Raw genomic sequence first — 144179 nt, 5'->3', positions numbered from 1 at the left:
AATTAATACTTAAATAAAAGTTATTGTAATGTATAATGGCAATAGCTTAAACTTTTGTAAATAACATGTGTGAAGATTATGTTCAGTGTATTTTATTGTGACGAAAATCCAAGAACATATGTCAAATATTAACATCTTTTTGTTACATTTGTAATAAAGCTTGAAACATTGAGATAACATATTTGAACCAGTTGTTGTTGAATGGTTGCACAGAGTGATGCTGTGGTGGTGCTGAGTGATGCTGTATGCTATGCTATGTTTTGTTTTGCTATCCTATGTTTTGTTTTGTTATGCTATGCTATGCTGTTTTGGTATGCTATGCTATGTTTTGTTATGCTATGATATGCTATGTTTTGCTATACTATGCTATGTTATGCTATGCTATGCCATGCTTTGTTATGCTATGCTATGCTTTGTTTTGCTATGCTATGTTTTGTTATGCTATGCTATGTTTTGCTGTGTTTGGTATGCTATGCTGTGTTTTGCTATGCTATTATATGTTTTGTTATGTTTTGTTAAGCCATGCTATGTTTTGTTATGTTTTGTTAAGCCATGCTATGTTTTGTTGTGTTTTGTTATGCTATGCTTTGTTATGCTATGCTTTGTTTTGGTATGCTATGTTTTGTTATGCTATGCATTGTTATGCTATGTTTTGTTATGCTATGTTTTGTTATGCTATGCTAAGCTTTGTTTTGTTATGCTATGCTATGTTGTGTTTTGTTATGCTATGCTATGCTTTGTTGTGTTATGCTATGCTATGCTATGTTTTGTTATGTATGCTATGGTTTGTTGTGTTTTGCTATGTTTTGTTTTGCTATGTTTTGTTATGCTATGCTTTGTTATGCTATGCATTGTTATGCTATGCTTTGTTATGCTATGCTTTGTTATGCTATGCTTTGTTTTGTTTTGCAATGCTATGCTTTGTTATACTATTCTATGTTTTGTTTTGCTATGCTTTGTTTTGTTATGCTATGTTTTGTTATGCTATGGTATGTTTTGTTGTGTTTTGTTATGCTATGCTTTATTATGCTATGCTATGTTTTCCTATTCTATGCTTTGTTTTGTTATGCTATGCTATGTTTTGTTATGCTATGCTGGTGAGGGTGAGTGAGGGTGGGTGGGTGAGGGTGGGCGAGTGAGTGAGTGAGGGTGAGTGAGTGAGGGTGAGTGAGTGAGGGTGGGTGGGTGAGGGTGGGTGGGTGAGTGAGGGTGAGTGTGTTAGAGCGAGGGTGAGGGTGAGAGGGTGAGAGGGTTGTGAGGTTGTGTATCCTATGCTTTTTTTGTTATGCCATGCTATGTTTTGTTATGCTATGCTGATGAGGGTGTATGAGGGTGAGTGAGTGAGGGTGAGTGAGGGTGAGTGAGGGTGTGTGAGGGGGTGAGAGGGTTGGGAGGGTGAGGGGGTGTGAGGGTGAGGGTGTGAGGGTGAGTGAGGGTGTGTGAGGGTGTGTGCGGGTGAGGGGGTGTGGGGGTGAGGGTGAGTGAGGGTGTGTGAGGGTGTGTGCAGGTGAGGGGGTGTGAGGGTGAGGGGGTGAGGGTAAGGGTGTGTGAGGGTGTGAGAGGGGGTGTGAGGGTGTGAGAATGAGTGAGGGTGCGTGAGGGTGTGAGTGAGGGTGTGAGGATGTGAGGGTGTGTGATGGTGAGGAGGTGTGAGGGTGAGTGAGGGGGGTGAGGGTGTGTTAGGGTGGGTGGGGGTGTGTGAGGGTGTGAGGATGTGTGAGGGTGAGTGAGGGTGAGTGAGAGTGAGTGAGGGTGGGTGAGGGTGAGTGAGGGTGAGTGAGGGTGTGTGAGGGTGAGGGTGTGTGAGGTGTGAAGGTGAGTGAGGGTGTGAGGGTGAGTGAGGGTGTGTGAGGGTGAGTGAGGGTGTGTGAGGGTGAAAGGGTGTGTGAGGTGAGAGGGTGTGTGAGGGGGTGTGATGGTGAGTGAGGGGGTGTGAGGGGGTGTGATGGTGAGTGAGGGTGTGAGGGGTGAGGGTTGTGAGGGTGGTGCGGGTGTGAGGGTGTGTGAGGATGAGGGGTTGAGGGTATGAGGGTGTGAGGGTGAGGGGGTGTGAAGGTGGGTGAGGGGCTGTGAATGTGAGTGAGGGTGTGAGGGTGGGTAAGGGTGAGGGTGTGAGTGAGGGTGTGAGGATGTGTGATGGTGAGGGTGGGTGAGGGTGAGTGAGGGTGAGGGTGAGTGAGGGTGAGGGTGGGTGAGGGTGTGTGAGGGTGTAAGAGGGTGAGAGGGTGTGAGGATGTGTGAGGGTGAGTGAGGGTGGGTGAGGGGGTGAGTGAGGGTGGGTGAAGGTGTGTGGGGGTGAGGGTGAGTGAGGGTGTGAGGGTGTGTGAGGGGTGAAGGTGAGTGAGGGTGTGAGGGTGAGTGAGGGGGTGAGAGGGTTTGAGGGTGTGTGAGGGTGAGGAGGTGTGAGGGTACCAAGTAAATAGTGGAAGGGCAGACATCGTAAGAGAGAGAAACACAAATGTTAAGATAACAGTGCTCGAAGGGGTTGTGAGAAGGTGCATGCTGAAGTCAGACAATGAATCCTATACATGGAACCCATTTCTAGAAACCACAGATGCGGCCTTTGCTGTGTTAGAGGGGGCACGGGTTTAAGACTGACGTCCTTGTGAAGACTTAACCCAACATGAAACAAGGATGGGGTAAAACAGGTCTATCTATGGTCGTCTTTCTAGACAGGCAAAAATACTTGGCGTGAAGCTGCTGCATGTCCAAAGCCACAGCACATTTCCGTCTCAAAATAAACAAAGATCGCGCAATGCTACATATAAACTGGTGGGTTGTGGCGCTCAGCAGCAGCAGACAGTTGCCCGCTGATAATAGCCCTCGCACAGGTTTCCTTTCAAATTATGCAGTAGAAAAAACACTGCAATTAATATAGTTTACATTTTTAGCTTATATGCCCTTCGTTCTGCTAATTAAAAAATAAATACAGTGTAAAGGTGCTGCCTCATAAAAGCACCGGCCTTTTATTTCTTGCAAGTTATGTACTAGGACAGCGGCTGTAGCCGAGTGTTTGTAGGTACACATACATAGAATTGGTATTGTGGCTCCACTAAAGGCGATGTTTTTGGATCATGTGCATTTTTTACTAAGTACTGCTATTCCCTTAAAGTAAGAAGCACACAAAACCTTTTTATTTAAGAAACAAAACAACAAATGTAGAGTTACATGCATGTTTGTTGTAAAATACATATACAATGTAAAGCTGCTGTCTATTTACAACACCAGCACTTCTTTTCTTAAAAGGAAAGCTGAAGCTACGTGTTTGCAACTAAACTCAAATTGTTTGGGGAAAAAACGCAGACTGAAAGTCTACTGGAGTGTGACTTTATGTGTAAATCCCTACACTTGAGAAAGGAAACCAGGCAGGCTAATTAAGGGTGAAGTAGCTGAGTGAGAAAGATTGTAATCTTTCGTCTGCAGCATCTGTGGCATGCAAATGAAGGACAGCAGGACGCTGAGGTTGTTAAAGTAACAAAAGGCACCACTAAAGTCTGCAATGCAATAGGTCTTGCATTTACGCCTTTGAGCTATTGGCATTTTAAATGACAATGCCTTTTATTCATGTTTTGATTTTAAAAACATAAATAAAAGGCGTTGTCATTTAACAATGCCAATAGCTCAAAGTGCAACACCGTGAAAAGTGGCACGTGTAATTTAAAAGACTGGCCATTCAATTAAGAAATCTAAAAACGTAGATGGGAGTAAATTAATAAGGACAGAAAATAGTAAATCCAACAAATAAAGCGATTGGCGCTATTGCAGGGCAAGGAGTTTAATATCCGACAGCATAATGCCCGATCTGATGTAAGTTCACTGTTAAAGCACGAGGGCGCACAATCTAAGGGAAAAAGAGGAAAGGAAGCATCACTCTTCCATCCCGATATTCAGCAAGGTATGGTATATACATTACAAAAGTGAAACAGTAACTCAACGCTCCTCTGCGGTCCCGTTATATTCAGGCTGGCAGCCCCGTGCATGAATCTAAAATGTTATCATTGAAACAAAAGGGCGCATTACCTATTTTTCATCAGAAACATGATGGCACTATTGAAAAGTTTAAACAAATGCACAGCCTAACGTGCGCTATAGATGGGCTTACCGCGAGGAAGGTGCTGCCAGTCACTGAATAAATCGTAGGAACAGAAGCCGGTCCCGAAACTCTGCTTATGAGCGCGTGCGTGTGACACGCGAATGCTTGCAGCCGTTAAGTGCTGGCGAGGAACCGCGTCACGGCGGGCCGATTCTCATGGACCGGGACAATAGACTAAGTTAAATGATCTGGGAACCACTCAAGTTTCAAAGTTCAAAGATGCACCTAGAGGCACTGTGTGTAGAGTAAGACAATTGTCGGTGTATGTAAAGTCGGGTGAAGAGTCCCAACTGAGTTGAATTCACCATACCATTTAAAATAATATACAGTATGTGACAATTCTATTACGGGGGAAATGGAATGTATAGTTTAATGGGTCTCACTCCTATGAACTCCGTAAGCGTCCAAAAAATAAAGCAGTCAGGAACGAGCATCAGTGAGCTCAAAAAGGAAACGCTCGTAACTGGACTAATTACCATAGGGAGTACAGAGTCATAATAACAATTCAACTAAACCATGACTGCAGGCACCGCACATTAGCATTGAAAAAGTTTATATCGTATTATGTGATTACCGAATCCAACTATGCATTCGTGACATATAAAGTACATAGTCATAATAAACGGCGCCACAGACTGGAATAGAACAAGTTTACATCATATCATATGTGGCTAACGGTTGGCTCAGGTACAGTGTATCTCTGAATTTGGTAATCATTTAAACGTTCAGTGCGGGTGTAAAGGGCTCCAACTTTCATCTGAGCGCTAGTGCGGCAATCGGCTGTGCTTGTGTACATACTCGGTCGCTACAACCTAACTCCTTTTCATCGAAATCATTTGCAATTCTGCCACACACATCAATAGAGCTCAGGTGCAGTATTTCAAGAGCTGCCAGTTTATCATCTCGGAGGCTAATATGTATAAAATATCTCGAGATTTGACGATGGCCCTCGAACGGGCGCAGCTCGGGGAAAGCCCAGTGAGTGTCTGCATAATATCTATAATGCGGTGAGAAGCAGGCATTCCGTTTTTCCAGGGCCGTTTCTGTCTAGCCCTTACTTTGTTTGTAATTCACACAGATTAGCGTCGGGGATTTCATGTTCAAATTGATGAAAATGCAGGGCACAAGTCCTAAACAAGGCAGCGCTGGAAGGAAGGAGAAATGCGAGTCACGGGCGGAGGCCGGCCGTGAAAACAATGCAGGCTCCTGAAACTGGAGCGGCAAACTGAAAGCACGGCCGGCCGGCCGTGAAAGCCTTTGATGCCGCAGGGGGTGGAGGGGCACCAAGCTGGGCAACAGATGGCTGGCGATTTGATGCTGTGCACGTGGATTTTAGGTCTATGCGCTTGCGCATTGACCTAAAAGCGCACGGGCACAGCACCAAATCGCCAGTTAGTTAAAGTCTGTTTAAAGCCCTATAGTCTCGCTTCTCCCAATGCGCATGCGCATTGATAGGTCACAAGACCTAAAAACCCAGTTAAGATGGCCTAAGGAGGTGCTGTCTTTCCCAGAAATCATTAACCTCCTCACCGAATTTGACAAACCAGCACTAGCTTCCAACAATACAACAAATACCAACGATTCAGATTACGATATAGGCCCTAGTTCACACCTTATAGCAGAAGAAGACACAACAGTAGACCTCAGCAAATCCATCGAGTTTGTAGCCACCTCAGCCAAGAATGACATTGGTACAGCAAAATTTGAAAATCTTCCCGATGTGTACGAGGTCAGCAAAGATGTAGAAACCAAGAAAAGTGGTTAGAAAAAAAATTCACTTATTGGAAGTACGCAAACGAAAAATATAAAGGTGACTTGTGTGGAGACATATTGGGAACTTTTAAAGAACTGAGAAAACATGTCTCCAACAAGCACAAAGGTTTCTATCTCAAAACGTACTGTTCAAAATGTGACAAAGAAGCAGAATACCACAAAAAGGAGAGCTGTAATTCCTGTGCAGCTTCTGTGACCTCAGATCTGGAACAAAAATTGGTGTTTCTCAACATGCTCGGCATGCGCATCCAAAAGCGCAAAATAAGGCTAGACTAGCAGCTCTAGCAAGCAGCAAACCGTCCAAGTTATGGTCACAGGAAGAAATACTAGCAAAAATAGAAAAAGTATATGAAAATAAGAGGAATATTAATGCGCTGATGGTTCACATTTTGACAACAAGAACAGAAAACAAATTGCAGAAAAAAGAAGAGATAGAAGAGATAAAAGCAAAAATTCCGCAAAGATGTACTGCAAGCATCAAATGTTTCTGAAAATGACTCTTGCGATGAACCAGAGGTTACAGTGGAAGTAATAACAGAAAAGCACAGAGACTTTATCAATCGAAAAACGTGCACAAAAAATCAAGAACTTTGATGAACTGGTAGAAAGAATATCAGAAATCGAGAAGTACACTCAAAACGTAGAGCAGCACGATGCTGCTATGGATCTGATGGATGAAGTAGTGACTTATATCGCAGAAAACACCACTGATATAAGTCCTACTCTAGCACGTGTAACAACAAAGGAACCAACAAGTGAAATCAATAATGAGCCTATGAACTCTGCTCAAGATAACAAAAAAAGACAAGAAAAATGGAAGGCTTAATCGGATGCACAAGAAAAATTATGCAAAAGCAAAGGGCAGCTATAAAGAATACCAGGCAATGTTCAAAAAAGACAAAAAGAAAATTGCCAGGATTATCACTGATGGGGCAGAAGATGCCACGTGCCAAATCAGTGCTGATGAAATCTTTCAATACTACAAAGGCATAATTGAAAAAGAACCCTAAATTCATGATGATAGATCGAATACCAGAGGACTATGAAATTAGAAGGCTTTGCAAAGAAATAACACTGCTTGAAATAACTCATGCATTTGAGAGCTCCAATCTAAGGGAAGTAGTGGGGCCTGATAAGATAGGTCTGAATGAACTAAATAAAGTGCACAGCAGGCAACCAAGACTGCTGCCCAGAGTTCTATCATCTTGGTTGTTGATGAGAAGAGTACCAGAAATTATCAAAAAGAACCGGTCAATTTTGATACCCAAGAATGTACCGATAAGGGAACTTACAAAAATCAGTAACTGGCGTCCAATTACCATCGGTACTGCATTCATGAAGTTATTCACAAAAATATTAACTAGAAGACTCTAATTTTTTGTTGAATTGAATAAGAGACAAAAAGGCTTCATGAAGGTGAGAGGTTGTCTCGAGAATCTGACTCTCCCACAAAATATCATAAAAGGGGCACGAAAAAACAGTCACTCATTAGCAGTTGTGTTCATTGATATTTCAAAAGCCTTCGACTCTGTCAGCCATGGTCACATTATACAGAGTCTTGCAAGGCAAAGAGTTCCATCAAATATCAGAGAAATAATAAAATACTTATACACTGACTCACCAACATCTTTCAAGGGAAAGAACAATGAAACAACTCCGAAATAACAATGAAATCTGGGGTCAAACAAGGTGACTCTTTATCCCCACTACTATTTAACATTGCCATGGATCCTCTGATCTGTGATCTTCAGAAAAACGGTTTCACATTTGGATGAGATCGTCTTATTGAGCAAATCTTCGCTCTCGCCTTTGCCGATGACATCGCAGTACTCAGCAGTACATGGGAAGGAATCAGTACAAATCTGAAGATCATTGAAAAGTTCAGTAAAGCTACAGGCTTAAAGCTGAATGTGAAAAAGACACATGTATTTTATATCAGTCACCCTAAAGATAAAATACTGATTAACAACTGGAAACCATGGCAATTTGAAAAAGAAAATATTGAAAATATTCATCCAGGAGAAAGTGAGAGATACCGCGGATTGAACTTTGATCCACACACTGGTCATACAAGCAACAACAAAATTAATGAGGTTCTTGTCAATTGGGCTCAAAAACTTGATAACCTACCTGTTAGACCTGACATCATTGGCGTGAGTCTCCCTTCCATTTTTTGACGGATTGCCTCCTCTGTTTTGACATATTTTTGCTGTTTGTATGTTTTGGGCCCTGTGCCACTGCTAATCAGTGCCACAGTGCAAGAGCTCCCTATGTTAAACTGATATACTGATTGGATTCCATGATTGGCTTATTTGATCTACTGTCATCCCCTAGTACAGTGCACCAGGTGTGCCCAGGGCTTGTAGAGCAAATGCTGCTGTTGGGCTTGCAGCACTGGTTGTGCCACCCACAGAAGCAGCTTGTAAAGTGTGTCTCAGGCCTGCCATTGCAAGGCCTGTGTGTAGTCTGTGACTACCATGTCGACTGGGCCAAGTGCACCCACTTGCCAGTCCCTAAACCTTCCCTTTGCTTCATATTAGACACCCCTATGGTAGGCCCCAGGGCAGGGTGCATTGTAAGTATAAGGTAGGACATGCTCTGATGTGTGTAGCATGTTCTAGTAGTGATGGACAGCCATTTTCGTTTTTCACTATTGAAGGCTACAAGTTCTCATAGATTAAAATGGGCAGTGAAGATTGTTACATCCCTACAATCCTAACTGGCTCAGGGAATATGGTAGAAATTCGAGTTTAGTATGCCTGAACTCAGAATAATAAAATACATCTTTTAGTAAAGTTTATTTTAATATTCTGTGTTTGCAAATACCACTTTTAGAAAGTAGGTATTTGCTTGCCTAACCATTTGAGCCCGCCTCTGCTGACTTGTGTATTCCTTGTCTGGGTTTGTGTGTGACAGGGCTGGGGAAATTCCAGGAGACAGTCTGGGACAGCCCAGTGGTGATTAGGGATATGTACCTCCAGATGGGAGGGGGAGAGTGCACCTGGGACCTGAATAGGGCTGGGCCTTCCCTCCACAATGCTGGCTCCACCCCCTGTGGCTTGTCTGATGTCTCTGCCCTGCACAGTGAAAGGAGAAGGGGAATCCTGTCAACAGAGTTCTCCAGAGCTGCATCTTCCCTCCCCTGTGCTGGATCCACCTCCGGTGGGGCGTCTGATGTTTCTGACCTGCACAGTGAAAGGAAGAGAAGAGTCATGTAAACACAGTGCTCAGGAACTGGTTTAAACTAGGCAGAGGCCTCTCTGCCTTCAGAAAACAAAGGATTTTTGGGAATAAATATTGGGACCCAGTCCCACAGACTTTAGATCACTTCTGGAACAAGAAACCTTTCTGTCAAGGAGAAGAACCAAGGAAGCTGCAGGAGTTTGGACTGCCCCTCTGCCAGTGTGCTGTTTGCTGGGTTGGCCTGCAGTGGTTGCTTCATTGCCAAGGGAAAGGAGAAGGGCCAAAAGACTTCACCTCCTGCTCCCTCCTAAATTTCCTTGCTGGGAATTCTGCCTCCAGTCACTTGCGTGCTGCTGGGAGCTGGAAGCGCGACGCATCGAGAAGAAACGTGTCGCCGCCACAGGTAAAATCATCGCAACGCCGGAGAAGCGAGAGTTCGTCGCATCTCTCTGGAAGCGTGTGTTCATCGAAGCGGTCTGCTGTCGCATCGCCGGAGAAGCGTGACGCATCGAGAGAGCTGTCATCGCATCGCCGGAGAAGCGAATCGCAGGGTCAGTCGTGGCTCCAGAGTACAGAGTCATCGCAAGTCTGACAGGGCGTCATCGCATCGTCATCGCATCGCCGCAGGAAGGGTGCCATGTTCTCGTGCCAAGCTACCAAGGGGGTGAGCAGGGTTTATTAAAGAGAGTAATCCCCTTGTCCTGACTGAGACGTAAGGGTCCCTATTTGTACAAAGGTGATAACCATTGCCAACTAGAGACCCCCAGATCTAACACTACCACTTAAGCCCACATAGAAAATTGAAATGTTGTGCCAATACTTGGTACCTAAACTATCATTCAAATTAGAAATGACAGGAACAGAAGAAAAAAACATTGAATGTTCTTGATCAAACAATAAAAAAGTATGTCAAACACTTTCTACACCTCCCTGCATATGTGATGGTCTCCTATATTTGAAAAGATCATTTGGGGGCCTCAGTATACCAAAACTATGTACACAAATTGGTCTCAATAAAGTCATGTACATAGCGCATTCATTCATATAAATGAAAAAAATTGATAACATAATCAAAACACACAAACTCAACATTTTGGACAGTTGCTTTCTGAGCTATGATTTGAATTTGTTAGCAACATATGATTGGAGAAAAGAAGAGTTTGAGAAATGGGCAAAGCTCCCTGTCCAAGGTGATGGTATAAAATACTTAGCAAGTAATCCAACCTCAAACTTCTGGATCAGCAAGCATAACAAAATGAAAGAGAACCAATACATAGCTGCGCTGATGTTAAGAGCAAATGTTTTATATACCAGAGAAACCATTACCAGGGGGAGAAATCGTGCATTTGCTACATGTAGATATTGTAATGATGTTTGTGAAACAATTTCTCATATATATTTCAAAAAGAGAGACAGGGAGAGTAAGCGGACACTCTTGTTCCCCGGTCAATATTTCATAAGCAAAAGAAGAGTGTCCATGAGAGAGGACTGCGCCAATCACAGGAGCATTAGAACATCCTCACTGGGATGTTAAAGAAAGCCCTCACTCACCACCTAGTGATGACATGCTTCATCATCGGGCCCCACCAAAGAGACCGAATGTCTCTTTGGTGTGCTGCAACGCCAGAATTACTGCGGAGCGGGATGGTGAGTAGAGGGCGTGTTGTGTGCAAAATTATACTAGTGAGTGATGGAGGTTAAAAATGTCAGTAGTGTATCAAAGAAAAACTTTATTAAATGATCACTAAAGACAATGAAATTAAAAAATATGTGAGGGACCAGTCCACTTTAATTGAGTGGTGGGTTCCTACAATGTTGTCGACATGTTTCTTGCCATTGAAACGGTGTTAATTTACCCGGCAATTCTTCAGGACTGGGTGTGTGATAAACCCCGGCGGTATGAGCACGCTAAGGCCCACCCTAACCTAGGGACGTGAAAGTGAAAAAAATTAAATCAAATAGTGTCAAAAAGTGCAAAAAATTAGGAATAGAGACTTATCCCTAATTACTCCTGGTTTAGGAGGCTTCTACTGATCGTTTCTGCACTTTCTGGGTGTTATGAATAAACACCATGGGTCTCAGGAGGGGGGTGGAAGCGTATTCGGCACACCGCCCTCGACGCTCGGCACCCGTGGTCCACCTACGTCGCCCTCAGACTGGACCCCGACGATGCATGTCCTAAAACCAAGGACATTAGGATAAAAAGACATAACACAATTCTGGAATTGCTCATTGATAGAGCAAAAATGTGTGGTTGGATGGCATATAGGGAACCTCAAGTTAAGAATTATCAAGGAGAACTATGAAAACCAGATGTAGTGTTTACCAAAAATAGTACAGCTGTAGTGATTGATGTTTCAATTCGAAATGAAAACTCTCGGAATTCCCTTGAATTAGCGTTTGAGAGTAAGGTGAAATACTATCAGGATCTGTCACAGCAAATCAAAGATCGCACAAAATGCAAAACTGTTAAATTTCATGGCTTTATTGTAGGATGTCGTGGTATCTGGCCTCAATGTAATGATGTTGTTCTGGCTGATTTAGGTCTACAAATGGCATTTAGAATGTGCCAAGTATTCATGGAAAATTGAGTATCAAACTTATACTGAGATGTACACTTTCTTGCAGCACACATGTCACCCGTATAAAACATAATGTTTTAACACATAGGTTTATATAAGAGTTAGTATAGATGGGATTTTCTAGATGTGAATTTTTCTAGATGTGCTTTTTCTAATTAGATGTGCAATTTGTAGATGTGTATTTTTGTTTTATATATATGTGTGCTTATTACCTACTGGCGGTCGCCAGTAGGTATATATAGTTAGGATTTTTTCTCTATGGGTTTTTTGAAAATTCTATGTCTAATAACTTTGGCGTTTGTGGACGGAATCGGCTGAAATTTTCAGGAAAATGGCACATTTTGTTTCTGAGCAGCCCTTGAAAATTTGGGGGGGGTTCGTCCAGTGGGGGCCGAGAAAAAAGGGGGGTCCCAAAACGTGTTTTTAACATTGAGTTTTCCATAGGGCGGTTGGCCTCACTTTTAGCCCGAACGGCTGAATGGATTTGCACGAAACTTGGCAAAATTGTAGGGACTGGTAGCCCGATGTGCCTTTTGTAGGTCTCAATATATGTGCTCCAGTGGATTTTGAGAAATTAACGTTTAAAAAAAGATATATATCTGTAACAGCGGACCGGTTAGCGCTCTGGTTCGCGGACTTTTCGCGCAACGGAGCTTTGTGAAGCGAAGCTGATTGGTTCTCCGGCGTCTGTCAACATTCCAAACAGTCCGTAGCGGCCGCCATCTTGTCTCTCGGTAGGATCGAGAGACAAGAGGAGGTCAAAACAAAGGGGGAAATAACTATAAGGGGGCATAGTAGATCCTCGCTGACCCCCTAGGTTTGATGTGGAGGTTTTAAAAGGGCCCCGCGGGGCAAAAAAAAACCAAAATAATAATAATCGAACGGCTGAATGGATTTGCACGAAACTTGGCAAAATATTAGGGACTGGTAGCCCGATGTGCCTTTGCTAGGTCTCAATATATGTGCTCCAGTGGATTTTGAGAAATTAACGTTGAAAAAAAGATATATATCTGTAACAGCGCTCCGCTTCGCGTACTTTTCGCGTTACGGAGCTTTGCGAAGCTGATTGGTTCTCCGGCGTCTGTCAACATTCCAAACAGTCCGTAGCGGCCGCCATCTTGTCCCTCGGTAGGATTGAGAGACAAGAGGAGGCCAAAGCGAAGGGGGAAATGACCATAAGGGGGCATAGTAGATCCTTCCTGACCTCTTAGGTTTGATGTACCATTTTGCCAAGTTTGGTGTAATTCCGTTCAGCCATTCAGGCTGTAGACGTATGTAAATGTCCTATGGAAAATTGCATGGGGAAAACACATTTGAAAGTGTTGAAATTTAGAACCAATTAAAATGTTACTTTGGTTTTGTATTTGTGTGTGATGAAAGTTAATTGGTTATGTATATATGTCAAATGAGAGGAAACCACAGCCATTTTGTGATACTACTGTCTGAGGTACATTTGTGAGGAATTTTTGGTGGTGAATTTCTGGTGTTTGATTTACACAGTACTAACACTTCTGCTACTTTTAAAAAGGTGAGTTGTTAATTTGTAAGGGGAACTATGTTGTACACTTGAAGATAATTTGAAAAATGTTTTCTGTTATTTATTTGCTGTCCTTCTGTTATACTAAATACTTGATGAAGTTAGTTTTATATTATGTATTACTAAAAACGATAAATGAAAGTGATTATTTTTTTCTGCAATTTACAGCAAGCAATTTCAAAATAAAATGGCTCACAATGAAGAGACCGTGGCAATTTCTTTTGAATTGTCCACTACATTGATTGAAATTGAGAGCACCAATAATGAAATATTGTCACAAGGAGGACATGACTTGTATGATTCCATTAGATTGATTGAAATGGACAGCACCAAGAATGAAATATTGTCACAAGGAGATGACTTGAATGATTCCACTACATTGATTGAAATTGAGAGCACCAATAATGAAATATTGTCACAAGGAGGAGATGGCTTGTATGATTCCATTAGATTGATTGAAATGGACAGCACCAATAATGAAATATTGTCACAAGGAGGAGATGACTTGAATGATTCCACTACATTGATTGAAATTGAGAGCACCAATAATGAAATATTGTCACGAGGAGATGACTTGAATGATTCCACTACATTGATTGAAATTGACAGCACCAATAATGAAATATTGTCAGAAGGAGGAGATGACTTGAATGATTTTTTTGATCAATCTCTTGATGGCGAATTTATCGAGTGTTTGGAGACCATAGAGTTACAAGAATCATCATTGCAGACTTTTAATGAGGAGATTCCAGATGAGATGATTGAAGAGGAAATTACTGATGAGGACATGTTAGTAGTTGTTTCAAATTTAGAAAATTCTGAAGAATAAATTTATATTTAGAAATCAAAAATTGTTTGAGACATTATTTATTTTTATTTTTAATTTATGAGGTTGTAGCGAAGTGATTGTAGTATAAAATGAGACTTATAGTATAGAGTGCAACATTTTTATGTTACATGGTAAGTTTACTCATATTTACTTCCCTTCTGCCACTATATTATCTCCAATGTGTATTTGACATGTCTTCTTCATCTCCGGCCTCCTTTCTCTCACTGTGTGTCTCCGATGCATCTTATCGCTGGTATTTTGTGTAATTACAGAAGAGAGTAAAATAAAATAGTTCGGAACGTGAAAAGGGGGCAAAGTAGAGTACTCCTCACCCCCTAGGCCTTTTTAGGCGGTCCCAAAAGGATCAGTTTCTGCTTTCCTGAGAGATTATGGTATGAGTTCCATATACCACAATAACTTGCATTACAACATGCAAGATATCTATCTCCTATTACCAACTTTTGGAGATATTCGCGCTAAGCGCGAATATCTCCAAAAAGTAACACCTGCCCTGAGCAGTTCTTAGCCATGTTATCCAATGGGAGGTGGATAACATGGCTAAGAGTATTAGCTCGGTAATGCATGAATATCGCTGAGTTTTTAGCGATATTCATGCATTGCGGCCGTTTATTATCGCATTTGCGATAAACCTTGATAATAGTAAGGTTTATCTTCGATAATTTCTGACGATGCTTAGTGGTAAAAAATTGGTTGGTAAGCATCGTTAGCGATAAATATCGCTTAACTTTGGTAATATGCCCCAACGTCTGTTAACGTTCGATTCGAAGGAAATGAGGAAGTGTTGAAAAACATTGTCTGCGCCATCTTGCCTTTTTTGAAATGCCACACTTTTGTCGTGCACGGCAGCCATTTTAGATGTCTTGACCAGACCCACTCTCTGCACGCTGTCGATTCGTAGCATGGCTCCTCACCCTCGTAAGCATCTCCCCCAGGCACTGGTCACCACCGCTCTCTGTCTTATGCATGGGCAATAAACCTTCCCCCATCTGCGCTGCTCTTCCCTGAGAATCACACTCTGTGCCCGCCCGACACCTCCCTTTCGCCCTATTCACTACCGCACCCTCTGACACTCCTCTTCCTCTGTGTCCGAATGTCCAGGCCGGTCCTAGGCTATCAGCTAGCCCTGCAGATGTAGTTTATGGCCCCAGCTGTAAAGAATCACCCCTCTTCAAAGGAGTTATAGTAGATCAAGGCCCACACCTGATGTGATCCGTCACAGCACACGCGTTCCTACTATCTGAAAACCATCCTGTATTGTGATTGGGGAGAGGACCGAGCCTGAAGCGGAAGATTCCAGGAATGACTCTTTGTACATCAAAGTTTTTACAATTATGTGTCACATTAAAAATATATAGCACTCCAACAAAGTAGTAGGAATATAAAACTTTAATAACATATAAATATATACAACAAAACAAAAACAGTAAAAACATTTAAACAACGAAGAGACCGTGGCAATTTCTTTTTAATTATCCAATAGATTTATTGAAATTGACAGCACCAATAATGAAATATTCTTGTCAGTAGCGGTCTGTTGTGCGAATAGTTCCAAGGCAGCAGAACGCGCTGAAATCTAGATGGCACGAAAGTGATGTCTAGCAAGTTGCCGCCCAGCAAATAACGGCGTGGGGCGCCGCGGGGGTGAGTGAGTCCAGTAGGCACCACAGCTATTCTTACCGGCATTGCAGAATTACTGCTGGGGACAATGCCTGTGCTGTAGCAGGGTCACAGCAGAAACAAAAAGGATTCTGTTGAAGATGTTGTTGGTTTTCAATTTGAAAACAGTTCTGGTGTCAACTGCTATGCTAATGTAGTGGTTAATGTTTTGTTTTCTCTAGAAAATGTAAAAGAGGGGGAGGCAGTCCAAAGTTCCGTTAAAAGGGCAAAGGAAAGGATCGGTGGTTTGAACTATCAGTCAAAAAGGGGAGGGGGTGCAATAATTTTTCCTACCGGGTCACACTGTGCTTTCACCGGAAGTGAGGTCTGCAGGATTGTAGTAATTCAAAGTGAGGCTGGCGCCAGCATGGGAGCGCCGACGTCCCGCGGATACAGTTTCGTCACTCCACGGGCGATCATGGCAGTCATTCCCCATCGGGGGTCGGAGACTCCCGCGGCTCCTCTAGAATCTTCAAGGTCGTGGAGGACTACGGTGGTGGAGTCAACCAGTGACCGGGCCATTTCTTTATGTTGGGCCCGCTCTTGCCAGGTCGACCGCCATTTTGAGAGTTCGGCAGCTACCGGCGATCGCGGGGTCACATGAGCGGACGGGCTCCACCCTGCCGGGCGAGACGTTGCAGCATGGCCACAGTGGAAGAACCGTTATCTAGGTCGTTCCGAAACTGTGCAGCACTGGAGTTGTTAGGATGCCACCGCCTGGAGCGCTGAGGGTGCAGCTGGGAAGCCTCCACCTGGGGAGGCGGGAGAGGCCTGTTCGCACCGTCTCTCCCTCCCAGTGCACCCCACGGCGTCTCGCTTGAGATTTGTTATGGCCGGACCAGGCGATGAGGACGAGGGGGGGTCGGAGGCATGTGCAAGACATCCCCCTCCAGTGTTGTCGCAGCCATTATAAAAGAAAGAAGTGTCCCGTCCGTCTTCGGGCCGGGCTTCCGGTGGATGTCGGCCGGACGCCCCTGGCTCTGGCCCCATGAACGGGTTTCTTGGTTTATCGGCTGCAGCCGGATCCCGTCGGCCTCGGCCCCCCGACCGTTGGTGGTCGGACCGGAAGAGCATGTGGCGGGACTACCTGCAACTCTCAAGGGCCACCGCGGCCGGACTGGGAGAGAGAGGGGAGGGTCGAGGAGACATTCCCCCCCCTGCAACTGTTCAGCGTTGTAAAGGCAATCCCCTGGCCGGGTCCCGCTGGTCTCGGCCTCTCCTCCGGCTACACCCTACGTTAGGATCTCCTGGCCGAGGCGTGGCAGCAGAACCTGCCTTATATGGGCTGCTCCCGGCTGGGCGTAGCCGGAACCCTGCCCCACCTTGGAAGTTTCCAGAGTGGGGGTGGATGTTCTACTGACTTGCATTTTCCCTAGTCTATCGATTTTTTTGGCGTGGCAGGCGGTGGGACAGCGAGGGGTGATTTGGTTTCTCTTACTGTTTTTCTGGTCTCTCACCACTGGCATATTTTAACGTTTTCTTGTTTCTAGGACATTAATAGGTTTTATCATTACGTTATGTTATCGTTTCTTTGTTCGTTGTTTAATAAAAGTTCATGTTCATCAGTGGCCTACTGATTTTCGTTTTCCTATTTTTTTCTTTCCAGGTTGTTTCATGGTAAAGTTTCTGTTAACAGGATACAGTGATCACTTCGTTATTATTGCATATGTCCTTTTCACTAGGGGTGCTCTCTGGTCGGGCCAGATGACGTATCTCTAGTAAATGGTCCGGGTGAAAAAGGTGCATCAATCAGTGGGGAGTAGATAGGCATGACAGATTACAACGGGGGAGAACGGTCCGCATTACGTACCCTTTCACTACTTGCAAAGATTTTCCTACGTTTATTTGCAAACAGGGAATACCTCCAAAAAGAACTAATTCCCAAACAGTCAATGTTCGGACAATCAATCAATCAATGAGGAATGAAATAGGTACGACGTGTTAAAGGCTTGCGTTACCTACCCTTCACTATCTGCAAAGGGAGATAGAATATTCCTATTCTTCCTCGTTTGCAGGTAGAGAAGATCGTTAAGAGAATTAACTTCGAACAATTCAATGCTCGATTGAAACAATCAACAAGGGGTACTGTGAACACAAATGAACGCCGCTTATATACATACGCATTGCTATTTTCAACAGGTTGTTCCTAATGTTTCTATTTTAGCGAGGTCAAAAGAGATCCCATTAGTGGCCTACTGATTTTGCTCGATTCCTTTTGTTTTTTTACACGATTTTTCGCTATCTGCAAAGACTAAACAGAGTATTGCGACTCTGTGCTTGTTTGTAAATAGAGAATGAACCAAAGAGAACAATCAATCAAATGGAGAGAGAAGCAGGCACGACGGATTACAAAGGGGGAAAGGGCTGCATTAACTACCCTTCACTATCTGCAAAGAGAGAGTACTCCTAATAGAAATGAGGGGTGGGGGGCAGCAATCAAAGCAGATCAGTGTGCATAAACACGAAAAAAAAAATTCTTACCACGTACTTGACATTCGACAGCTTATGATATTTGCTATTAAAAAACCATTGAAATTCACTGAAAAAACCATAGGTTATAGACCATATATAGTTAGGAATTAGCATTTACAAAACCTTGAAAATTCACTGAAAAAACCATAGGTTATAGACCATATATAGTTAGGAATTAGCATTTAAAAAACCTTATTTTACTCACACAAAACCATTGAAATTCCATATATAGTTAGTTGCACTAACTATATATTGCGCACCCGCAATCCACTGCTGATGATGTCACATATTACATCATTCATGACATGGTCAGTGACATCACTGATGACATCACTGATGACATCTCAAATGACATCACTGATGACATCACTGATGACATCTCATTTGACATCAATGACCACATCACTGATGATATCATTCATGTGACAATACAATGCATCTCCTCACATTTTAATATAACCTCTGTTTCACCCAGTGTTAAAAACAGAGTATAATTTTTGAAACCATTGACACACCAATACTAGTTACTACATACGTACTCACTGATTCCTACGTCTACACACACATTCACTCATTCACCCATACAATCATTCATACATACAATCACTCATGTTTACAACACAATCATATGCACTCATACACCTATACAGACACTCACACTCTGCCACTCATCCATGGAGTTACTCACACACCTAGTCAGTCCTGTAAAGAATCAATCACACTTCCATTTTCTACTCTATACAGTTAAACATAGAGCACCTTACGTTTTCAACCATATACTAACACATACTTACTCTCTTATACAATCATTGATACAAGTACACATTGATCTGTACAGAGTCACACACCTCCCATCCAGCCACACACACACTCAGTCTCCCATGCAAATACTTGGGCAATCAATCAATAACCCATATAGTTACTCATATAGCTACTGATCAACACATGCAGCAGTTTACAGAACAACAGACATAATGATGCACAAATTAAGACAGTTTAGTCACTAACCCATGCACTCAGTGAGACACATTTAATCACTCACTCATACATTCAGTCATGCACCTACTAAATCCTTCGTCCAGACACTTATACATCCACTCATTCTTCAATATGTAAGACATATTTTAACTTTACAGAAACATAGTCACTGGATGTTGTCATCAGTGATGTCATCAGTGATGTCATTTGAGATGTCATCAGTGATGTCATCAGTGATGTCACTGACCATGTCATGAATGATGTAATATGTGACATCATCAGCAGTGGATTGCGGGTGCGCAATATATAGTTAGTGCAACTAACTATATATGGAATTTCAATGGTTTTGTGTGAGTAAAATAAGGTTTTTTAAATGCTAATTCCTAACTATATATGGTCTATAACCTATGGTTTTTTCAGTGAATAACAATATAGATATAGTGTGTACATCGTACTTTTTGAAATGTCTTGAACGATGAATAGGTCTCAAATAATCGCATTCACATAAATATCACACATTGATTATTGATGCCCTGCTAATTATATTTTAATTCTCAGAACTGTTCGTAGACAATCTTAAAATTGTTGGAATAGTACTGTAATGTGTACTATCTCTGGCCTATACGTGATCCCAGTTCCAGTGAGGACAGCGTATAGTGTGGCTGTACTCCTAAGCGAAAGAATGTTGTATTGTTGGAAGCTAAACCGAATTGACGCTGATGGGCAGCATAATAACCCAGAATGAGCCACCGTGAGGTGGTGTAGATTCTCTGAATACCTCGTCATCTAATTAGTGAGCTACCAGCCCCTGCTCTAGTTTAAAACTGGACAAAGGAAAGGGGTGTAACCCCCCATCTTTCCAGACCCTCCCATAGGTGAGTCCCCAGAGTATGTCCAACCCCTTTCTTAGGTATAAGTAAGGAACCCCTGGCAACAGGACTTTAGATTACACCTGGACGAAACTCTGAAACTGAATCCTGGAACTTCGACACTCTACTAAAGACTAGAGGACGGAAGATTCTCCTTTGGGGTCAAGGAGTGACTCCCCTGTTTGGCAGGCATTTGCCGGTCTGCATGTCCGAAGCTCCGGCCGGACTCCGAAGTAATAAAAAGACTAGAGGGATGTGTAGAATAAATACATATATTCTATATGGTAAACAGACAAAATATCGAGTAGAAAATATCGAAAGGACAAAATATCGACTTCAAAATATAGAATGGACAAAATATCGAATGGACTGAATATAGTCATCAAAAAGATCGTTTTTAAGGTAAGTAATGTAATATCGAATTTTAAAAATTTAGAAAGTCAAAATATCGAAGTATATAATATAGGTTATTAAAATTATCGAATTTTTAATAATATCAATTTTTTTATAGTGTTTTGTATGTTAGTATATGTGGGAAAAGTGTGTATTTATGTTAGAATTTATTTTAATTAATTAATTTTATGTTATTTAATTTGTGCGTAATTTAATTCTGTAGCGGGTTGTGGGTTTATAGGGGAATAGGGTGGGAAGTAATTTAATTATAATTAATTAAATATGTACATTTATTTATTGGTATTTATTTTGAATTAATTGTTAATTAATTTTTATTTGGTAAGTAATTAAATTTTTATTGGTAAGTATTTTTACTTAATTGAATAATTGATAATTATGTTAATTTTACTAATTTATTTTCTGTAGTGGGTTGTGGGTTTATAGGGGAATAGGGTGGGAAGTAATTTAATTATAATTAATTAAATATGTAAATATATGTATTGGTATTTATTTTGAATTAATTGTTAATTAATTTTTATTTGGTAATTAATTACATTTTAATTGGTAATTAATTTTACTTAATTGATGAAGTTATAATTATGTTAATTTTACTAATTTATGTTCTGTAGCGGGTTTTGGGCTTATAGGGGAATAGGGTGCGAAGTAATTTAATTATGATTAATTAAATATGTAACTTTATTTATTGGTATTTATTTTGAATTAATTGTTAATTAATTGTTTATTGCTAATTAAGTAATTGTTAATTTGTAATTAATTTGTATTAATATGTAACTAATTTTAATGGTTAATTTAAATTTGTATTGGTAATTACTTTTAATTTATTTTTTATAGATGTTAATATATATATATATTTTAAAATAATATATGAAGTATTTACTTTCTCTACTGTTGCACCCACTGGAGTGGAAATAGTAATGTTTACCCCTACGCTATCCAACGCTTTCCCTACTGTTGCACTCACTGGAGTGGGAATAGTAATTTTTACCCCTACGCTATCCAACCCTTTCCCTACTGTTGCACTCTCTGGAGTGGGAATGGTAATTTTTACCCCTACGCTATCCAACCCTTTCCCTACTGTTGCACTTTCTGGAGTGGGAATGGTAATTTTTACCCCTACGCTATCCAACGCTTTCCCTACTGTTGCACTCACTGGAGTGGGAATAGTAATTTTTACCCCTACGCTATCCAACCCTTTCCCTACTGTTGCACTCTCTGGAGTGGGAATGGTAATTTTTACCCCTACGCTATCCAATGCTTTCCCTACTGTTGCACTCACTGGAGTGGGAATAGTAATTTTTACCCCTACGCTATCCAACGCTTTCCCTACTGTTGCACTCTCTGGAGTGGGAATTGTAATTTTTACCCCTACGCTATCCTACGGTAAAAATATTGTGTTTTTTTAATTAATATCATGTGAATATATATATATGTGTTTTATAAAATTGTTTTTTTTTTACTTAAATTAATTATTTTATAATTTTAAGGTTATTTAAGTATTTTTAAGTATGTTTTAGTTGAATATTTTTAATATTTCATTTATTTTTAATTACTTTTAAGACATTTGCAAAAATTCGATATTTTGACTAACTATATTATTGTTAAACGATATTTTTGATTCGATATTTTTGTACTTACCTGTTTGTAGATAGGACTTCGATATTTTTGTAGTCGATATTTTGAAGTCGATATTTTAAATGCCTATATTTTTGTATTCGAAATTATGTCAGTTATCCATTTTATATACCTGGTGTGGTTCTCATTTCATTTGGTCATTCACAAGATTACAGACTGGTAAAACAAGCTGCTTTACATTCCTCCAAGTCTTAGCCTGAAGGCTGCTCTCCACAGCTACCACTAGGATAGTTTTCTATAAAGGTTGTCTTTAACGAACCATCAAAAAGGGTTGTTTGAACTGGTACAAGGTGCCCACTAGAATAGTGGCCAGCATATGCCAGGCCAACTTCTCATACTCTCACCAAAGGTGCAACCTTCCAATTGAGAGTCCTAAGGAAAATTAAACCGCTCCTTCGCCATAACAACTTCAAGAATTCTGTTTGAGCCCTAGTGACTCCTAAACTGGATAATGGTAGTGCTACCCTCTGTGGCCTTCCTAGAGTGAAGACTGTAAAAGCTCAGGGACTCTCTCAACCCCTCTGCAAGGTTCACTACAGGCTCCATATGCTCTCATCACATCACGCCTGAGTTGCAATCTCTTAAATGGCTCCCGTATGAAGCCAGGATTCATCTGAAAATTGCATGCTTGACTCATAAAGCTTTACAATTCAACACCCCAAACTTGAGCTCTATGGGGGCTCTTGATCCTCTACAGTACCTTAGTGATCAAGCCACCGAAATTCCATAAAAAGAAAACCAACAATCGAGCATCCTTGGGTATTGCACCAAGAATTTGGAACTCCTTACCACCTTAAATAAGATTTAAAAATTCCAGGACTTCCTTCAAAAAGGAAGACAAAGAGTTTCTGATGAAGATATGTCTGGGCTAGTTCCCAGTCACCTTAGGATGCACTTGTTTAAATTGTTCTTTATAGATTTGTTATGTTTATCGTGATCTGTTATGTTTGTTTCTTGTTCTGTTTGAATTATGGTTTCCACAGCTTGTACCTTGTTAACTGCCGAGATGTAAAGCACTATGTTACCCATATGTGGTCTTGTTTGCGTTCTACAAAACTCTTTAAAATGAAACAAAACATAAGTAAACATTTATTGAGTCCTTGACTGAACCTTTTATTGTATTTGTGGACTTATTACTAGTGGTTACTCCCTACTTATCACTACTAATAACACACTTTCCGACACCGCCCCGCAGAGCATCTCAGCATGACCATGCTGCACCATGCCCCCACCTGGTGGCACTGTACTTGCCTCCCAAGTGCCCGCAGGGTCAAATAGACACTGTGGCTTGCACCAGTGACATAGGAATGAAACCGTAACTGGTTGAGCAATCTGTTGCTGACTCCCATGGGTGTACCCAGAGGCAACGTCATTGCACCTCAACAGGCCCTGCAGATCTCTGATGTGACTCTGCTAGACAAGTTCACAAATAATCAAATATATGCTGCAGTTCAGTCGATTCACAACTCTTTCCCAGCAGCTCGATCTACATTTCAGGTTCAGGAGGCTTGCCACAAGACTGCAGGAGACTATGCCAATATGTGTCCTGTTGCAAGGAAGAATCTTCAGGATGCCAGGAAGTAGGTTCCAAGTTATGTGTTTATTCAGGTAGAAGTACAAAGGTAGAAGATAGGTAAATCAAGGTAGTAGGTAGACCAAGGTGTAGATGGTACGAAGGCCCCACCAGGAGCTGTTTACTTGAGCTCAGCTGGGAGACAACTGTCACACCTCAGTCACACCACATTTTATGACATCAATGGACATTCTAAGTGTTCCCAGTCTGAACAAGAGGGAAATATAGGGTGGACAGGAGAAAGGCAAGTAAAGACATTATAACATGTCCCAAGAGGCCGACAGATCTGGAAAGCAGAACTAGTGATTATACACAGTCCTGGGTGCTCTCCCCTAATTACAGACTGCAGTTAGAGCATGTCAAATATTTACATAGTTTGTATTGCACCCCATAAAAGATGCACATAATTGGCCTGATTGAGAATGCACACTGTGATCGCGGTGTGGTGCCCTGAATTTAATTTTTACAGCTGGCATGGGACTGTCCTGAAGTGCAGAACTTCTGGGTCACTGAATGTGATGCACTTGAGGTAATCACTGCTTACACACCTTACCATGTAAAGCACATAGAGCTATTGGGGTACGTGAAGTAGGTCCTCAAATATGTACACACATTGACAGCAATCCACCTTTTTTTGGTAAAGAGCCAAGTGGCGATGTGTTGGGTTCAGCATCCTATGCCGGAGATGGTTAGGGTTTCGGAATGCACCTACTGTCAAGAACAGTTAACTGCCTACTGGGAGTTAATACTGGTGAAATCCCAAGCCAAATATATATGGTCCCCCATTGAGTCGTTTTCAGGACCCAGGCTGAGGAAGAAGACGTTTGTAAATGTTACAGGTATACAGGTTTGATTGCAATCCTATGTGACTGTCACAAACATCTGAGCGTGTACCATAGAGATTTCTTTGTAGAGTCTTCAAATTGTTTTCCCTAGCTGAGTTGTTCCCCCTCCTTTTTTCTTTTCTCTCTCCCCAATGTTCTATAACAATTATTTGAGCAGCAGTACAGTAATAAAAAGTTGCTTCAAGGTCAAAACCATGTGCTTGGGTTGGCCAATTAAAATGGGTGCTTTGCATTGGTTTGCTGTAAGGTCTCAGATGAAGTCTACATAGGGCTGCGGTGTCAACGGTGGTGCCTGTAAAAAGCCACCAAAGCCACCAGTTTGTTGAAGAAATAAAAACAATACGTATACTCTACCAAGGGGTTTAAGCGCACATAACCCTAGTCTGTTTCCTTTAGTCTTATCTCTGATGAATTGTAAGCCATTAGTATTGAACTGTCTTCTCCTGGACTGATTTACTGAATATAATTAATCCTAAATTTAGACAGGTGAGCTATACCTTGGAAAATATCATGCATTCTAGAAACAGAAATAAATGAAAATCACAGAAAATGAATGTTGAAAAGAAATTGTAAAATGGATACATGTACAGGAAAGCAATGTACTTAGCAAATGTGGAAGTCAGGGGCGGAAAACAAAAGGTTAACAAGGTAATTTATTTCTTGGTACATAATTACAACACTTGTAACTTACTTTTGTTGATAACCTTAAATTATATTATGAGCTTTGTGCTGACTGCTGAGCCCTTTACTATTTTTGGGTTATGAGTGAATGATCCCTTTTAAAACACTAATATTTTCTAATTGAAAAGATAGAAAAAGCAGACGCTCTTCATCACATCTCATGATGATCAGGGTATGCATTTGATATTGTGATTATAAATTACTTCTGACTTCTAAATGCATCTTTTGTTGATATCTGGTCTGAACAGAATGATGTAACACTTGGGAATGAATATACAGCCCAGCAGCCCAGCACTGGAAGCCAAGATGGCAAAGATCTCCACGGCCACCATGTATCTACCCTTAGTGCTAAGGTAGGCTGGAAGGAAGGACACCCAGACGCTGCAGAAGACCAGCATGCTGAAAGTGATGAGCTTGGCCTCATTGAATCTATCAGGAAGGTTCCTGGCTAGGAAGGCCACAGTAAAGCTGGCAAAGGCCAGCAGACCCATGTAAGCAAGCATCCCATAAAAGGCAACGACAGAACCGTTGTCACACTGTAGGATCACCTTTCCAATTTCAGACTGAGTGTCAGTGGCTGGGTGAGGAGGATAAGTGAGCAGCCAAGTGAGACAAATTACTACTGCCCCCAGTGTGCACACGAGGACCATAGACGCAGACACCTGAGATCCCAGCCACCTGCTTAACCTGCTACCTGGCTTGATGGCATTGAAGGCAATTACAACAGTGATGGTTTTCACTAATACGCAAGACACGGCAACAGTGAAAATAATCCCAAATGCAGCTTGTTGGATCAAACATGTCAATCGGGCAGGGCGTCCAATGAATAGAAGAGAGGTGAGGAAGGCCAGCAGCAGAGATACAAGGAGAGTGTAGCTGAGATCCTTGTTATTGGCCTTTACTATTGGAGTATCCCAATATCTGAGAAAGATTCCCAACACACAAGCTGTGGACATGGATAGTACAACAGATAAAGATGCCAACACTGCTCCGAGAAAATCACCATAAGAGAGATAAACAATGGCTTTCTGGATACAACCATCCTTTCCATCAATGGGCCACTGGTCCTCCGGGCATCTTACACAATTTTCCATGTCTAAAATGTAAAACATAAGAAGAAAATTATGTTAAAGAAAGTAATATTCCATATAGTTGATCCACATAACACAGCACACATAAAACTGAAGCTAACATTTGATAAGAAATGCTCTAAAAGTTTTCCCCTGAAACAGCTCTAGACTCTCTTGAACTGTAAAGCACATTGATACTATAGGATCCATACATCATACATTTAAGCTGCTGAGAACATGGTAGCACTAGCAAAGCACAATCAATTATTGCAATTTGCTTTTGCTTTTCTCAATGTAGACAATCTGAAGTACACTTTAGACAATTCAGTTGTAGTTACAATTCGAGGTGCACATATTTAACAATGTGTTGCTGTATGAGCGATAAATCATTTATTGCTGTGGTGTTACAGCATGTCAGAATGCGCCCCTCCTATTTCATGCATATCAGGTTTTACTATTGAATTAATCCTCCATCTTCGGTCATTTATTGTACAAAGAAACTACTACAATAAATATTCAGGAAAGAACTTGGGACCAGATGTATGAAGCATACTTTAGGTAGCACTCTGCCCAATTTAAAGAATCAGGTTGTTTGTACCATAAAATGCATTTCTTATGTACAAACACCAAACTGCGATTCTACAGAATCATATTTTTGGTTTGCAATCCAGTATTTAGAAGGAGCTAATAATGATATTGACTCTCAATGGTAGGAATTAATGTCTTGCAACCGACTTCCTGTCAGAATACATTTATTTTTATTTATAACATTTATAAAGTGCACTGTTACCAAACAGCATCCTGGCGCTGAAGTGAGAGCTCCCCATACCCCAGCCTGAAATGTTTATTGTGCGAAAAGCCAGGTTTTCACGCCTTTGCGAAAGGCCATCAGGTCAGTCATTTGTCTGAGACCCAAAGGCCGGGCGTTCAGGCCCTGGCTGCCCCCAGGATGAAACTCCTGCCTCCCCATCGCGCCTTCCTCGGTCGCGGGGCTATGATCAAGCCCATGTTAGATGACCTAAGCTGCCTTCCAGGCCTATACCAGTGGAAGTACTGCTTTAGAAAAGACGGGTCGATTCCTCGGAGGGCTTCAAAGACTATACACATGGCCTTAAAAGAGATTCGCTTCCGTACTGGAAGCCAATGCAGTTTTACTAATTCTTGGGAGAAGGAAGCGAACTTAGGTAAACCTGAGATGAGTCGGGCTGAAGCATTTTGCAAAGCCTGTAATTTGTTCAGAAGCCCCTGTTGAGTGTTGAGAAGCAGGCTATTGCAATAGTCCAGGTGGGACAAAACCAGGGAAGTCATCAGTGTCTTCTTACAGCCATCGGGTAAGAATGGAAGGAACTTTCGGATAGATTTCAAAATGAAATGGATGGATGAAATCAAAGCATTGACCTGGGGTCTGAACGTGAGCTGATCGTCGATCAGGACCCCTAGATTCTTGACCTTCGTGACTGGATAGGGGTGTGTGCCCATCCCATCAGGCAACCAGTTCTGGCTCCAAAAGTTATCACTAGATCCGAACAGTAGAACTTCGGTTTTAGCCGAATTCAATTTAAAAGTTTTTGGCCATCCAATTGCCAACTGTCAGCATACATTCCTGGAATTTACGGGCAACACCTTCCTCTTTGCCCGGTAGCAGTGACACCACAATCTGCGTGTCATCCACATACGATGTCAATTCAAACCCAAATGATCGAATAATTGGAGCCAATGAGGAGACGTAAACGTTAAAAAGGGTAGGACTCAAGGCGGATCCCTGGGAGACCCCACTGGGCAACACGAACGGTTTAGATTCGAACTCCCCCAGTGCCACGACCTGGACTCTGTTCGTGAGAAAAGCTTTTAAGATGTTTAGCGCTTTCCCTTGAATCCCGCAGGCCTCCAAACGGTCCACCAGAATTTCATGGTGGACCGTATCGAAGGCTGCTAATAGATCCAACACGACCAGAGCCGCTCTCCCCCCGACATCCATCACTTTCCTAATTTCCTCCGTCGGTTTAATTAAAGCGGATTCGGTGCTATGACCTGTTCTAAAACAGTGTTGGAACGGGTCAAGGGCTTGTGTGGCTCACAGGAATACGCTAAGCTGTCTATTCATAGCTTTTTCTATTAGTTTGGCCGGTAGTGGTAGTCTGGCAATAGGACGATAATTATTTGGATCGGTGATGTCTAGATTTGTTTTTTTCAACAATGGAAGGATTGAGGCCCATTTCCAACTGGATGGGAAAACCCCTGTCATAAACATGTTGTTGAACAGCGTGGCTAGAGTTGAGGCTATAGGAGCCGCAGCGGCCGGGCATGGGTCCCGTGGGGAGCCCAATTTAGTTCCTAATAGCAAAAGCTTGATCTCCTCAGAGGTCACTGGGGAGAAGTGCAGCATCTTATCTACTATCAGATCGGCTTTTAAAGTTACAGACCTATCCTCTGGCAGGTTTTCCCTGACATGCCCTTCAAGGGAATTAAAAATAATCTCAACCTTATTTAAGAAGAACTGCGCGAGATCCTCACACAGCTCCATACTGGGAGGCGTAGTCACTGGCTTTGGAGATGCAAGGCTTGAAACCGTAGCAAACAATTCTTTAGGCGAGTTTCTAGCGCAATTAATGCACTTGGTAAAGTAAGTTTGTTTTGCCTTCACAATCAAGACCTTATATTCCGAAATACATGATTTGAGTCTCCTCTTGTCTGCCTCTTAGTAGTTTATCCGCCAAGGCCGTTCCAGTTTCTTACAAACGAGCTTGTGCTCTCTGAGCTCTTCCGAGAACCAAGGGGCTGAGGGTCTCCCTCGCGTAGAGTGACAAATTTTGGGTGGGACGAGAGTAATGCACGCTTGGTCAACCCAATTAGAGTAGCTGAGAGCTGCATCTTCCACTTCTAAGGGAAGCGTAGCCATGGATGCGGCCAAAAGATCCTCCAGGGACCTCCCCTCTATCTTTATCCAAGCCCTGCAAGTTCTTTCTAAATTCCTAAACTGTCTTGCCTTGTTGGATTTTGTTGCAGGGATATTAAAAAACACAGCTGCATGATCAGACCAAGGGACCGGGTACATTTTAGTAACCTCCAGATCAGTGTGGTTTGTAAAGATTCCATCCAAAGTATGACCCGCATTATGAGTGGGGCCTTTAACCAGTTGTTTTATTTCAACTCCTTTATTAACTTCCATTAGAACTGAGGTATCAGGGTCTAAACTATTTTCTAGATGAAAGTTAAAATCCCCTAAGAGAGTAAACGTCTTTGCGCATATGGCCTCCTCCAGAATGTTTCCCACTGAGCCTAGAAATGCAGACTTTGGGCCTGGGGGCCTGTAAAGTAAACAACCTCTAAACGACTGATGGTTGGAAAGCGTAAAATTAAAAGCGGGAGCTTCGCTTGTCCCTGAGGACACGGCTTGAAAGCTACCCTTAATGGAGCTATGGTATAGTATCGCAAGGCCGCCTCCTCTTTTCTTTGGTCTATTCAGTATGAAACTGAGATAGTTTGGCGGGGTGGCGATGACTATATCTGGCCCTGAGGCGTCATCTGTCCAAGACTCAGTGAAGAAGGCAATTTTTATCTCCTGGTCCTGTATTAGCTCGGCGCAGTCCCAACTATGTTTGACCAGAGATCTTGCATTAAGCAGGAGGCACTTTACTTTATTCACTGTTACCTACGCTGTCTCCCTTGATATAATGGGGACTACTCGGACTAGCTCCATTAGTAAAGTAGGTATTTTCTGATTACAGGAAGAGCATACCTCACCAACAACACATACCCCCCTGTCAAACTCCATACATAGACAGCCAGACAGCCTCCCTCCTCCCTCCTCCCCTCAGACTCATTGGTAGATTTCGAGCATAAACTTTGGCTGGTGTTTTTGCCTGGCGTAAACCCACCAGGGGTCCTGGCGCTAGGCGCGGGCCAGGCGCGGACGGGCGCAGACGGGCTTGCCTTTGGCGCGCCCCATTTTCAAGTGCTGGGGGGAAAAAAGCTAGAGCGCTCACCTTGGCCCACTCAAAATGGCGGCCGTCCGGGTGAGTGCCTGTAACGCCTGGGTAATTTCTAGCCTTTTCTTAGACTAAAAGTGACTATAATCTACTACCATTTCAGTCTTAGCAACCTTTTCGCTCATTAATAGGGCTTAACTATGCGCTGTGACAGGGTTTAGTGCCTTTTTACCGTTAGTTAGGCCTGTAGGCCCAAAACCATAGAGCAGCCATTTTGGATGGCTGTCTCATCCATTTTAGATAGCTGCCTCGTCTGTGCGAGGTGCTTGCAGAGCAAAGGTGATGTTTAGAGTTAACTTATTATTCGCTAGTAAGAAACCGGTCGAGACCGGCCCTTATCGAAGCAATGTATTTTGTTCACTGGTGGTAGACGCGATATGCAGGTGGCCACTGCAGACAGCGTGAGACGCCAGGGACTGGTACAGGAATTTGTTGGGAGTCGGCCTACGATTGGAAATTTCCATAGAGAAAGGGAGAGATATATTATCAGAGAGCAAGTAGCAGACAGAGAGAGAGCAACGTGTGGAGCAGACCGATGAAGTTGGTCCGAGAGCTGGTGATTAATTACTAGCTTTTAATGAAGAGGAGGAAGAGATCAAGAATCCTGTAAGGTCAGCATGCAGGAGTGGTAGAAACAGAGCAAGTCCAGAAGAGGGTTCGAGTTTCGGAACCAAGGCAGCGTAGAAGAGGCGTAGCGGTGCAGACGTGTATTCGTGAGCCATAGTGGGAGAGCAGAGTCCCGAGCGAGTGAAGACCCGAGAGAGAGAGAGGGATCAGCTCCGCTGCTGAGATGGAATGACGCACGTTTAAGGTGAGGCGTTCTGAGCTAGTGTAGAATACATATATCTAATATTCAATTTTTCCTCCCTTTTTAGGTTGTAGATGGTGGCTAATTGCAACTATGATTAACTTGCTAATGATATGTCTAATTATATAATAAATGATATGATATCCAATACATATGTTTGAGTGTTGTTTCCAAGACAGGACTAACCTTTCTTTTTAACCAGATATTGGCAGGTTAGCAGGTGAGTGGACCCTTCTAGCAGGTAACTGAGAAATGAGAGATTGTGTAGCCCATGGCTGGAAGGAACTCCCAAATGGCCTAATTAGACTGCTCCTACCTAAATTAAGAATATGTAAATATCGTCGGTGTACCTTAGGTGTACCGCCGACCCCTATAGAACACACCATTGGGGAATAACAGGTTCACCAGTGGGAAGTAAAGATGATATTGGTCCTAAGAGTTAGGGAACCGTCTGGCAACGTTAAATCAAAAGTCTGACGACTATAAATCAGAAAAGTCTGGCGACTATAAATCAGAAAAGTCTGGCGACTATAAATCAGAAAAGTCTGGCGACTATGAAGAGAAAAATAAGATAAAATAAACTGCCCTCCGATGCAAGAGGGGGTATGTTAGTCCAGGTCAGTTTGCCGTGGGACTATAATATAATGATCATAGGATATAAGATATGGAATTCCTTAGATGTTAGTTATATCTCTAATTATACAGACTTATAAATAGCTTCTTTTCACCTTCTCAGGTGAGTCTTCTAAATGTCTTGTAAATAGTGGCCTGAGAAGAGTGTGTTTACGTGACGATTGGGTTAGCTACGGTTGGTAGTCTGTTTGGTCTGAGAATCCGGTCGTTACAGTGCTTGTTAGCGTTTTCCCCCCGTTATAGCGCTCTCGTTTATGCGGAAATTAAAGCATGTACTCTTTGTTGCATGTAGATTAAAAAGAGCCTAAAAACACATTTTTAAAAATTTCTAGAACCGGGCATAAATTTACAATAAAGTTACAAATACTAGCAGCAATACGATAAGTTCAAAATCGCAAGGAAAGCAGCAATCACATCAGCATAAGCAGCGTTATCACACAACTCCTGGCTGAGCCTCAGGACCAATCAGGGCTGTGCGGTCGCGCCAGCCCCGCTTTTCAAGTGCTGGGGAGAAAAAAAGCTAGAGCGCTCACCTTGGCCCACTCAAAATGGCGGCCATCTGGGTGAGTGCCTGTTAGCATTTTCCCCCCGTTATAGCGCTCTCGTTTATGTGGAAATTAAAGCCTGTACTCTTTGTTGCATGTAGATTAAAAAGAGCCTAAAAACAACTGTAAAAAAAATTCTGGAACCGGGCATAAATTCACGATAAAGTTACAAATTCTAGCAGCAATAAGGTAAGGGCAAAATCATAAGGAAAGCAGCAGTCATATCAGCATTAGCAGCGTTATCACACAACTCCTGGCTGAGCCTCAGGATCAATCAGGGCTGTGCGGTCGCGCCAGCCCTGCTTTTCAAGTGCTGGGGAGGAAAAAAGCTAGAGCGCTCACCTTGGCCCACTCAAAATAGCGGCCGTCTGGGTGAGGGCCTGTTAGCGTCTCCCCCCGTTATAGCGCCCTCGTTTATGCGGAAATTGAAGCCTGTACTCTTTGTTGCATGTAGATTAAAAAGAGCCTAAAAACAAATTAAAAGAATTTCTCCTTGTCGGAGGTGATAACCCCTTCGCAAACATGGACCGCTGCTTACTTTTAAAAAGTGAAGGTTAAAAATGTTATTGTTTTCTTTTGAAACTAATCTCATTTACCTTAAAGGAAAACATTCTAATTTATTTAAAGTTTGTTTTATTTTGTTTATTAATCACAAATATGGTGATCGGCTGACCCCAGCAGACCAAAATCTTAGTGCTGGCTTTCATTTCTAATGGGTCGCAACTGCGCACTACGGTGCCCATGCATTAAAATTCGGAAAAACGAGTCCTTATTAGCGATAAAAAAGGAATCGCAAATAAGGATTCGTTTTTCGGGATGCATCAACAGATTCTGTATTTATTACCGATTCGGTGAAAATCACCAAGAAACACATAAAACACGATAGCGGGTCCTCAAAATAAAGAATAGCAATTACCGAATTAGCTATAACCGAATCCGGTATTAGCGATTTCGGTATTAGCGAATTCGCAAAAAACGGATTGCATTGGAAGCAGGCTGATCACATCACAACCAGGAAATCATACAGTCTATGCTTCATTCAGTGCCCTGAGGAGCTCAGAGGAGGAGGCAGAGCACAGGAGCTGAGCTGAGAGACTTCACCTTCACAACCCAGCCATACCACAGCAATCCAGGATGGACAGGAATACATCCCAAACATCAGACACGCCCAGAAAGAGGTAGAGAAAGTTCTCGGATAGGGAACTGGAACATTTGATAGAGGGGGTGAGCGGCAAGCATGACAAGCTTTTTGAAAAGTTGTCGCTCTAGGTGCCCGAAGCTGAGAAGCGCAAGATCTGGCTGCGCATCAAGGAGAGGGTAAATGCGGAGTCACGCACCGCAGCATTGACGATCTTAAAAAGAGGTGGTATGACCTCAGGAAAAGGGCAAAGGCACGCATTGCGGAAAGGGTGACGAAAGCAGCTGGCACAGGAGGGGGGCCATCCAGAGTACCTGCCAACACAGCTCTGGAGGACCTCATTGAGGGCAGCATTGAGCCAGAGGCAGTCGTGGGAGTCACCCAAATGGACATTTCTGGCGCACCGATCACAGAACAAGGCAAGATGCATGCCTGTGCTGAAATGCTGCCTATTGTATACCCATGCAAAAAACAGCAAGCCATGTCTTTCATGGACCGGAAACAAACATCCTAGAACCGGTTTCTGGCTATCAGCCGTCTTCAGCCAGGATAGCTTGACTCCAGTGGTGTGAAGAGCACGGGACTCACGTCTGAGCATACCTGTCCCACTCGGGGTGACAAATGCAAAAACAACAATTTATGGACAGAATGCAGAACAATGTCATACATTCACCCCAGTACAGAGATCTATCGTTTTTTTGCTTACCACACCACCCCAGTTCAGACATGGCCATATGTAAATTAGCCTTGACCCTGTGCCTCATGGGAACAGTCCAGCCCGAACTGCCAAGCCATGTCTTTCCTGGACAGGAATCAAGCATCCTAGGACCGGTTTCTGGCTATCAGACGTCTTCAGCCAGGATAGCTTGACTCCAGTGGTGTGAAGAGCATGGGACTCATGTCTGAGCATACCCATGCCCTTCCCCCCAGGCAAATCACAGTGTTCAGGAAGAAGTGCCTAACACATATACCCGCACAGAAGCACAGAAGTGTTGCATCTTGGGGGATGTAGTCATGTCAGCCAGATGTGCATGTATGATCACCAATGCGCAAGAAATGAGACTAGCAGCACAGGTCAAACATTCTGTCTAAATATGTCATTTATTATGTTCAAAGTATGCGAAATGACAATCAGATAAAGTAAAAAAATAAAATACCAATGCACTGTTTCACACACAGATGCATCTCCGGTGGACTCTGATGACAGCGAACGCCTCATCATTTCCGAAACACCAGCAGAGACCAATGTAGAGACTCCGTAGGGACTTCAATCCACACCAGCACCAGCACCACCGCCACCACCGACATCAACACCCTCACCACCACTACTGACAACATCACCAAGATACAGGGCACATGTCCCCTCCCTGCAGGTAATGGAGATGGAGCAGAGCCCAGCACCCACAAGTGTTCCCCACACGTCACGTGCCACTCCGCCAGCTCCAACACCAGCATGTGGCTGAGTCAGACAACAGCGCAGGCCCATGGGCAAGTTTGCTGAGGGATATGAACAGCCTACACACGTCTACTGAGGGGTAGAGTCCCAGATGCTGCGTGTTTAGCACCTGCAGGGGAGACATATTCGAACAATGAACCGGAACATCTCCAAATTGGCAAAAAACATTGCTGTGCATCAACTGACCACAGTAGTAGCAGAGGGGAATCGTGGCATCACCCCGAGCCTACAGGAGCTCACCTGTGCCGTCCTACCATGAAAACACAGCGAGCGCAGGAGGCATCGTCAGAACTTGCTCCGTTCTACTGCATCGACTAGGGCCATCACCAAGCTCTGCAACAGCACTGCTGTATTGTCACGCAGATCAGTGTCACTGCAGATAGACCTGGGTCATTACTGCGGTGATGCAGCGAAGGCCTTAGGCCAGGTGACCATTACAGTTGAACATCTGCAGTATGGCATATTTAGTGCCAGCAACTTGGGAGGGGAGGAGGGAAATGAAGCAGCATCGAGCATGAGCAGCATCTCTGTGCCGGAGACCAGTAACAGGAGGCACAGTTCACTCGGCTCTACAGCCACCGACACACATCGTGGTGATGTAGAGGAGCCACGCGACAGGAGGCTGGGGGTACGTGGAAAGTGCAAATAGACATGTACTACTGGCTATTTGGCCATGGTGATGTAACCATGGGCCACTTACATATCGTGATCGTACTCCTGTGATGCCAACGGATATGTATCTTTAACAATGTGTTGAGTCACCGTCATGTTTACGTATTATTCATATTTACTTTGACAAGTGCTCAGGTGAATTAAACATTTGCATCCCAGAATATATTGTGATGTCTCATTCTTACCTGCCTCAGAAGTAAAGTTGTGTGATGTATGTCTGCCTCCTTTGACCTTCAGCTGTGTTTGGCACGTGTGCCCGTCGGTGTTGTGCGGGGGGTTGTTCATCACTAATGTTGTCATCTCCGTTCACCTCTATTGGTATCCCCCTTCTTTTAGTAATGTTGTGCAGCATGGCACACACTGCTATTATCCTGCAGCACGTTACAGGGTTATACTGCAATGTACCTCCAGTCTTGTGTAGGATCCTGAAGTGACTCTTAAGGATACCAAATGTTCACTCTACCACATTCCTGGTACTGATATGTGCTGCATTGTAGCGCTGCTTCAGAGTTGTTGATGGGTTGAGGCCAGGAGTAAGGAGATATTAACGCAAGGCGTATGCACTGTCACCTACAGGGTGGGGAGCAAAGGGTTAATGGCATAAATACAATTACATATGTGATGATGGCGTAACAAATATGCCAAGTAGGTGTCACTCTCCAAATTCACCGTTGAGTAGACGCCTGTGGGTGACACTGTGTCTGAATATGTAGGAGTCGTTTGTGCTCCCGGGAAATTGCGCTACAATGTCCGTAATGATGTGCTTGGCATTGCACACGACCTGCACGTTTATCGAGTGAATGGACTTCTGGTTGCGAAATATGTACTTGTTGGCTGAGTGGGGACAGATTAGGACATGCGTGCAGTCAATGCATCCTAGGACATGTGGAAATTATGCCACCTGGTAGAAGTCCTGTTTGGGCCGGTTCAACTGCTGTGGTTTTGTGGGAAAGGTGATGTGGGTATGTATCATTGTCGGCATGATATCAATGAATTTGCTGAAGAAGCGTGAAAGTGCGCTTTGTGATACACCTCCGGCAACCGCTACAACCCCCTGGAAACTTCCCGACGCCAGCAGGTGCAGGCTGCACAGGACCTGGACGTGCACAGGGATGGCATTGGTCCTACGGGTCCGGTTCTGCAGTAGTGGTTCCAGGTCACAAATTAGGCCCATGATCATGGCACGATGCAGTCTGTACTTGCCATAGATTTTGTCCTCAATTATGCCCAGCAATGTGATGCGCACCCTGAATACCCTCTCCTGGATCCTCCTCCTGCGCTGTGCTGCTGCATTGATTCTCATCCTTCTTGCAAGCACGTAGAGCGCAGCCGTTTTGGTTGACATACGGGGTCTCCAGTGCCATTTGTGAAGTGTTTCTGATTGTACCCACCTGTTATTTATTTATTTATTGTTTTCTCCTTTCATCAGCTTTACCTCCTGGATGAGATTCCCCTTATTCTGCTCATGCAAAATTGCGAATTTGGGGATTTTTGGTATTTGTGAAGTTTGATGCATTCCGTTGCGATTATTTATTTGCGATTCACTATTTCCGGGAGCAATTGCATCTATCAGTATTTTCAAATCACTATTTTGCGATTCGGTAATTTACTGCGTGGGTTAATTTGCGATTCTTTAGTTTTTTCGCAATTGTGGTTGATGCATTGGGAAATATTGTTTTGAGTTCGGTAACGGCCTGCTTTACCGATTCGCTATTTTACTGAAGGCAATTTTGGTTGATGCATATGCCAGTACGTCTTTAATATTTATTGGCTAGGTCGATATTTGACCCCCTAGGAATAAAAAATGTAAAAATATAAATTTCATAAATTAGGAATGGCGATTTACGAATTGCGATTCTGAGCAAAACTCATATATGGCACTCTTCTGCTGTCTTCTTCTCACTCAACACAGTGCAGTATTTTTGGCTGCTGCACTGAGTTAATTGAGAATGTGGTAAATAGACCCCTAGGTCTCTTAATTCTCAAATGTTTATAAGAAGGTTGTGCCAAAGAAGATGGCAGTGATAGTAAACATTTCTACTAGGTATGCCACTTATGTTATCATATTTGTCTTACACTCTTCACCATAATATAATATCAGTGCTATTGTAGGAATCCAACATAAAACAGTAATTTCAAATGCTTCTCTCACCTGTGCTATTTGAAAACTCCCCTTCTGCGCAGGGCACACAGTAGAAGCAACAGATGGGCTCCCCTTCTATAGGAGCTTTACGGTACCCTGGAAGGCAACTCTCACTGCAGACTGCGCGGGGAATCTGTATCAATACATGTGAAGGACAAGAAACATACCTTTTAGAAAGAGTGTCATATATAAACCAAATCACTGCAATAGAGCAAGAAGGGAAACACGTTTACCAACTTATCTAATAGATCTTTGGTACAAACATCAGCTCATATGGAAGATCTAACAGGACATATTGAGATCTTAAAATAGTAGCAGTGCATCTATTTTCAAGAATATTTGGTGTGTTTTAAATGAGGCTGGAGGTTCCTTTCACGCAGAGGAGTTAACACTAAACATAAAGTAAGTTGCAAGAGGATAATGGACACAAATTTAAATTATTTATTTTTTATTTAATACACTTATAAAGCGCACTGTCACCTTGCAGGCATCCTGGCGCTGCCTGGTTCAGAAGGGCGGACAAGTAACAGGAGAGCGTGACCTATCAAGGAGTGCATTGGGAAACAGCCATGTTTTAATCTTTCTCCTGAACGGAAGTAGTTTGCCTAATCTCAAGCGGGAGCAGATTCCAGAGTTTGGCAGCAGCCACCTCAAAGGATCTGCCCCCTGCTCTGACCTTCCTGAATCTAGGTACCTTCACCAACTTAGCCGCAGATGATCGGAGCAGCCTAGATGGAGTGTACCAAACAAATTTCGATTGCAGGGAGGCAGGGCCAATTTCATGGAGAGCCCTGAAGCCTATGCAGAGGGCCTTAATTTGTATCCCCTGCCTTATAGGTAGCCAGTGCAGCTTCGCAAGGGTAGTCGGCCCATGTGCTCTTCTAGGAAGCCCCAGAGCCAACCTGGCGGCCGCTGATTGAATCCTTTGGAGCCTGTCCAGCAAAAACTCAGGGGACCCCAGCAGAAGGGCGTTGCAATAATCCAGCCTGCTGAGGATTGTACACCTTACCACTTGTGCACGAGCCTGAGATGGTAAAAGTGGCAAGACTTTCCTCAGGGAGCGTAAGATGGCAAAGCAACAGGCAGCCGTTTTTTTTACATGAGTCTCCATACTGAGCCTTTGATCTAGCATGACCCCTAAATTGCGGACTGAGTACACAGGCCGTACTTTGGTCCCTGTTTCAGGAGGCCAGAAGTTTTCTGGAAAGAGCACCTCCGTCTTTCCAGCATTAAACTGAAGGGAATTATCCTTCAGCCATCGTGACGTATCACGCAGACAGTTGTGAAAGGCCTCCACAGATGTTGAATCCTCTCCCTCAAAGGAGAGGATCATCTGCGTGTCGTCAGCATAGTTTACAATCCTGATGTTATAGGTTTTAATGAGCGAGATCAAAGGTCTAAGATACACATTAAAAAGTATGGGACTAATTGCTGAGCCCTGAGGGACCCCGTGAGGTACCTGAGTGAAGGCCGATTGAAAGGGGGGCAGAGACACCGCTTACTTAACAGGATACTTTTTTGTATTAAATAAATGCTCAACACAACTCTACATTAGTTTGGTTTTGTGCAGCATTGGCATTCCAACAGCAGTAGTTGTCCAAGACTTAGAGGCTAAGTTATCCACTGAATAGAAGTGTGGCTCAATGGTAAGAGTGGCAGACCCTGATGCAGAGGTCTAGCCCGGGACCAGGGCGGGTCTTGGGCTCAAAATTCCATGGACCTGATAATTCTCGCCTCGGTGCCTATTCCAATCATGGAGTCCCACTCTGCAACTCTGGGCAATAGCTCGCTTAATCTCCACAACGGCCCCCACAATGCTAAGGATGCCTGGCCTCCACCTTGGGGGTGCCCAGCAGTGGACACCTCACAGGGAAAGCCAGGATGGGTTCCACATCGGTATTCGTACAAGCGCCTTGAGACCCTTGCGGGTGAGTAGTGCGCTATACAAGTATCAATTTACATTTACACTGAACACATATTTCTACCAAGGGTCAATGTGGATGATTGTTCTTAGGTTAAAGATAACTTTAATTGGGAAAATAATTTCACAGAGAAAGAAAACTGATTCAACCTTAGGGTTTAATATAGGATTTGCAGTGAACAATCAACTGTTTCTAAGAGCTTCATGTTTAAAGATTCCAAGTAAGAAATCGAAAAGTGCAACTAACAATGATTTGCAATTTGTGATTACTTGTTAGTAATACAGTAAAATGGATGCAGGAAATGCGGTTGCTATTTGCTCCCTGACTTCTAGTGAATACTTTAGCATTTGGTATTTTGAAACTGCCACAAAATAAAGATCCGTGTTTCATCAAAATTTAACCCCACTCATCAATATTGATGAGTCAGAGTGCAATGAGTGTGTGACAGTGACCAGTTATATATATAATTTTTTTATGTTTCTCCTAATATTCGTGATGTTGCCTCGATATTTCAATATCCCCACGATGGTACATAGCTGGTGGCCATAGTGCATCGTGAAAATAAGCATGCAGTGAAAAAATCTATTTTGGGCATATAACTTGTGTCACTAACACACCTGACCCCTTATGCGGGCTTTCTCACACATTCTCAGCCCCAGGAACCATTCCTGGATGAGAAAATGGTGGATGCAACTTTCTATTCAGGTTGTGTCCAGCTATTCAGAGCAATACTGTTGGCACATGCATCCACGATTAATCGCCAAATCGTCACAAAACATTGTGCAGAGATTTATCTATACATTTCACCCTAAGTTTTTAAAGAACTCCTGGATGGATTTGCACCAAATATCAAAAACAGAATCTGTGTAAGAACATCTAGCTTTCTGTCAAATTTGGTGAAATTCTGTTCAGCGGTTCACGCTGTAGGTTTGACAACGCATTCATATGAGAATTAACATTAAAAAACACACCCTTTTTTCGCACACCTATCTCTCAGTTCCTACTACAAGGATCACCCTCAAACTTTCCATAACAACCAGAACCTACGTTGACACTTTTTTAGATAAAATTTGATGAAGATTGGTCAAACGACGCCAAAGTCATAGCCAAGTTGAAAAAAATGCATTTCCTGTGGAAACCAGGTCCTAACTATAACTACCTACTTGCGACCGCCTGTAGGTAAAATATATATATATATTGGGCTACATTGGGCTATATATATGTTAGAGCCCAAATGTAGCCCAATGTAGCCCAATGTAGCCCAAAGATGGCCACCAGAGACAAAAAAAACAAATGTAGCCCAAATATCAGCCAGATGCAGCCCAACTATAGCCCAATGACAGAATGTCCCAGAGTGTTCTAAAGAACAACTAGAGCGCTAACAGTATTACTTATGACAAAAGTATGGCACACCTGAAGTCATCTTGATTGGAATAAAGTGTTAACACTTAAAACATTTAATTTGCAAAGGAACACAATAAGGGGGTTCATTTTGCCATAGAAATTATAATTAGTGCTGAAGGAAGAAAAATGAGGGCACATTTTGAGTGACTTCTCAAATCCTCTTATATTTCATTAAAAAAATTCTGATATGCAGTATCCAAAGATGGCCACCAGAGACAAAATTGCCCAAATGTAGCCCAAATATCAGCCAGATGTAGTCCAACTATAGCCCAATGACAGAATGTCCCAGAGTGTTCTAAAGAACAACTAGTACGCTAACAGTCTTACTTATGACAAAAGTATGGCACACCTGAAGTCATCTTGATTAGAATAAAGTGGTAACACCTAATACATTTAATTTGCAAATGAACAAAATGAGGGGGTTCATTTTGCCATAGAAATTATGATTAGTGCTGAAGAAAGAAAAATTAGGGCACATTTTGAGTGACTTCTCAAATCCTCTTATATTTCATTAAAAAAATTCTGATATGCAGTCTCCCAAGATGGCCACCAGAGACAAAAGAGCCCAAATGTAGCCCAAATATCAGCCAGATGTATCCCAACTATAGCCCAATGACAGAATGTCCCAGAGTGTTCTAAAGAACAACTAGAACGCTAACAGTCTTACTTATGACAAAAGTATGGCACACCTGAAGTCATCTTGATTGGAATAAAGTGGTAACACTTAATACATTTAATTTGAAAAGGAACAAAATGAGGGGTTTCATTTTGCCATTGAAATTTTATATATATATATATATATATATATATATATTACCTACTGGCGATAGCCAGTAGGTATATATAGTTAGGATTGTTTTCCATAGGGAAATCGCAACATTCTATTGGGAATAACTTTGGCGCCGGTTGAGGAATCTGCCTGAAATTTTCCTTAACTTTGCCTCGCGACGCTCCACTCCTTCACTGAAAGTCTGGGGGGGATTCGTCAAGCGGGATAAAAGGGGGGTCCCAAAACGTGTTTTCCCCATGTTAATTTCTATAGGGCGGTTGGACTCACTTTTAGCCCGAACGGCTGAATGGTTTTCCACCAAACTTGGCAAAATTGTAGGGACTGGTAGCCCGATGTGCTTTTGCTATGTCTCAAGATATGTGCTCCAGTGGTTTTTACGAAAATTAACTTTGAAAAAATATATATTGGGCTACATTGGGCTATATATATGTTAGAGCCCAAATGTAGCCCAATGTAGCCCAATGTAGCCCAAAGATGGCCATCAGAGACAAAAAAAACAAATGTAGCCCAAATATCAGCCAGATGTAGCCCAACTATAGCCCAATGACAGAATGTCCTAGAGTGTTCTAAAGAACAACTGGGGTGCTAACAGTCTTACTTATGACACAAGTATGTCACACCTGAAGTCATCTTGATTTGAATAAAGTGTTAACACTTAAAACATTTAATTTGCAAAGGAACAAAATGAGGGGGTTCATTTTGCCATAGAAATTATGATTAGTGCTGAAGAAAGAAAAATTAGGGCACATTTTGAGTGACTTCTCAAATCCTCTTATATTTCATTAAAAACATTCTGATATGCAGTCTCCCAAGATGGCCACCAGAGACAAAAGAGCCCAAATGTAGCACAAATATCAGCCAGATGTAGCCCAACTATAGCCCAATGACAGAATGTCCCAGAGTGTTCTAAAGAACAACTAGAACGCTAACAGTCTTACTTATGACAAAAGTATGGCGCACCTGAAGTCATCTTGATTGGAATAAAGTGGTAACACTTAATACATTTAATTTGAAAAGGAACAAAATTAGGGGTTTCATTTTGCCATAGAAATGTTATATATATATATATTCACTGAAAAAACCATAGATTACACACCAGTTATAGTTAGGAATTAGCATTTAAAAAACCTATGAAATTCACTGAAAAAACCATAGGTTTCACACCAGTTATAGTTAGCTGGAAATTTTACTCGCATAAAACCATTGAAATTCCCACGTTATAGTTAGTTGGACTCACTATAACTTGCACGTCTGCAATGCACGGCTGATGACGTCACATATTACATCACTCATGCATATATTTAAATATTTAAACATTACTCGCTAATATATGTATTCACTAAGATACACTTAATAAGCCTGTTAACCAATCAATTTTTTTTTTTTAAACACTGAAAAAACCATAGGTTTCAGGCCTTATATAGTTAGGAATTAGCATTTAAAAAATCTTTGAAATTCATTGAAAAAACCATAGGTTTTAGGCCTTATATAGTTAGGAATTAGCATTTAAAAAAACCTTTGAAATTCACTGAAAAACCATAGGTTTCAGGAGTTATATAGTTAGGAATTGGTTTTTAAAAAACCTTTGCAAATCACTCAAAAAACTATAAGTTTTAGTGGTGTTATAGTTAGCTGGACATTTTACTCATACAAAACCAATGAAATTGCTCCTATATAGTTAGTTGTACTAACTATATGTCGCACACCCGCAATCCACTGCTGATGATGTCACATATTAGATCATTCATGACATGGTCAGTGACATCACTGATGACATCTCAAATGACATCACTGATGACATCACTGATGACATAATCCACGTGACAATCACATACACCTTTTCATACACTATTACAATTTTTCATCACTGTTTGTAAAATACAGAGTATCATATTTAAATCCATTGTCACAGCAATACAAGTATCTAAAAATCCACTTAGTGATTCATAGATGTATACACACATCTAATCACTTACCTATGGATTCACTCATACATGCTGTCAATGAACAATAGAACACTATCAAAAATACTTATACATCTATATCGACATTAAACAACAGCACGCATCCTATTCACATATGAAGTCATCCTACTCACTTATGCAAACAATGGATCATACTTACATATTTACTTAGCAAAACACTTATACAAACACTACTTCTTCTATTCATTTAGATAGTAAGTTATACTTAGTGAATTATAAAATCATTATTACAAGTATACAGTTATACATACAGTCACTCACACAATCATTGTGTCTTATGTATACTTATTTATATACAACAACTGACACATACACATACACCACCCACATCGCAGGTCACACACTCGACCCCATCTTCACATCCAGCAATCATGTCTCCTTCAGCCACACTACGGATCTCCTATGGACTGACCACAGCTGCGTTCACTTCACCTACAACAAGCCGAAACCCATCAACCACTCCCAACCTACCCTGCAAAGAAACTGGAACAAAATCACCACGGACCAAATCTCCGCATCGCTCCTTCGAAACTCCCCAGCCCTCTCTTCTAACGCCAACGAAGCCGCCGCCAACCTCACCCTATGGTTATCCAACACCGCCGACACCTTAGCTCCACTGAAAAAACGTCAAAGCAAATCTTGCGGCAAGAAAGCCTCATGGTTCAACGATGATCTCAAGAAGTCCAAGAAACTCTGCCGCTCCCTTGAAAAGGCCTGGAAAAAAGACCCAACCACCAGCACCAAGGACGCCTTCAAAAGCGCCACCCGCACCCACCACCAACTGATCCAAAAAGCCAAGAAAACAGCATTCAAGGATCGACTCGACAACAACGCCCACAACAGCAAGGAACTTTTCAACATCGTCAAGGAATTTTCCAATCCCTCGGCCAACTCCAACGACATCACCCCCTCTCAAACCCTCTGCGACTCCCTAGCCTCTTTTTTCCACAACAAGATTGCAGACATCCACAACAGCTTCGACAACCAACCCGGAGACCAACCCACCCTACCATCTGCTGACCATCTTCCCCCCTTGAACACCCTTAACGCCTGGAACCCAATCTCCACTGAGGACACCATCCGCCTGATGAATTCCATCCACTCAGGATCCCCCACAGACCCATGCCCTCACCACATCTTCAACAAAGCAGACTCCGTCATAGCACCGCACCTCCGAGACGTCATCAACTGCTCCTTCAAATCCGCTACCTTCCCAGAAGACTGAAAACACGCTGAACTCACCGCCCTTCTGAAAAAACCAACAGCGGACCCCACCGAACTCAAAAATTACCGCCCCATCTCGCTTCTTCCATTCCCGGCCAAAGTCATCGAGAAAGCCGTCAACAACCAGCTCGCCGCCTTCCTCGAAGCCAACAAATCCCTCGACCCCTCACAATCTGGCTTCCGAGCAAAGCACAGCACTGAGACCGCCCTCCTCGCAGCAACAGACGACATTCGAACTCTACTGGACAATGGAGACACAGTCGCCCTCATCCTCCTCGACCTCTCTGCAGCATTCGATACAGTCTGCCACAGCACCCTTCTACAACGCCTCAATAACATCGGAATTCAAGGAAAAGCACTTGAATGGATCACCTCGTTCCTCACCGGAAGAACCCAGAGAGTCCGCCTTCCTCCATTCAAGTCCGAGGCCTCTGAAGTCATCTGCGGCGTACCTCAAGGATCCTCACTCAGTCCCACCCTCTTCAACGTATACATGAGCCCCCTCGCGGCCATCGCACGCCAACACAACCTCAACATCATCTCTTACGCGGACGACACTCAACTGATCCTTTCTCTCACCAATGACCCCAGCACCGCCAAAACTAACCTACACGAAGGAATGAAAGAAGTTGCCGAATGGATGAAACAAAGCCGTCTGAAACTGAATTCAGACAAAACAGAAGTCCTCATCTTAGGTACATCCCCCTCTGCTTGGGACGACTCCTGGTGGCCGGAAGCCCTCGGAAAAGCACCCATCCCGACAGACCACGCACGGAACCTTGGCGTCATCCTGGATTCCTCACTCTCAATGAACAGACAAGTCAGCGCCGTATCCTCTTCCTGCTTCAACATTCTTCGCATGCTCAGAAAAACATTTAGCTGGATCCCCTCCGAAACAAGGAAAACAGTCACCCACGCCCTAGTCACGAGCCGACTGGACTACGGAAACACCCTCTACGCAGGCACCACCGCTAAACTCCAGAAGAAACTCCAACGAATCCAAAACGCCTCAGCCAGGCTCATATTAGACATCCCACGCAACGAACACATCTCTGGTCACCTTAAAGACCTCCACTGGCTACCCGTCAATAAGAGAATCACTTTCCGACTGCTTACCCATGCACACAAATCACTCTACAACATCGGACCAGATTGCCTCAACTCTCGACTGTCCTTCTACACCCCCTCCCGCCAACTACGTTCTTCCAGCCAAGCCCTCGCCACTGTACCTCGCATCAACAAGACCACCATGGGAGGCAGATCCTTTTCATACCTGGCTGCTAAAACATGGAACTCACTCCCCGCTTACCTTCGCCTCACCCAGAACCACCTAGCGTTCAGAAAGCAGCTTAAAACGTGGATATTCGACAAATAATCCGCCTCCCCTTCCTAAGCGCCTTGAAACCCTCTGGGTATGTAGTGCGCTATACAAATTTTATGACTTGACTTGACTTGACCTTTTATTTTTCTAGTTTGTTGGACCTGTACCTTTGAGAAATATATTTGCTCATCACCACACCCATAAAAAGATTTCCTCACCCAAACTGTTAGAACATGTAGATTTTACTTCATATATCTACTGAATCAACTATTCACACATCTTTGGACAGTCACACACCCCCCACCGAACCACACACACTTTCACACTCCCATACAAATACTCAGTTAACTAATCAATAACTAATATAGACTTTCACATAGCTAGTAACCAACTGTAGAATCAGTTTACACAACAACTGACAAAGTTATACAGATATTCACACAGTTCAGTCACTATCCACTATATTTAGTTAGACATTATAAATTGGTCAAGTAAACAGTCAATTACACTGCTACTAAATCCTCCATCCAAATATTTATTTATATATATCCACTCATTCTTCAATGTAAATTGCTATATATATAATGCATATTTAAATAACGAAGCAAACCACATTCACTGAATGATGACATCAGTGATGTCATCAGTGATGTCATTTGAGATGTCATCAGTGATGTCACTGACCATGTCATGAATGATCTAATATGTGACATCATCAGCAGTGGATTGCGGGTGCGCGAAATATAGTTAGTCCAACTAACTATATAGGAGCAATTTCATTGGTTTTGTATGAGTAAAATGTCCAGCTAACTATAACACCACTAAAACTTATAGTTTTTTGAGTGAATATATATATATATATATATATATATATATATATATATATATATATATATATATATATTACCTACTGGCGGTCGCCAGTAGGTATATATAGTTAGGATTTTTTCTCTATGGGATTTTTGAAAATTCTATGTCTAATAACTTTGGAGTTTGTGGACGGAATTGGCTGAAATTTTCAGGAAAATGGCACATTTTGTTTCTGAGCAGCCCTTGAAAATTTGGGGGGGGTTCGTCAAGGGGGGGCCGAGAAAAAAGGGGGGTCCCAAAACGTGTTTTTAACATTGAGTTTTCCATAGGGCGGTTGGCCTCACTTTTAGCCCGAACGGCTGAATGGATTTGCACGAAACTTGGCAAAATTGTAGGGACTGGTAGCCCGATGTGCCTTTTGTAGGTCTCAATATATGTGCTCCAGTGGATTTTGAGAAATTAACGTTTAAAAAAAGATATATATCTGTAACAGCGGACCTGGCAGCGTCCCAGGACGCGTACTTTACGCGCAACGGAGCTTTGTGAAGCGAAGCTGATTGGTTCTCCGGCGTCTGTCAACATTCCAAACAGTCCGTAGCGGCCGCCATCTTGTCTCTCGGTAGGATCGAGAGACAAGAGGAGGCCAAAGCGAAGGGGCAAATGACCATAAGGGGGCATAGTACATTGTCGCTCACCCCCTAGGTTTGATGTGGAGGTTTTAAAAGGGCCCCGCGGGGCAAAAAAAAATTAAAATAATAATAATCGAACAGCTGAATGGATTTGCACGAAACTTGGCAAAATTGTAGGGACTGGTAGCCCGATGTGCCTTTGCTAGATCTCAATATATGTGCTCCAGTGGATTTTGAGAAATTAACGTTCAAAAAAAGATATATATCTGTAACAGCGCACCGCTTCGCGTACTTTTCGCGTTACGGAGCTTTGCGAAGCGAAGCTGATTGGCTCTCCGGTGTCTGTAAACATTCCAAACAGTCCGTAGCGGCCGCCATCTTGTCTCTCGGTAGGATCGAACAGCTGAATGGATTTGCACGAAACTTGGCAAAATTGTAGGGACTGGTAGCCCGATGTGCCTTTGCTAGGTCTCAATATATGTGCTTCAGTGCATTTTGAGAAATTAACGTTCAGAAACAAGATATATATCTGTAACAGCGCTCCGCTTCGCGGAGATAAAATTATATGTGTATTACCTAGCTGTTGCTAACACCAGTTAGCGACGGCTAGTAGAAGATAGCGACCATCTTGGGCCCCACTTTGCATGTGAGTGATATTTATCACTAATGACATGCAAAGTGGGCATGCCAAGATGTTAGCGACTGGAAACAGTCGCTAACATCGCTATCTCCTATTATCAACTTTTGGAAATATTCGAGATAAGCGCGAATATCTCCAAAAGCTACCACCTGCCCTGAGCAGTTCTTAGCCATGTTATCCAATGGGAGGTGGATAACATGGCTAAGAGCATTAGCTCGGTAATGCATGAATATCGCTGAGTTTTCAGCGATATTAATGCATTGCGGTCGTTTTTTATCGTATTTCCGATAAACCTTGATAATAGCAAGGTTTATCTGCGATAATTTCTGACGGTAAAAAAATCGTTGCTAAGCATCGTTAGGGATAAATATCGCTTAACTTTGGTAATATGCCCCAACGTCTGTTAACGTTCGATTCGAAGGAAATCAGGAAGTGTTGAAAAACATTGTCTGCGCCATCTTGTCTTTTTTCAAATGCCACACTTTTGTCGTGCACGGCAGCCATTTTAGATGCCTTGACCAGACCCACTCTGTGCACGCTGTCGATCCTTAGCATGGCTCCCCACCCTCGCAAGCATCTTCCCCAGGCAGTGGTCACCCCCGCTCTCTGTCTTATGCATGGGTAATAAACCTCCCCCCATCTGCGCTGCTCTTCCCTGAGAATCACACCCTGTGCCCGCCCGACACCTCCCTTTCGCCCTATTCACTACCGCACCCTCTGATACTCCTTTTCCTCTGTGTCCGATTGTCCAGGCTGGTCCTAGGGTATCAGCTAGCCCTGCAGATGTAGTTTATGGCCACAGCTGTAAAGAATCACCCCTCTTCAAAGGAGTTATAGTAGATCAAGGCCCACACTCGATGAGATCCGTCACAGCAGAAGCGTTGCTATTATCTGAAAACCATCCTGTATTGTGATTGGGGAGGGGACCGAGCCTGAAGCGGAAGATTCCAGGGATGACTCTTTGTACATCAAAGTTTTTACAATTATGTGTCACATTAAAAATATATAGCACTCCGACAAAGTAGTAAGATTATAAAACTTTAATAATTTATAAATATATACAAGAAAACAAAAATAGTAATAACATATAAACATTTTTAGGGAAAAACAACGAAGTAGCGGTCGGCTGTGCGAATAGTCCCAACGCAGCACAACGTCCAGATTTCCGGCGTGGGGCGTCGCGGGGGGTGGGTCATCAGTAGCAAACTGTTGTGCGAATAGTTCCAAGGCAGCAGAACGCGCTGAAATCTAGATGACACTAAAGTGATGTCTAGTAAGTTGCCACCCAGCAAATAACGGCATGGGGCGTCGCGGGGGGTGGGTCATCAGTAGCAAACTGTTGCGTGAATAGTTCCAAGGCAGCAGAACGATGGCACCAAGGTGATGTCCAGTAAGTTGCCGCACTGGTTTTGGTATCCTACAATGCTGCTCCGAATAACGGCGCGGGGCGCCCCGGGGGAGGCGGTGAACGGGCCTGTCCAGGTGGAGTGTCATCTGTTGTAGTGGGGCGCCCCTTTACCGTTTCAGTTGCCATTCCGTCCGTTTTTGGTCCACTGTGTCAAAAGCCGCAATTCAGCTGAGTTGCGCCCACTCTTGCGGTGCAGCGATAGGCGGCTGTCACAGGACTCTCAAAATGGCGGCAGGCTGTTTCCTTTTTGGGCCTGGTCCACTGAAATGGCCCTGGGACACCTTGGAAATCGGACGCTTGTCTGCTAGGTCTTGGACCCCATTCTCGAAAGCGTCCCCTCCGCCTTGAGAATTCATCAAAAGTTTTGGGGGCTCCGACTCCTGCAGGCTTCTGGTGGGGAGCGGCTGCCATGATTGCTCGCGGAATGACCACGACTGAGCTACGAGATGGTGGTGCTCTCATGCTGACGCCAGTTTAGTCTGAAACATCCAGAAACAAGGTGGGGCTTTCATCGTTTGGGAAAAAAAAAAGTTTTCATCCAATGAAAAGTGTTGTTTTTAGGTCACATGATCAAGCCTTCCATCATTAGGAAACCAAAAGTAAAATGAACCAATGAAAAGTTTTATAAACAAGTCACATGACCTGTTATGCGGCATAGGGTGTAAAATGCGGAGAAAATACGTTGGCACGTGAGGCGGCGTCAGTAGCGGACCGATGTGCGAATAGGCCGAAGGCAACACAACGCGCCAAGATCCGGATGGCACCGAGGTGGTGTCCAGCAAGTTGCAGCACTGGTGTGGCCATCCTACAATGCTGAAAGTCGGCGTGGGGCGCCCCGTTGGCACGTGAGGCGGCGTCAGTAGCGGACCGATGTGCGAATAGGCCGAAGGCAACACAACGCGCCAAGATCCGGATGGCACCGAGGTGGTGTCCAGCAAGTTGCAGCACTGGTGTGGCCATCCTACAATGCTGAAAGTCGGCGTGGGGCGCCCCGTTGGCACCTGAGGCGGCGTCAGTAGCGGACCGATGTGCGAATAGGCCGTAGGCAACACAACGCGCCAAGATCCGGATGGCACCGAGGTGGTGTCCAGCAAGTTGCAGCACTGGTGTGGCCATCCTACAATGCTGAAAGTCGGCGTGGGGCGCCCCGTTGGCACGTGAGGCGGCGTCAGTAGCGGACCGATGTGCGAATAGGCCGAAGGCAACACAATGCGCCAAGATCCGGATGGCACCGAGGTGGTGTCCAGCAAGTTGCAGCACTGGTGTGGCCATCCTACAATGCTGAAAGTCGGCGTGGGGCGCCCCGTTGGCCTGTGAGTTTGCGTCAGTAGCGGACCGATGTGCGAATAGGCCGAAGGCAGCACAACGCGCCAAGATCCGGATGGCACCGAGGTGGTGTCTAGTAAGTTGCCGCACTGGTGTGGCCATCCAACAATGCTGAAAGTCGGCGTGGGGCGCCCCGTTGGCCTGTGAGTTTGCGTCAGTAGCGGACCGATGTGCGAATAGGCCGAAGGCAGCACAACGCGCCAAGATCCGGATGGCACCGAGGTGGTGTCTAGTAAGTTGCCGCACTGGTGTGGCCATCCAACAATGCTGAAAGTCGGCGTGGGGCGCCCCGTTGGCCTGTGAGTTTGCGTCAGTAGCGGACCGATGTGCGAATAGGCCGAAGGCAGCACAACACGCCAAGATCCGGATGGCACCGAGGTGGTGTCTAGTAAGTTGCCGCACTGGTGTGGCCATCCTACAATGTTGAAAGTCGGCGTGGGGCGCCCCGTTGGCCTGTGAGATGGCGTCAGTAGCGGACCGATGTGCGAATGGGGCCAAAGGCAGCGCAACAATATTTTCTGAATAGAAGACACCACAAGGCGCTGAGATGCCAAGATCCGGATGGCACCGAGGTGGTGTCTAGTAAGTTGTCGCACTTCTGTGGCCATCCTACAATGTTGAAAGTCGGCGTGGGGCGCCCCGTTGGCCTGTGAGATGGCGTCAGTAGCGGACCGATGTGCGAATGGGGCCAAAGGCAGCGCAACAATATTTTCTGATTTGAAGACACCACAAGGCGCTGAGATGCCAAGATCCGGATGGCACCGAGGTGGTGTCTAGCAAGTTGTGGCACTGGTGTGGCCATCGTACAATGGTAAAAGTCGGCGTGGGGCGCCCTGTTGGCCTGTGAGATGGTGTCAGTAGCGGACTGATGTGTGAATGGGGCCAAAGGCAGCGCAACAATATTTTCTACAATATTTTCGGAGTAGAAGACACCACAAGGCGCTGAGATGCCAAGATCCGGATGGCACCGAGGTGATGTCTAAGTTGCGGACCGATGTGCGAATGGGGCCAAAGGTAGCGTAACAAGATTTTCTGTATGGAAGATACCACTAGGCGTTGAGATGCCAAGATTCGGATGGCACCGAGGTGATGTCTAGCAAGTTGTGCCACTGGTGTGGCCATCGTACAATGGTAAAAGTCGGCGTGGGGCGCCCTATTGGCCTGTGAGATGGTGTCAGTAGCGGACTGATGTGCGAATGGGGCCAAAGGCAGCGCAACAATATTTTCTGACTAACACCACAAGGCGCTGAGATGCCAAGATCCGGATGGCACCGAGGTGATGTCTAAGTTGCGGACTGATGTGCGAATGGGGCCAAAGGCAGCGTAACAATATTTTCTGTATGGAAGATACCACTAGGCGTTGAGATGCCAAGATTCGGATGGCACCGAGGTGATGTCTAGCAAGTTGGTGTGGTCATCCTACAATGCTGAAACTCGGCGTGGGTCACCCCATTAGCCTGTGAGATGGCGTCAGTAGCGGACCGATGTGCGAATAGGCCGAAGGCAGCACAACGCGCCAAGATCCGGATGTCACCGTGGTGGTTTCATAGTTGAGAGGCTCTTCATCTGCAGTGGGGCGCCGAGATCCGGAAGGCACCGAGGTGATGTCTAGCAAGTTGCTGTACTGGTGTGGTCATCCTACAATGCTGAAATGTAGTGGGGCGCCCATTTACCGTTTCAGTTGCCATTCAGCTGAGTTTCGGCTGCTCTTGATGCTACAGCGACAGGCGGCTGCAAGAGGACTCTCAAAATGGCGGCCTGTTCTTTGGATTTGGGCCTGGTCCACTAAAATGGCCCTGGGACACCTTAGAACTTGGACGCTCGATTTTTTTTTCCTTTCCTGTACATGCAAAAAAAGGTAAATGCCCGGTACGTTACACGCTTCATCTGCCACGATGAACTCTCCAGAGGAACCGAAAAAAAATATAGTTGTGGTAACTATACCATGCATCGTCATATGGAGAGGTGGCACCAATTAATTATAGTGCTGCATAAAAGAGAGATTTGGAGGAGAACCCCTGACCTGCTAGTACATTCATCAAAGAAGTGGCACTGAGAGCTTCAGAGGCAAGGGAAACGGTCCCAAATATTTAGAAGAACTTTGGAAAGATTAAAATGACATGTTTAGATTGTGGTAAATTAATTTCATGTGGACAGATGAGTGTTACTCTAATAAATACAGCATATGAACATCATCATAGTCGATGGTTGGTAGAGACATTTTGACTATATCCTGGACCTGCCCGTCCTCGCCCAAAATGGCGCCAGAATAAATGGGACTCGTAACTCCTTGTTGTGTACTGGTTGCAGAACCTTGAAATCACGAGATACGTATGCAGTTTTGAAGCACATGGCGGGCGGGGACGAGAATTGATTGAATATTTCGACATCCCTATTGATATTAAGTTCTGATGTGTTATTGATTACTGTACTGTTGAAAGTTCGAATTAACGTCACCCATGGTACTTGCCCGCAAATGTATATCTAGATAATTTTATTGTAACTGGCCCTGTCGTATTTTAATTATAAAATGTACGTCCACCGATTCCGTAACTGTTAGACACCTTAGTTCTTGCAACCTAATGGCCCGCCCGTTACGTTCCTCTACAGTGTAAATGTCTATTCATCATATACGATTACAGTTTGCTCCGTGGCAGGCCCACGTGGTTATAGGCTCGTATTTGTTTTAATGAAATTTTCACAATAAAGGTTTTTAAAAGAAAACATGGTAGTAGTATATACATTGGTAAAGTTTTTAATAATAGTCACTGTTTTAGAATCATTAAAAGGCAAGTGAAATAAAGCAGACCAATTACATGAAGGGTAAAAGGTATAATACGAAGGAACGCAGTAAAGATAAATGGTCAAGGGCTGTTGTGTTTTCTATTCCTGCAACATAAAGTGATCGATAAGAATCTCATATTCAGGCGTATCGGCGACTAAGACAGCAGGTCGACCCTCTTTTGCTCAACGGCTCCGTCATGGGACGAAGAAACGCTCTTTTTCTCGAAAAAAGAATATATTTTACTTGCAGGACAGTTGTAAAATTTCCGGGAAAGTACATTAGCCTGGAACATTATAACATATATTTAAGAAAAAATAATGTTCGGAAGTAATTAAAAGCGTAATTTTTAGGTGATATGAACAAGGCTTTCATCATTAGAATAAGAAAAGTAAAATGAACCAATGAAAAGTTTTATTAACAAGTCACATGACTTGTTATGCTTACGTTACGCGCTGCGCGCCCCGGATGACTTCCGGATGCGCTAACGCGGCGCGTCATATGACGCATTACGCGACAACGCAGGTCCAGAATATAGTCAAAATGTCTCCACCAACCAGCGGTCGAAACACAACCCCTTTCAGCAGGCTAAATAGTTCTGTTAAATGACAACAGAAGGGACAGGCAACAAGAACCATCAGTCAAAGAGGGGAGGGCTAGTTCTTCTCTACCGGGTTACATTGGGGCGCTACCGGAACTGATCGAATTGGTAGTCTACAGTGTTTCTGGATGTTTCAGACTGAAGCTGGGGTTAGCATGAGAGCAGCACCATTTCGTAGCTCCGTCGTGGCCATTCCGCAACCAATCATGGCAGCCGCTCTTTATCGTTATTTTGGGCGGGGTGGGTGGCGGAGCCGAGCTGTTTTGCAGCCATCATTGTGTGGAGTTCAGTTCATCTCACTAGTTTTGTATTTGTCATGAGGGGTTGTTCCTAATGTTTCTATTTTAGCGCGGTCAAAAAGAGATCCCATTAGTGGCCTACTGATTTTGCTCGATTCCTTTTCTTTTTTTTTACACAATTTTTCGTTATCTGCAAAGACTAAACAGAGTATTGCGACTCTGTGTTTGTTTGTAAATAGAGAATGAACCAAAGAGAACTAATTCTAAAATAGTAAATACTTGGATAACAATCAATCAAATGGAGAGAGAAGCAGGCACGACGGATTACAACGGGGGCAAAGGCCTGCGTTAACTACCTTTCACTATCTGCAAAGAGAGAGTACTCCTAATAGAAATGAGGGGGGGGGGGCACCATTCAAAGCAGATCAGTGTGCATAAACACGAAAATGTTTTCACTTACCACGTACTTGACATTCGACAGCTTATGATATTTGCTATTAAAAAACCATTGAAATTCACTGAAAAAACCATAGGTTATAGACCATATATAGTTAGGAATTAGCATTTACAAAACCTTGAAAATTCACTGAAAAAACCATAGGTTATAGACCATATATAGTTAGGAATTAGCATTTAAAAAACCTTATTTTACTCACACAAAACCATTGAAATTCCATATATAGTTAGTTGCACTAACTATATATCGCGCACCCGCAATCCACTGCTGATCATGTCACATATTACATCATTCATGACATGGTCAGTGACATCACTGATGACATCACTGATGACATCTCAATTGACATCACTGATGACATCACTGATAACATCTCATTTGACATCATTCTTGTGCTAATACGATAAACCTCTTCAGACTCTAATATAACCTTAGATACACTCAGTGTATACAGACACTCACACACTGCCACTCATCCATGGAGTTACTCACACACCCAGTCAGTCATGCAAAGAAACAATCTCACCTCCATTTCTTCAACTATACAGTTAAACACACCTTACTTATTGAAACATATACTAACACATATTTACTCTCTTATACAATCCCTGATACAAGTTCACAATGATCGATACAACCACTCACTCATTCAGTGGCTCTCATGCACAGTTATTTATATATGCCAACTCTCACATGTACTGTGTTTTACATATGTACTTACTATGACATGTAGCATTGAGATATCCATTCACTCATCAATACACTCATGCACACAGTCAACTGCCCATGTAGCTGTTTCCACATGCACTCTTGAACTCATACACCTAGTGAATAAACTGCTCACACATCTATGCATAGAGTCACACACCTTCCAGCCACCCCCACAAAAACTCAATCTCCCATAGAAATACTTGGGCAACCAATTAATAACACATATAGCCTCTCGTATAGCTAATGATCAACACATGCAGCAGTTTACAGAACAACAGACATAATGATGCACAAATTAAGACAGTTTAGTCACTAACCCATGCATTCAGTGAGACACATTTAATCACTCACTCATACAGTCAGTCACGCACCTACTAAATCCTTCATCCAGACACTTATACATCCACTCATTCTTCAATATGTAAGACATATTTTAACTTTACAGAAACATACAGTCGCTGGATGTTGTCATCAGTGATGTCATCAGTGATGTCATTTGAGATGTCATCAGTGATGTCATCAGTGATGTCACTGACCATGTCATGAATGATGTAATATGTGACATGATCAGCAGTGGATTGCGGGTGCGCGATATATAGTTAGTGCAACTAACTATATATGGAATTTCAATGGTTTTGTGTGAGTAAAATAAGGTTTTTTAAATGCTAATTCCTAACTATATATGGTCTATAACCTATGGTTTTTTCAGTGAATTTTCAAGGTTTTGTAAATGCTAATTCCTAACTATATATGGTCTATAACCTATGGTTTTTTCAGTGAATATATATATATATATATATATATATTCACTGAAAAAACCATAGGTTATAGACCATATATGGTCTATAACCTATGGTTTTTTCAGTGAATATATATATATATATATATATATATTCACTGAAAAAACCATAGGTTATAGACCATATATAGTTAGGAATTAGCATTTACAAAACCTTGAAAATTCACTGACAAAAACATGGGTTATAGACCATATATAGTTAGGAATTAGCATTTACAAAACCTTATTTTACTCACACAAAACCATTGAAATTCCATATATAGTTAGTTGCACTAACTATATATCGCGCACCCGCAATCCACTGCTGATGATGTCACATATTACATCATTCATGACATGGTCAGTGACATAACTGATGACATCACTGATGACATCTCAAATGACATCACTGATGACATCACTGATGACATCATCCAGTGACTGTGTGTTTCTGTAAAGTTTAAATATGTTTTACATATTGAAGAATGAGTAGATGTAGAAGTGTCTGGATGAAGGATTTAGTAGGTGCGTGACTGACTGTATGAGTGAGTGATTAAATGTGTCTCACTGAATGCATGGGTTAGTGACTAAACTGTCTTAATTTGTGCATCATTATGTCTGTTCTGTAAACTGCTGCATGTGTTGATCAGTAGCTATATGAGTAACTATATAGGTCATTGATTGATTGTCCAAGTATTTGTATGGGAGACTGAGTGTGTGTGTGGCTGGCTGGGAGATGTGTGACTCTGTGCAGATCAATGTGTTCTTGTATCAATGATTGTATAAGAGAGTAAGTATGTGTTAGTATATGTTTGAAAATGTAAGGTACTCTATGTTTAACTGTATAGATTAGAAAATGGAAGTGTGATTGATTCTTTACAGGACTGACTAGGTGTGTGAGTAACTCCATGGATGAGTGGCAGAGTGTGAGTGTCTGTATAGGTGTATGAGTGCATATGATAGTGTTGTAAAGATGAGTGATTGTATGTATGAATGATTGTATGGGTGAATGAGTGAATGTGTGTGTAGACGTAGGAATCAGTGAGTGCGTATGTAGTAACTAGTATTGGTGTGTCAATGGTTTAAAAAATTATATTCTGTATTTAACACTGGGTGTAACAGAGGTTATATTAAAGTGTGAGGAGATGCATTGTATTGTCACACGAATGATATCATCAGTGATGTGACCATTGATGTCAAATGAGATGTCATCAGTGATGTCATTTGAGATGTCATCAGTGATGTCATCAGTGATGTCATTTGAGATGTTATCAGTGATGTCATTTGAGATGTCATCAGTGATGTCATCAGTGATGTCATTTGAGATGTCATCAGTGATGTCATCAGTGATGTCATTTGAGATGTCATCAGTGATGTCATCAGTGATTTCACTGACCATGTCATGAATTATGTAATATGTGACAACATCAGCAGTGGATTGCGGGTGCGCGATATAAAGTTAGTGCAACTAACTATATATGGAATTTCAATGGTTTTGTGTGAGTAAAATAAGGTTTTGTAAATGCTAATTCCTAACTATATATGGTCTATAACCCATGTTTTTTTCAGTGAATTTTCAAGGTTTTGTAAATGCTAATTCCTAACTATATATGGTCTATAACCTATGGTTTTTTCAGTGAATTTCAATGGTTTTTATTAGCAAATATCAAAAGCTTTAAAATGTCAAGTACGTGGTAGGTAAAAACATTTTCGTGTTTATGCACGCTGATGTGCTTTGAACGCTGCCCCCCCCTCTTTTCTTTTAGGAGTATTCTCTCTTTGCAGATAGTGAAGGGTAGGTAACGCAGGCCTTTGCCCCCGTTGTAATCCATCGTGCCTGCTTCGCTCTCCATTTGATTGATTGTTATCCAAGCATTTACTGTTTTGGAATTGCTTCTCTTTGGTTCATTCTCTATTTACAAACAAGCACAGAGTCGCAATACTCTGTTTAGTCTTTGCAGATAGTGAAAAATCGTTAGAAAAAACAAAAGGAATCAAGCAAAATCAGTAGGCCACTAATGGGATCTCCTTTTGACCTCGCTAAAATAGAAACATTAAGAACAACCCCTCATGAGAAATATGAAACTAGTGAGAGGAACCGAGCTCGACGCAATGATGGCTGCAAGACAGCTCGGCTCCGCCGCCCACCCCGCCCAAAATAACGACAAACCCTATGCAAATATTATAAATATATACAACACACCAGCAAAGTAACAGTGTAAAACGTTTTATTAAATAACTATTTACATGGCAGCCTGCTGCAACATCGATCCAAATACATGCCGCCGTTCCCGGGATTTCTCCCCGACTACTCTGCGGCCTACGAGATGGAGAGGCCGGGGCATTGACTAGGCGTTGACTCCGGCCGCAACCACAGCGCCAACGATCGCTGCTGACGGAGGGGAGCCTTGCCGGTGAGACCACTGATCTGAAGAACCGCTGCCTGCGGTGCCTCCCTGAGCCGCTTGACGGAGGCCCCCGAGGGGCGGTGTGGTGGCGCGGACTCGGAGGGGCGCTTGGCTCCTGCCCCCTCCCCAAGTCTTGTTGCCCTGGTGTGGCCTGAGATCCCCCCCGACATAGGCGGCCGGCTCCTGGGGTCCGGCGGAACTTTTTGCCTTTTGGTGACTCTTCCATTCTGGACCTTGTCCCACAATCTGTTTGACCTGAAGACACGTCCTGCGCTGCCCTGGTCCGACCATCACATATACCTGCGCCAGGAGACGGCGTGGGGTGCACTGGAAGGGAGAGGCGGCGCGAACGAGCCTCCCCCACCTCCCCAGGTGGAGGTTTCTCAGCTGCACTCTATCGCTTCACTCGGCCAGCTGAATTGCGCCCGCTCTTGCGGCACAGTGCCTCGCTCGGCCACCTGAGTTGCGCCTGCTCTTGCTATTACAGCGTCTCACCCGCCATCCGGCTGAATTGCACCCACTCTTGTGGTACAGCGACAGGCGGCTGCCACGGAGCTCATGAAATGGCATTCGGCTCCACAGACTTGGGCCTGGCCTGCAAGGATGGCTCTGGGCAACCCTGGAACTCGAACGCTTGACTGCTAGGGCATGGGCCCCATTCCCAAAAGCGTCCCCTCAGCCTTGAAGATTCAACAAGAGTCACCGGGGCCCCCGACTCCCGCAGACTTCCGGTGGGGAGCGACTGCCATGATTGCTCGCGGAATGGCCACGACGTAGCCACGGGGTGCTCTCATGCTGACGCCAGCTTCAGTCTGAAACATACAGAAACACTGTAGACTACCAATTCGATCAGTTCCGGTGGAGCCCCAACGTGACCCGGTAGAGAAGAACTTGCCCTCCCCTCTTTGACTGATGGTTCTTGTTGCCTGTCCCTTCTGTTGTCATTTAACGGAACTTTTTGGACTGCTGAAAGGGGTTCTGTTCCGACCGCTGGTTGGTGGAGACATTTTGACAATATTCTGGACCTGCCCGGCCTCACCCAAAATGGCGTCGGTATAAATGAGACTCGCAACTCCTTGATGTGTACTGGTTGCTCAGCCTTGATATCACGAGATATGTATGCAGTTTTGGGGCACATGGCGGGCGGGGACGGGTACAGATCGAACATTTGCACATCCCTATTGATATTAAGTTCTGATGTATTATTCATTACTGTACTATTGAAAGTTCGAATTAACGTTACTCATGGTACTTGCCCGCAAATGTATATCTAGATAATTTCATTGTAACTGGTCCTGTCGTACTTTCATTATAAAATTAACGTCCACCGATTCTGCAACTGTTAGACACCTTAATTCCTGCAACCTAATGGCCCGCCCGTTACGTTTTTCTACAGTGTAAAGGTCCCCTCATCATATACAATTCCAGTTTGCTCCGTGGCCGGCCCACGTGGTTGTAGGCCCGTATTTGTATACTGACATTTTTGAAAAAAAAAAAGTTTTCGAAGGAAGTATGGAATCAGTGTCATAACAATCGTCTAGGTTGGTAGGATTTTAGAATAATGGCTGTTATTCCCAAACAATAGAAGACAGATAATGCAGACCCTTTGCCTGAATTTTGGATTGATTGAAATTTGTATCCGTCACACCTGCCCTTTTTCCAGAATTGTTAGAAAATGATCGACCGTAGCTTAAGGTATCTGCTGAATGTAAGGTGTGGTATTTTGTCCCATAAAATAAGACTAATTGAGAAACAAATACACGAAGAGGGAACTCGAATTTAGAGACAAACAAAATGAAACATTTTTTGGCATCATAAGAAGGGGAGGATATGTTACACAGAAAAATAATGCGAAAGGGATAGCCAAGATCTGTTGTATCACACGTTCCTGCAGCTAGTCTGATACATGGTAAGTAGAAGCTTTTTCGTGTTTGCGCGCGCTGACATCCTCTGAATGCTGTATCCTCCCCCTTTCTTTTCTCCTCTGTAGGTTACATCGGAGTTCCGACTGAAGAATGGAGTGGACATGGACCGCACCGTGCTCCATGTAGGGAAAGACATAGACAAGCGCTGTGAGATATTGCATGGAGTGCAGACCATCACTGTGAACGTGAAAAATTGTATGGTGTGACTGAGCGTACATGCCCTGATTGTATGGTATGAATGTGTATGTATTCCATATGCCCGGCCGATAAACGTTCTGTTTGCGCAACTGCCGCGTTAGAAAACAACATCGTGACGCGTCGCGTAACCGCGACATATCGCGTTGTTGCGTAATGCGTCATATGACGAGCCGTGTTAGCGCACCCGGAAGTGCTCCGGTGCGCGAGGCGCGAAGCGCAGCTTCCCGGAAGCGATCCGGGGCGCGGCGCGGAGCGCGTAACGTAAGCATAACAGGTCATGTGACTTGTTAATAAAACTTTTCATTGGTTCATTTCACTTTTGGGTTCCTAATGATGTAAGGCTAGGTCATGTGACCTAAAAATAACACTTTTCATTGGCTTAGAACTATTTTTTGTCCCAAATGATGAAAACCCCTCCTTGTTTCCTCACTCTGACTTTCATCTTTGTGAGAGGAAGACCTTTTTTCATCACTTAGCAATGGCAAGTGTTGTAGCTTCAGCTGGTGCATCCCCACCACCACCACCACCTCCTAGGAAGAGAGTACCACCTCCTCAGGTGGTAGTTGAGCAAGAGGTGCCCCCCCAACTTCTTGTTGCCTGATTCGGCCAGCTCAATCGATCAAGCATGAGACTCTGTTGTGATCTGAAGAACCGCTGCCTGCGGTGCCTCCCAGAACCGCTTGACGGAGGCCCTCGAGGGGCGGTGTGGTGGCGCGGACTGGGAGGGGGCGCTTGGCTATTGCCCCCTCCCCAAGTCTCGCTCTGCCAGCTGAGTTGCGCCCACTCTTGCGGCCTACGACATGGTAAGGCCGGGGCGTTGACTAGGCGGGGCCTCCGGCCGCAACCACAGCGCCAACGATCGCTGCTGACGGAGGGGATCCTTGCCGGTGAGAGCCACTGATCTGAAGAACCGCTGCCTGCGGTGCCTCCCTGAACCGCTTGACGGAGGCCCCCGAGGGGCGGTGTGGTGGCGCGGACTGGGAGGGGGCGCTTGGCTCCTGCCCCCTCCCCAAGTCTTGCTCGGCCAGCTGAGTTGCGCCCGCTCTTGCGGCACAGTGCCTCACTCGGCCGGTTGAGTTTCGCCTACTCTTGCGGCTACAGCGTCTCACCCGCCATCCAGCTGAGTTGCGCCCACTTTTGCGGCCTACGACATGGAGAGGCCGGGGCGTTGACTAGGCGGGGCCTCCGGCCGCAACCACAGCACCAACGATCGCTGCTGACGGAGGGGAGCCTTGCCGGTGAGAGCCACTGATCTGAAGAACCGCTGCCTGCGGTGCCTCCCTGAACCGCTTGACGGAGGCCCCTGAGGGGCGGTGTGGTGACGCGGACTGGGAGGGGGCGCTTGGCTCCTGCCCCCTCCCCAAGTCTCGCTCGGCCAGCTGAGTTGCGCCCACTCTTGCGGCCTAAGACATGGAGAGGCCGGGGCGTTGACTAGGCGGGGCCTCCGGCCGCAACCACAGCGCCAACGATCGCTGCTGACGGAGGGGAGCCTTGCCGGTAAGAGCCACTGATCTGAAGAACCGCTGCCTGCGGTGCCTCCCTGAACCGCTTGATGGAGGCCCCCGAGGGGCGGTGTGGTGGCGCGGACTGGGAGGGGGCGCTTGGCTCCTGCCCCCTCCCCAAGTCTAGCTCGGCCAGCTGAGTTGCGCCCGCTCTTGCGGCACAGTGCCTCACTCGGCCGGTTGAGTTTCGCCCGCTCTTGCGGCACAGTGCCTCACTCGGCCGGTTAAGTTTCGCCTGCTCTTGCGGCTACAGCGTCTCACCCGCCATCCAGCTGAGTTGCGCCCACTCTTGCGGCCTACGACATGGAGAGGCCGGGACGTTGACTAGGCGGGGCCTCTGGCCGCAACCACACCGCCAACGATCGCTGCTGACGGAGGGGAGCCTTGCCGGTGAGAGCCACTGATCTGAAGAACCGCTGCCTGCGGTGCCTCCCTGAACAGCTTGACGGAGGCCCCCGAGGGGCGGTGTGGTGGCGCGGACTGGGAGGGGGCGCTTGGCTCCTGCCCCCTCCCCAAGTCTTGTTGCCCTGGTGTGGCCTGAGATCGCCCCCGACATAGGCGGCCGGCTCCCGGGGTCCGGCGGAACTTTTTGCCTTTTGGTGACTCTTCATTCTGGACCTTGTCCCACAATCCGTTTGACCTGAAGACACGTCTTGCGGTGCCCTCGCAATGCGGCCTGGTCCCTGAATGTGTGCAGGGGGACGGTATAGATTGGATCAAGATGGCGGCTTCACACAAAGCTGACTCAATTGTTGCTGCTGATGCTATGCAGACAAAAACTGGTTTTCAGTTTGTACATTCTTCAGGATTTTTCCATCCAAGGCTGGTTGAGAGTTTGTAGAACGATGGCTTCAGATTTTCAACATACTACTCTTCAACATTCTTCATAAATGTAACAATGTGAGACTCACTAGGAGAACGGCCGTTTATCTTTCCTTTCAAAATGCTGCCAACAATATTTTCTGAATGGAAGACACCATCTTGTAGCATAAAGGGCTGCGTCAAGGGTGGTATTGCCCAGAATGTCTTGTTTTCTAGTGCTCGTAATGACGAAGCCAGAACTGCCGAAAGGGATTCTGGTCCTGCCGCTACTTATTGGAGACATTGAACTATACTCTGGACCTGCCTGGCCTCGACCAAAATGGCGCCAGTATGGGAGCGACTTGCAACTCCTTATGACGTTCTAGTTACTTAGCCTTGACGTTATGGGGGATATATGCGGTCTTTGTGCACATGGCGGGCGGGGAAGGGTACTGACTGGGAATACGGACAACCCTATTGATGTCGATTTTTCATTATTGATTATTGATTATTGTATTAATATAGCTTCGAAGTAATGTTACCCATGATACTCGCCCATGGTGTGCGTATGGACGATTTTATTGTAACTGATCCTGTTATACTTTCAATTATAAAATCAACCTTCACTGATCCTGCAACCGTTTGTCACGTTTAGTTTTTTCAATTAAATGGATCGCTTGTTACATACTCCTATACCCCTGGCTTTTGAAAGACACCATCTTGTAGAATAAAGGGCTGCGTCAAGGGTGGTATTGCCCAGAATGTCTTGTTTTCTAGTGCTCGTAATGACGAAGCCAGAACTGCCGAAAGGGATTCTGGTCCTGCTGCTACTTTTTGGAGACATTGAACTATACTCTGGACCTGCCTGGCCTCGACCAAAATGGCGCCAGTATGGGAGCGAATTGCAACTCCTTATGACGTTCTAGTTACTTAGCCTTGACGTTATGGGGGATGTATGCGGTCTTTGTGCACATGGCGGGCGGGGAAGGGTACTGACTGGGAATACGGACAACCCTATTGATGTCGATTTTTCATTATTGATTATTGTATTAATAAAGCTTCGAAGTAATGTTACCCATGATACCCGCCCATGGTGTGCGTATGGACGATTTTATTGTAACTGATCCTGTTATACTTTCAATTAAAAAATCAACCTTCACTGATTCTGCAACCGTTTGTCACATTTAGTTTTTTCAATTAAATGGCTCGCTTGTTACATACTCCTATACCCCTGGCTTTTGAAAGACACCATCTTGTAGAATAAAGGGCTGCGTCAAGGGTGGTATTGCCCAGAATGTCTTGTTTTCTAGTGCTCGTAATGACGAAGCCAGAACTGCCGAAAGGGATTCTGGTCCTGCCGCTACTTATTGGAGACATTGAACTATACTCTGGACCTGCCTGGCCTCGACCAAAATGGCGCCAGTATGGGAGCGACTTGCAACTCCTTATGACGTTCTAGTTACTTAGCCTTGACGTTATGGGGGATGTATGCGGTCTTTGTGCACATGGCGGGCGGGGAAGGGTACTGACTGGGAATACGGACAACCCTATTGATGTCGATTTTTCATTATTGATTATTGTATTAATAAAGCTTCGAAGTAATGTTACCCATGATACTCGCCCATGGTGTGCGTATCGACGATTTTATTGTAACTGATCCTGTTATACTTTCAATTATAAAATCAACCTTCACTGATCCTGCAACCGTTTGTCACGTTTAGTTTTTTCAATTAAATGGCTCGCTTGTTACATACTCCTATACCCCTGGCTTTTGACCCTTTCCTACACGCGGTCTGTACTACCGCCCTCGGGCGATCTATGTCATGAACAGACTACCATTGCCGAAACACAAGGGAATGCATTCAGAGAGATAAGTCAAGTACATGGTAGATAAAAACTTTTCGTGTTTATGCACGCTGATGTGCTTTGAACGCTGCCCCCCCCCTCATCATTTAGATTACCCCCGCCCATTGCACAAAAGCGTACCGGGCGCTCCCCACGCAAAAAAAACAATTATTTTTTTTTTTTGCCCCGCGGGGCCCTTTTAAAGCCTCCACATCAAACCTAGGGGGTCAGGGAGGATCTACTATGCCCCCTTATGGTCATTTCCCCCTTTGTTTTGGCCTCCTCTTGTCTCTCGATCCTACCGAGAGACAAGATGGCGGCCGCTCCGGACTGTTTAGAATGTTGACAGACACCGGAGAGCCAATCAGCTTCGCTTCGCGAAGTTCCGTTACGCGTCAAGTACGCGAACCGGAGCGCTGCCCGGAGCGCTGTTACAGATATATATATTGTTTTGAACGTTAATTTATCAAAATCCACTGGAGCACATATATTGAGACCGAGCAAAGGCACATCGGTCTACCAGTCCCTACAATTTTGCCAAAGTGCCCCCGAGGGGCGGTGTGGTGGCGCGGACTGGGAGGGGGCGCTTGGCTCCTGCCCCCTCCCCAAGTCTCGCTCGCCCAGCTGAGTTGCGCCCGCTCTTGCGACACAGTGCCTCACTCGGCCGGTTGAGTTTCGCCTACTCTTGCGGCTACTGCGTCTCACCCGCCATCCAGCTGAGTTGCGCCCACTCTTGCGGCCTACGACATGGAGAGGCCGGGGCGTTGACTAGGCGGGGCCTCCGGCCGCAACCACAGCGCCAACGATCGCTGCTGACGGAGGGGATCCTTGCCGGTGAGAGCCACTGATCTGAAGAACCGCTGCCTGCGGTGCCTCCCTGAACCGCTTGACGGAGGCCCCCGAGGGGCAGTGTGGTGGCGCGGACTGGGAGGAGGCGCTTGGCTGCTGCCCCCTCCCCAAGTCTCGCTCGGCCAGCTGAGTTGCGCCCACTCTTGCGGCCTACGACATGGAGAGGCCGGGGCGTTGACTAGGCGGGGCCTCCGGCCGCAACCACAGCGCCAACGATCGCTGCTGACGGAGGGGAGCCTTGCCGGTGAGAGACACTGATCTGAAGAACCGCTGCCTGCGGTGCCTCCCTGAACCGCTTGACGGAGGCCCCCGAGGGGCGGTGTGTTGGCGCGGACTGGGAGGGGGTACTTGGCTCCTGCCCCCTCCCCAAGTCTCGCTCTGCCAGCTGAGTTGCGCCCGCTCTTGCGGCACAGTGCCTCACTCGGCCGGTTGAGTTTCGCCCGCTCTTGCGGCACAGTGCCTCACTCGGCCGGTTGAGTTTCGCCTGCTCTTGCGGCTACAGCGTCTCACCCGCCATCCAGCTGAGTTGCGCCCACTCTTGCGGCCTACGACATGGAGAGGCCGGGGCGTTGACTAGGCGGGGCCTCCGGCCGCAACCACAGCGCCAACGATCGCTGCTGATGGAGGGGAGCCTTGCCGGTGAGAGCCACTGATCTGAAGAACCGCTGCCTGCGGTGCCTCCCTGAACCGCTTGACGGAGGCCCCCAAGGGGCGGTGTGGTGGCACGGACTGGGAGGGGGCGCTTGGCTATTGATTATTGTATTAATAAAGCTTTGAAGTAATGTTACCCATGATACTCGCCCATGGTGTGCGTATGGACGATTTTATTGTAACTGATCCTGTTATACTTTCAATTATAAAATCAACCTTCACTGATCCTGCAACCGTTTGTCACGTTTAGTTTTTTCAATTAAATGGCTCGCTTCTTACATACTCCTATACCCCTGGCTTTTGACCCTTTCCTACGCGCGGTCTGTACTACCGCCCTCGGGCGATCTATGTAATGAACAGACTACCATTGCCGAAACACAAGGGAATGCATCTCAGAGAGATAAGTCAAGTACGTGGTAGATAAAAACATTTTCGTGTTTATGCACGCTGATGTGCTTTGAACACTGCCCCCCACCCCCTCATCATTTAGATTACCACCGCCCATTGCACAAAAGCGTACCGGGCGCTCCCCACGGAAAAAAAACGATTTTCTTTTTTTTTTTGCCCCGCGCGGCTTTTTTAAAGCCTCCACATCAAACCTAGGGGGTCAGGGAGGATCTACTATGCCCCCTTATGGTCATTTCCCCCTTTGTTTTGGCCTCCTCTTGTTTCTCGATCCTACCGAGAGACAAGATGACGGCCGCTCCGGACTGTTTAGAATGTTGACAGACACCGGAGAGCTAATCAGCTTCGCTTCGCGAAGTTCCGTTACGCGTCAAGTACGCTGATGAGATGTCATCAGTGTTTTCATGAGTGATGTCACTGACCATGTCATGAGTGATGTAATATGTGACGTCATCAGCAGTGCATTGCACGCGCAAGTTATAGTGAGTCCAACTAACTATAACGTGGGAATTTCAATGGTTTTATGCGAGTAAAATTTCCACCTAACTATAACTGGTGTGAAACCTATGTTTTTTCAGTGAATTCTATCTATATTTATTTGAAACGTATTGCCGAGGCGCCAAACGTTAATTACATACTCCGTCCTCCGCCATTTAAGTAGTTTTCCTCTGTTATTTTGACTATACCTGCTACTTTCATTTCCCCCCCCACCTATCTTCTCTATGATCAATGAGATTTCCTGCCACAGACACCTCGGTGTTTGTCCTTGACCTCCGATCTTATCAGACTTGGTCACATGCATACCTAAAAACTAATTTGAAGCACGTAAGGCAGAGCCGTTACAACGCGTGACCATCACCACAAAGCCATTACCATGCTTATACTTTCATCATGCGTGGTAAATGTATACTAGTTGTAAAAGCATGCATGGTAAAGGCATGCGTGGTAAAGCCATATGCATGTTAATGGCTTCATGGTGACGATCACGCGTGGTTATGACCACGTTGTAATGGCTGTTTCCCCCCAGGACACTGCAGGAACCGGGTCTGGGCGTGGCGGACTCCAGGGCATCAGGCGGTGAGCCACGCAGCCTTCCTCACACAATATAAAAATCTTCGGGGGTGGTTGTTTTCATGGTTTGAGGGGCGTTATTGAGGCCCATACACTTAATTTTTTTGGGGGGTAGGTTTGCACGTGAAAATGTTGCAAGAGGTTTGTAAATGTGGTACACATTGTTTTGTTTTACTTTGATTTCCTTTCTATGTTGTAGTCCATCCAGAGAAAATATAACTTATTGTACAGCCAGTAATTTTCAACCCTACATCTAACTATAGTATTCAAATTATAAATATTATTTTTGTTGTGGACCGTCACCCCCCCCAAAACAAAACAAGTATATAGTTTTTTTCATTAACTTTTATTAAAATAACAATAACTGTAAACGTAACTTAAAGATAATTTAATAAACAACTAGAAAAATAACTTTAATAAAACAGTAAAATAAACAAATTGTGATGTGGACTCCAAAAGACGTAGGATAGGTAATCTGCAAAACAAAAAAGAAAATTAGAGTTTAAAATTATGTAGATGTGACTAAATAAGGTGAAGCATTACAAGTGAAGGTAACACTATGATTTTATGTGCGCAGTGTGCCTAGTACATTTCACTTCTGTTATAGTCCCGCGTTCAAGTGGTGTCTATGTGAAAGTGACACAAAAGTGGCACAACAGGATTGTAAATATGCCGTTTTATTTCTAATGCATTTCAATGGAGGCATTGTATATCTAGGCCGCTGTGCTTACCTTGTATAAACACTGCAGCCGCCAGAATTCACAACTTGAATTCAACTCTGCTTCTACATGTCAAAGTATATTCAATACGTTGCAGACAATTCCATTGCTGTTGCTCGATATGTCGTGATTGCTTCTAAAGAATGTTTGGTGAAGTAAAGAAAAGAACATTTGATTAATCACCGTAAACTGAGTTGCGAAACTTCTGATAAAAGTGAATTTTAATGTGAGTTCTTAAAATTGCGTACCTAGACTATTGCAAACCATTAACTCGCAGAGTCTGGAGTTGAGAGTTTTTCTTGAAAAGTCAGACGAAGATTTACAAGCTCCTTGCGCCACTTTTCCCATGTTAAAAGTGACACAAAAGTGGTGCAATAAGCTTGAAGATCTGTTTTTCAGACTGTTGTAACCTATCTGTTGTCACTGCTCGGAGGTAATTATACATTTCTGCACATTCAAGCTGCTGCACACTACCCACTGTCTCCTTTCACAAATAATTTGTTGTTGTTTCGGAAACAAAATTCTTTGCTCACCTAGTGCCATTGGCGTGATTCAAAGAGGGTGCTCTACGTGTCAAAGCAGCCTTCACTGTAACCAAGAGAGTTCACCACTTCAACTCAGAAAAGTTTCTATACAGCAGACTGGAGACAGCAGCGTCCAAAACTTTAAAAAAGAAAGAGAAACGATGTGAGAGAGTAAGAAAGAGAAACAGAGAAAATAGGACATTAAACGTGGGAGAGACACACGTGACGGGGGGTGCCTGAAGCCGGAGGCGCAACCACAGTCAAAAATATCAGACGGGGCTAGAATTTTTTTTCGGAGGGGGGCTTAACTTCAAGCAAAAAGCAGAGTGGAGCTGCAGGGGCTGTAACCGGGGGGGACATCAAAGCCTCATTAACAAGCAAAAGGTCTTTAAAAGACCTGTGAAGTACTCAGGTGCGACTGTGTGTGGGCCCAGGAAGCTATTTCATCCTAGCTGAAGCCCCGTTAGCCCAATGGGTTTTGTGCGCCTGCTGCATATTACACATTCTTTCCTTTCACAGATAACTTGTCGTTCTTTCTGAAACAAGCTTCTTTGCTCACCTTCTGCCATTGCCGTCATGCAAACAGGGAGCACTACGTGTCGAAGCAGGCTTCTCAGTCCTTGTTACAATGGCCACGCATCATCGCAGAATACACGAACGTAGAGCTTTGTAAGTTTATTTTGGGGGGGTGTTGTCAATTTGTAAAACACAACCTGTAAGTAAAAAGGAAGTTAACATTGTGTGTAATTTTTTTATGAAACGAGAGAGGAAATAAGAGAGTGATTGAAAACAATACTCGCACCTCACCTTTTTGTCACCGGTGTTTTTCAACACGTGCCAGACATAATCCATCCTGAAGCTCTACATCTAAAAGATAATAACAGAAAGATGTTATGATTGGTAATTGTTACTATATTAATTTGGAGGTAGATAACATCACGCTTTTATACACGTTCCTTCTCACATTTCTACAAACTGTTTGTATTGGTAATATTCGGGATATTTCAGCGATTATAAAAACTATCTGCTATTGGGAAAAAAATGTATACATGTAAATTAATACACCATATAGGAGTGCGTTTGTCTAAAACGCTAAGTCGCGTTTTTGTATCTAGTCTGTTACAACCCTGACTCCCTCCGATGCGTACTCAAGTCTCACTGCTCACCTTTTCGTGGAAAAGACACCTTCTGCGTGATGTAGTCCCGATTTCCAACAAAGAAGTCTCATATACGGTGCCGAGTCTCGATATCTCTATGGCTAACGACATACTCGTGCTCCCATCATCATCATCACAGGTTCTTCACCCGCTCAGTGCTTCGGGCACCACTAACTCAGTGACCACAGAGGCCACGCATGTAGTAGTGGGCCCCTTGTTCGGTACTTTGGGAACAACTCTAAAATGGCGTACAGCACGTGCGCTCCGTCTTTTTTATACATAGGGTCACGTGTGTAGTGAAGAATGTGCTGGATGGGTGTGTTGTGGGCGTATACCAGCCATGAGGGAGTGTGTGTGTCAATCTGACAACTAGACCTGCAACTAAGAAATCACTACAATTGAAATCTGGGCCTTATACTGTTGTTGTGTTCTCCTGGTAGCGTAAGAGTGGCGTGTACTAACGTATTCAGTCTCGATCAATTTACCTTCTCCCCCCGGGGCTTTTAAATGTTGGGAGAGGGGCCGCGTGGCTCCGGGACACTCCAGGATCAGGCCGTGGGGCGTGGCCGTCTCCAGAACCTTTGAGGGCTCTGGGCATAGGGTCACTCACTCTACCTCATACAATACACTAAAAAAGAAGACAAAGTGATGAGAGATGATTTGTGACGTGTTTAGGTTGAGAGCCTGTATAATCATTAAATGGGGTCTGGCAGTGAAGTGCGTACTTATTCTGGAACAAGCCTTTCGGGGTCTTGCGAAAGCAAGTCATCTTTCATAATTCCCTCTCGCTTTGTGTACATGCCAAAATATCTGATTTACTCGTATGTTTTAACATCTGTTTTTGATTGGTTGTGAAGGATTATAAGAAAACATATTAGCGAGAAATCCCTTTCCTTCCGCAGATTTTGAAAAAAATTGGATTGGCTGTTGTCTACTTACGTCTATCTTCTTCATGCTAATTTGATTGGCTTTCTTTTTTCTATGTGACGTTACAATACAGTCAGCATGTATGTAGCCTACTTTGTGACGCATTTTATTGTACAATGCGTTTCAAAAAATAGTTGTGGTAGGGTGCTTTTAACTTAAATTGTGTACTCTGCTTACGAGTTTGTTGAGTGTAAAAGTATTGAATTTTTTTTCTATTTTCTATTCTATAATAATTGTGCTGACTTTTCTCCTTTAGTGTGCAGTACTATATTGTTTTATAAAATGTATAACTCTTGAAACCATCTTTGAAAGAAAAATGTAAGCATGTAAGCTGCTGTCTGTGATGAAAAGCAATGGCGGCTCCTGAAGGACGTGGGGAGCCGGCTGGGACCGTAGGGGCCTTAGGGCTCCTCCTACAGTCCTCAACGTTATATTTGAGCTCCGGGGAATGGGGTCCTCGGGGATTATAAAAAATTAGTGATAGAGGCTATTTTTCTTTTATGGTAGATTTATCGTACGCGTACCATGCACGTATGGACAACGTACCATGCGAAGTCTGGAAGTCGTCCCATAAGCGTACTTAAGGAAGAAAAAGAAAAATATTTTTCAGATATTTATGAAGTGTATGTGTTCAGATGTTGGGTGGCTCTAAAAAGAGCCCTTGTGTTTATTGGGAGATTTTAGTACCTACAAGTAAGTACCAATGCAGAGTCTAAAGTTCAAGAGGAAGACTTTGTTTCCCTCATCTGTAAAATGTACACCGTCTCTCCTATAGACGTCATGCATATTGAAACGCAGATTGATGTGGTAGATGGACCCCATTCTATAGTCTTGGAGAAAGGCAGAAACAGATTTATTCACATGTTTCCTAGCTTTCTCAATCTGTGGACAATAGTGGTTGGACCAGTTCCATTTCTGCCTTTGGCATATATTAGAAAAGACAAAGGCAGTTTTGGGAAAAAGTGTCCTCAATTGTCCAAAGGTGTCCATCATAAGCATTTCCAGACCTACCACTGTCAAAGTGCCTAGGTCATTTCCACCACAGTGCAGAATTATGAGGTCCGGGTGTTGAAGATGTAAAAAGGATTTCACCAATGGCATCAATTGGCGCCACTTTAATCCTCTCTGTCCAATCTATTTAATGTCTACATTTGGTAAACCTAGGTCTTTCTGAATTCCTTTCTGTTCTGCGTACCTTTGGCTCCAGAAAATATAGCTATGTCCCACAATCCACACTGTAAGCATCTTGAAGAGAGGTCTGGATGCACTCAGATGGCAGTTTGAAAAAATGGTGGACAACATGCAGTTTTGAGAAAAGAAAAGAAATGATTGGTTGTTTGACAACATTCTACACAAAACTAGGATGCATGTTTCTGTTTTGTAAAAGCCTGATTTTTATTGGTTAAGAAAAACTGATAGAAAAGAACGTTACATAAGATAAGCTAGTATATTCTCAAGTCAAGCACACTTGCTATTTTAATTTGCTACAATGTATGATTAACTTTTCACCTGTGTGCCGAGTTAGGTGTTCCCTGAAGTGCTTCTATGGTAACTGGCAGAATGTGGAATGGGGGAAGGGTTGAAGGTTTTGTCAGTTGGAAAGGGTTCAAAAGTTCAAGCAATAAAAAAGTGTGTTTCGTTTTGATTTAATGTGGGAATAAATGTGATTTTTTAGTTATTTGTATATGTGTGTAGATTGAGTGTGCAGATTAACAGGAAAAGTTTGCTATTTGCTATAGGACTTCCTGACCCCATAGGGCTGCTCAGGGGGTTTTACAATGATCTACAAGGTCAAAATCTTTGATGGCCTTTGTTGAGCCTTTGATGGCCCTGGGGATCACCACCTTCCAGGGCCGGTTCCTGTAGTGTCACGGGGTGCCTAGCCCCAGTACACTGCTGTTTGCTATGGTAGGTCGAGAGCCTCATGGCTCCCACCCTACCACAGCAAACCGCTTTCCTACTTGTGCCTCTTTACACATATTCCTTCATTTGTCTGTATAGTCTTTCTCTCTTTTCTTATAGTGCCCCCTCTCTCCTCACACTCCCTTTCTTTCTTCTTATACTCTTCCTTCTCTCCTCATACTTCCACCTTTCTCCTCATACTCTCCCTTTCTCCTCATATTTTCCCTTGCTTCATACTCCGTCTTCTCTTGTTGTAAGTCCTTCTATTTTCATAGTCCCACCTTTGTCCTCATAATCCTCCCTCTCTTCTTATAAGTAATATAATAGTATATTTCATATATTTATTTTTGTAATGTTATATATATTTTTTTATAATATATTCTGTTTATCAACACAAAAAAAATTCACCATGCCTACAAAAGCTCAACGAAAGAAAGGTGTTTATTTAAAGAGAAGTCATCCACAAGATTTACATGAAGAGTAATGTGTTAACAAAAAAAAAGAAAAAAGTCCTGGTAAGAGAACGAAGACTTTTCTGAGGAAAATATTAAACACTAAGAGTAGTGTGCACAAAGAGAAAAATACTATTAGAGTATCTGCAACGAAAAAGAAAAAGAAGAATAATGAGAAAAATCATGGAAAATCAACTTCTGAGAAAACTGTGTATAGTAAAAGGAGGAAAAACCTATTTAAGGAAATTAGGAAAAAAACGTTTTATAATAGGGTTGTGTCAAATTTGATTAAGGAAGTAAAGAAATGTAAAAAAACAGCATTTTATAGGAAGAAGAAATGTAAAGAAAATGTAGTTGAGAAGGCTTTGGAATTGAAAAAGAAATTATTTGTTTTAGTAATCAATAGAATTCGATCACTAGAAAAGCCAATCCATTTAATAAAGGCCAAAAGTAAGTGAGGAGTAATTAACAGAAGTAATTTTTCTGAGTTTTTTTTGGGTGAATGGAAACATAGTTCAAGTTCTGAGCCTTTTTTTAATGAAGAGAGTTATCTTCAGAGTAATTACTTGTTGCATGCAGTTGACACTAGTGGTCGTGCTTATGAGGTTAAAAAAGGTTGTCCTATTGAGAAAGAGAAAATTGTTCCCAGAAATGCAGAAGAGGTGTTAGCTGATGAAGTTTTAAGGAGACGTCCTAAAGCTCCAGTGTACACTTGGAATTGTAGTAGTATTTGTAGTGTACGGCAAGAATCTATTGATTTTTTACACAATTGCTTACGTAACTATACTAAGAAAAGCGTTAAACAAAAAATTAAGATGTTGCAAGGACTAGACCCTTGCAGAGTGAGAGAAAATACTGGTTTGCAAGGTCATTCTCTGGCTTGTCTTTCTAAAAAAGTATGTCGAAGTGTTTTTCACCATTTCAGGATGTTAGCAGTTCATGATACTCAAATGAGGAAATTAGTCAGAACGTTGTATTATGCAAAAAGTCCAGCACTAATGTTAAAAAAGTTGAACAGTGCTCTTTTGCATGGATCTGTATCAGATTTAACAAATGTTTGTTATGAAATTCAGGTTAGTTACTTTGGTCCTCAGGAAGACAGTGCAGAAAATGAGACATTAATAGAAGGAAATGTGGAAGAGAATGTACAATGTTGTAGTGTAGAACATTTTGAGCAAGAAATTACAAACTTTAAAGTGAATTCAGGTGAAAGGCCAAAATATTCTTGTATCTGTTGTCGACTAACTCATTATAAAAATCCGACCAGGACTGTTGATTTGTATTTAAAAAGTGAAAAGGAAAAAAATTAAGAGTGGAAGGATTTTGCAACTTATTTGTTAGTAGAGAATTGTTTTGATCTGGGTTCTGATCAGCGTATTTGTAAATATTGTAATAACAAATTAGATAAGAACAAAATGCCTGCTAGAGCTGTGCATAATAATTTTGAGTTGGTAAATATTCCTTCTGAACAGATGGATTTAAATACATATGAGTCTATTCTTATTCAATGTGTGCATCCATTTAAGGCTATTGTTCGTATGGAGCCTAAGACAGGGAAATTGCCTCCTTTAGATTTACAGAGAGGATTAAAGGGAAGAGTTGTATATTTGCCTTTAGATTTAAAGAAAAATATTGAAACGATTGGTGTACAAAATGTTGAAGATGAACCTCTAGTTGTTTTAGTTAATGGCATTCCTACTAAGAGTATGAAAATCTGGCAAGAATTAGTAGATGTTAGGAAAGTGAAAAAGGCAACGTTGTATCTGATAAAAAATAATCAATACTAAATGTGTATGTGAAAGAAGAAGAAATAACTGTAGAAGAAGATAGTGGTTCCACATCTGGACAAATTGAAAAAGTAGATGAGTCCAGGTGTGGTAAATAAATAAATAATACCCTATTTTTGACTAGACTTATAGCATAACAGATAGCTCAATAAATAAGAGTCAAGATTCGAGGTAGTAGGAGTTTCTGCAGGTTTATTACAGCATAAGGACAGGATCAGGACAACCTGCATGGGAATAGGAAGGCCCGGCAGCTGCCGGGGCTGGGTCTGGGATGAGCGCGCTAACATTTAATAACAAAACATTGACTTATATACATAGCGCAAACACATAGCATTACATTGCAGTAGGCGTAACAGTAGGTGGAGCAGAAGGCGTGACGCGTAGCAGTCGCGAGAGATAACAGTAAAAAGAGGTGTAACTGGGCGTATACATAGACATGTGGTGCAAACGTAACAGAATATGTCATGAATGGGCGGAAACTTTGGAGGGGGCTACCTAAGGAGCCGGGACCTCTAACCTAATGGTGCGCGAAAACTGGCAATGACGTGTTACTAGGAGAAGCTGGGGGCTACGAACTCTGTGCTAGGAGCAGAGACTAGAGTCTGGAGGGTCGGAGCGACATGTACCTAAACCCTATCTGGTATCTAATGTTTAGGGAACATGTTGATATAAACTAGAAGTCATGAGGGGAAAAGCTAACCTGACTCTAAGACTGGACCATGCATTATTCTACATGTAGTGCGTGATGAAGAATACTAAATGACCATTGAATACAGTATTTCTCTAACGTGGAGACGAGAAGGCTAGACAATGACGGAAACTATTGATGCAGTTCAGTAGCTTAGGAATGCAGAGGAGGAGGACTGAACTGATAGCAGGAACTATAACATACTTTTGGCAGACTCAGAGGCAGAGCCGGGGTGCACCGGGCACTGCAAGGCAGGAAGTAAGTGAAGGGTCGAGGATACAGGTGGGGGCTGTATCGCTCCTCAGCGAGGCTTTCAGGAGACAGGAGCTGAATCTGTGGTCCGGGCCCTTTTTGAGGCCTGGAAACGGGGACTTTATAATTGAATAACGTGCACACTGAGAAACGTGGCAACATTACTTACATAGGCCTGATATTCGTAGTATTCACGAGGACTGGAAACTAACATACTAGAGGTGGACACAACTATAATTGCGTCTTTAATCAGAAATGGGGAATAACATATGCATATTGATCATGCACACATAACATATGATGGATGAAGCGTAGGGACACAGAACATGGCAAAATTTACTTTTCCACATTCCCTCCTTGTCACTACGTTTCCATCAGGAAACATCAATACTCATGATACCGTCTATCATTTCATACAGTACCATTTGCTCGTCTCGAATTGTCTTGGAACGAGATTTAGAACGGGGCTTGGGACTGGGAATACAAGAGGTAGCACACATGCTGCAAATCGCAGGGCCACATTGTATACAGAGGCAGCAGCTAAATATGATCGCTACTGCAATACCTAAAAAGGACAGGACTTTCCAACCCCATGCGGAAATTACATTCCAGAACCAACCGGACCATGTCCAGGTGCCTGGATCTTGGTGTAACAGATGGGCAATTTTATGGAGTCTGGTTATAGCTGAATAAACAGACGGCGCGTTATTTGGAATGAAAATGCAACAACTGGATCCGAGAATTCTACAGGCCCCGCCCCTATCGGCCAGTATGACGTCAAGGACGAGACGATTCTGTAAAACGACAATTCTCATAAAGGATTGTTCTTCAGTTAAGTTACCTAGAGCGGAGGCAGTCTCATCTACTACTGCTTCAAGGGTTCTTGTTAACCTACGGATTAGCTTACTATTTACAACTGTACCTAAGTAAGGGAAAACACCTTTATCTATATCAATGAATTGCTCTGCGGCGGTTTCAGTATAATCGACAATCGGGAGATTTCTCTTGTGTCTAGTGTGTACTAAGAAAGAATTCCTATGATAGTCAGGTGGGGCTAGAAAGACAGGTGGCAGTAGGAAAGCAATGTAACAGGTTCCCTCCCAATCGAGGGGCAGACGGACATATGCAGTTTGACCACAAATAAAATAAGAATGACGTGAAGCTTTGAAAATAGATTTCCCACTGTCACTATACTGGATAACAGTAGTACATTCACTATGACCTATGTGTACAGAACCATAACTACGGACACATAATTCGCCTTTAACTGGTAGTACTGAAATAGCGGGTGAGTCTGGAGTAGTATCAGACTGATCGTTCAGAACCATGAAATTCGACGAATAATTTCCTAAATTATATACTTCATTTTCTAAATCTAAACCTGTTCTCTGGGGGAGACCTTGCTTGTCTGGGAAACATGTACTGTTAAGAAAAGACATATCTGTTGAGGATGACGTTAACGTGGACCATGCTCCACACGAACCATTGTGTGAGAATGGATAAGGAATAATGTAACATACGGATAAATGTGTTATTACGCATGGCGAGGCGGTATGCATATTCGTGAGGAGGCAGATCACTAAACGTGTGCTCTACTGTAGCATGAGCAGACATATTTACATGAGGAACTGAAAAACACAGGAAAAGTGCGTAGCTAGTGCAGGAAATCATTATGCTGAGAAATAATACGAAACTCAGAAAAACGATACATTTGATTGAGCTTTGACTGACTCTCTCACTATGGGGGTCTATTTTATACATGTCAGAAACAGTCTAACCGTTTCACCTAGGGGAGGACTTATACAATCAAACTGGCTGACTTATTAGACCTGAGCTTTAACTTATACTCCTGTTGCGGAGTTTTCTCTAACAAGGGAGGGGTTGTAATAATGTCTTGTGCGGGACAGTCCTTTAAAACAATGTTCTGGCAATCCTTCGAATCCTGGGAAATGTTCTTGGAAATGTTTTTGAAGACTGGTTTCGATCCTTTGAAAAGTTTTACATGAGAAAGGTGGACCCACCCCTTCCTGCCTTCCAACTTGACGGCAGTTCGGGTGGTCAAGAGGACCTGACGTGGCTCCTTCCAACGTGGTTCCAGCGGACTTGATCTGTCGAAATTTCTGATCATCACTAGGGAGCCTGGAACGATCTCGTGCGGTGCCACCTCGGTATTGTCTGGAAATGCGGCGGCAACCTGTGAACGACATGAGTTGAGGGCAGACATCAAGGAAGCTAGGTAATCTGTCAGCATATTACATGAAACATCGGTAATACTTCGGGGTCTAGGAGTACCCCACATGTTAGGGGGGCGGCCGAAAACGACCTCATACGGGGACAGACCTGATCTGGAATGTGCGACCATACGCATGTAAAACAGAGCGACTGGCAAAGCTACTAACCAGTCCACACCCTTGTCTTTACAGACTTTTGCTATACGGATTTTCAGAGTCTGATTATGCCTTTCGACTAGTCCAGCTGCTTCTGGATGGCGTACACAATGGAACTTCCACTGGTACCCTAACAAAAGGGAAACGTGTTTCATGAGTTCAGATGAGAATGGCTGGCCGTTATCAGAATATACGACTCTAGGGAGTCCATATCTAGGGAAGAATTCACGAACCAACTGCTTGGCAGTGGTCGCGGCTGTGTAATCTGGGACTGGATATGCTTCTGTCCACCTGGACAAAGCGCATACTACTACAAGGACATACTTGAAACCTCGACATCGCTCCATTTGAATATAATCCATCTGGAGGACCTCAAAAGGGTGGTCAGGGGGCTGGAAACCACCTTGTTCCACCGGGACACTTTTACCTGGATTAAACTGACAACATATCATACAGGTACGGACTTTCTGCTTGGCTGCAGCTCGTAAATGCTTGTTGAACCAAATGTTCTGGATACTGTCTAACATAGCTTTTTCTCCTAAATGTGCTGGACTATGTGCGGTATTGATAATGACTTGAACCATAGAATCGGGGAGAAACCATGTGGCTCTACCCTTCGTTAACCATCCTTGATCTGTCTGGACCCCTCCTTGTACAGACCATTTCTTGATTTCATCGGGAGTAGCATGTGACTGGATATCTATTACATCTTGAGTAGGGTCCTTAACTGTCATGCATGTAATCGGATCTGGAGTATGTGTCTGATTAACTGAAATGTCTGGAGTCTGTGCTGTAAGCTTGGCTGTGCGGTCTGCTAAATCATTACCTTGGGAAATAATGTCAGTGACTTTCGTATGTGCTTTGCACTTCATGATAGCAATAGATGTCGGTAAATGTATGGCATCTAACAGGGCTTGAATAAGGAGACCATGCTGAATCTTGGTTCCATGAGAAGTCATAAAACCTCTCTCCTGCCAGAGCACTCCGAAGTCGTGTACAACTCCGAATGCGTAACGTGAATCTGTGTAAACATTAACTTTCAGGTTCTTGGCATGTATACAGGCTTGTGTCAGAGCAACTAGCTCTGCTGCTTGAGCGGACAGGGTATCAATACGGTGTGTTTCAATAACTTCAGTGTCAGTAGTCACTGCATACGCGGCGACTAGTTCTCCTGTACTAGTTCTCATACATGAACCATCCACATAAAGTGTCAGGTCAGGATCTGGTAACGGAATATCTGTCAGGTCTTGTCTTGGCTTTGTCGTAATGTTAACTACTTCCACACAATCATGTGTGTCTGGATTTGAACTAACTGATGGCAACAGTGTAGCAGGATTCAGGACGTTGCAGCGTCTAATTTCTATGTGTGGCTGGAACAGTGTCAATTCATAACCTGTTAAACGTGCAATTGTCAAGTGCTGAGTTTGTGTTCGGTTTAAAAGAACTTCTACTGAATGTGGGACCTGTACTGTCAGGGAATGTCCTAAAACTATGGAATCACTTTGTCTGATAGCTAGTGCTGTGGCTGCAACTGACTTGAGGCACGCAGGCAACGCCTGGGCGACTGGATCTAATGTGCTCGAAAAATAAGCACAGGGCTTGTATTGACCTGCTTGATCTTGTGTGAGGACAGATAATGCTGTACCTTCGCGTTCAGTAACGAAAAGTGTAAAAGGCTTACTGTAGTTCGGTGTAGCTAGAACTGGAGCTTGACATAGGGCTTTCTTTAACTCGTTGAAACTAAGTGTATGGTCAGATGTCCAAGGGAGGACAGTCGATACGGCTGCCTCCTGTGTCGTTAACTGTATCAGTGGCTTGGCTAGGAATGCATACTGGGGAATCCATTGTCTACAATAAGAAGTAAGGCCGATAAAGGCACGCACCTCCTTCTGGGTTCTGGGCCGGGGAAGACTCGCTATTAACTGGATACGGTCGGGTGTCAACTGCCTACCCCTCTTGGACAGCAAGTGTCCTAAGTATACCACTTGCTGGACACAGAATTGAAGCTTCGAAGGTGACACCTTGTGCCCCATCTCGGCTAGAAAATACAGAACTGTAAGTGATGCTCGCTCGCAAGCACGTTCAGAACGGGCTGTGATCAGTAGATCATCGACATACTGGAGCAGGGCAGTGTCAGTTGGCATGTGAATGTTGTCTAGTTGTCTCTTGAGTGCTTGACTGTAAATACTAGGGCTTTCTGTGAAACCTTGAGGAGCGCGTGTAAACATATAGCTCCTTCCATTTAAACAGAATCCGAAAAGAAACTGGCTGTCTGGATGAATTGGAACACTAAAAAATGCATTCTTGAGGTCAATAACAGTGAAGAACATGGCTTCGGAATCAATGGCTGTTAACAGGGAAGAAATGTCTGGAACAACTGGGTACTGAGGAATAATACATTTGTTAAGCTCTCGTAAATCAATCACTAATCGATATACTGGGGGTGCATTTGGATCAGTACGTTTCATGACTGGAATGATCGGAGAATTACACACATTGGAGTCAGTTTCTACAACTACTCCTTGAGCCATGAGCTCGTCAATAATTTTGGATAAGGCTGTTACAGCCTCAGGTGGCAATCTGTACTGCCTGATTCGTGGTAACACTACACCTGGTTTGAGAGTCACACGATAGGGTGTGATTTGCATGTAACCTACATCAGTTGGACCTTGCGCCCATAAATGCTGCGGAACATTAGACAATCTTGAATCAAAATCTCGTAATACATAGTGACCCTTAAAGTCACGTAGGAACAGACGTATACCCTCTGGGGAACAGCAAATAACTGCACCTAATTCATTCAATGTCTTAATGCCTAATAGATTTTCTGGACATGACTTAGTAAGTAACAGATCAGTAGTACGGGACAATGGACCTACCTCTAGAGTAACTGGCTTTGATATCTCATTAACTATGGGTTTTCCTGAAAATCCAAGGGAAACATTTCTTGAGCCTGAGAGCGGAGCCCCTGGAACTTCGGCATGACTAATTGTGGTCCTACTTGCCCCTGTATCGATCAAAAACTTTCTGTCTTTCCCTAATACTTGACTATGAACATAGGGACCTTCTTGGTCTACAGGTATCTCGATGAGAGGCAAGCCTACCTCCCTCTCTAGGCTGTTTCATGAATATGACTGGTACTCTGGATACTAGGACTGTGCATACTGGTACATCTGTGATGTAACGTGCTGTGTTGCAGCAATAGGCTGCGGTGCGGAAACTGTCTGTTGTGCATTCTGTGACTGAGGAGTCTGTGAAACTTGTTCTTGTCTCGGCGGACGTGGTCTTTCTGTAGTCTTACCAGTAGCTATGTTGTGCTTCAGAACTGCACACTCGTTTATAAAATGACCTGGCTGTTTACAATAATTGCAGTTCCCTTTAACGGGAGCCGCAGGGTGACTGGCTTGATTCGGACCTCTCTTCTGACTGTCTTGAGGGATAGATTGTGCAACTAGCACTTTCATTTTCGTGTCTTTCATACGTTTTCTTTCGTGTTCTTGCTCTTCTCTGATTCTATTCTGGTGGTACTGGAGCATCTGGAGCATCTGGGACGGAGTATTTGCTTGCCAGGTGCTTTCGACTTTCAAAACTCGGTTTTTAATTTGTGGACTTGAATTCTCGACTAATTTGGTAACGAAAAGATGAGGGTATGACTCACTACTTGTCTTGAGACCACTGTTAATACTGAAACATTTCTCAAATCTAGAATAAAAATCACTAATATCCTCATCTTGTTTCTGTTTACAGGCTGAGATTGCATCCCAGTCTTCTTTCCTAGTTGTCAATAATCTGGGTAAAACTTGAATCAATAATTCTGGTAATTCTTTACATTTATCTCCAAGACCGGTACCTGGTACTCGTGCCTTGTCTTCAGCTTCTAGAGCTGTCCAATCGATCTTTTTCTCTCCCACCTCCCATTCTTTTTCCTTTAACTTTTCATACACCCCTGCGGGTAGCAGGACCTTTAACATTTTAATGATATCTGGGTAAGTGTATTCTCCCATACGGAGCATGTCTTTTAATTCTCGATGGAACCCTGCTGGATCTTTGTCGTGACAGGGGATTAATTTCTTCATTTCAAGAAGTTCCATCTTTGATATCGGAGTGTATACAAACACTCGTTGCATTACGCCACCCGCCCCTTGGACTGGGTGGACTTCTCGTAGCGGATTCTGTCTGTCTATGTAGAATGGTTTACTTTCCGGGGGTGAAACATGAACAAAATGCGGGTTCAGGAACGTTCTATACTTGTGGCGCTGTTCTAGAATGACACTAATTAAATCGGTACCTAGACCTCTCCATCTGTACTGGAGTAACTCGTTCAGGATATCATGTAACGGGCCTGGATCAGAATGTTGACCCTCATACAGGGTAATGAGGTGCTGGATCATATACATACCCACCAGTCGTTGCTCGGCTGGGGGCAGTTTCAGAAACATTTGTGCCACTATTTCGTCTGGAAAAGTGGTAGAATCAGTAATCCATCGGACTGCTGATCGGGCTAGTTCTTGTTCGTGCATGGTACTTAATTCGCTATAACCGACTCGTGATTTCAGAATGTGATCGGTAGCTTGAAATACTTGTTCTAGAGAGCTTTGTTCTGGTGCTGGATGATGAAAAATAGACTTAGGTTCTAGACGTAAATGGCGATCTGGAAATCTGGATTTTCCTACATACGCTATTCTGGCGGGATTCTCGTCTTCCTCCTCAGGATCAGAGACACTTTCTTTCTCGCTTACTTGTGCTGCTTTACGCTGTTCGTGTAACCTTATTACTTCTTTACGAATTTTCTTGTACATACTTTCCATGGCACTAATGGTCTTGTGCTTACCCTCGGCTATATTATCACTCCACCTTGTCAGGATTCTCATTTCGGCGGGATCTTTAGACGGGTAATCTTGCTCTCTTATTAGACAATTGATCAGGAACTTTAATATCATGAGCTGAATCTCGGCTTTCCTTTGGGACATAATCTCGCCAATACTTTCTGGATCATCCCCTGTACGGATGAAACGATATATTCTGTCTAGATCTTCTTTCATATTCGGTAAGGTGACTAGATACTCGGTCACCCTTCTTACGCGTACGGAATATAAAACCATATTATACTCGCCTGGGACTGTGTCATAGACACATTCGGCAAGGGCTTGTCTGATTTCTGTAACAGACTTATTACTTTTAGGAGTACGCTGTGATGCTTGAGCATGTAATTCGAGTGCTGATAAACGCTTGTGTGGCGGTGGGGTTTGAGGAGGACCTCCTCCTGCGGCCCCTAGACTAGAATCGTCGACTGACATTCTTCGTGCTTGCAGGGTCGGTAATTGTAACGTGGGCTGAACTTGTATGGCAGGCTGACCCGGGGGTACCGTAACAGGTACTCCGGTGTCTGGAGGAACGGGAAGTGCCTGATTTACAGGGACAGGTGGAGCGCGAACTGGATTTGCATATTCTGGAACTGTGTCGTCCAGATAGGACGAAATAAAAATATCAGCTGCGGTCGGTTTGTGACGTAGCTTGGTCGGAACTAATGGTGGCGGGAAATTACTGGGTGCCTCTGGGGTCGCTTTTGGCAAGCCTTCGGCAAGGAGAGGATACATACCCTTAATAAGGGCATGCCTCTGTCTGTCTGACTGTTCGACTTTGACTTGTTCACCTATCTCGATTAATTCTCTTTCTTGGGCTCGTTCTTGGGATTCTCTACTTAACTCTGACTTTCTGACTTCCTTTTCCGTTCTTCTATGCGCTTCCTTACGCCATAACTCGATGGCATCTTTCTGTGACTGTCTGGCTTTCTTTTTCCATAATGCTTCCTCTACTCGCATGATACATTCGGCATCCCATGTACCCGATACGGGCCATCTATACTTTTCTTCTAACTGTTTGGTATACTCTACCCATAAATCTAGATACAATATGGCGCTTATGCCATGTTTCTGATACATAAAGTGACCTGGACTGTCCCTAGGCGGAACAGGAACTGCTGCTTCCAGCAGACCCTTTCTAGTTTTTAACTGACGTAACTTGGAAAAGAGCGGCATTCTAAACTTGAATCGGAACACAATACAATACACGAAAAACAATAACAATTGGGAAAACAATTCAGGCATACCACGACATTGAAAATACATTAAACAATATCATAACATAACAGTTCGAACAGAATACTACCTGAAAATACTGAAAACAGAAACAGAACAGAATTCTCGAGAACGGAACAGACTAGAGTTACTGGATGCACTGCTGTAACAGTACGGAACATACCGGTCCCATAAAGGAACGCATCAAGACCCGTATCCACCTAGGTGAACACTTCGTTTGTGGGCTTGGGTACCACCAACCCACGGACCAGGAGTCAATTTAGACTGACCCTGTCTAGACACTACCCCAGCAATGGTACTCACCGGGCAGCACGGAACGGAAGGCCTCGGACTGGACTGGACGACGACAACGAACTTCGGACTTCGGACTTCAGTTACGGGTGGGCCTCCGGATACCTCGGACCTTGGACTCTCGGCTTGGGCTCTGGTCGGGACTCGCCGCGTTCCTCCACCGTCTCGTTCGGATGCTGGACCGCCTCCTCCGTCTCCTCCGTGGGCCTGAGGGATACTTGAAGCAGAAATATCTGCACTTGGCCAGTATGGTTCCGTCACGACTGCAGAGGGTCAGGGGGTCGGCGTGGCTTCACCGACGCGTGGGGAAAGGGCAGGTCCCTATTCGGGCGCCATTATGTGGTAAATAAATAAATAATACCCTATTTTTGACTAGACTTATAGCATAACAGATAGCTCAATAAAGAAGAGTCAAGATTCGAGGTAGTAGGAGTTTCTGCAGGTTTATTACAGCATAAGGACAGGATCAGGACAACCTGCATGGGAATAGGAAGGCCCGGCAGCTGCCGGGGCTGGGTCTGGGATGAGCGCGCTAACATTTAATAACAAAACATTGACTTATATACATAGCGCAAACACATAGCATTACATTGCAGTAGGCGTAACAGTAGGTGGAGCAGAAGGCGTGACGCGTAGCAGTCGCGAGAGATAACAGTAAAAAGAGGTGTAACTGGGCGTATACATAGACATGTGGTGCAAACGTAACAGAATATGTCATGAATGGGCGGAAACTTTGGAGGGGGCTACCTAAGGAGCCGGGACCTCTAACCTAATGGTGCGCGAAAACTGGCAATGACGTGTTACTAGGAGAAGCTGGGGGCTACGAACTCTGTGCTAGGAGCAGAGACTAGAGTCTGGAGGGTCGGAGCGACATGTACCTAAACCCTATCTGGTATCTAATGTTTAGGGAACATGTTGATATAAACTAGAAGTCATGAGGGGAAAAGCTAACCTGACTCTAAGACTGGACCATGCATTATTCTACATGTAGTGCGTGATGAAGAATACTAAATGACCATTGAATACAGTATTTCTCTAACGTGGAGACGAGAAGGCTAGACAATGACGGAAACTATTGATGCAGTTCAGTAGCTTAGGAATGCAGAGGAGGAGGACTGAACTGATAGCAGGAACTATAACATACTTTTGGCAGACTCAGAGGCAGAGCCGGGGTGCACCGGGCACTGCAAGGCAGGAAGTAAGTGAAGGGTCGAGGATACAGGTGGGGGCTGTATCGCTCCTCAGCGAGGCTTTCAGGAGACAGGAGCTGAATCTGTGGTCCGGGCCCTTTTTGAGGCCTGGAAACGGGGACTTTATAATTGAATGACGTGCACACTGAGAAACGTGGCAACATTACTTACATAGGCCTGATATTCGTAGTATTCACGAGGACTGGAAACTAACATACTAGAGGTGGACACAACTATAATTGCGTCTTTAATCAGAAATGGGGAATAACATATGCATATTGATCATGCACACATAACATATGATGGATGAAGCGTAGGGACACAGAACATGGCAAAATTTACTTTTCCACACAGGACTGAAGAGACCTATGAACATTATAGTATTCATCCACTTCATTCCAAAGAAGTGATGGGGAATACTATAGAGTTATTCCAAATGAAAGAAGCAAAGGGAAGTCCCAATAGTGTATGGGAAAAAAGCTTGGAAGCTCGTTGTTTCCCTCAGTTCTTTCCAACAGGGAAAGGAGGACGATCTGATGACCGACCTGTGGAGATTCCTGCATCTGAATTCCGGACATCAAGGTTGTATGCAGAAGATCCAAGATTTCGACAATGTATTCCGTATTTGTTTCATCTTTTGTTTGAGAGTGACTTGTCTGGACTTTCTTATGCAGTGAATCATATATTGAAAACAGGTGTACATCTGCAAAATGTTTCGGCAAAGGAATTTATGGATAAAGTACAGCAGAAAGATAATGTTTTGGAATCTCAGCTTATTAATCTCATGTCATGTCAGCGTGGTACTAATGAGTACTGGTACCGTCGTCATGGAGAACTACAATGTATGCTAAGGAACTTAGGAACTCCTACATGGTTCCTTACTCTAAGCTGTGCTGAAAATGCTTGGGATGATTTACTTCAATTTCTTCAAGAAGCAAATCCAAATATACTAAATATTGAATACAAGACACCTGGAGAATTGTGCTCTTTGGATCCAGGTAATGTATGCAGGTATTTCAATCATAGATTTGAAGCTATGATGTCTTTTATCACCAATAAAAAAAATCCTCCTCTTGGAGAGGTTTTGGATTTCTTTTGTAGAAAGGACTATCACGCGATAGGTGCTCCTCACATACATATGCTAATATGGAACAAAAATGCTCCCAAATTTGGAAAAGACTCAGATGATACTGTGTTGTCTTTTATTGAAGAATATGCAACATGTGATATACCGAAAAGTGCAAAAGATAAGGACTTAAGACAACAAGTCTTGCGATTCCAAAGCCATCGTTGTGGCAAATACTGTCGTCGAAAGTACAAATCAAAGGACATATTCTACACCAAATGTCGTTTTTGATTTCCACGTCCTGTAATATCGAAAGGAAGAGTGAATAGTTTTATGTCATCTTTGCGACATACTATCACAAGAAAGTCTCCAAAAATACCTACAACTTAAGAAGAAATGAAGAGTCAAAATTCATAAATGACTATAATCCAGTAATTTTTTCCATGTGGAATGCTAACATGGATATTCAATACGTTGCGGACAATTCCACTGCTGTTGCTCTATATGTAACATCCTACATAACCAAATCAGAAAAGACAGAATTGAAGGAAATGTGGGAAGAGATTTCCCACGAGAAAAGTCTAAGTAAGAAATGATATAGTTACAGTTTGAAGATGTTATCTCATCGAGAAATTGGAGCGTATGAATGTTCGGATCGCTTATCATCTGCAAGTCTATACTCCAAATCTAGAAGACTCGTTTGGGTGAGTCTAGGTCTTGCTGCAACACGAAATCGAGTGCTTAAATATGTACAAGAAATTGAATATTTATCTGAAAAAGAACCAGAAAGTACAGATATTGTGAAAACAAATATCTTGGATACATATTATCTAAATAGAAGTCATCATCTTGAGAACATGTGTCTCTATGAAGTGCTGCAAAACTATATTTTTAAACGGAATATTACAGAAAACATCATTAATTGTATTCATGCTGTGATTGGTTCTGAAGGATGTTTGGTGAAACAAACAAAAGGAAATTTGATTAATCATAAACTGAGTTGCGAAACTCCTGACAAAAGGGAATTTTACTATTTAGCCATTTTGCAACTTTTCAAGCCGTGGGGTTCAGAATTGGAATTACTTGGAGATTTTGAGAGCTATGGAGATTCATTCAACGCAAGTAAAGATACTATAGAATGTCCCGTTTTTGCTAATTATGTGAAAATGTTGATCGACGAAATTGAGCAAGAAGCTACATCCACTAGGAGAACCTATTGTTCAAAATGAAGCAGCAACTGGTATGGAAGAGGTGGAAACAGTAATGTATCAAGCTCAAGAAGATGTAACAAACTTAGGAAACTTGGAAAAACAACTAAATGTTGAGCAGAAACAAATATATGAGCAAGTGAGAGAACAGATTGTCCATGGATTACTTCATGAGAAGAAAGAGTGCTCTTGCTTATCATTTCAACCTATCCGAATGTACGTAAGTGGACAAGCTGGAACAGGCAAAAGTTTTTTAATAAAAGTAATCACAACTTTTCTACAGAAACCAACTGAATAGCATTTGTCTTGTGTTGTCACTGCTCCAACTGAATTGGCAGCACACAAAATTAAAGGAATTACTGTACATCGTTTATTAATGTTACCAGTAGAGCATGCAAACAAATTGGACTTCCGCAAGCTATCTGGAGAAGCTTGTTGTGAAGTTTCAAGAGTCTTGAAGAAAATTAAACTTCTTATTATTGATGAGGTAAGCATGGTATCTAACTTAATGCTTGCCTTTGTGCATTTAAGAATGCAGCAAATTCTTAAAACAGAGTGTGACGCATTATTTGGAGGATAATACGTCATATTTTTTGGAGATCTACTACAACCTACTCCTGTAAAAGGACAACCAGTGTTTAAAACATTGGTGCATGAAGATACCAGAAAGTCTTTGGGGAGCATTGGAAATGTTAACATTTGGTCATATTTTGAGTATAAGGAACATATTACAAATATGCGACAGGCAAATGACGCTGATTATGGAACTATTCTTCAACATATAAGAATTGGAAAAGTGACTAAACATGGCAAAGAAGCTTTACAGATACGATTACTTTCCTATTTGTTTCCAAATGAAAATATTGTTCCTGAGAAAATATATATGAGAATTGCAGAAAACAAATCTGTAATCTGCTTAATGCCAACACTGCGTGAATGTTCTATATTCAATGAAGAAATTTTAAAGTTGGAAAATGAAGAAATTATAAAATTGGAAGTTATTGATAAAATAGAACATGAAGGAATCACTATTATTTTGACTGAAAAGTTGAAGAGGAAATTGGATTCTTTAGAGAAATCGATAAGTAAAACTGCTGGTTTAGAAAAGAATTTATATGCATGTGTAAACTGTAGGGTAATTTTACGATGTAATTTGAATGTGGAAAAAGGTTTAGTAAATGGAGCAATGGGTATAATAGTTTGTTTAGTTAATTATGTAAATAGAGATGGTATTGAACTTTTGAAAATCAAATTTGATGAAATTGCAGAAGTACAACAATTTAGTCATTGTTCAGCTCGGTTTTTGCTTGTAAAAGATCTGTATGTACGCAGAAAACAGTTTCCTATTTCTTTGGCGTATGCAGTGACTATTCATAAATCTCAAGGTTTAAGTGTAGATAGTGCTTTAGTGAATATTGGAAGTACTGTTTTTAAAGAAGGTATGGCATATGTTGCCTTGTCTCGAGTGAGAACTTTATCTGGATTGTACTTGATTGATTTTGGTGAGACAAAGATTAGTGCAGATGCAAATTGTGTGAAAGAGTATAATAGGTTAAGAAGAGAATATGCACCCAATTTAGGTCAATATCCAGTATTTGAAAATCGTGTGGTAGGTAGAAAAAGAAGATTTGAGAATATCTGTAATGAAGCTGTAGAGAAAGAAAAAAAACAAGATGAAGTTGTGATTGCAAGCAAAAAGAAGAAGGACAGTGTTGGAAAGAATGTTGGTTATCATTTTTAAAATAGTCCTGGTGCCAACTGCCATGCTAATGTATTTGTTAATGTTGTTTTTTTTCTTGAAAGTTTGCAGCAGCAAATTGTTGAAAATCGGGAAGAAAGATTATGTTCATTGTTGTATTCTGTTTATGAGAAATGTAGTAGTGATAAAAGTAAAATACAAAGTGTTACTGATATTCGAAATGTTTTGGACATGTGTTCTGGTTGTACTCAATTTACGCAGAATATTCAGCAAGATTGTCAGGAATTTTTAATGTATATGCTTGCTGTATTGGAAGGTGAAGGTATAGATATTGAAAACCTTTTTGGCCTTTCTTATAAATGGGAACATGAGTGTGAAAATTGTTTGTTTACATGTAGCACTACCATAGACACTGAAAAAATCATATATTTGACTTTACCTGACTGTGAATCAGTGTCTTTTAACAATGTAGTTAGAGGATAAAGTCAAAACATGGAGTGTAGACAATGTAAGTCAGAAATGTCATCATCAATATTTATACAAAGAAATGGACAGTATGTAATTTTAATGCTGCAATGTTTTAGAGGTGATGGAAGAAAATTGAAAACTTTAATTAAAAATATTGTAGCTAGTCAACTATCAATATCAGGAAGAACTTATGTAGCTGTAGCAATTATTTTTCATGATGGACCTTCTACAACATCTGGACATTACACTGTTTATTTAAAATGTCTGAAAGGTTGGATGCATTGTAATGATGGTCAATTGGTTTTTAAACAAAGTTTGCCTAAAGAGTTACCAAATTCTTACCTAATATTTTTGAAGCCAAAATTTTAGTAACACAATTTGGCCTTTCAAGTCTACTGCTGTTAAGATAGGTTGGTCTGGTGTTGTAGAGCAGTTTGTAAGTGAGGGTGAGGAGCTTGAAGGTTATCCACTTGTCAAGGTGGAGCCAGTGTAGGTCTCTCAGTTGGTGGATGATGTGTCTGCAGCAGGGGACATTGAGGATCAGTTGAATGGAGGTGTTTTGGATGTAGTCGTTGTAGGTATTTGTCCGAATTAAGATTTGGAGAGTTGATCCTTATGCAGTTGGCGGCGTCTTTTGGTGCTATATAGCTCCTTGGTGAGGGAGAAGATGAGTTGGGTGTCGTCGTCTTAGCAGATAATGTTCAGGTTGTGATGGCTGCCTCCTGTGTGAGGGAGCTATGTAGATGTTGAATAGTGTCAAGTTGAGGGATAAGCCCTGGGGGTCGTTGCAAATGATGTCAGTGGTTTTGGATCAGAAAGGTAGGAGACGGATGCTTCGGATTAATATTGAACAACTTCTGAAATATGAATTTGAGATATACTATTTGGCCATGAGGAAAAGTATGTGAAAGCATTAAGGACTATTTGTTGTATATTTTGTTAGGATATATTTATAAATAACTTTATTTGCAGTGTATGAAAATTAATGATAGTGTTTTGTTATTTTAAGATTGTTTAACATATCTCATAGTTACATAGGAAATTGCTATTAGAAAAAAACATTTAACATATGTTTTATTTCTATTTTTTAGATTGTTGTTGAGAATGTTGAATGTTTTTTTAAAGATAATCTTATTGATTGTCTTTTTTTTGCCTGCTCTTATGTAATGAGTACTATTGAACTCACTGTTTCTAGTGAAATTCAATATATTCTGAGAACAGCAAAAAAGGCAAATGAAATGCTTTAAAAATAATTTTTTGTTGTAAAAGATATATTGTAACTATATATTTTTTTCTTCCACAGATGCTTATTTTATAATATATATTTTTTTATTACTTATTATGTTTAAGGTAAGTATAATTAAGTGTTAAAAATGGTCGATGGAATGTGCATCTACAGAGCTGAAGTAACACAACATGGATGGAGTAGATAAGTGTGTAAAGATGGTTTGTATCTTTTAAAGACATTTCAAAAAATTGATATATATATATATACTGAGTGTACCAGTATTCTTTGCTGTTTACTACAGCACATCTACTAGTTTGGAACAGGTAAGGTGAATAGACATATTGTACTTTTTTTAGTACTGCATTTTATTATAACAGCCTGAGTTTTTTCCTATAGTGATAAGGAGTGACTGGTTTGAAAATTTAAGAACATTTAAAAACTGAACATTCACATAAATAATGATATCTATATAATATTATAAAGTAGTTGAGAATGGTATTTGTATAATATTTTTTAAAGGTCAAAATAGTTGAGAAAGCTAGTTTTGTGTTCTGTATTAGGAAAATTATAAAATGAATTGTTCATGTTTTTGTACAAGGACCTACATCATAAAAAATTCAGTATGGAAAATCAACAAAACAATTTGGAAGACGATTTCGAAATCAGTAACAGTGTCATAGAAGAGCTGAACATACCTTTTACAAGTACTGAGAATGAAGAGGAAGAAATGAGTGCTGTAGATATCAGCTGTGATTTCCTAGATGAAACCTTGGATGATGATTTTGTGGAAGCATTAGATAACATCAGATATGATCATATGACTTTTGAAATTGATGACCAGGGAAATGAAATACCTGATGAAATTATTTTAGAAGCTCCATTAAATTATGAGATGTTACAAGAATAAATGTATTATTATATAATAATAATGGTCTGAGACACTCTTCTTGCAGAATTGTAATCAGTTCTCAAGTACTCATGGTGCAAAGTTGGCCTTGGGGCATGGACTGCTTTAAACCTCTATAGACTATGCATGCAGTCTTCTATGCACTGGAAAACTTCTGTTTTATAGCTTCTATTTCCCGGTCTATATCCTTACACTTCCAGCAAACTCTCTGTGATTGCTGATTCAGTATCGTACTGAGCTATTCAGCAGAATGTCCTTATCTATGCACTGTACTAAAAATGGAGCTCTTTTAAATTCAGTCAGACACTCTCCTTGCAGAACTGTAATTATACAGTCAATATCTATGTAATCTTGAAGCAAAGTAGGCCTTAGGCCATGAACTGTTTTGCAATCTTCTATGTACGTGCAAACTTTTTTTTTATACCTTCAATTCCCCAGTCTGTATTATTAGACTTTCAGCAATCACTCTCACTCTACTGTTTCAATATTGTAGTGAGCCATTCAGCAGTATTTCCTTATATATGTAGTGTGGTAAAACTGAAGCAGTTTTAAATTCAGTCAGGCACTTTCTTTGCAGAAGTTTAATCATCCACTCAGGACCTAAGTACTGATACAGCAGTATGTGCTTATATATTTTCAGTTGTAAAAGTAAAGCTGCTATACATTCAGCCACAAACTCTCCTTTCAGAATTGTAATCATTCAGCCAGTACCCAAGTACTCATGCTACAAAGTAGGCCTTAGGCCACGGACTGTTTGAAACCCCTATAGACTATGTATGTAGTGGTCTATGCATCAGCAAACTTGTCTTTTGTACCTTCAATTTCCCAGTCTGTATCCTTAATCTTCCAGCAAACACTATCACACTTCTGTTTCAGTATTGTAGTGAGCCATACAGCACTGTTGCAGGGAGTTCTGCTCCTATACAGAACTATGCATAGAGACTTAGGACATCAGTGAATTAGGGTGTACCAAAACCCACCTTAGTACCCAAACCCCCGCCAGACTAGCAATCAATGACTCATTGGGTCTTCGTCCTATAGCAAAAACACCAATGATTAGTCAATCCAGAACATGCGACTTAGGTTACCTCAGGTAAGGTGGATAACAAGAGCACTCTTTCATTACAGTCTTACACCAGTCCAAAACAAGGACAAAATTAGAGACACATAACAGTTTGAAATGTTTATTTCTAATGTTGTGATCTCATGCGCAGTACCTTAGATAATACAAGCACACATATTATCAGAAATAAGGTTGTCAGCATTGTTACTATTCCATGAAATACAAAGTTCTTTACATGCCGCACCATACTTGCACTGCCAAATGAGTACTTTTTGAAGGATTGCCCCTAGAAAGCGTTGTTTGGCATATCTTACAGGTCACACGTGTAATATTAACTTTTTTGTCCCCTTCAGGGAAAGTAAAAAATGTCCAAATAAGTGCCTCTTTTTTCTTCTTTTGAGGTGCTTCTGCAACGAATTCTCCATCAGATGAATGGCTGGAAGATGACTCCATAGGTGTTGTCATGGTTATCTTCCTTCTAATTTGACAAGCTTCAGAGAAGAGATGCTTCTTCTTAGAAAGACTAAGTAGAAGGATTAATATAGAAGGGGTCTTTCAACAGTTCGAATAGGAAGTGTTCTGAACCAATCAAATCTCTTCTTTTAAAGACACATGACTTTGCGTACTCTTACCGTGCGCTTACGGTGCTCTTACGGTGCGAGTACAGACGACGTACCTCTGCGATTTGAGTAATTGTTTTTCTAAGTTATATACACTTATTAAAAGTAAAAAAAAACAGTTGCCTGATTATCCCAGATAATGCCTTCCATTAATATGTACATTAAATACATAAATATATGTTTTTGAACAGTTAGAATCTTTCGCGCCGTATGCGTACGGGACGCCGTACATGACACCACACGGAAGCGTAGATGCGACGCGTAACGTCAAAGCCCATTCGTGACGTGTAGGCAAAGAGTATAAATTACTGTACAAAAGTATAGTGCGATCACCTTACGAGTACGGTAAGATTATCCCCCAAAAAAACTATGAAAAAGGAAATATATAGAATTTATTTTAATATTTTTAGTTTTGTTATTATTTTACAATAAGAACATGAAATATAACTTAACAAATAAAATGAACATAAATATTTATACAAAAAATGTAGGAAATTAGTATAAAAAGAAAGAAATATAATAATTAATACATTTAAAAATTATCATTTAAAAAACCTTTGAAATTCATTGAACAAACCATAGGTTTCAGCCACGTTATAGTTAGGAATTAGCATTTAAAAAACCTTGCAAATTCAGTGAAAAAACCATAGGGTTCACACATGATATAGTTAGCTGGACATTTCACTCATACAAAACCATTGCAATTCCCCGGTTATAGTTAGTTCAGCTAACTATAACTCACGCGCCCGCAATGCACTGCTGATGACGTCACATATTACATCACTCATGACATGGTCAGTGACATCACTCATGACATCACTGATGACATCTCAAATGACCTCACTGATGACATCACTGATGACATCATCCTTGTGAAATAGTGGCAGACCTCCTCTCACCCTAATATAACCTTTGATACACACATTCAAAAAAAGAACCTAAAATGTTCAATAATTCCAAAATCTACATACACATCCACTCATTCACGAATAGTTCTATATAGTCACTCATACTTGTACTCACTCATCATATGTACTCATACACCTATACATCTTGTTACACACCTACACTTATACATAGTGTTATTCACATATATACTCACACATGCAAATAAACTATCAAACATCCATTTACAGGCATATACGGCTCTACACACACCACTACACTTATTTCTACAGAAACGTACACATACTTACTCTCTTAAACAATCAGTTATAGAAACACATACTTATTTATACAGGAACTCTTCCAATCTGTCACTGTCATGTATCCTTACTTATATACATCAATACTCACATATACTAGTTTAAAACATATGTACTTAATCATAAAGACACTATTAAGGCAGTCATTCACTCACTAACACACCCATACACACACTCATCCACCTATACAGTCCTGCACACATTCTGTCTTCAAAACACATACAAACAGTGAGTCAGTCATTCATGCATCTGTGCGCTAAGTAATACCCCCACCAAACCATACAGACACTCATTCTGAAACTCAAAAAACCAACTAATAACCCATATAGACACTCACGTAGCTACTCACTAACCCATGCAGCCACTTATACACAAAGTGAGACACTGATACAGATATTTACATATTTAAACATTACTCGCTAATACATGTATTCACTAGGATATACCTAATAGGTCAGTTATACAATCAATTTTACAAAAAAAAAACTTTTTTCACTTATGTACCCATTTATTCTTCCATCAAACTTTATATAAATATATCTATATATATAAAAAATAATTATTTTTCAGAAAGACACACATTCACTGGATGATGTCACCAGTGATGTCATTTGAGATGTCATCAGTGATGTCACTGACTATGTCATGAGTGATGTAATATGTGACGTCATCAGCAGTGCATTGCAGGCGCGCGAGTTGCAGTTAGCTGAACTAACTATAACGGGGGAATTTCAATGGTTTTGTATGAGTGAAATGTCCAGCTAACTATAACATGTGTGAAACCTATGGTTTTTTCACTGAATATATATATTCAATGGTGACATTACTGATGACATCATCCAGTGAAGGTGCTTTGCTTTGATATTTAAATAAGTATTATATATAGCAATTTACATTGAAGACTGATATATAAGTTTCTGGATGGAGGATTTAGTAACATTGTGATTGACTGTCTAACTGATTAATTTAAAGTGGCTCATTCAACATATGGGATAGTGATTAAACTGTGTGAATATCTGTATCACTCTATCTCGTGTTGTGTAAACTACTACATAAGTTGGTTACTAGCTATGTGAAAGTCTATATTAGTTATTAATTAGTTGAGTGAGTATTTGGATAGGATAGTGAATGTGTGTGTGGTTGGGTGGGAGGTTTGTGACTGTCCAAAGATGTATTAATAGTTGATTTAGTAGATTTATGAGGTTAAGAGAATATGTGGAAACAGTTGTTTGGGTGAGTGAACCTCTTTATGGGTGTGGTGATGAGTAAATATATTTCTCAATGATACATGTCCACCAAAGTAGAAATATAAAATGCAGTGTATGTGACAGTTACAAATGGGGGTGGGGTCGCACACTACTCACACACCGGCGGTGTCGCCCCTAAGGACTCTGGTCAATGTAGTAAAGTGTTCGCGATGCATCATCTTTCGATCTTCTGCTATCTTCGCTGTCTTCGCCATCCCTGGACACGTGTTTCGGGGTATTACCCCTCATCAGCAGGGATAGGCCGTGTACTGGGGTTGCCGATGGCTGCCAATATCTACCAGGTATAGTACCACTCAGGCGCGTAGGTGTGGGATCCCAGGCTCGTCAGCCCGCTGCTCAAGAGAGCTTTAAAGTTACAAATGGGGGTGGGGTCGCACACTACTCACACACCGGCGGTGTCGCCCCTAAGGACTCTGGTCAATGTAGTAAAGTGTTCGCGATGCATCATCTTTCGATCTTCTGCTATCTTTGCTGTCTTTGCCATCCCTGGACACGTGTTTCGGGGTATTACCCCTTATCAGCAGGGATAGGCCGTGTACTGGGGTTGCCGATGGCTGCCAATATCTGCCAGGTATAGTACCACTGAGGGGAGTAGGTGCGGGATCCCAGGCTCGTCAGCCCGCTGCTCAAGGGAGCTTTAAAGTTACAAATGGGGGTGGGGTCGCACACTACTCACACACCGGCGGTGTCGCCCCTAAGGACTCTGGTCAATGTAGTAAAGTGTTTGCGATGCATCATCTTTCGATCTTCTGCTATCTTCGCTGTTTTCGCCATCCCTGGACACGTGTTTCGGGGTATTACACCTCATCAGCAGGGATAGGCCGTGTACTGGGGTTGCCGATGGCTGCCAATATCTGCCAGGTATAGTACCACTCAGGCACGTAGGTGCGGGATCCCAGGCTCGTCAGCCCGCTGCTCAAGGGAGCTTTAAAGTTACAAATGGGGGTGGGGTCGCACACTACTCACACACCGGCGGTGTCGCCCCTAAGGACTCTGGTCAATGTAGTAAAGTGTTCGCGATGCATCATCTTTCGATCTTCTGCTATCTTTGCTGTCTTCGCCATCCCTGGACACGTGTTTCGGGGTATTACCCCTCATCAGCAGGGATAGGCCGTGTACTGGGGTTGCCGATGGCTGTCAATATCTGCCAGGTATAGTACCACTGAGGCGCGTAGGTGCGGGATCCCAGGCTCGTCAGCCCGTTGCTCAAGGGAGCTTTAAAGTTACAAATGGGGGGTGGGGTCGCACACTACTCACACACCGGCGGTGTCGCCCCTAAGGACTCTGGTCAATGTAGTAAAGTGTTCGCGATGCATCATCTTTTGATCTGCTATCTTCGCTGTCTTCGCCATCCCTGGACACGTGTTTCGGGGTATTACCCCTCATCAGCAGGGATAGGCCGTGTACTGGGGTTGCCGATGGCTGCCAATATCTGCCAGGTATAGTACCACTCAGGCGCGTAGGTGCGGGATCCCAGGCTCGTCAGCCCGCTGCTCAAGGGAGCTTTAAAGTTACAAATGGGGGTGGGGTCGCACACTACTCACACACCGGCGGTGTCGCCCCTAAGGACTCTGGTCAATGTAGTAAAGTGTTCGCGATGCATCATCTTTCGATCTTCTGCTATCTTTGCTGTCTTCCAGGGATGGCGAAGACAGCGAAGATAGCAGAAGATCGAAAGATGATGCATCGTAAACACTTTACTACAATGACCAGAGTCCTTAGGGGCGACACCGCCGGTGTGTGAGTAGTGTGCGACCCCACCCCCATTTGTATGTGACAGTTGTTGTATATAAATAAGTATACATAAGACTCAGTGATTGTATGAGTGACTGTATCGAAAACTGTATACTTGCAATAGTGATGTTATAACACACTATGAGTTACTATATATGTGAATAAATAAATTGGTGTTTGTATAAGTGTGTAGCTTAGTAAATGTAAGTATGATCCAATTATTTGCATAAGTGAGTAGGATGACTGAGTAAGTGAATAGGATGTGTGCTGGTGTGTAATGTTGATGTAGTGTATAAGTATATTTAATAGTGTTCTATTGATCTTTGTTAGCATGTATGACTGAATGTATATGTAAGTGTTTAGATGTGTGTATAGAGGTATGAATCACTAAGTGGGTTTTTAGAAACTTGTATTGGTGTGTCACTGGTTTCAAACATGATACTCAATATTTTATAATGTGAGTTGAAAGGTTATGCTACTTTATGATGAGGTGTATCAGCTTGTCACATGGATGATGTCATCAGTGATGTCATTGGTGATGTCATTTGAGATGTCATCAGTGATGTCATCAGTGATGTCAATGACCATGTCATGAATGATGTAATATGTGACATCATCAGCAGTGGATTTCGGGCGCATGAGGTATAGTTCAACTAACTATAACGGGGGAATTTCAATGGTTTTATACGAGTGAAATGTCCAGCTAACTATAACACCCCTGAAACCTATGGTTTTTTCAGTGAATATATATATATATATATATATATATATATATATTCACTGAAAAAACCATAGGTTATAGACCATATATAGTTAGGAATTAGCATTTACAAAACCTTGAAAATTCACTGAAAAAACCATAGGTTATAGACCATATATAGTTAGGAATTAGCATTTAAAAAACCTTATTTTACTCACACAAAACCATTGAAATTCCATATATAGTTAGTTGCACTAACTATATATTGCGCACCCGCAATCCACTGCTGATGATGTCACATATTACATCATTCATGACATGGTCAGTGACATCACTGATGACAACATCCAGTGACTATGTTTCTGTAAAGTTAAAATATGTCTTACATATTGAAGAATGAGTGGATGTATAAGTGTCTGGACGAAGGATTTAGTAGGTGCATGACTGAATGTATGAGTGAGTGATTAAATGTGTCTCACTGAGTGCATGGGTTAGTGACTAAACTGTCTTAATTTGTGCATCATTATGTCTGTTGTTCTGTAAACTGCTGCATGTGTTGATCAGTAGCTATATGAGTAACTATATGGGTTATTGATTGATTGCCCAAGTATTTGCATGGGAGACTGAGTGTGTGTGTGGCTGGATGGGAGGTGTGTGACTCTGTACAGATCAATGTGTACTTGTATCAATGATTGTATAAGAGAGTAAGTATGTGTTAGTATATGGTTGAAAACGTAAGGTGCTCTATGTTTAACTGTATAGAGTAGAAAATGGAAGTGTGATTGATTCTTTACAGGACTGACTAGGTGTGTGAGTAACTCCATGGATGAGTGGCAGAGTGTGAGTGTCTGTATAGGTGTATGAGTGCATATGATTGTGTTGTAAACATGAGTGATTGTATGTATGAATGATTGTATGGGTGAATGAGTGAATGTGTGTGTAGACGTAGGAATCAGTGAGTACGTATGTAGTAACTAGTATTGGTGTGTCAATGGTTTCAAAAATTATACTCTGTTTTTAACACTGGGTGAAACAGAGGTTATATTAAAATGTGAGGAGATGCATTGTATTGTCACATGAATGATATCATCAGTGATGTGGTCATTGATGTCAAATGAGATGTCATCAGTGATGTCATTTGAGATGTCATCAGTGATGTCATCAGTGATGTCACTGACCATGTCATGAATGATGTAATATGTGACATCATCAGCAGTGGATTGCGGGTGCGCAATATATAGTTAGTGCAACTAACTATATATGGAATTTCAATGGTTTTGTGTGAGTAAAATAAGGTTTTTTAAATGCTAATTCCTAACTATATATGGTCTATAACCTATGGTTTTTTCAGTGAATTTTCAAGGTTTTGTAAATGCTAATTCCTAACTATATATGGTCTATAACCTATGGTTTTTTCAGTGAATTTCAATGGTTTTTTAATAGCAAATATCATAAGCTGTCGAATGTCAAGTACGTGGTAAGAATTTTTTTTTTCGTGTTTATGCACACTGATCTGCTTTGATTGCTGCCCCCCACCCCTCATTTCTATTAGGAGTACTCTCTCTTTGCAGATAGTGAAGGGTAGTTAACGCAGCCCTTTCCCCCTTTGTAATCCGTCGTGCCTGCTTCTCTCTCCATTTGATTGATTGTTCTCTTTGGTTCATTCTCTATTTACAAACAAGCACAGAGTCGCAATACTCTGTTTAGTCTTTGCAGATAGCGAAAAATCGTGTAAAAAAACAAAAGGAATCGAGCAAAATCAGTAGGCCACTAATGGGATCTCTTTTTGACCTCGCTAAAATAGAAACATTAGGAACAACCTGTTGAAAATAGCAATGCGTATGTACATAAGCGGCGTTCATTTGTGTTCACAGTACCCCTTGTTGATTGTTTCAATCGAGCATTGAATTGTTCGATGTTAATTCTCTTAAGGATCTTCTCTACCTGCAAACGAGGAAGAATAGGAATATTCTCTCTCCCTTTGCAGATAGTGAAGGGTAGGTAACGCAAGCCTTTAACACGTCGTACCTATTTCATTCCTCATTGATTGATTGATTGTCCGAACATTGACTGTTTGGGAATTAGTTCTTTTTGGAGGTATTCCCTGTTTGCAAATAAACGTAGGAAAATCTTTGCAAGTAGTGAAAGGGTACGTAATGCGGACCTTTCTCCCCCGTTGTAATCTATCATGCCTATCCCCACTGATTGATGCACCTGTTTCACCCGGACCATTTACTAGACATACGTCATCTGGCCCGACCAGAGAGCACCCCTAGTGAAAAGGACATATGCAATAATAACGAAGTGATCACTGTATCCTGTTAACAGAAACTTTAGCATGAAACAACCTGGAAAGAAAAGAATAGGAAAACGAAAATCAGTAGGCCACTGATGAACATGAACTTTTATTAAACAACGAACAAAGAAACGATAACATAACGTAATGATAAAACCTATTAATGTCCTAGAAACAAGAAAACGTTAAAATATGCCAGTGGTGAGAGACCAGAAAAACAGTAAGAGAAACCAAATCACCCCTCGCTGTCCCACCGCCTGCCACGCCAAAAAAATCGATAGACTAGGGAAAATGCAAGTCAGTAGAACATCCGCCCCCACTCTGGAAACTTCCAAGGTGGGGCAGGGTTCCGGCTACGCCCAGCCGGGAGCAGCCCATATAAGGCAGGTCCTGCTGCCACGCCTCGGCCAGGAGATCCTAAAGTAGGGTGTAGCCGGAGGAGAGGCCGAGACCAACGGGACCCGGCCAGGGGATTGCCTTTACAACGCTGAACAGTTGCAGGGGGGGGGGAATGTCTCCTCGACCCTCCCCTCTCTCTCCCAGTCCGGCCGCGGTGGCCCTTGAGAGTTGCAGGTAGTCCCGCCACATGCTCTTCCGGTCCGGCCACCAACGGTCGGGGGGCCGAGGCCGACGGAATCCGGCTGCAGCCGATAAACCAAGAAACCCGTTCATGGGGCCAGAGCCAGGGGCGTCCGGCCGACATCCACCGGAAGCCCGGCCCGAAGACGGACGGGACACTTCTTTCTTTTATAATGGCTGCGACAACACTGGGGGGGGATGTCTTGCACATGCCTCCGACCCCCCCCTCGTCCTCATCGCCTGGTCCGGCCATAACAAATCTCAAGCGAGACGCCGTGGGGTGCACTGGGAGGGAGAGACGGTGCGAACAGGCCTCTCCCGCCTCCCCAGTGTAGGCTTCCCAGCTGCACCCTCAGCGGTCCAGGCGCCCGGAAAAGAGTTCTTCCACTGTGGCCATGCTGCAACGTCTCGCCCGGCAGGGTGGAGCCCGTCCGTTCATTTGACCCCGCGATCGCCAGTAGCTACCGAACTCTCAAAATGGCGGTCGACCTGGCAAGAGCGGGCCCAGCATAAAGAAATGGCCCGGTCACTGGTTGACTCCACCACCGTAGTCCTCCACGACCTTGAAGATTCTAGAGGAGCCGCGGGAGTCTCCCACCCCCGATGGGGAATGACTGCCATGATCACCCGTGGAGTGACGAAACTGTATCCGCGGGACGTCGGCGCCAGCCTCACTTTGAATTACTAGAATCCTGCAGACCTCACTTCCGGTGAAAGCACAGTGTGACCCGGTAGGAAAAATTGTTGCACCCCCTCCCCTTTTTGACTGATAGTTCAAACCACCGATCCTTTCCTTTGCCCTTTTAACGGAACTTTGGACTGCCTCCCCCTCTTTTACATTTTCTAGAGAAAACAAAACATTAACCACTACATTAGCATAGCAGTTGACACCAGAACTGTTTTCAAATTGAAAACCAACAACATCTTCAACAGAATCCTTTTTGTTTCTGCTGTGACCCTGCTCCAGCACAGGCATTGTCCCCAGCAGTAATTCTGCAATGCCGGTAAGAATAGCTGTGGTGCCTACTGGACTCACTCACCCCCGCGGCGCCCCACGCCGTTATTTGCTGGGCGGCAACTTGCTAGACATCACCTTCGTGACATCCAGATTTCAGTGCGTTCTGCTGCCTTGGAACTATTCGCACAACAGACCGCTACTGACAAGAATATTTCATTATTGGTGCTGTCAATTTCAATAAATCTATTACTGTTTTTGTTTTGTTGTATATATTTATATGTTATTAAAGTTTTATATTCCTACTACTTTGTTGGAGTGCTATATATTTTTTATGTGACACATAATTGTAAAAACTTTGATGTACAAAGAGTCATTCCTGGAATCTTCCGCTTCAGGCTCGGTCCCCTCCCCAATCACAATACAGGATAGTTTTCAGATAGTAGGAACACGTGTGGTGTGACGGATCTCATCGGGTGTGGGCCTTGATCTACTATAACTCCTTTGAAGAGGGGTGATTCTTTACAGCTGGGGCCATAAACTACATCTGCAGGGCTAGCTGATAGCCTGGACAATCGGACACAGAGGAAGAGGAGTGTCACAGGGTGCGGTAGTGAATAGGGCGAAAGGGAGGTGTCGGGCGGGCACAGTGTGATTCTCAGGGAAGAGCAGCGCAGATGGGGGGAGGTTTATTGCCCATGCATAAGACAGAGAGCGGGGGTGACCAGTGCCTGGGGAAGATGCTTGCGAGGGTGAGGAGCCATGCTACGAATCGACAGCGTGCAGAGAGTGGGTCTGGTCAAGACATCTAAAATGGCTGCCGTGCACGACAAAAGTGTGGCATTTCAAAAAAGGCAAGATGGCGCAGACAATGTTTTTCAACACTTCCTCATTTCCTTCGAATCGAACGTTAACAGACGTTGGGGCATATTACCAAAGTTAAGCGATATTTATCGCTAACGATGCTTACCAACCAATTTTTTACCACTAAGCATCGTCAGAAATTATCGAAGATAAACCTTACTATTATCAAGGTTTATCGCAAATGCGATAATAAACGGCCGCAATGCATGAATATCGCTAAAAACTCAGCGATATTCATGCATTACCGAGCTAATACTCTTAGCCATGTTATCCACCTCCCATTGGATAACATGGCTAAGAACTGCTCAGGGCAGGTGTTACTTTTTGGAGATATTCGCGCTTAGCGCGAATATCTCCAAAAGTTGGTAATAGGAGATAGATATCTTGCATGTTGTAATGCAAGTTATTGTGGTATATGGAACTCATACCATAATCTCTCAGGAAAGCAGAAACTGATCCTTTTGGGACCGCCTAAAAAGGCCTAGGGGGTGAGGAGTACTCTACTTTGCCCCCTTTTCACGTTCCGAACTATTTTATTTTACTCTCTTCTGTAATTACACAAAATACCAGCGATAAGATGCATCGGAGACACACAGTGAGAGAAAGGAGGCCGGAGATGAAGAAGACATGTCAAATACACATTGGAGATAATATAGTGGCAGAAGGGAAGTAAATATGAGTAAACTTACCATGTAACATAAAAATGTTGCACTCTATACTATAAGTCTCATTTTATACTACAATCACTTCGCTACAACCTCATAAATTAAAAATAAAAATAAATAATGTCTCAAACAATTTTTGATTTCTAAATATAAATTTATTCTTCAAAATTTTCTAAATTTGAAACAACTAGTAACATGTCCTCATCAGTAATTTCCTCTTCAATCATCTCATCTGGAATCTCCTCATTAAAAGTCTGCAATGATGATTCTTGTAACTCTATGGTCTCCAAACACTCGATAAATTCGCCATCAAGAGATTGATCAAAAAAATCATTCAAGTCATCTCCTCCTTCTGACAATATTTCATTATTGGTGCTGTCCATTTCAATCAATGTAGTGGAATCATTCAAGTCATCTCCTCGTGACAATATTTCATTATTGGTGCTCTCAATTTCAATCAATGTAGTGGAATCATTCAAGTCATCTCCTCCTTGTGACAATATTTCATTATTGGTCCTGTCCATTTCAATCAATCTAATGGAATCATACAAGCCATCTCCTCCTTGTGACAATATTTCATTATTGGTGCTCTCAATTTCAATCAATGTAGTGGAATCATTCAAGTCATCTCCTTGTGACAATATTTCATTCTTGGTGCTGTCCATTTCAATCAATCTAATGGAATCATACAAGTCATGTCCTCCTTGTGACAATATTTCATTATTGGTGCTCTCAATTTCAATCAATGTAGTGGACAATTCAAAAGAAATTGCCACGGTCTCTTCATTGTGAGCCATTTTATTTTGAAATTGCTTGCTGTAAATTGCAGAAAAAAATAATCACTTTCATTTATCGTTTTTAGTAATACATAATATAAAACTAACTTCATCAAGTATTTAGTATAACAGAAGGACTGCAAATAAATAACAGAAAACATTTTTCAAATTATCTTCAAGTGTACAACATAGTTCCCCTTACAAATTAACAACTCACCTTTTTAAAAGTAGCAGAAGTGTTAGTACTGTGTAAATCAAACACCAGAAATTCACCACCAAAAATTCCTCACAAATGTACCTCAGACAGTAGTATCACAAAATGGCTGTGGTTTCCTCTCATTTGACATATATACATAACCAATTAACTTTCATCACACACAAATACAAAACCAAAGTAACATTTTAATTGGTTCTAAATTTCAACACTTTCAAATGTGTTTTCCCCATGCAATTTTCCATAGGACATTTACATACGTCTACAGCCTGAATGGCTGAACGGAATTACACCAAACTTGGCAAAATGGTACATCAAACCTAAGAGGTCAGGAAGGATCTACTATGCCCCCTTATGGTCATTTCCCCCTTCGCTTTGGCCTCCTCTTGTCTCTCAATCCTACCGAGAGACAAGATGGCGGCCGCTACGGACTGTTTGGAATGTTGACAGACGCCGGAGAACCAATCAGCTTCGCAAAGCTCCGTAACGCGAAAAGTACGCGAAGCGGAGCGCTGTTACAGATATATATCTTTTTTTGAACGTTAATTTCTCAAAATCCACTGGAGCACATATATTGAGACCTAGCAAAGGCACATCGGGCTACCAGTCCCTAATATTTTGCCAAGTTTCGTGCAAATCCATTCAGGTGTTCGATTATTATTATTATTATTTTTTTTTGCCCCGCGGGGCCCTTTTAAAACCTCCACATCAAACCTAGGGGGTCAGCGAGGATCTACTATTCCCCCTTATGGTCATTTGCCCCTTCGCTTTGGCCTCCTCTTGTCTCTCGATCCTACCGAGAGACAAGATGGCGGCCGCTACGGACTGTTTGGAATGTTGACAGACGCCGGAGAACCAATCAGCTTCGCTTCACAAAGCTCCGTTGCGCGAAAAGTACGCGTCCTAGGACGCTGCCCGGTCCGCTGTTACAGATATATATCTTTTTTTAAACGTTAATTTCTCAAAATCCACTGGAGCACATATATTGAGACCTACAAAAGGCACATCGGGCTACCAGTCCCTACAATTTTGCCAAGTTTCGTGCAAATCCATTCAGCCGTTCGGGCTAAAAGTGAGGCCAACCGCCCTATGGAAAACTCAATGTTAAAAACACGTTTTGGGACCCCCCTTTTTTCTCGGCCCCCCCTTGACGAACCCCCCCCAAATTTTCAAGGGCTGCTCAGAAACAAAATGTGCCATTTTCCTGAAAATTTCAGCCAATTCCGTCCACAAACGCCAAAGTTATTAGACATAGAATTTTCAAAAAACCCATAGAGAAAAAATCCTAACTATATATACCTACTGGCGACCGCCAGTAGGTAATATATATATCCAAGCTCCCAAAAATCCTGAGAATACCCAGCCGGGTTCCAGGAAGAAAAAAGCACTCACAGGCACGGCACAGCTCGTTTCACAGGGCAAATTTATTAAGGACAGACGCGTTTCGGGAGAGCCCTCCCTTTCTCAATGTCTTTTCATCAGACAAGACGTGCGCAGCGCCATTATGAATGTTTTCAAAACATTATGGAAAACAAACAAAGGACTGATTCTAATTTTGCAGCTCGGGGCGCCATCTTTAAATGTATACATTTTACATATGAAACGTTTGATAACTAGTGAGTTGTACCACATGCAAATACTGCCGTGTATCGGCTATCTAGGTGTCTTAAGAAACGTAACCAGGTACTGTATAAATGTAGTACATTGCATGACTAAGACAACAGAAACTGTTGGGAGATACCCAACCTACGACATAAGCACAAAACTAGAATGTGGTCAGGTCGGACACAATCTTGCCGTGGATCGGCAATTGCAGCCCAAGAGTGGACTGCAAAAACAATCGATGTGGCCAAAAAACTACAACAAGTCATCTGATTCAGTCTCAGTGGTGATGGAAACATCCATCACTCAACAAAAAACAAGAACACTCAAAAACAATCCCAAAAACTATTGCACCGATAATCAAACTGTAAAGTTGAAATTAGAAGCTCAGTAATCAACTAAACAGAACACATAGCACAGTAATACACACAGTTAACCCAGATGAGAGGCCAGTTCTTCTCCCATATTTAAGCCTCCAGGTGCTTTAGTCTCCAGATCAATGATGTACCGGGACTCAAGTCTCCTGAGTGTGAGCAGTCTATTGCCCCCTCTCGGATTCTCTTTGACTTGGTCCAAACAGAAATACCTGAGCAGGTTCCTGTCACTGTTATGTTTTAATGAGAAATGCCGGGCCACGGGATACGTAAAGTCCTTATTTGCAATGGCCCGCATGTGTTCTAATATTCTCAATTTGACAGGATTTATGGTACTCCCAACGTACCGTAACAGACAGGGACACATTAGGCAATAAACAACAAAGTCAGAGTGACATGACATAAACTTTGTTATTCTCCTGCCATCCTTTTTACCCGGGACTTGGTATGTTAATGTCCTTTTACTTGAAGCACAGGCTTTACATTTTCCACAAGGGAAAAATCCTTTAGTGTCTTTCAGGGTTCCTAGTGGTTTCTTTATGGATGGTAGGTGGCTCTGAACCATTAAATCTCTTAGAGATCTGGCCTTTCTGAATGTAATGAGAGGGGTGTTGGGAATATCAGGCCCTACGATCAGATCCGATTTCAAAATATGCCAATGTTTGGACAGAACAGATCGCAGTTTGAACGAGTCAGCAGCGTATGGTGTTATGATGCAAAATTTGCCTTCAGTATCTGGGCCTTTCTTCTTAGCAAAGAGACTAGCACGTGGTATGCTCCTAACCCTGTTAAGGGTGTCTTGTAAAAGGGAGGAACTGTAACCTCTAGTTAGAAATCGTTCCATGCATTCACCAGCTGCTTTCTCGAAATGAGTGTTATGGCTGCAATTGCGCTTTAACCGCAAAAACTCCCCGTATGGGATATTATTAATCAATTTACGAGGGTGGCCGCTGGAAGCGTGTAAAACGCTATTGCCGGCCGTCGGCTTGCGGTAAAGTTGAGTGCAAATGCGTCCTTCTCTGACACTAACTTCTAGGTCTAAGTAGTTGACCCTGTCCCTACTGATTTCACTAGTGAACCTCAGATGGTATTCGTTTTCGTTGAGCAGTTGGATATACTGTTTGGCTTCCTCAACCGTCCCATTCCACACCAGGAACAGATCATCTATGTATCTGCTCCAGGTAACCACCTTGGTGTTCCATGTGGCAAGTCTGGGGGCCCAGGCTACCTGCTCCTCCCACCAGCCGACGAAAAGATTCGCGTAGCTGGGGGCGAAGCAGGAACCCATGGCCGTACCAGAGAGTTGGCGATACATAGTGTCCTGGAAGAGAAAAATGTTATTGCGAAGACAGAATGCAATAAGTTCCAAAAGCATCTTGTTATGCATTGCATATTTCAGTTCTTTTTTGTTCAGGAAATATTCCACTGCATGTAGCCCCTGTTCATGGTCAATACAAGTGTCGCCAGTAGGTATATATAGTTAGGATTTTTTCTCTATGGGATTTTTGAAAATTCTATGTCTAATAACTTTGGCGTTTGTGGACGGAATTGGCTGAAATTTTCAGGAAAATGGAACATTTTGTTTCTGAGCAGCCCCTGAAAATTTGGGGGGGTTCGTCAAGGGGGGCCGAGAAAAAAGGGGGGTCCCAAAACGCGTTTTTCCCATGTTAATTTCCATAGGGCGGTTGGCCTCACTTTTAGCCCGAACGGCTGAATGGATTTGCACGAAACTTGGCAAAATTGTAGGGACTGGTAGCCCGATGTGCCTTTGCTAGGTCTCAATATATGTGCTCCAGTGGATTTTGAGAAATTAACGTTCAAAAAAAGATATATATCTGTGACAGCGTCCCGGGTAGCGCTCCGTTTCGCGTACTTTTCGCGTTACGGAGCTTTGCGAAGCGAAGCTGATTGGCTCTCCGGTGTCTGTAAACATTCCAAACAGTCCGTAGCGGTCGCCATCTTGTCTCTCGGTAGGATCGAGAGACAAGAGGAGGACAAAGCGAAGGGACAAATGACCATAAGGGGGCATAGTAGATCCTCCCTGACCCCCTAGGTTTGATGTGGAGGCTTTAAAAGGGCCCCGCGGGGCAACAAAAAAAAATTTAAAAAATCGTTTTTTTTGTGGGGTGCGCCCGGTTCGCGAACCGGGAAGCGGTCTGGGGAGCGTACTACAAGGAAACAAGAATGATTGACTTTTAACTTATTGTATGTTTATAGACTTTTTTAGATTTTTTTTTTTCTGCCGAGTGACGTCTCGGCCTATCTCCACGGGATGCAGTCCCTACCATCTCGGCGTTTAAGCCCAGGGGGACCGGTAGTGTGGGAGAGATAACGTCTGTTAACGTTCGATTCGAAGGAAATCAGGAAGTGTTGATAAACATTGTCTGCGCCATCTTGCCTTTTTTCAAATGCCACACTTTTGTCGTGCACGGCAGCCATTTTAGATGCCTTGACCAGACCCACTCTCTGCACGCTGTCGATCCTTAGCATGGCTCCCCACCCTCGCAAGCATCTCCCCCAGGCACTGGTCACCCCCGCTCTCTGTCTTATGCATGGGCAATAAACCTCCCCCCATCTGCGCTGCTGTTCCCTGAGAATCACACCCTGTGCCCGCTCGACACCTCCCTTTCGCCCTATTCACTACCGCACCCTCTGACACTCCTCTTCCTCTGTGTCCGATTGTCCAGGCCGGTCCTAGGCTATCACCTAGCCCTGCAGATGTAGTTTATGGCTCCAGCTGTAAAGAATCACCCCTCTTCAAAGGAGTTACATTAGATCAAGGCCCCCACCCGATGAGATCCGTCACACCACACGCGTTCCTACTATCTGAAAACCATCCTGTATTGTGATTGAGGAGGGGACCCAGCCTGAAGCGGAAGATTCCAGGGATGCCTCTTTGTACATCAAAGTTTTTACAATTATGTGTCACATTAAAAATATATAGCACTCCAACAAAGTAGTAGGATTATAAAACTTTAATAACTTATAAATATATACAACGCAACAAAAACAGTAAATACATGTAAACATTTTATGGAAAAAAGAAGCAACAATGGTCAGTAGCTGTGTTTTGTGCGAATAGTCCCAAGGCAGCACAACGTGCTGAGTTCTGGACGGCACCCAGGTGATGTTACCTGGGTGCCGCACTGGTTTTGGGTATCCTACAATGCAGCTCCGAAAAACGGCGTGGGGCGTCCCGGGTGTGCGGGGGGAGGCCTCGTCAGTAGCGGTCTGTTGTGCGAATAGTCCCAAGGCAGCAGAACGCGCTGAGATGTGGATGGCACTCAGGTGATGTCCAGTAAGTTGCCGCACTGGTTTTGGTATCGTACAATGCAGCTCCGAAAAACGGTGTGGGGCGTCCCGGGGGAGGCATTGTCAGTAGCGGTCTGTTGTGCGAATAGTCCCAAGGCAGCAGAACGCGCTGAGATGTGGATGGCACCCAGGTGATGTCCAGTAAGTTGCCGCACTGGTTTTGGTATCCTAGAATGCTGCTCCGAATAACGGCGTGGGGCGCCCCGGGGGGACGGGTGAGGCGGCGTGAACGGGCCTCCCCAGGTGGAGGCTCGTCTGCTGTAGTGGGGCGCCCCTTTACCGTTTCAGTTGCCATTCCGCCCGCTTTTGGTACACTGTGCCAAAATCCGCCATTCAGCTGAGTTGCGCCCACTCTTGCGGTGCAGCGATAGGCGGCTGCCACAGGACTCTCAAAATGGCGGGAGGTTCTTTCCTTTTTGGGCCTGGTCCACTGAAATGGCCCTGGGACACCTTGGAACTCGGACGCTTGTCTGCTAGGTCTTGGACCCCATTCTCGAAAGCGTCCCCTCAGCCTTGAAGATTCTACAAAAGTCTTGGGGGCCCCCGACTCCTGCACGTTTCCGGTGGGGAGCGGCTGCCATGATAGCTCGCGGAATGACCACGACGGAGCCACGAGATGGTGGTGCTTTCATGCTGACGCCAGCTTCAGTCTGAAACATCCAGAAACAAGGTGGGGCTTTCATCGTTTAGGAAAAAAAAATGTTTTAATCCAATGAAAAGTGTTATTTTAGGTCATATGATCAAGCCTTCCTCATTAGGAAACCAAAAGTAAAATGAACCAATGAAAAGTTTTATAAACAAGTCACATGACCTGTTATGTGGCATAGGGTTATAAAAAGCGTAGAAAATCCGTTGGCACGTGAGGTGGCGTCAGTGGCGGACCGATGTGCGAATAGGCCGAAGGCAGCACAACGCGCCAATATCCGGATGGCACCGAGGTGGTGTCCAGCAAGTAGCCGCACTGGTGTGGCCATCCTACAATGCTGCGCCGAAAGTCGGCGTGGGGCGCCCCGTTGGCCTGTGAGTTCGCGTCAGTCAGTGGGGGCTGTTTGAGGATCTGATTGCATTGGAAAGCAATGTGATGCTGTGCGTCGCCCCCAAGATGGAGGTTCCTCGGCTGCAGTGGGGCGCCCCTTGGTGTTTCACTCGCTATGCAGCTGAGTTGCGTGCGCACTTGCGGCGAATAGGCTGAAGGCAGCACAACGCGCCAAGATCCGGATGGCACCGAGGTGGTGTCCAGCAAGTTGCCGCACTGGTGTGGCCATCCTACAATGCTGCGCCGAAAGTCGGCGTGGGGTGCCCCGTTGGCCTGTGAGGTGGCGTCAGTAGCGGACCGATGTGCGAATAGGCCGAAGGCAGCACAACGCGCCAAGATCCGGATGGCACCGAGGTGGTGTCCAGCAAGTTGCCGCACTGGTGTGGCCATCCTACAATGCTGCGCCGAAAGTCGGCGTGGGGTACCACGTTGGCCTGTGAGGTGGCGTCAGTAGCGGACCGATGTGCGAATAGGGCCAAAGGCAGCGCAACGCGCCAAGATCCGGATGGCACCGAGGTGGTGTCCAGCAAGTTGCCGCACTGGTGTGGCCATCCTACAATGCTGCGCCGAAAGTCGGCGTGGGGCGCCCCGTTGGCCTGTGAGGTGGCGTCAGTAGCGGACCGATGTGTGAATAGGCCGGAACCAGCACAAGGCGCCAAGATCCGGATGGCACCGAGGTGGTGTCATAGTTGAGAGTTCTGAGAAGCGGGGGGGAGGCGGCGCAAACGAGTCTCTCCCTCCATGTGGAGGCACTTCATCTGCAGTGGGGCGCCGAGATCCGGATGGCACCGAGGTGGTGTCTAGCAAGTTGCCGCACTGGTGTGGCCATCCTACAATGCTGCGCCGAAAGTCGGCGTGGGGTGCCCGAAGGGGGGGGGGAGGCAGCGCAAATGAGCCTCTCCCGCCTCTCCAGGTTGAGGCACTTCATCTGCAGTGGAGCGCCGTCTAGCTGAGTTTCGCCCGCTCTTGCTGCTACAGCGACAGGCGACTGCAACAGGACTCTCAAAATGGCGGCCTGTTGTTTGGATTTGGGCCTGGTCCACTAAAATGGCCCTGGGACACCTTAGAACTCGGACGCTCGAATTTTTTTTCCTTTCCTCTACATGCAAAAAAGGTAAATGCCCGGTACGTTACCTGCCTCATCTGCCACGATGTACTCTCCAGAGGAACCGAAAAAAAATATAGTTATGGTAATTATACCATGCATCGTCATATGGAGAGGTGGCACCGATTAATTATAGTGGTGCACAAAAGAGAGATTTGGAGGACAACCCCCGACCTGCCAGTACATTCACCAAAGAAGTGGCACTGACAGCATCAGAGGCAAGGGAAACGGTCCCAAATATTCAGAAGAACTTTGGAAAGATTAAAATGACATGTTTAGATTGTGGCAAATTAATTTCATGTGGACAGATGAGTGTTACTCTAATAAATACAGCATATGAACATCATCATAGTCGATGGTTGGTGGAGACATTTTGACTATATCCTGGACCTGCCCGTCCTCGCCCAAAATGGCGCCGGAATAAATGGGACTCGTAACTCCTTGTTGTGTACTGGTTGCACAACCTTGATATCACGAGATACGTATGCAGTTTTGAAGCACATGGCGGGCGGGGATGAGAATTGATTGAATATTTCGACATCCCTATTGATATTAAGTTCTGATGTGTTATTGATTACTGTACTATTGAAAGTTCGAATTAACGTCACCCATGGTACTTGCCCGCAAATGTATATCTAGATAATTTTATTGTAACTGGCCCGGTCGTATTTTAATTATAAAATGTACGTCCACCGATTCCGCAACTGTTAGACACCTTAGTTCTTGCAACCTAATGGCCCGCCCGTTACGTTCCTCTACAGTGTAAATGTCTCCTCATCATATACGATTACAGTTTGCTCCGTGGCCGGCCCACGTGGTTATAGGCCCGTATTTGTATACTGACATTTTCACAATAAAGGTTTTTAAAAGAAAACATGGTAGTAGTATTTACATTGGTAAAGTTTTTAATAATAGTCACTGTTTTCGAATCAGTAAAAGGCAAGTGAAATAAAGCAGTCCAATTACATGAAGGGTAAAAGGTATAATACGCAGGAACGCAGTAAAGATAAATTGTCAAGGGCTGTTGTGTTTTCTACTTCTGCAACATAAAGTGATCCATAAGAATCTGATATTCAGGCGTATCGGCGACTAAGACAGCAGCCGGAGCCTCTTTTGCTCAACGGCTCTGTCATGGGACGAAGAAACGCCCTTTTTCTCGAAAAAGGAATATATTTTACTTGCAGGACAGTTGTACATTTTCCGGGAAAGTACGTTAGCCTGGAACATTATAACATATATGTTTAAGAAAAAATAATGTTCGAAAGCAATAAAAAGCGTAATTTTTAGGTCATATGACCAAGCCTTTCATCATTAGAATAAGAAAAGTAAAATGAAAACCAATGAAAAGTTTTATTAACAAGTCACATGACCTGTTATGCTTACGTTACGCGCTGCGCGCCGCGCCCCGGATCGCTTCCCGGTGCGCTAACGCGGCGCGTCATATGACGCATTACGCGACAACTCAGGTCCAGAATATAGTCAAAATGTCTCCACCAACCAGCGGTCGGAACACAACCCCTTTCAGCAGGCTAAATAGTTCTGTTAAATGACAACAGAAGGGACAGGCAACAAGAACCATCAATCAAAGAGGGGAGGGCAAGTTCTTCTCTACCGGGTCACGCTGGGGCGCTACCGGAACTGATCGAATTGGTAGTCTACAGTGTTTCTGGATGTTTCAGACTGAAGCTGGCGTCAGCATGAGAGCACCATCATCTCGTAGCTCCGTCGTGGCCATTCCACGAGCAATCATGGCAGCCGCTCCCCACCAGAAGCCTGCGGGAGTCGGGGGCCCCCAAGACTTTTGTAGAATCTTCAAGGCTGAGGGGACGCTTTCGAGAATGGAGCCCAAGCCCTAGCAGACAAGCGTCCGAGTTCCAAGGTGTCGCAGGGCCATTTTAGTGGACCACGCCCAAATCTGAAGAGCCGGCCGCCATTTTGAGAGTCCTGTGGCAGCCGCCTATCGCTGCACCGCAAGAGCGGGAGCAACTCAACTACATGGTGAGCGAAACGCTGTAGTCGCAAGAGCGACGGTAAACAGCTGAATAGCGGAAGAGGCACAGTGTAGCAAAAGCGGGCGGAATGGCAACTGAAACGGTAAAGGGGCGCCCCACTACAGCGTGTCTTTAGGTTAAACGGATTGTGGGACAAGGTCAAGAATGGAAGAGTCACCAAAAGGCAAAAAGTTCCGCTTGACCCCGGGAGCCGTCCGCCTATGTCGGGGGTGATCTCAGGCCACACCAGGGCAACAAGACTTGGGGAGGGGGCAGGAGCCAAGCGCCCCCTCCCAGTCCGCGCCATCACACCGTCCCTCAGGGGCCTCCGTCAAGCAGTTCAGGGAGGCACCGCATCACATTGTTTTCAAATGCAGTCACGTCATCAAACAGCCCCCACTTACATTGAGAATAGTGAAGCTGTAGCAGGTGCAAATAACCTTCAGACAGTGTAACAAGCACTCCTCAAAACTTTGAACTATCAGAGTGCATGAGTTTCATGCTCGATCGATTGAGCTAGCCGGATCGGGCAACAAAAAGTATAAAATAGTTATGTAAATAGTTATTTAATAAAATGTTTTACCCTGTTACTTTGCTGGTGTGTTGTATATATTTGTAAAATTTGCATAGAGTTTATCGTTATTTTGGGCGGGGTGGGTGGCGGAGCCGAGCTGTCTTGCAGCCATCATGGTGTGGAGTTCAGTTCATCTCACTAGTTTCGTATTTCTCATGAGGGGTTGTTCCTAATGTTTCTATTTTAGCGAGGTCAAAAAGAGATCCCATTAGTGGCCTACCGATTTTGCTCGATTCCTTTTGTTTTTTTACACGATTTTTCGCTATCTGCAAAGACTAAACAGAGTATTGCGACTCTGTGCTTGTTTGTAAATAGAGAATGAACCAAGGAGAACCAATTCTAAAACAGTAAATGCTTGGATAACAATCAATCAAATGGAGAGAGAAGCAGGCACGACGGATTACAACGGGGGCAAAGGCCTGCGTTAACTACCCTTCACTATCTGCAAAGAGAGAGTACTCCTAATAGAAATGAGGTGGGGGGGGGGCAGCATTCAAAGCAGATCAGTGTGCATAAACACGAAAATGTTTTTACTTACCACGTACTTGACATTCGACAGCTTATGATATTTGCTATTAAAAAACCATTGAAATTCACTGAAAAAACCATAGGTTAGAGACCATATATAGTTAGGAATTAGCATTTAAAAAACCTTGAAAATTCACTGAAAAAACCATAGGTTATAGACCATATATAGTTAGGAATTAGCATTTAAAAAACCTTATTTTACTCACAAAACCATTGAAATTCCATATATAGTTAGTTGCACTAACTATATATCGCGCACCCGCAATCCACTGCTGATGATGTCACATATTACATCATTCATGACATGGTCAGTGACATCACTGATGACATCACTGATGACATCTCAAATGACATCACTGATGACATCTCATTTGACATCATCCTTGTGCTAATACGATAAACCTCTTCAGACTCTAATATAACCTTAGATACACTCAGTGTATACAGACACTCACACACTGTCACTCATCCATGGAGTTACTCACACACCTAGTCAGTCATGCAAAGAAACAATCTCACCTCCATTTCCTCAATTATACAGTTATACACACCTTACTTATTCAAACATATACTAACATATATTTACTCTCTTATACAATCCCTGATACAAGTTCACAATGATCCATACAGCCACTCACACATTCAGTGGCTCTCATGCATAGTTATTTATATATGCCAACTCTCACATGTACTGTGTTTTACATATGTACTTACTATGACATGTAGCATTGAGATATCCATTCACTCATCAATACACTCATGCACACAGTCAACCGCCCATGTAGCTTTTTCCACATGCACTCTTGAACTCATACACCTAGTGAATCAACTGCTCACACATCTATGCACAGAGTCACACACCTCCCAGCCACCCCCACACAAACTCAATCTCCCATACAAATACTTGGGCAACCAATCAATAACACATATAGCCTCTCGTATAGCTAATGATCAACACATGCAGCAGTTTACATCACAACAGACATACTGATGCACACATTCAGACAGTTTAGTCACTAACCCATGCATTTAGTACGACACATTTATTCACTCACTCATACAGTCAGTCACGCACTTACTAAATCCTTCATCCAGACACTTATACATCCACTCATTCTTCAATATATCAAACATATTTAAACTTTACAGAAACACACAGTCACTGGATGATGTCATCAGTGATGTCATCAGTGATGTCATTTGAGATGTCATCAGTGATGTCATTTGAGATGTCATCAGTGATGTCATCAGTGATGTCACTGACCATGTCATGAATGATGTAATATGTGACATCATCAGCAGTGGATTGCGGGTGCGCGATATATAGTTAGTGCAACTAACTATATATGGAATTTCAATGGTTTTGTGTGAGTAAAATAAGGTTTTTTAAATGCTAATTCCTAACTATATATGGTCTATAACCTATGGTTTTTTCAGTGAATATATATATATATGTATATATATATATATATATAATTGTAACGAGAAAGGAGACTGCACTCACGGGGGGTCAAATGCAAGTCGGATTTTATTGCACACAAATAAAGAGGTTAAGACGCGTTTCGGAGGTACGCCTTCGTCAGTTACAGGCGGCCGCCATAACGCTGCAAGTTATACACAGTGTTGCCTCACCAAATCTCACGGGACTTGTCTCTATGAGACGCCATATTGACATCAGGCACTATCGGTGACTTTAGAAAATAAAGAGTAAACAGCCAAATTGACATTTTCGGAGTTGGATGAACACAGTCTACAAACATGATCGAAAGTTTTAAACAAATTTCTAAATAACATGGATAAACGTAATTCATGTTCTAGGAAGCCACATAATGCATTAAAAATAAAATGCAAAAAATGCAGAAATCAAATGCTTGCGGTCACGATATTTCCTATTGAAATAAAAAACACTGTTGAATATATATATGAATACTCCATCCCACTCCGTCACCAAAGAAGGCACGTACTCGAAGAAGTAAGGTATGGCTTTCTTTATTATATCAGGTCTCACACGACCCCATGGCTAGAGAGACGCGTTTCGGCTTCGCAGAAGCCTTTTCAATCTAATTGGCGCCCTACACCTGTAGGTATATATAGCCCTTCCCCATCAAGGTATTTAATAAACATCAAGGAAATACTCTTGCCCTTTAAACACGCATAATACATAACATTATTGCAAATATTAAAAAATGCTCCTTTATGGAACGCATAGTGCAGCTAGTTGTTCAGCATGTTTTAGCATTTCAAAAATGATAAATGCGTGTAAGAACAATTGTCCGAGATTATCTCATCTGTAACCTCTCGTGGGAGAAGATATATTTTTGATATATTTGTACTATGGCACTAATCACTCTAGAAAACAAAAGCCCTTGAAATAACACACACATTCAGTTTAAATGCATAAAGACTTGCAGTAACTATTTAAAAAATGTAAACGTAGAGGCATCTTGAATCCCGACATGTTTCTGCTACTAACCCCGAGGCCAACAGTGTTTATAGAAAGGAAAGCTGCACTGCAGGATTAGATATTATTCTGCGCCCACATGAACTCGCCGTAATCTGACAGTTAAGCAAATGAGGCCGGGAGCCTTAGTGATAACAGTTGCAGAACAGGATTTTTAAAAGAAACACACAGTGTGTTTAATTAATCGACAAAATATCAGCTTCCCGTTGCACATTTATATCCCCGAACGGACTACCACTCCCACAATGCCTCAATGCACTCGGGCGAGAACCTCACAGTCCTGGGCCTGGATCTTGATATTAGCCAGCATATGAGTCTCTTGAAGCCGTGGCCGGTAAATGTCAATGCCAGGGGCGGCTGGTGACATTTGAAAGTGGTGGGGCGTAAACTAATTTGCATATTGCACCGCAGCGATCGAGCGCAGCGAGCGAGCCCGAACAACCTTGCATCCATCCATACATCATTCATGCATCCACCCATCTATCCACCCACCCATCCTGCATCCATACATCATTCATTCATGCACCCACCCATCCATCCATCACCCATCATGCATCCACCCATCATGCATGCATCCATGAATGCATCCATCCATACATCATTCATGCATCCATCCACCCATCCATCCATCATGCATCCACCCATCATGCATGCATCCATGCATCCATCCATACCTCATTCATGCATCCACCCATCCATCCACCCATCCATCCATCCACCCACCCTGCATCCATACATCATTCATTCATGCATCCACCCATCCATCCATCATGCATCCACCCATCATGCAAGCATCCATCCATACATCCACCCAACCATCCTGCATCCATACATCATTCATTCATGCACCCACCCATCCATCCATCCACCCACCCATTTATCCATCATGCATCCACCCATCCACCCATCATGCATGCATCCATGAATGCATCCATCCATACATCATTCATGTATCCATCCACCCATCCATCCATCCATCCATCATGCATCCACCCATCATGCATGCATCCATCCATACATCATTCATGCATCCACCCATCCATCCACCCACCCTGCATCCATACATCATTCATTCATGCATCCACCCATCCATCATGCATCCACCCATCATGCATGCATCCATCCATACATCATTCATGCATCCACCCATCCATCCATCCACCCAACCATCCTGCCTCCATATATCATTCATTCATGCACCCTCCATATGCCGTCTCTGGGGTAATTAATCAGTGCATTTGTTTTCAGATGACCTTGTAGCACGTTATGCCCCCAACAGCCTATTGGGGGGCATAACGTTTTACAAACATAACACTGTTTGCAACTGCAAAAAGAGAGAATTCCACTCTCGGAATGCCGGCGATTAAAACAACACATCAGCAATACTCTTTACAGGACCCTCTGCCGAGCCTACCGAGCAAAAAATGCATTTCCCAAGTCTGCGGAACTCCCGGAGGAGTCCTAAAATTTGCTCAAAAACAGCCCAGCTGCGCAAAATGAGCTTCAGTGATAAACAGCATCAAGAACCAGAAAACCGGATGACGTGAAAAGAAGAACACACATTACGTCTGAGCAGCGCAGACAGTGTTAGTCTAAATTATGGCACAGTAGCAAACTCTTTAATTACCAGTACACTATTTAATCTCACCAATGTTTAGAGAAACCACAATGAATAAAAATGACAGTGTGAACGAAACGGGTCTCCCTGGCCGAGCGGGCGCCAGGATTGGCTGGGGGGGCACCATGACTGCTCGCCCAGTCGCCCTGTGCAACCCCGGGGGCTGCGGCCCGCCCCCTGGTCCTCTCTCTAAGGGGAAAATCACAGGGGAAACCATCTGCGCATGCGCGGGCTAGTTTGTGCCCAGAAATCTACTTGCGCAGCAGGCCAATCCTTCCCCCCCCCCCCCACTCCGGAAAAGTCGGCCGGCGGGTAGCGCGATTGTTTTCATATTTTTATCTGTATTTTATTGACGACGCGGTGGGTCCATGGGGCTTAGTGGGGCTACGCCCCTACGCCCCAATGGACGCACCGCGCCTGGTCAATGCATTGTAGCAAGCTTGAGTCAGAGTCTCGTAGCAAAAAATTTGTAAATCCAAACAACCTCTTCAACAAGAAAGAGTAGAGGCCACAGCTGGGGACAACAAGGAAACCATTTATTTCAACAAATGTGGCGAATGCATTTCGGCATAACGATGCCTTCCTCAGCGTCACAAGTAACTCCCAGGATACAGCGCTTAGCTCCCAGGTAGGTGAATGAATGAAATGTCAAACCTAGTGGTCGGGCGGGATGCAGGATTTGCCAAGATGAAAACTGATTCCCCTGCTTGTTGTAAAAACAATGCGCCTCTTTGGGTCCCCATACCGCTTCAGCCCCGAAGCACAGGTGCAAATGTCCGCGGGGGCAGCAGTGTCCGTGCACGCCGCCCAAAACAAAGATCAGTGTCCTTGCCACCGCATCATTTCTCCCTGAACATCGAGGCGGGCCCAGGCCGTACCAATCCCTTGGTGTCCACACAAAGCCGAAGCAATGCCAGAGGGGTCCGGGCCAACTTGAAGAAGCGGGGGCCTCCAACTGTGTCTCTGGGATCTGACGCGTTGGAGGCAGGGCTTGCCGCCATTGGGGGTTGAGTCATTCTGCGCACCTGTGCTGGGATGAGTCCCGCCCACCCGCCTACTTAATCCCTCGCCTCTCTGCCCGCCTTAGATCAGTGATTGCGACGACTCTGAGGCGGAAGCCGGAGGACGAGACAGACTCGTTTTTAAAAATTGTATCTATTTATTTGCTGCACTTTTAAACTTGCAATTGTGTTATTTTTAACAAACTCTTTACTCACCCTGCCCCGCCGCATTCTACGCCCGCTCCTCGCGCAGACGACTAGGATCTGACGCGTTGGAGGCAGGGCCTGCCGCCATTGGGGGTTGAGTCATTCTGCGCACCCGTGCTGGGATGAGTCCGGCCCACCCGCCTACTTAATCCCTCGCCTCCCTGCCCGCCTTAGATCAGTGATTGCGACTCCTCTGAGGCGGAAGCCTGAGGACGAGACAGCCTTGTTTTAAAAAACGGTATTTCTTTATTTGCTGCACTTTTAAACTTGCAATTGTGTTACTTTTAACAAGCTCTTTACTCACCCTGCCCCGCCGCATTCACCGCCCGCTTCTCGCGCAGACGACTAGGATCTGACGGGTTGGAGGCAGGGCTTGCCGCCATTGGGGGTTGAGTCATTCTGCGCACCTGTGCTGGGATGAGTCCCGCCCACCCGCCGACTTAATCCCTCGCCTCCCTGCCCGCCTTAGATCAGTGATTGCGACTCCTCTGAGGCGGAAGCCGGAGGACGAGACAGTTATTTGCTGCACTTTTAAACTTGCAATTGTGTTACTTTTAACACGCTCTTTACTCACCCTGCCCCGCCGCATTCACCGCCCGCTCCTCGCGCAGACGACTAGGATCTGACGCGTTGGAGGCAGGGCTTGCCGCCATTGGGGGTTGAGTCATTCTACGCACCTGTGCTGGGATGAGTCCCGCCCTCTCCCAACCCTACATAGTACATACCACTTCCTGGCCGTGCAGAAGCAGCGCCGAAGGCGCGCCAAAGGCAAGCCCGTCTGCGCCCGTCCGCACCCTGAAGCGCCCAGCGGCCATGAACTCGGCCCAAATTGAGCCTGCAACCTACCGCCCAGTCTCATATTCATCTGAGGAGCTACGCCGCCTTAATAGCAGCCTTCCTTTCTGTGTACCACTCGATTGCTCGCTCAAAACCCTGGTAAAATGCCCACATTGTAACTACGAATTTACCTGTAACATTGCACTTACAGTACCATTAACTCCACCTTATACATTTTGGAGCATTAATTGTCGATCTCTGCCCAAAAACCGAGCTCATATATTTGACCTATTAACTTTCACCCAGCCAGATGCCTTGTTTCTTACGGAAACCTGGCTTCATGCCAGTTCCGGGCCAGATGTGGCCAGTGCCTTGCCACCTGGATATGTTATAGTCAGGCAAGACAGAGCCACTGGGAAAGGGGGTGGGGTAGCGAATATTTTTAAGGATATTTACTCCTGCTTTATGGAAGCTATTCTACTCCCAGACTGTGAAGCCGCGCTATTCAAACTGGCAGTCACCCCTCAACTGACGATATCAGGGATACTTATCTACCCCCCCCCTGATAAACCAACTCAATGGCTATCTTCATTCGCGTAACGTGTAGCCCCTTACGTGATGAAGTCAGCTAATTTCACCATCCTGGGAGATTTAAATCTCCATCTGGAAGACACGCATAATTGGCTTAAGCAGAATGTTTCTATCCGACTGCGAGGCCATAAATTTAATACTGCGCAACCGAGGTCCCACCCATCAGGCAGGCCACCTACTTGATCCTGTAATTTCCAACATTCTGTTTGACTTCACGTCTCCTGCCCTCCCACTTGATTGGTCTGACCACTTTGCTATTCACTTTACACTGCTTGCTGAAACCGCGAAGGGTATGCCCTGCTTTGGCACCATGGCCAACCATAGAGCCTGGACTAGGTTAAACATTTCGGCGTTTAACGCCTCACTCACTGCCACCCGCCCCAACAACAAACTTAGGTGCACCTCTTTGGTTCAGGAAGTATCTCACTGGCTAACTTTTAACATCAACCGCCATTTGCCGCCACGTCCTAGACGACCCATCCCACATCTTGCCCCAGCCCCATGGTTTGCGGACGATCTGAAAGCAATGAAGTCCGAATGTAAACATCTGTAGAGATCCTGGCGAAAAGCCTACGCTCCTAATGACAAACTGTTCTATCGATCAGCACTCAGGCGATACCATCGAGCCTGCAGAAATGCGAAAGCTTTTTTTGTCTCGGAGTCTATTGAAAGGGCTATTAATCGGCCGAAAGCTCTCTTCTCTATGGTCAAGAAGTTAGCAGGCTCAAACACCTCCCCCACCCCACCTGCGCTCGGGGAAGCGGAATGCAATGAAATTGCAGACTTTTTTATATCTAAAGTCGAAACTATCTACAACGCCCTTTCTCTGACCTCCCCCAAGTCCCCTCTTGACTCCTCTACTCTGGACATACTAGACCCCCCACTTCCGGAAACGCAGATCTCGGAGTGGCCTCTGCTTGAGTCAAACTCGTTTTTCGCCTGCATGGCGAAGGTAAATTCAGGCTCCCCTCTGGATCCAATCCCTATGGACATTCTTCGCCAGCTATCTCCTGATGTTCTTTTAGTTATTCAAGAGCTTTTGAACGCCTCATCGCGGGAATCTATTGTCCCGGATGAATGGAAAAGAGCTATGCTGGTTCCGCTCTTAAAAAAACCTGGCGCAGATCCCAAGATGCTTGCCAACTTCCGGCCCATCTCCTTGCTGCCCATGTTCTAAAAGATCCTGGAGAGGCATGTTAACATACATCTTACTTCTCATGTGGAGACTACAGGATTTTTACATCTGTCCCAATCAGGGTTCCGCTCCCACTTCTCCACCGAAACAACCCTCCTGGGGGTCACTGAGAACCTACGCACTCGCCTTGATCATGGTGAGACCTCGGCGCTTTTTCTTTTAGATTTAAGCGCCGCATTTGATACGGTCTCACACTCCATTCTTTTGAGAGCACTGAAAGCGGCCGGGGTGACTGGCCCTGCCCTAGCTTGGCTGGCCTCTTTTTTAAGCCACCGGACATTTCAGGTTGTTTCTTCCGGTTTTTCCTCTTATATTCGTTCATCTGCATATGGGGTGCCGCAGGGGTCCTCTCTGAGCCCTATGCTCTTTAATATCTGCGTGAGGCCCCTAGCAACCATCGTGGAAGACGCTGGTCTCTCCCTTTACTCATACGCAGATGATACCCAGATTCTTTTCTCGGCCGTAGCAAATAATCCATCTGTTCTTAAACTAGGACTTAGCCGAGTGGCAGAGTGGATGCAGGCAAACCTCCTGAAACTGAACGGAGATAAGACGGAGGTGGTCATTCTGGGCAAGCATAAGCACCTCTGGAGCCCCGCACATTGGCCGTCAGAAATGGGTCCTCCACCCCTTCCAGTGACGCAGGTCCGCAACCTTGGCTTTGTTCTGGATGATTCACTCTCCATGCGTCACCAAGTGGTCAAGGTGGCAGCCACCTGTTTTTCCATCCTGGGGTGGCTCCCGAAGATCTTATGGATGCTCCCAGTCTCGACGAGGCGTTCGGTGGTCCAGGCTTTGATTATCTCTCGCCTGGACTAAGGCAATGTGCTTTATCTGGGAGTTACCTTGGAGATTCAGAGGAGACTTCAGCTTGTCCAGAACTCGGCTGCCCGCCTCCTTTGTAAGGTCCCGTGGAAATCTCCTATCTCCCCCTTCCTCAAGGACCTTCACTGGCTCCGTATTGAAAACCGAGTCAAATTTAAAGCTCTTTGCTTTATGCATAAGATCAAACAAGGGTCGGCTCCAGCCTACTTACAGTCTCTTGTCCAACAATACTCTCCATCTCGCCTTCTCAGATCCTCATCCCAAGGAAACTTCCTGATTCCGCGTTTCAAACTGACGAGAATGGGTGGACGCTCCTTCTCTTGCATTGCCCCTAGGCTGTGGAACTCTCTTCCGGTGACATTGAAACTTGAACCATCTTTGATGAAATTCTGCAGTGACCTTAAAACCTGTCTCTTTCCTCAATAACAACTGCGATTTGTAAGCACTTTTCTACTGGCGCCGGGAGACCTCCTGTGGGTAGCTGCGCGCCCTATAAATTCAACTACATACACACACATAAAGTGCTTTGAGTTTAAATCAGAATATGAAATTGAAGAGTAATTGATGACCGCAGCCAAGAAAGGCAGCAAGTAAGTGTGTGCACATGTGGATGATGTGTTCATTGAATGGAAGATGAGTAAGGTAAAAAGTTAGAAATGTTGAAGATGCGCAAAGTAACAATTGCCTTATCATGGAAGTAGATATTTGGATACCCAGCTCATTACACACGTCGGAAGAAAGGATGCAAGTGTGGAAATTACGCACTGTAATTTATGGGAAGTAGTTAACAATAAGGCTGAATAAAGGGTGTGCACTTTGAATTTGTATTACAAGAAAAATAATTGATAACCCCAGTCAAGAAAGGCAGCAAGTGTGCAAATTTCCAACTGCCTTCGGTCGGAGTAGATTGATAAATGACTAATGAGTAATGTTGAGGACAGATATGTTCCTGTTTTCTGTTTTTTATGAAGTTGATAGACTGTTTCACATAACAGAAAAGTTCATCGCAATAAATGTATAGAAATTTAAGTTTACTAAAATCAAGATTAATATGTGAGTATGGACAGCTTTGCTGAAAATGCTGTTGCAGCAGTTTATGTGCTTGGTGCAGCAGCAGGTGGGTTGCCCTGCAATTTTTGTGTTGCAGCTCAAGCAAAGTTGTTGGGGTGCAAGTTCTTCACGTGTCGCACTATATAGAGTTGTTTGGTAAATTTTACAGATTACTTTTGGAGCATTAACCTTCGGTTGGAGTAGTAGCTACGACAAAAAGGCTTGATAAAAGGTTCAATCAGAATATGAAATTGAAGAATAATTGATAATTCCAGTCAAGAAAGGCAGAAAGTGTGAAATTAAGTACTGGTTTAGGCTGGGGTAGTTGATACCAATTACAAGATAATGTCAAAAAAAGTAATGTTGAGCATAGCGATGCTCCTGCTCCCGGCATTTTATTAGGCCGATAGACTGTTCTATGTAAGACAAAAGTTAATCACAATAAATGCATAGAATGTTAATTTCACCGAAATCAGGTTCAATTTGTGGATGTGGATTGCTTGCTGAATATGCTGCTGCGGCAATCAATGTGCTTGGTGCAACAGCAGGTGAATTTTCCTGTAACTTCTGTGTTGGAGCTCAAGCAAAGTTATGGTGTGCAAGTTCTTGATATGTCGCATCATACTTGGTGTACCAAAGGAGTATTTTTTGGATGGATCACTGCTTTAAAGAGTTGTTTGGCAAATTTTAAAGGTTACTAACGGAGCATTAACCTTTTTTTGCCCTTCAGGGATAGTAAATAAGTTCCAAATTAGAGCTTTTTTCTTCTTCTTTGGAGGCTCTTCAAGAATGAAATCTCTTTCGGAAGAAAAGCTGGAAGATGAGTCCATTGCTGTTATTATGGTGATCTTCCTTCTATTTGACAGGGTTCTCAGAAGAGATGGTCCTTCTTAGGATGTCAAATTAGAATGAATAAAAAGGGAGGGATCTTTGAACAGTTGGGATAGGAAGTGTTATGAACCAAAACACTATAATACGTATACTTTCTGGCTTTTTTTCAGTTAAATATTGAATTTCTTGTACAGATTTAAATACTCGATTTCGTGTTGCATGAAGACTTAGATTCAGCCAAATTATTCTTCTAGATTTGAAGTAAAGACTTGCAGATGATAAGCGATCCGCACATTCATAAGCTCCAATTTCTCGATGAGATAACATCTTTAAACTGTAACTATATACTTTTTTAGTTAGACTTTTCTTGTAGGAAATCTCTTCTCACATCACCTTCAGTTCTGTCTTTTCTGATTTTGTTATGTAAGGTGTAAGATATCGAGGAACAGCAACAGAATTATCTGCAATATATTGAATGTCTATGTTAGCATTCCACATGGAGAAAATGACTGGGTTGTAGTCATTTATGTATTTAGACTCTTCATTTCGTTTTAAGTTGTATGTATTTTTTGGAGACTTTCTTGTGATAGTATGTATTAAAGATGATATAAAACTGTTCACTCTTCCTTTCAATATTATAGGACGTGGAAATCCAAAACATTTTGTGTAGAACTTGTCCTTAAATTTGAAGTTTCAATGACAGTATTTCCCACAACGATGGCTTTGTAATCGTAAAACTTGTTGTCTTAAGTCCTTATCTTGTGTACTTTTGGGTACATCACATGTGGTATATTTTCCAATAAAAGACAGCACATTATCATCTGACTCAGTTGCAAATTTGGAATCATCTTTGATCCATACTAGTGTATGTATGTGTGGAGCAGCTTTTGGTTGATACTCTTTTCTCCGAAAGAAATCCAAAACCTTTCCAAGAGGAGAATTTTTTTATTGGTGATAAAAGATATTATAGCTTTGAATTTTTGATTGAAATACCTGCATACATTAACTGGATCCAAAGAGCACAATTCTCCAGGTGTCTTGTATTCAATATTTAGTAACTTTGGATTTGTGTCTCGAAGAAATTGAAGTAAATCATCCCAAGCGTACTCAGCACAGCTCACATATAAATTTTTAGAATATTGATTAGTTTTTTTACCAGATACGTTGTCTTGTTTACTTTCCTAACATTCACTAATTCTTGCCAGATTTTCTTACTCCTGGTAGGAATGCCATTAACAAGAATAAGTAAAGGTTCATCTTCTACATTTTCTACACCAATTGTTTCAATTTTTTATAACAAATCTAGAGGCAAATATACAACTCTTCCCTTTAATCCTGTTTGTAAATCTGAAAGAGGCAATTTTCCTGTCTTAGGCTCCATACGAACAATAGCCTGAAATGGATGCACACATTGAATCAGAATAGACTCATAGGTATTTAAATCCATCAGTTCAGAAGGAATAATTACCAACTCCAGATAATTATGCACAGTTCTAGCAGGCAATTTGTTGTCATCTAATGTGTTATAACAATATTTGCAAATATGCTGATCAGAACCCAAATGAAAATGAAATTAAAGAAATGAATTGAAAGAAAACTTGTAATGCGCAACTAAAACCTGAAGGCATCAAGGCGCCTATCAAAATAATTCATAAAGAAGGCAAAACAGAACTACAGGTATGCTTTCGCGAATAGCCGAGTCTTCAGGGCCTTTCCAAAGGACTGCATAGTGGGAAGGGACTTAGTTTCCACAGGTAGAGCGTTCCATATTTTTGGTGCTACGGTAGAAAAGGCTTTGCCACCCCATTTAGCTCTGCGAATGCGGGGTACTGATAGCAGAGACTTATTCGCGGAACGCAAATTTCTAGAGGGACTGTAAGGAGCCAGGAGAGCTCCAATCCCGGCTGACCTATTTCTAGCTAAGGCGCCATAGGTCAGGCACATAATTTTAAAGGAAATCCTGTCCTCAATTGGGAGCCAGTGTAGAGATTTCCTTGCGGAAGTGGCTGACGCACGTTTGGGTAAATCTAACACAAACTTGGCCGCCGCATTCTGGACCATTTCTAGTCGCTGCAGCAACCCCTTGTTGAGTCCTGCATACAGCGCATAACAGTAATCAATTCGGGAGCCTATGAGTGCCACCACTACTTGCTTTCTCGCCTGCTGGGAAAGATAGTGTTTGATCTTCCTCAGGACGTGGATTATGCCCCAGCAGGTGGAGACTGTTCTATTCACCTGCTGACGCATACTGAGGGTAGGGTCGATCAGGACTCCTAGATTTTTAGCTAGAGCAGCAGGTACCGGGAAGACTCCCAATGAAGCAGGCCACCAGTTCGCCGACCAAATGTCATCCTTTCCTCCAAATACCAAGATCTCCGTCTTCTCACCATTTAGTTTCAACGAATTGTAAATCATCCATTGAGCGACTGCCTCCATACAGAATTTAAAATTGGAGGCAGCCGAACTGACAGGCTGGGAGAGGGAGACCATGATCTGGGTATCGTCGGCGTAGGAGACTACCTCCATCCAATTCTCTACCAACAAATAAGTTGCAAAATGCCTCCACTCATTATTATTTACCTTTCTACTTTTTAAATACAGATGAACAGTCCTGGTTTTATTTTTATAATGAGTTCGTTAAAAACAAATAAAAGAATAATTTGGCGTTTTATGTGAAATCACCTTAAACTTTGTAATATCTTGCTCAAAATTTTCTACAGAACAACATTGTACATTCTGTTGCACATTTTCTACTATTAATATCTCATTTTCTGCACTGTCTTCCTGAGGACCAAAGTAACTAAGCTGAATTTCATTAGAAACATTTGTTACATCTGTTACAGATGCACAGAAAAGAGTACTGTTCAACTTTTTTTAACATTAGTGGCGGACTCTTTGCGTAATATAATTCTGAATTGGTGAAAAAGACTTCGCCAAACTTTTTTAGAAAGACAAGCCAGAGAATGAACGTGCAAACCAGTATTTTCTGTCACTCTGCAAGGGTCTTATTCTTGCAACATCTTAATCTTTATGTAAGTAATTGCGTAAAAAATCAATAGATTCTTGACTTACAGTATAAATACTACTACAATTACAAGTGTTCACTGGAGCTTTAGGGCGTCTCCCTAAAACGTCCTCAGCTAACACCTCTTCTGCATTTCTAGGAACAATTTTCTCTTTCGCAATAGCACAACCATTTCTAACCTCATAAGCACGACTACTAGTGTCATGTACTTACAACAAATCACTACTCTGAAGATAACTCTCATAATTAAAAAAAGGCTCAGAACTTGAAGTAGGGTTCTATTCTCCCAAAAAAAACTCTGAAAAATTACTTCTGTTACTTACTCTTTTCCACTTACTTTTGGCCTTCATTAAAGGGATTGGTTTATCTAGTGATCAAATTGTATTGATTACTAAAACAAAAACAAATTAAATTCGAAAGCCTTCTCAAGTAGATTTTCTATAGTTTTCTTTTTCTTAAAAAATGCGTTTTTTCAAAAAAAAATCTTCACTTTCTTAATTAAATTAGTTACAACTGTATTATACAATTCAAGAATAATTGATAACCCTAGCTAAGAGAGGCAGCCAGTTTACAAATTTCTTACTGCCTTCGGCCGGGGTAGTTGTTACAATAAAAAAGGCTTGATAAAGGGCCTGTACTTTGAATACGGATATGAAATAGAAGAATAGTTGATAACTGAAGCCAAGAAAGGCAGCAAGTAGGTGTTTGTATGTGTAGATGATGTGTTGATTGAGTGGAAGATGAATTATGTCATAAATAAGAAAGGCTGCAAGTGTGCAAATTAATCACTACCTTTAGCCGGGGAAGTAGTTACAACAAAAAGGCTTGATAAAGGGTCATGAGTTTGAATCAGAATATGAAATTCAAGAATAATTGATAACCCCAGCCAAGAAAGACAGCAAGTGTGCAATTTTTTACTGCCTTCGGCTGGGGTAGTTGTTTCAAGAAAGAGGCTTGATGAAGGGCCTGCACTTTGAATACGAATGTGAAATTGAATAGTTAATAACCATAGCCAAGAAAGGCAGCAAGTAGGTGTGTGTACGTTAAGGGTGGGCGGCCAGATACGCTCCGTGCACGGAGTGCACGTAGTGCCGTCTCCTACGCATTTTGCGTAGTGGACGTAGCCAGGCGGCCCTACACGCACTCCGCAGACGGTGCGTAGCCGGCCGCCACCCGCCTCCCTCCCGTCCTCCCTAAATACATAAATAAAAGTACAGAAAGCTTTTAAAAACACTTACCTTGTCTGCCGCGTCCCCGGGGCTCCCTCTCGCCGTCCCTGGATTCGCGCCGCCATTTCAGATACTAATGCGCATGAGCGGGCGGCCGCGCATGCGCATTAGGATCCGAATCGGTGGCGGCGCGATTCGCGGGACGGCGAGAGGGAGCCCCGGGGACGTGGCAGACAAGGTAAGTGTTTTTAAAAGGTTTCTGTACTTTTATTTATGTATTTAGGGAGGGCGGGAGGGAGGCGGGCGGCGCGTAGTGGGGCTACGCGGAGTGCGCGGGTGGGCGTAGTTTTGCGCCCACTTTGCGTAGCTCCGCGGAGCCCCACTCCGCGCACTACGCCCAGGGTTAGTGTACGTGTAGATGATGTGTTGATTGAGTGGAAGATGAATAATGTAAAAAATAAGAATGGCTGCAAGTGTGCAAATTACCCACAGTCATTCATGGGTTAGTAGTTACCAAGAAGGCTCAATTAAAGGCCTGTACTTTGAATTAGAATAACAAACAGAAGATTTGAAAACCATATACCATACTGGCTCTTTTTTAATATTGGTAGACTTTTATTAAGCATTTTATTATACATGAACGGCAAGAAGTGTGCAAATTACCCACTGCCATTCACGAGTAACAGTTACCAAGAAGGCTCAATAAAGGACCTGTACTTTGAATTTGTATTACAAGAAGAATAATTGATAACCCCAGCCAAGAAAGGCAGCAAGTGTGCAAATTTCCCACTGCCTTTGGCCGGGGTAGTAGCTACAACAAAATTGCTCGATAAAGGGCCTGCACTTTGAATACGAATATGAAATAGAAGAATAGTTGATAACCATAGCCAAGAAAGGCAGCAAGTAGGTGTGTGTATGTGTAGATGATGTGTTGATTGAGTGGAAGATGAATAATGTAAAAAATAAGTAAGGCTGCGAATGTGCAAATTACCCACTGCCTTTAGCCGGGGAAGTAGTTACAACTAAAATGGCTCGATAAAGGGTCTTGAGTTTGAATCACAATATGAAATTCAAGAATAATTGATAACCCCAGCCAAGAAAGGCAGCAAGTGTGCAAATTTCTCACTGCCTTTGGCCGGGGTAGTAGCTACAACAAAAAGGCTCGATAAAGGGCCTGTACTTTGAATAGGAATATGAAATTGAACAGTAATTGATAACCCTGTCACAAAAGGCAGCAAGTAGGTGTGTGTATGTGTGTATGTGTGGATGATGTGTTGATTGAGTGGAAGATGAACAAGGTGAAAAATAACAAAGGCAGCAGACCCGCACAATACCTACTGCCTTGTCAGGGAAGTGGATGTTTGGATTTCCAGTCCATTACATTGAGTTGGAGTTGGATTCCACAGGGAGAGTCTTGAGTAACTGCTTCCACATTTAAGTAAGCAAGCAAGTGCATAAAGTGCACACTCCCGACACTGTGTGGTAGGGTTGAAAAATAACAATATTGACAGCTTTCCGGGGTTTGTCATTAGAAATTCAAAATTACTCAGCAACCGCACTAACTCTTGAGTGACTCAAATAGATCCGGCAACCGAGACTGTACAAAGTGCTCTAACTGTTGGAGTGGGTGACACGCACCAGGCAATCCAGGTGGCAGTTGGTGCACTAACTCTAGGAGTGATTGTGTTGCTGTACACATCCGTCAACTCAGGCGGCACACTTTGCACTAACTTTAGGAGTGACTGATGCACCCTGCAACCCAGGCAGCACTCAGTGTACCAATTTTAGGCTTGAGTGACACACACCTGGCAAACCAGGCTGTACTCGGTGAGGGGCCTGTGTTACACCCCTGCTCTCCCCTGCTGCAGTGTCTACCGCCAGAGGCTGGGAGGGAGGGCATGGTCGGGGGAGGTGTGTATAAAGGGCCTGTACTTTGAATTACAATATGAAATATTACAATAATTGATAACCCCAGCAAAAAAGGCAGCAAGTAGGTGTGTGTATGTGTAAATGATGTGTTGATTGAGTGGAAGATAAAAAAGGTGAAAAATAAGAAAGGCTGCAGATGCGCAAAGTACCCGCTGCCTTGTCAGGGAAATGGATGTTTGGATTTCCAGTCCATTACACAGACTGTGCAACGGATTCCGCAGTGGGAGCCTGAGAAATGGGTACCACATCTAAGCAAGCAATGCAAGTGCACAAAGTATACACACTGTGCGGTAGAAAGGATGCAAGAAAGGACGCAAGTGTGCAAATTATGCACTTCTATTCATGCGTTGTAGTTACCAAGAAGGCTCAATAAAGGGCCTGCACTTTGAATTTGAATTACTTGAAGTTTAATTGATAACCCCACCCAAGAAAGGCAGCAAGTGTACAAATTTCTTACTGCCTTCGGCCAAGGTAGTTGTTACAACAAAAAGGCTCGATAAAGAGCTTGCACTTTGAATACCAATCTATACTACTATTATAAAGGAAGAACTTTGAGGCTTTGAGGCGGGTAAACTCGGGAACCACAGCGCCATTCCACACACCCGATACATCGTTGGAATCCTCAGGGTGTGCAGATGGACATAGGCTATATAAATTTAAAAAATACGTTATATCTAAAAAAATTACATTAAAAAAAAGTAGTCCCCTCGAAGTAGCGCTGGCCGCGACCTGCGTGCTGACGTACTCCAGGAGCGCGAGGAGGAGCGGCGTCCAGGAATGTGGGGGAGGAGCACTGACAAGCGGCACACAGGCGGTGAGCAGCAGCAGACCGGCAGAGCGGCGAGGAGCACTGAACTGAGGAGCGGCAGCTGAGCGGCAGACATGGTGCGGGGGAGGAGCACTGACGAGCGGCACACAGGCGGGGAGCAGCAGCGGAGCAGCGAGGAGCACTGAACTGAGGAGCGGCGGCTGGGGTAAGGCTCCGGGGGACAATGTCGGGGCAGGCGGGGGTCGGGGCACGCGGGGGACAGGGAGTTACAACAAAAAGGCTCCGGGGGACAATGTCGGGGCAGGCGGGGGTCGGCACAGGTGGGGGTCGGGACAGGCGGGGGACCCTCTGGCATAATTGTGCTCAAGCTCCCGACTCCCGCCGGCCACTCCATACTCTGTGAACTCCTACTCTTATCCCTGCAACCTCTGCTCATCCACGCCTCCCTGCAAACAGATTGCCAGAGCCCCACTTCCCCACAAAACTCCCTAGTGCCTCAGGCGCTGCTGCTGGCCACCACTGTAACACTGGGCCTCTGGCATAATTGTGTGACTTAAGCCTCTGGAGGACAATGTCAGGGCAGGCGGGGGTCGGGGCAGCCGGGGGACGGGGCGGATGGGGGCCCGGGCTGCTGGCCAATGTCAGGGCAGGCGGGGGTCGGGGAAGCCTGATTGCTACCGGACAAGGTCGGGACGGGCAGCTAGTATGAAATAGAAGAATAGTTTATTACCGTAGCCAAGAAAGGCAGCAAGTGGGTGTGTGTATGTGTAGATGATGTGTTGATTGAGTGAAAGATGAATAATGTAAAAAATAAGAAAGGCGGCAAGTGTGCAAATTTCCCACTGCCTTCGGCCGAGGTAGTTGATACAACAACAAGGTTTGATAAATGGCCTGCACTTTGAATAGGAATATGAAATTTAACAATAGTTGATAAGTCCTGCAAAGAAAGGCAACAAGTGCGCAAATTTCCCACTGCCCTCTACCGGGGTAGTTTCTACACGAAAAAGGCTCGATAAAGAGCCTTGACTTTGAATCAGAATATGAAATTGAAGAGTAATTGATAACCCCAGCCAAAAAAGGCAGCAAGTAAGTCTGTGTATGATGTGTTCATTTGATGGAAGATTAATAAGGTAAAAAGTTAGAAAGGGTGCATACGCGCAAAGTAACCACTGCCTTATGAGGGAAGTAGATCTTTGGATACCCAGCTCATTACACAAACTGTGCATCACAAGAAAGGATGCAAGTGTAGAAATTACCCTCTGCCATTCACAGGAAGTACCAAGAAGGCTGAATATTTATACAGAAAGCCGCTATGCTTTTGGATAATGCACGGAGAATTAGTGCATAATCTCTTAACTGCACTAACATATCAAAAGACGATAGCTATTGTGAAGTGTAGTGCACACAAGAAAGTAACTGATAAGAGAGGACAAGGCAATGCCTTTGCAGATCGCGTAGCTCGTGAGACTGCAATGCAACAAAGCACTACTTCTATGTACGTAGTGAAGTCTCAAGCTGAGCGATGGCATGATGCTAGACAGGAAGTGTTAGATGTATAGAGATCTGCTTCTGTCACAGAACTTGAGCAATGGGCTAAAGGAAGAATATTGGGCGATGAAGGTGTTGGCGCAACAAAGACATGAATAAATTGGAAACTACCTGTAGCCTATTTACAACCTATGGTTCAAATGGCATATGGGCTGGCACATGTCGGAGCTCTAGTAATAACGAAATTGCTCGTGCTGGCATCCTGAAATTGCCAGCACAGCTAAGAGTGTAGTACAGTCCTGTTTGATCTGTTGGCAGTATAATCCTGGTAAAGCGACACGGACTCCTACAGTAGGGTTTGCTACACCGACTGCACCTTTTGAAGTTTTGCAGATGGATTACATCCAACTTGAACGCTGCAATACCTTGAAGTATGTCCTAGTGGTGGTATGTGCCTTCAGTAAATGGATAGAGGCATAGCCTACAAAGGATAATACAGCTCTCACTACAGCGAAGGTGCTTCTAAAGGAGTTTTTTCCTAGATATGGTGTTTGCAAACTTTTGTGGAGTGACAACGGACCTCATTTTATTGGGCAAGTTGTTGAATATGTCCTGAAAGGATTAGGAACCAAGCAGAAATTCCATTCAGTCTTCCACCCACAATCAGCAGGATTAGTGGAGAGGTACAACGCTACTTTGAAACTGAAATTAGTGAAAATACTGGCTTCCACGTCTCTGAAATGGCCAGATGCATTCCCTCTGGCATCATTGTCCATAAGATCGGTGCCACATTCACGATCTGGACTTACACCATATGAAGTGGTGTTTAGGAGACTGATGAACATTTGGGGAGTTCCTAAGCCACGCCCCATACATGATGTGCCTTGTGTTCTGATAAATATTTATTTGGCACAGTAAACCAACAGTTTGAGCTCTATTCATCAACAGGTTCGAGAAGCTCTTCCTGACAGATCTACAGGTGAGGCTCATGATCTTCGGCCTGGAGACCAGGTTATGATCAGAATTTTATAGAGGTCGAATAGCATGGAGCTGAGGTGGCGAGGACCAGAGCAAGTGCTCCTGGCTACGAGGACAGCCGTTCGAGTGACGAACAGAAAGATTTGGATCCATAGCACACACTGCAAGCGTGTGTCGCCTACCTTGAAGGAACCTGCTGTGCTGACCGACCATCGAGAGATTCTGGACGCGGAGAAAAACAAAGCGATCCCACCTGACGAATCTGAGGAAGTCTTCCCGGACCACACGATTTCTGGAGCATCGTAATACCAACTGAGACCACGGAAAGAGCCTGCGTTGTCGAAAAAGACTGGTTGAGCTACCGCCCTGGGATGGTAAAACGGAGTGCCGATGTGGCAAGGGGGGATCAGTCCTGCGAAGTGAAACCCATCTTAACCCTCGGTGACAAAATCAACGGTTGCCCAGGGATAAGAGCTCCAACGATTGTTTTTGCCGCCAAAGTAATTATGTCGAAAGAGCAACAGTTGCTAAGATCTGCAATAAAAAAATAATTTGTGCTGTATGGTTTGTTGGTGCTATGGTGGTTATGGCAGCAATTACCTGGTATGTTGAGAAAGTGGCTCCTGTTCGAGAGCTTTTGATCGCCACTACTCCAATACCAGTTGAACACCACTACTTTACGCTTCACTACCATGAGCAAAAGCATCGACAACCCTACCTAAATAATACATTCAAGCAGATGTTGCATCATACTCATAATGCCACAAATACTACCAACTGTTAGGTGTGTGGGATGATACCTGCTCACCAGAAAAAGGGAGGGACACCTTTTATTCCTCTTCCATTCTCGCACAATGGTTCTTGTCAAGCTTGGTATGCGCTTTTGTTTGCATCTAGAAAGCCTTCAGTAGGTGGGATTAACTTTCACCTCAATAAAGTATGCTATCAAGATAAAGATGGTTATCCTCAAGCTAAAGGGACAAAATGGGAATGGGAAGAGTAGTAAGTACTGATGAAGTGGACCAGACTGACACCACTCTGCAGCAATACGTTGAATTCAATTTGGGTTTGTTTTTCTTTGTGGGTGCTGCATTAAACACCAAAAAGATAAGACGATTGACTAGAGTTGTGGAAGCTGTTACCAACCGGACCGCTATGGCGCTTTTGAACATTACAGGGGAGCTGCAAGTTGCGAGGATTGTAGCACTCCAGAATCGCATGGTGCTAGATGTGATTGCTGCATGTCGCATCATCAGCAGCGGCTGTTGTGTTTTCATTCCGCATCACTCCCCTTCAGAATATGATGCAATCTCTAAACTGCATAAGATTGCTGCAGCGATTCACCCAGAGACTGGTACATGGACTTTTTCGACCTGGATGTGGGCACTCTTTATTACTTGGGGCTGGAAGCTTCTGACTATTCTATGTATACTATTGGTGATACTGTTTACATGCTGTGTATGTATACAATGTGGTCCCATGCTGTGCTCTATTTACATCACTGCGTGTACACCTGCCAAGAGAAATGTTGCATAAATGAAAGCCCAACAAATGCTAAATAAAGAGGTCACTGAACTGATGAGCATCGATGTACAGGATGCATATCTAGATTACCCCAGATGAACGGTTCGTATGTTGTAATTTGGCAGCGATTGGGTTAGCATTAGCAGAAGCCATGCTGTATTTAGAGGTTATCTTATCCGTTTTGTGAAATCCATTTTGTATTTCTGGCAGCCATCTTGTTTGCCATGTGCTACCACTTGTGTGCCATGTGCTCTGTCCTACCTTGCTGTTGTCTGCTCTTGGAATCTGCCTAGAGACAGGTTATATTTAGTTTCTTCTGCTTCGCACATGCTCAGTTGAGCTTGCAGCTGTCCATGCAGCTGCTGTTAGTTTGTAACTGTCAGGTTGTGTTCACCAGAATTAGCAACTGTTAGCTCCTCCCACTTGTTGATTGTGCATTATCTGTGTCACCTTATATGTACTATTTTATACTTGTACCGCCTTCTTTTGAGCCCCTGTGTGGGTATAAAAGGACCAAGCTCCTTCCATTCAGGGTGCTACTTTGTACATTACCGAAGGATGTTGTGAGAATGTAGTTCCACCTCATGAGGTTTACTAAATCTTGTATTTTCTATTCCAGTTTCTGTGCCAACTTCTATTCTATGGTCGGAAGACTCTCTGCAGAGAAGGGCGAACCCCTAGCACTGGTAGGCCTTGCTGAGGCCCACAACTACATGGGGACCCACCTATGGGAGGGTCTGGAAAGAGGGGTGGCAGCACCCATTTCCTTTGTCCAATTTTGTGCCAGAGCAGGGGCTGGTAGCCCCTGCAACCGGTTTGAACTGGGATATGCACAGGGACACCAAATGTGCCCCCAGAGCAGACTTCAAAGCACTCTCAGAGTGCACCCACCCAGCCCCAATACACTAAAGCCTGTCTGGGAGGTGGTTACATCTCCCTGTTGTAGGAGAGTGTGGTCTGCTTCCTATGGTTACCCCCACTTTTTGCTGTGATTCTCTGTTTTTTTTACTTTGTATGGCTGTGGTTACTGGGTGACCCTTGTGAGCCCCTGTATAGAGTTCCATAGGTACCCAGGGCAGAGGTGCACCCTATTCCTACCAGGGGCTGCAGCATGTATTGTGCCACCCCTGGTTAGCCTTCTAAACTGACACCACAGGTCTGTACTTACAGCCTGGGTAAGGTGGTGTAATCACCCCTTACTTAGATATAGTATATCTATATCTACCTTATATATGGACACATAGTAACCTATAAGTCACTCCTATGGCAGGCATTGACAATCCTGGAGGCAGAGTGCTTGGTTTTGTGTGAGAGGGTGCCATAGCATGAGCTGAGCTCCCTTGTGGTCAAGGAGTGACCACCGTGTTTAAACAGGCACCAACAGCATCTTTGCCAGTCTGCCTTTTTGAGGCTCCCACCAGACCCTGAAGAATCTGAGACACAGGACATAGACTTCCAGACATCTCTGACCCCGACCTTTGTTCCCAGCAAAGATGAGGCCCATGGCAGATACGAGAGACGTGGGACTAGAACTCCTGGACATCCTGCATTTTGCTACCTGCATCAACTTCCCGAGATAGCCTGAAGTTGTGCATTGGGGTGCTTGAAGCCCCAGCCCTGAGCACCTTTTGCTCTGAAGCTCAAAAGTATCCAGTTGGCCCACTTTTTGCAATTCAGCTTGATGTGTCTTTGCAGTTCCTAGCCTGTTGACTAGTGAGCCCCCAGGAAGACCAATCTTGAAACTACTTTGTTTTCCTGGTTGCTCCAGGCATGCTCCAGCTTCCCTGCAAAGAAGAAGCACCTGAGACCTTGTTGGTCTGCAATGAAGCCAATCTTGATCTCTTGCATGGATTGCGTTTGCCAAATCTTGTTGGGTGCAATCTGGATACCGACAGTGCAGTCAACTAGATCCTTCATGGGACAGCTCAAATCCAGCTCATGGTTGTCATTGATACCTCCTGGTCCTCGTGGATGAAGAGACAAACATTACCTTTTCACCTGAAATCACCCGACATCCGGTGACATCTTCATATTGCCGCCCTGGTCACTGGCTAGTGGCCCTGACTCTGTCCCCCTCGCTGCCTTGTCTCTGTGCCCATTCTCGCCTCTGTACTCCCCGCTGCTCCGTGTTTCTGTGCCCACTCTCACCTCTGTTCCCCTTGCTGCCCCGCACCTCCATTTCTGCCTGCCTTGCCTTCTGAAGCTCTGTTGCCCCCCTCACCTGTGCCTCTTGCCTTCCGTACTCCTCATCGTCCCACTCCGCTCACGCTGCTGCCTCCCCTGCGGCTCCATCCCCCTGACTGCCCATTCGCTGCCTCACCTCCCACCTCCCAGCTGCTCCTCCCTCCCACCTCCCCATATATGCCGACCGCTACACGGCCGCTACACGGCCGCGCGCAGCAGGCATGCTGCTGGCGCGCCAAAGGTGCTCCAAAGGGAAGCCTGTCTGTGCCCGTCCGCGCCTGGACCGCGCCCAGCGCCAGAACCCCTGGACCCCGAAGCAGCCACAACACCAGACAGCACTACGACACCAGCACCCTCCACGCACTCAACCCCGGACGATATCACTCCTGCTACCAAGCCACCCCGAAGCGCACCCAAGGACCCTTCACCTGCCGGAACTGCAGCTTCACCAGCATCCGGCCCGCCAAACCATCAACCAGAGAACCCAACCACCTCCGATGCATCCTCCTCAACACCCACTCCGCTCGCAAGCATGCCATCGAACTCTGGGACCTCCTAGACTCAACCACCCCCGACGTCGCCTTCCTGACGGAGACCTGGCTGTACACCACCTCGGCACCAGACATCGCCATAGCCATCCCAGAAGGCTACAAGATCTCCCGCAGAGACCACACCAACGGAGTGGGTGGGGGAATCGCCATCATCCACAAGGACATCCTCAGAGTCTCGACCAACACTGACGACACCCTCACCACCGCCAAGCACATGCACTTCCAGATCCACACCGACCCCAACACCACCCTCAGAGGAACACTTGTCTACAGACCACCCGGACCCTGACCACAGTTCAGCGACTCCATCGCCGACCTCATCAGCACCCACGCCCTCGCCTCCATGGACTACATCCTCCTCTGGGACCTGAACTTCCACCTCGAGAACAACAACGACTCCAACTCCACCGCCCTGATCGTCAACCTCGCCAACCTCGGACTCAAACAGCTCGTGATGACACCCACCCACGCCGCTGGACACACACTGGACCCCATCTTCGCCGCAAGTCCCCACGTCTCCTTCAAACACACCACCGAACCCCACTGGACAGACCACAGATGCGTCCACTTCACCTTCAGGAAACCCACCACACACCACCGCACCCAACAGATGCCACGCCGCTGCTGGGGCAAGATCACCGAGGACCAACTGACCACCACCCTCGCCCTGGGACCTTCCGCCGACCCCACCGACCCCGACACCGCCGCCATCAACCTCAAACAGTGGATCAACGACTTGGCCGACACTCTCGCCCCACTCAAGACCTCCGCCACCAATCACACCAACACGAAAGCCACATGGTTCACCGAAGACCTCCGGACCTCCAAGCGCACCTGTCGGAAGCTGGAGAAGAGCTGGCTCCGCGACCAAACACCAGACAGCTACACAGCCCACAAGAACATCACCCGCAGACACCACCAACTCATCAGGACCGCTAAGAGGACCGCCTTCAAGGACCGCCTAGACAGCAACGCACACAACTCTTCAACATCGTGAAGGTACTCTCTAACCCCAGCTCCAACACCAACGACATTCCACCATCACAAGACCTGTGCAAATCACTAGCCACCTTCTTTCATTGCAAGATCACCAACATCCACGACAGCTTCAACACCGCCACCCCCACATCCACCGCCGAGACCACAACCCCTGCGACCACCACCCGCACCAGACGCCTGACCACCTGGTCCAACGTCAGCGACGAAGACACCATCAAGACCATGAACTCCATCCACTCCGGATCCCCATCTGACCCATGCATTCACCATGTTTTCAACAAAGCGAGTACAGCCATCGCAACCCATCTCCGGAAAACAATCAACATCTCCTTCGAGACAGCAACCTTCCCAGAGATCTGGAAGCACGCCGAGATCAACGCCCTACTGAAGAAACCCAAGGCGGACCCCAACGACCTCAAGAACTTCCAGACCATCTCCCTGCTCCCTTTCCTGGCGAAAGTTACGGAGAAGATCGTCAACAGACAGCTGACCCGCTACCTCGAAGACAACAACATCCTGGACCCATCCCAGTCCGGCTTTCGCAGCAACAACAGCACCGAGACCACCCTCATCGCCGCCACTGACGACATCAGGATCCTTATGGACAAAGGAGAAACAGCCGCCCTCATCCTTCTGGACCTATCAGCAGCCTTCGACACGGTCTGCCACCGCACCCTAATAGCACGCCTCCATGACGCCGGAATCCAAGAGAAGGCCCTGGCTTGGAACACATCCTTCCTCTCCGGCAGAACCCAGAGAGTCCGCCTCCCACCCTTCCGCTCCAAGGCCAAAAAAATCATCTGCGGCGTTCCACAGGGATCATCCCTCAGCCCGACGCTGTTCAATATCTACATGGCACCACTCGCCCACGTCGCACGACAACATAGCCTCAACATCATATGCTATGCCGACGACACCCAGCTGATCATATCCCTCACCGAAGACCCCCACACCCCACAAAGCCAACCTCCACAGAGGAATGAAGGCTGTCGCCGAATGGATGAAAGACAGCTGGCTGAATCTGAATTCAGACAAGACGGAGGTCCTCATCCTCTGCCCACCCCCTGAGCCTGGGACGACTCCTGGTGGGCAATATCGCTAGGTACAGCCCCAGAACCCACCAACCACGCACGCAACCTGGGGGTCATCCTCGACTCTGCCCTGTCCATGATCAAGCAGGTCAATGCCGTCTCCACTCCCTGCTTCAACACCCTCCGTTTGCGCCCCAGGATCCTCAAATGGATCCGGTCTGACACGAGAAAAAACGTCACCCAGGCTCTCGTCACCAGCAGACTGGACTACGGGAACGCCCTCTACGCAGGAACAACAACCAAGCTCCTGAGACGGCTGCAACGCATCCAGAATACCTCGGCACGACTGATCCTCGACATCCCCCGACGCAGCCACATCACACCCCACCTGAGATGCCTGCATTGGCTCCCCGTCAACAACAGGATCACCTTCAAACTCCTCATCCATGCACAAAAAGCCCTACACAATGCCGGACCAGCATACCTCAACGACCGACTCAGCTTCTACACCCCCACCCGCAGCCTCCGCTCTGCCAACCTCGCCCTCACCACAGTTCCACGCATCCAGAAAACGACCGCCGGCGGCAGATCCTTCTCCTACCACGCCGCCAAGACCTGGAACACTCTCCCGACTGGCCTACGACAGACCCAGGATCAGCTGGCCTTCAGAAGACTTCTCAAGACCTGGCTTTTCGATCAGGAGAAGCTCCCCCTCCTCCCCCCCCAGCACCTTGAGACCCTCACGGGTATATAGCGCGCTTTACAAATGGAATGATTGATTGATTGTCTCCTCTGCTTTCAGGTTCTTCACATCTCCGATCCACCCTTGGGTCCGCCCCTGTATAGTGTACCATAGGTACCCAGAGCAAAGGTGCACCCTAGGCCTACCAGGGGTTGCAGCATGTATTGTGCCTCCACTGGTTAGCCTTCCAAACTGACAAGACAGGTCTGTACTTACAGCCTGGGTAAGGTCGTGTAATCACCCCTTACTTAGATATAGTATATCTATATCTACCTTATATATAGACACATAGTAACTTATAAGTCACTCCTATGGCAGGCCTTGACAATCCTGAAGGCAGAATGCTTGGTCTTGTGTGAGAGGGTACCCTAGCATGAGCTGAGCCCCTCGGAAGCTTTCGGAACCATCTCCTTATAGCTGTTCTAGAATATAGCCATACCATATAATCTTAAGTGCATTATAATCCTCCCAGTTAATGCTAACTTTGGTTTGGCTTTATCAAAACATGTTGTGTATGGTGTCAAACACTTTGGAAAACTAACCCCCCAC

The 144179-nt window shown here is 44.1% G+C and overlaps 1 protein-coding gene across 1 annotated transcript; it reads right to left on the bottom strand.

Moving 5' to 3' along the window:
- Positions 1-25349: 25349 nt before the first annotated feature.
- LOC144820041 (vomeronasal type-2 receptor 26-like) lies at positions 25350-122370 on the bottom strand. The gene is made up of 3 exons (XM_078677697.1): positions 122277-122370; positions 37602-37793; positions 25350-26234 (listed from the first exon to the last, which is right to left on the bottom strand). Exons 1-3 carry the CDS (start codon positions 122368-122370, stop codon positions 25351-25353), a joined length of 1170 nt encoding a protein of 389 aa, XP_078533823.1. The 3' UTR covers position 25350.
- Positions 122371-144179: the final 21809 nt, after the last annotated feature.

This window comes from Lissotriton helveticus, chromosome 2_1, assembly GCF_964261635.1.
Source record: "Lissotriton helveticus chromosome 2_1, aLisHel1.1, whole genome shotgun sequence".
Lineage (NCBI taxonomy): Eukaryota > Metazoa > Chordata > Amphibia > Caudata > Salamandridae > Lissotriton > Lissotriton helveticus.
Note: the sequence above shows the minus strand (reverse complement) of the source record. Positions and strands in the feature narration are given on the sequence as shown.

Coding starts and splice junctions, on each gene's coding strand:
- LOC144820041 (XM_078677697.1), bottom strand. CDS start 122,370: ATGACTCAACCCCCAATGGCGGCAAGCCCTGCCTCCAACCCGTCAGAT. Junction 37,794..122,276: donor GGTGAATGCGGCGGGGCAGG/GTGAGTAAAGAG, acceptor GCTCTATTGCAG/TGATTTGGTTTATATATGAC. Junction 26,235..37,601: donor GGAGTTTTCAAATAGCACAG/GTGAGAGAAGCA, acceptor TTTACATTTTAG/ACATGGAAAATTGTGTAAGA.